The sequence below is a fragment of the Rhyacophila brunnea genome, unplaced genomic scaffold (assembly GCF_057557595.1).
Source record: "Rhyacophila brunnea isolate RB1 unplaced genomic scaffold, BYU_Rbru_1.0 scaffold_22, whole genome shotgun sequence".
NCBI lineage: Eukaryota > Metazoa > Arthropoda > Insecta > Trichoptera > Rhyacophilidae > Rhyacophila > Rhyacophila brunnea.
This window is the reverse complement of record NW_028232882.1, coordinates 15317398-15436029: the sequence shown is the minus strand read 5'-3', so window position 1 is coordinate 15436029 and position 118632 is coordinate 15317398. Positions and strand designations below refer to the sequence as shown.

Genomic DNA, 118632 nt, shown 5'->3' with positions numbered 1-118632 from the left:
CAATACAGTTAGTGTCAGTGGAGAACTCTACAAAAACATGATTACTGATTTTCTAGCATGATCTAACAAGATAGTGTATCATGCCATACAGCTCGTGACACAATTAACAGCTAAATTTTAAAAAATATATCTTATTTGATAACCCTTTACAAACAGATTGGGTTTATACCTACATCAAGTGGCAATTTTGGGATAATTTTGTAAGAAATTGTTTCAAAAGACTTCGGAATATAACTGGAGGGAATTTTATATACTCTTTGTGATTTTTGGGTATATAACTTTCCGTTCTATGATTTCTTCCTACTGATAATTAACCGTCGTTTCACATTTGTATAATTCTCTTCGTGTACAGTCGGACCCTTAGATCGAGTAGTCAGACCCAGGGAACTCAGAAATAATGGGAACTGAAATACTCAACGGGTAAGGCGATAGCAGGTAACCGACTCGAGTAAGGAAGAATCCGGGTTAAACTTTCACACGTGTTAAGAATACGTTTTACGTCGAATACTAAAAACTGCTCTCGGTTTATGCATTTACGCTCATTTAATGTTGGTGTATTACACACACTATTGCACGTGCACAATGCGTGCTTCATTTTCGTAGGACACTCACACATTCAAAAGCCTGCTTCACCATGCGGCGTATTGAATATTGCCTATCGGTATTCTATTTATTATCTGTTCTGTGGTCGGACCGCTTCATCATCACTCCAAGACACTAAGTATTTATTATTGAGAATATCCGATAAGCGTGGTCATAGTTTGCTTTATCAAAACAAGGAATTCGTGGATTTTATTTCTGAAGATATAGCATTATCACAGTAAGTAGTAATTGTACGACTATCAGAATGTATATATGTAGTTACTTTAAGAGCATACAAAGAAGTGAAACGTCAAATAATTTTCAACAGTAGGTGGGACGAAATTGTTCACTCATCGCCAATCGGAGACAGACAGTCGAGGTGTAAGCACGTCAATTTGTTTTATGATGGCGTCGGAAGAATATATTATTCTTAAATCGTGTAAAGATGACTAAAAAACGTTACACATGTACTTGAAAAAGAAAAAATTTCAATGAATATACTATTATTATTACTAATATAACATTCAATGAACGCATGTTGAATTTTTATGAAAATTATATTTTGTTCGGTTCGCGTCATTTGCACAATCCGTGCATCGCCTAGTCATGATCTTTTTAGACCATGCCTCAACTGAAGTATAGCCATAAATATTTCCGTTTTAAATGTTGGGTCTGTTCAATTTGTAGTGATTACAGAAAATAGTGGCTTTAAAAAATTGTAATTATTTATTAAAAAATATTGATTTTTGTACGTTGCTACCGCGGCTTGGAATTAAATCTATTTTTTTTTCAAACTTGCAGCGTTCCAAAGTATCAAGACTATTTCTAGAATTTTAAAAAAAACCGTGGAAGTTGACCTTTAAAAATTATTATTTCATTGCAAGGAGACAAGTGAAACTCATAAATAATATAATTATGCAAAAAATATATGACAAAAATGATTAATGAATAGAAGATAAGAATTGCATTCTACTTAAGCATGTGTCAGCATGATAGATAAAATCAAATCAAAATTTTAATTTACTATAATAATTGATGGATCACAACATTTTATCTTGATATTATTTTTATAAATACGCAATTTATTATAATTAGTGCCAGATTAATTATGTAAATAAACAAATTTGCTATCAATCTATAAAGAAATTACATCGGTGCGGGTCGATAACCACAAAACATTAAAAAATCTATTCCGCATTGATAACTGATATCACAGTTGCATAATTTTCAATAATTACTAAAAAAAATGCAGATACAATAAAACTACCTTTTCAATGTCAGCCTCTATGTTATCGTATCCAAGGAGAAATTCTTTAAATTCCTTCGCAATTTGTATGTGAATTATATGAATAACGTTTCCGAAGCATAATAATACCTATATAGGTGCGAAGGTGGTCAACGGCTGGTCGGCCCCAAGTGGACACATTGACGCCAGTAGATGCAAAAGTTGGGAAATGCCAAACTGCCAGCAAGTCCCATCTGCTAGCCTCCCCGTGGCGACCTCCGGGCAATGCAGCGTACGCTGTAGCTAACAGCAGGGGGCGAAGGGCGAGTGACCGGCGCCATAAAACTGGCCTTCTGGCTAAGGGAAGGAAATCCCCGACAGAAAAACCTGGTCGAGCCGACCTTCAGGGCCCTCGTGGCTCAGGCCTCGGGAGCGCTGGGCTAATCACCTTGCCTCCTTAAACGAAACAGATTAACAAAACACCTACACAGCAGCCTCGGACGACAACCGGCTCTGTAAAACGACGACCTTGCATGGAAATGGACAATGAAACAGGTAGAGTAATCCTCTCTAACAACTCGAGTATGCGCATTGGGACATATAATGTTCGCACCCTGCGTACCCCCGGAAAGGACCTGCACGCCACACGCATCATGCACACCTATGGTGTGGACATCCTAGGGCTGAGCGAAGTGCGCTGGAAAGGAGCCGGGAGAAAGTTGATTGAGGGTTACTCTATTGTCTACTCAGGTCAGGAGCAATACCATCGCCAGGGAGTGGCAGTGTTGATGTCAAAGAGAGCGGCCCGTTGCCTCGTGAAATGGGAACCAATCTCGGAGAGACTGATACGTGCCTCCTTCAAGACGCCTGGTAGCTCCTTGACCGTCTTTCAGTGCTACGCCCCCACTGAGGATGCCGACGCGCAGACAAAGGATGCTTTTTACGATTCTCTCCACGCGGCAGTCTCCGCCATCCCCCGAAGAGACCGCGTGATTGTAATGGGGGATTATAATGCGAGAGTAGGAGCAGACCCGGTGCTTGGCCCCACGGTGATGGGACGACACGGCCTCGGTGACACCAACGATAATGGTGAGCGGCTCGTAGAATTCGCCACTCTGAACGAGCTTGCAATCGGAGGCACTGTTTTTCCCCACAAAGACATTCACAAATATACGTGGACGTCTCCTGATGGACGCACAAGGACGCAGATTGACCACTTCTTATACAGCTTGAAGCACCGAAAGGAACTTCTCGACGTGCGTACTTACAGAGGCGCCGATATCCATAGCGATCATGAGTTACTTATTGGAAACATCCGAGTAAAACTCAGTCGCCAGGCGAGGCCTCCAAAGTGCGAACGAATTGACGTTGAGAAGCTCCGACGCCGAAGAATTCGGACCGACTTCGAAACTGCTGTACGAGATAGTGTAGATCGTATCTACGAGCGGCACAAATCTGAATCCGACCTCATTGAGGCGGACTGGAGCCTCATAAAGAGTGCGATTGTGTCGTCGGCTCGTACCGTCCTTGGTACCAGAAGGAGTGAGCAGCCAAAGTGGATGTCTGACGAAACGTGGGTTGAAATTGGTGAACGAGCCAGGCTGAAAGCCCTGAGAGACGAGGAGAGAGACCCCGACCGAACCGAGGACCGCCGGACTGACTACCAGACCCAAGACAGGGTAGTCAAACGATCCGTGCGGTTGGACAAGCGCAATTTTATGAACCGGCAAATTGAAGCGGCAGAGGAGGCAGCAAGCAGAAATGACACCAGGAAACTCTTCCGAATCACCCGTGAAGTCTGCGGCAGGCGACCACCGACTCCCGGAGCCATTCGTGGTCCCAGTGGAGCAATAGAGTCTGACGCAGAATGCGTCAAGAAGATTTGGAAGAATCATTTCTGCGGAGTGCTGAACCGCCCACCCCCCTTGGATCCCTTTGACATATCTGCGGAAGCTTTACTTTTGGACATTCCCCGAGCGACCGACATTTCCGATTGCCCGCCCACGCACACCGAGATAAAATCGGCTGTGAAAAGGCTCAAGAACGGAAAGGCACCGGGGGGAGACGGGATTCATCCTGAATTCCTCAAGTACAGCTTGAGCGCAATCCTGCACCCTATGTTTCATCTGATGACAAAGGTGTGGGAAGAAGAGCGCTGCCCAAGGGACTGGGTGAACGGTGAAATCATCACACTTCTTAAAAAAGGTGACCCTCTAAGCTGCGACAATTACCGAGGCATTACGCTACTCAGTGTTCCGGGAAAGATTTTGGCAAACATCATTTTGATGAGAATAAGGGACCCAATAATGCACGTCCTCAGGAAAAACCAAGCCGGGTTTCTACCTGGTCGAGCGTGTGCAGACCAAATCCACAACCTTCGATGTCTTCTCCAGCAGAGCCATGAGTTGAACAGTCCGATGGCCTGCTGTTTTGTGGATTATGAGAAGGCTTTCGACAGTCCGCACCGCCCCTCCCTCTGGATGATACTGGGAGCATACGGGATCCCTCCCAAGATCATTGCCATAATCAAAAGCCTGCACGAGAATAGCGAATGCTGTGTCAGAATTGGAGACACTGTCACGGAATGGTTCGGGGTCACGACCGGAGTCAGACAGGGTTGTGTCCTTGCACCGTTTCTCTTTATCATTCTCTTTGACTTCATACTACGGAAGTCAATACCACCCGACCGAGGCATACCTGTTACCCCCACGGTGAAGCTATGCGACCTGGAATACGCCGATGATGCTGTCCTATTCGACAACTCAATCGAGGGCATTCAAGAGACAATCAACAGGTTGCATAACAACTCCTCTCGCGTTGGTTTGAAAATCAACGCGAAGAAAACCAACGTCTTGTGCAATAGCACCTGTCCTGATCCAGATTTCCCTCTGATTAGCGATGGACAGAGCATCGAGAGCGTCGACAGCTTCAAGTACCTGGGGGTACACATCACGGGAGATGGCATTTTGCAGAAAGAGCTCGCTATCCGAATGGGAATGGCTGGAGCAACATTCAACTCGATGCGAAATGTCTGGGACTCACGATTGTACTCGGTCAAAACCAAATGCCGCCTATTCGACGCTTGCATTCTGACGGTGCTGCTTTACGGTAGCGAATCATGGCACCTTACGAAGGCTCAGAGCAATCGTATACTGAGCTTCGAAAACAGATGTTTGCGACGAATACTGGGTGTGCGGTGGTATGACTTTAGGAGCAACGAGGAGATAAGAGAACGTACCAAGCAGCCTCTCATCACGCTGAAAGTGAAGAGGCGACGTTGGACCTGGCTCGGCCACGTGCTGCGGATGCCAGAAGAGAACTTTAACCTGGCTTGCCTGTTCTTCAAGCCGACCGGATTCCGGCGTCCTGGAAGGCCGCTAAATACAATCTACAGAGTGTATACGGCGGAGCTACGGGATGCTGGTTTGACCTGGAACGAAGCAAGAAGACTGGCGAGCGACAGGGATTCTTGGAGGCGCCGCGTGGTGTCCATATGCTCCAGTTAAGGGGCGGATATGGGCAAAGAAGAAGAAGGTGCGAAGCGTATACATATTTCCAAAAGTCGATTAGGTAGTGGTTCAAATCTAACTAAAATAGTCTATTTTTAATTTCAAAACCCGACAAAAGGATACAAAAAAATAAGTATTTTGGTAACGACGCTCAAGACGTATTCAACATACTTAACACAACAAGCAGGTTGAAAAAATAATTACATTACAATAATATATTAAATTTGTCTTGAATTATCTGTCTGTCTGTTTGTAACGCATAAACTCTCTCTTTGACCCAAGTAAATTTTGATGCGAAAGCGTTTGCATCTTTGTTGCGCGATCGAATAAATAGAACACGCAAATTGCATTTGTTTCGTGCGCGCTTAACTTAAACGCTTATTATATGCGTTTCGCTCACAAGCTTATTTATGTAAAATAAACCGGCTTTATCGAAATAGATACGCACCAATCTACATTGGCATTCAAATCGACGCGTTCATTAGCTATGAATATTTCTACCTTATATTGTTTTGCTTATGATATAAAACTAGTATTATTGTAGGCTGTATTATAATGCTCACGATGCCCGAGTGGCTTACGCGCCGGCTTATAAAGTCGCAGGTTCGCATCCTGAGTCTGGCAAATACACGTATTGTTTTTTACCTCTAAACCTAAACAGTCTAAACCAGTAGTTCTTATGCGCGGCCCTGGTGGTCGCATGCGGCCACCAACATCATTTTCCGTAATTAATTTAATTAACAGAGCTAACTTAAAATTGAATATGCTAAATACTTAAAAACCATTTTAATAATACCACGATTGAAAAATTTTGGTCGAAATTATACGCTAACCAAGAATCAAGTCAATCCAAAGAATTGGCAACAATTGCTTTATTAATATTGTCATTTTTTCCTACTAATGTATACTGTGAAAGATCATTCAGTGTAATGCAGTTCATAAAAAACAAATATCTAAGCCGGTTGACAGATGTAAACTCAGAAGCCATGCGGCTCGCATTTGGAAAAAAGGAGTACCTATTGAGGAATTTCCTTTTGCATTATTTTTAAATAAATAGATATGCAGGTACTAAAATGTTCAAATGTCTTTTAATAAATGGATTTGTCTATAAATAAATTGATCCATTTTTTAGTAAATAAAATTTAGCTTTTATTTTTTCAATCACAACAAATGTGAAAATTGGTGCGGCCACCAGACGTTTCCATAGAACTGTCAATGTCAATTATTCGGCCACAGTTAAATTTCACGTGAAAACCACTGGTCTAAACAGATGTGTAAAAATATAAAAATATTCATTTCAAATGCCCCAATATAGAACAATATATTATTCAGATGACGTTTATAAATTTTCATGCAGGACACAAAACAAATGACAGAAGAACACAAAGCATGCAAATTATGTTCTTTTTAAATATTCATACGGTAAAATACAATATGAGTGTAATAAATTATTGTAATGAACCTTATGTGTTTCAAGGATAAATATTGTTTTTGTTTCATATTATGTTTATTTTTAATTTTATCTAACTAACATATTCATGATATACGAATATTCAAGAACATAATATCGACTAGATAATAATCAAAGGATAGATCTCTTATATTTTGTTTGTATATTATTTTTATCAGAGGCTACGTCCTCGTGTTAAAAGAGCGCTGTACACAACATCTCTCTTATGCATTTATCATTTTGATCTGTCAAGCGATATGCCGAAAAAGTGATCAATAGATTACAACTACTGTGCAACATTTAAATTTAATAATAAAAAAAATATAGACATGAAACTTGTACTGTTTTTAATTCTGCGAAATTTTGCTCATTGCACACGTATTCCAGGAAAAAAATCTAAAACGGATTACCACAGTTTCGCGGAAATATGGTTGATCGATAGATGCATTATTGTCCATTAGATAACAGCCTGTCTTGGCGTTTCGTTGTGAATAACATAGGTACCTACTGTTGTTTTCAATCTTACGTAATTTTTACGTTGTGCTTGGAGATAAAGCGAATAAAATAATCCTTTATTGTATCAAGTAGTTAAAAAATTCGTGGAAAACTGGACACCCAGAAAATATTTTGGAGGCGAATTCGATATTTAAAAATACTTGAAGGAAGATAAAATTCAAGGTGTAGACTATACAGCTGAGATACACGTTCCGTACTGTCACGCTGTCACGGTGACAATTTTAGTATATGGTTTCGTCATTTTGCAGAATATTTTGAACGACACGATCTCTGTATATTCAATAATGGAGTAACCTAGTAACAAGTCTCTGAAAATTCAATAATATTTTGAACACAACCCAACCTACAGACCATAGATAATAGACAACATTCTTGCAGAAAATACATCGTGCCAACCGCTAAAAACAAAAAACATGCGATTTTGACATGAGTCGAAAATGTGTAGGCATGTAGAAAATGATAAAAAAAAAGTTCATTGAGTCATGCAGGTGTTGATGCAGTGCAATACAACGTGGGGTGACTTCGTTGTTGTTCTGGTGATTTCGGCAGATTTTGCTAACTGACAATGTTCGTTGAAAGGTTCTAAATATGCTACGTGATAGAAGCATCAGTCTGATAACATTTTAAACACCAAGAAAAACGACATTACACACTTTTTCCCGTAGCTTACTGTGACGCCACGTAATAGTACGTGACATGCACCATAATATATTTCGCGCTTGACTGTCAAATCAATAGCACTTTATGGGTTCACACTAGAGTCCGGAGAAACAAGAGAAGTCCTTAGAGAGTTTTCGAAAATAAAATTCTTCGAACAATTTAAACTCGTAAAAGACGAAGGTGCAAATACTCACTTTTATATTGTTATAATATTATCAATATTGATTTTTTTACATATAACTATAAATTAAGAATTCTAAATTAATTGATCACTAGAAGGTGACAATACTCACAGATAATTAATGAAATGTTCTTAATAATTATTTTATGAACTTGATTTTAATCTTATCAGACAATTAGTAGTACAAGTTTTTTCAGTTAGTTCATTATCAATGAAATCAGATTCTAGATAATCTTATTTTATCAATATTAAGCATATATTACCTATAATTTATAGATAGGTATTAATATTTTTCATAGTAACATTTGTTTTCAATGCCTGCATTCGATTTTTTTATTGGCGTTTATCTAAAAATAATTACCTACTATAAAGTCCACAAAAGTCCTACGATATATCTATTATCTTTAGGTAGGTACATATAACTCTGTATACAATTTATACGATTAGCAATGAGGATAAACGATCTTTAATAAGAATAATAGCAAATATTGACACCGATGACAATAACACATTTTCACAATGAGATTTCCAAATATCATATTATATGACTATTACATTTTGAATATATATTCGAGAGAATTTTCTAGATGTTACTAAACTTTTACTTAACTTAGTATAAGAAAGGTAAGCTTACTCTCAGAATGTTCAGTTATTTTTTAAGTTATCATCCGACCATGTCCGATCCTAATAATATCATATTATGGGCCTCCACAGAGTGGAGGTTTGTATTAACAGATTTTTGTTTTTTTGGAGAAATGGATGTCAGCCATTTGCTCACCCTATTAGGTCCATACTCTAAATCATACACAAATTGAAAAAACAATATGTGTACTTGCCAGACGCAGGTTCGAACCTGGCACTCACGGCGTTATAGGCCGACGCTTAAGCCGCGCAGCCATCGTGGGTTTTCAGTTATGAATAGTAGAACCAACAAGATAATTCTAGTAATACATTTACAATAAATACGACTAACTGTAAAAAACAATCTTGTAAAAATATAATGTCATGGTAAGAATCATGGCCCCCACATCCTAAATCGGACCTCCCTACCTATCGCCAAGTTTAATGGCATGTGTGATGCTCAACAGAAACGTTTTCAAAATTATGTTAAGGGCCGTCAGTGTAGTTCAGTATTTTTTGTAGTTTTAATAGATATACTTTAATTATGGAAATGTCTAGTATCAATACAAAACAAAAAAAATGCATCGCACAACCTCATTTTTAAAATGATAATACCCCAGTCGTGAAATAGCGCTGCAAGCGACTTTTTTTTACTGTTAGAGCAAATTTGTGATGTGTATTTATCTCACATATCTGATTGATCCGCCACACCGGGTCCCTAGGCCCTGTCAGCCCCCCCTTGTGAGGGCCATGGTTAAAATATACCAGCGTATAATGTTTATTAAATTTTAGTGGGAAGTAAACTACCTCTCGCAGTAGGTACTATAAGTTATAAAATGATTTTTTTAATGTTCACACTTGAGAATATTTTCTACTAAATAATGCCCATAAACTAAGCACGCTCTGTACCGTGTATCCCGAGCTACAAAATATTATGTATACCAGAAAAATTTTTCATTGGTTCTACAGTCCGGTGTGCATCCTGCTTTACGTAGAGGTTTTGTAGCTACAAACTTTTTTACGTGAAATGGATATTAGCCACTTGCTTTAGCTTTTTTATGCTCTAGGTTTTAACATACTTACATAAAAAACAACACGTAAAATTTTCCAGACCCGAAAAACATGGGTTGCGTTACAAGCAAAAAATATTATTATTGTTATCATCACACCTTAAAGTAACACAGAGTTACAATATTTTTTACGATAAATGGATATTGGCCACTTGCTTAGTCTATTATAACTATGCTCTAGATTTTAACATACTACATTAAAAACCATATGTAATTTTTTCCAGACACGAAAAACATTTATGTTGCCTTAGAACCAAAAATATAATTGTTATCACCCAGAATCTTAACCAATTTCCGAGGGGGTTTTTAAGAGATATTATTTTGAAAAAAGACTTGAAAAGTGCCCTAAGAAGCTTTATACAATGTCTATTTTAATTTTTTTATTATCATATTGAGAAGTGAATGTTCTAAATATTACATTCATCTGGCATGAGATCACAGAACCATTCACTACTTGCTTACTAGATTTTTCATTAGTCTACTGAATAAAAAATAAAAAATCCCGTAACAAAAATACATAAACTTTTTAATTGTTCAAAATACATTAATATAGATTGGTACTCACTGTTAAATCCTCCATTGTTAAGTGGTAATATATTTTTGTGTATGTGTTTATATTATACAAATGTTCTACGTAGTAGATAAATACATTATATTTATGAAATATACTTTTTATGAGATTTCCACACTCCAAGATTTTAAAAGTAACAAGTTAATAAAATAGCATTTTTCTGTTTATAAAAACATCAAAAATGTGTCACTTTTTCACCCGCCGTAATTTCTTTGCTTTCGGCCACTATTTTTTGTGTAAACCATAGAGAAAATCCCAAAAAGGAGGCTTTGAGGATAATCATGGATAGAAAAACGTACATGAAAACCATTTTGACCCGTTATGTTTTCACTGTTAGAGAAACTTTTTGCGTATGAAGCCCACAATCATCGACTGAATGTAATATTCAACAGAATCAACCTCGCTCTATAAACGCTTTTTAAAATATAGATTAAAAAATAGCAGCACACTTATGTATCGATTGGTTTGAAGTGATATGGAAAATATCCGATAAGTAAATTTTATACTTGTTCATACAAACTGACACGGCGCGACATAGTGTATACATATTGTGGAAAATGATTATTTAGTATTGTTTACGCCTGTTTTATCAATCTACGGGCCGGGTTCTCCATAAAGACTGTAAGCCGGGTCGCGCATCTAAAGACTGCAACATTTCTATTCACATAAAACATTAATGTTCCACCGCACAAAGCTAGAATGCGACATTTTAGTTTGAAAAAAAACAGCTGGTGTCGCAAGCAACAAATTTCACTCGACATGGGGCAAAGTTATGAATCCAAAATGTCGCATCAGTAAATATGCAGGAGTTGTTTTTTCACTGTCACTGTAGCGACATGTCCTTAGCTTTGCCCACGGAAGAAAGTTGTAACATTGCACCCAGGTTTGTTTTACGACTTTTGCTCAGTTCAGACACGGAGGATTCCACACGGATCCAAGCCGAACAGCAATTAACCGTCAAAAAATGGATCCCGAAAAATTGGAATCTGCGTGAATCTGTTTTTATGGAATGCCTCCAGAACGAGCTGAGGCATGGACACCGCGCGATCCCTTTTAAGAGTAACAGAACTTGACATTTCTTCTCGAATTATCACAACTAATTCGTTGAATTATCTTATCGACATTCTGAAACATATAAAGATTTTTTTTAATTATTGTATTATACAAAAAATAATTAAAATGTCAATAATTCAACGCAAGATCAATGTTAATGTACAAGAATCCTGCGGAGACGCCTGAAATATATTGTAACATTCGATTGTTAAATTATCGCAAGTCTTAGTGAATTACACCATTAAAAAGATTATTTATTTCTGTTACGGATTTTTTAAATATAAATAACTGCCTCCATTATGCTTTTATGGCAATAGTGCCAACTATCACAAAATAAGGTACTCTCACAGAGAAGAGTCAGTTTCCTTTATTTAAGTAATATTTGTTTTACGTGAGACATGAAAATATCTCGCTCTACTACGAGTGAACGATTATTAACACAATTAAAACAAAAATCTTTTCACATTAAGATTGTTGTATACTTTAATAATTTATTGTATGTTAGAAGCCCCCTTTTGAATCTTGCGATGACTCAATTGAGTCCTGTTGCGTTACCGAAACGCACCACTGAATTGTTAGCTACTTGCTCAACCATAAATATGCATTAGCGTAAATTTTTGACAAAAATAAGTCATACTAAGTTAAAGCGTCACCGAACAAGAAACATCTTACCAACTAGACATGATAACTCTTGAACTGCTAAAACTCCCAAATTGTAAAAGGTTTGTCTCTGATCCTGGCAAGTCAAAAATTGAAACCAAATGCTCCAGAGTTTAGTTCCGTTTAATTAAAAATCACTTAATTTCGAACGTATACCTATATCTAATTACAGGTATTATTTTCTATTTTTTAAAGCTATGCTTACCTTTCTTCTTCGGCCATATCTGCCCCTTAATTGGAGCATATGGACACATGCGGCAGCTCCAAGAATCCCTGTCACTCGCCAGTCTTCTTGCTTCGTTCGAATTTTGTCATGCTTACCAGGTAGACCAAAAAGAATAATGTAAACCATTAATTCGGAATGTATAATAGCAAAATATTTTTTTATTCAAATGAATGAGTAATCAGATTGAAGAATGTGGCATTCGTTATTGAATACTTATACATAATTTGGAATACCTCAAAGCATCTATTCAATATACAAGACTGCTATAGGCCACTATCGGCGGCTATCGAGAGTAGTGTATAATATGTATGAATTGAGGTATTATCATGGCTCTCACACCCTGAAGCGATCCCCTGGGCTAGGATCTTAAGCGGGCTCCCTTATTTATCGCTATCCTACCTACATCTGCTTGAATTATGGAGTTGTTAATATCGACATATTCTAAAATTGCATCGCACTTCCACCTATTTTTAAATGTTATTACTCTCGAAGTAAAATGGCGACGCAGGCGACTTTTTTAACATTAGAGCATATTAGTGTGATGTGTGTATATATCACTAAGCTGGTCAAGCCGCCACACCGGGTCCCCTTGATCCCGGGCTTCCAAGCTAGAGTCCTGTCACCCCTCAATATAATTGTTACAATAAGTTAGTTGTAATTGTTACAATAATTGCTATGTTCTAACAGAAACTCTCTTGGCTGTGTTGACTTTTAGAGCGAGATTGTTTTGACAGCTTAGACGGCTCACTTACTGTAGCAATTATAATACCTCAATACATTAATATGATAAATAACCGTTGATAGCCATCGATAGCAGTCATGTGTATACAATAGATCAAATCAAATCAATCAAATCAAATCAAATTTATTTATTTTACATATAATGAAGATAACAAATTATATATTCAAAGTGTTCACGACATGACATAAAATAAGTGTTAATATTTTTTTTAAATAAAAATACAGAATAAGTAATAAAATAAGTAACAAAATAAAAGTAGATGGAAGCACACAGAGTGAACTTTGATAGACCCTATCTTAAAAACTTATAAAACAACGTCCACCTAATTTCACCCTCACGTAAGTGGAATATATCAATATCCGAAGCGATTTCATTAAACATGGTTACTGCCCTCCCAATTGGCATTACTAATGGCACGTTAGTTCTGCACCGTGGGAGAACAAACAACGGATGCCCTCGATTCCTAAGGTAATTATCAGAGACACACAAGCCAACACCATCAAGAATGGCAGAGTTCACATTTACGTCGCGTATAAGTCTGAAAAAATATGTAGCTAAATAAAGATCCCTTCTAAATTGTAAGCTATAGTATGTAAGCAACCCTAAGAGAAAATTAGTCGGATAGAGCCACGGATAATATCCATACAGCCGAAAGTAAAGGAGTCTTAAAAATTTCTTTTGCTTCTTTTGCAGATGCATAGAAGGACATTATAAGAAAATATATTTGAAAAATATTCTCTAATAAATATTATACAATATGTCTGTTGTCAAATAAATGTCAAAAAGAATAATAGTAATCTATATTTAGTTGCTATGCTTAATAAATTCCTGTAATTTAAATAGTTTTAAGGTAAATAAATGTTAAGTTTTATTGAAAATACCTGCATGAGTGACATTTCCTACCAACGTCACGGCTTAGTCTAATGACGGAAACGAATTATACAATTATTTCGACTCTACAATGTACCATCAATAATCCACTCACATTCGGTACGTACGTAATTCTTTTTTTTAACCTTAGTGTGTTCTTTTTTTAAATTTGCGACACATATTCTGAATTTGTCAGCTCACATTACGTGTTTACCACAATACCGGCACTTGACGAATTCAATTCAAATACTAAACTTGAATTCGGCTTTAAATTAGAGACGTTTTCAATATATTGTTTTTTAAGGATTTACCAGTCACATTACAATATTTACTAGTTGTAACTAAATCAATCGATGGCTCTCATTAGCAAAACTTCATATAAACGACAATCATTTTTGTACCGTATCCGTTTCCGGGCGTCAGCGGAAACTTGGACAATCCTTTTATTACCTCCAGGCTTATTGAGGCTAACTCTGCCCTAAACCTGGAGACATCGTTGAGGGTCCGGAGAAGTGTAGGTGGTTGGATGTGGTGGCACAATCACTAATTATTTATATTAAAAAAAACTCGTTTGGTGATTTAAACAGTACCTACGTATATTGTTCACATAAATACAAATTATTATTATCCAATTTGAAAGTTTACAAAAAATACGAACATGTTGCGTAAATCAAGAAAAAAGGTAAACGTTTGTATAAAAAAAAGTTGAGCATAAAAAAGATGAACTGTGTTACTTTCCTTGTCCGTCAATTCTCTGAACAGTGCTGGAGTAGATACTGAGCTCAAACCTCAAACCAGTACCTATCAGATAATAATTATTCAAATTCATTTATTAATCAAAATTATTTTGATTTAGTCGTTGTTCTACCAGGATCTTAAGCATCTACAATAAATAGTATTATGTTATTCTAGGTTCAGTTATCATATACACCAGTGTTTCCCAATATTTTTAGACCTGCGGATCGGTAAAAATAGGAAAAATATTTCGGGTACCGTTAACTAAACAATATAGTATTTTTTGTATTAGTTTTTAAAAATCTATATAATAAAATATACTTATAATTATAATAACTGTCAGTAATACATTGTTTTTATAATAAAAATATATTGTCAATTGAAACAATTTGAAATCGTTGAGTAAAGATCAGTACTTTTGAAAATTTGAAAAAGTTAAATATAAAATAATTACAAGATAAAAAGAACTTTTTTATATACCACGTTTTTAAATTTTCTGTTGAACCATATAAACTTGTCAATTTGTATTAATAAAAACTTTTTATTGTACTTGATAGAAATACTGAATAAATATTATAGAATACAGAAATGTCATTTTGCCATTTCATATTGATTTATATAGTAATGCACGTATATATTAATAATTTAATTGCTAGGACCCACTTAGCAACCAATAATAGTGAGTAGTAAATATTACTTTTAACGAATTTCGTCCAAAACATACAAAAAAGAATTAACTGAAAATGAATTCAATTCTGCTTAAAGATGGCCAAAAGTATTAAAAGAAAGCATTGTCGTCGTGTTCTGATATATTCCAAAAGTTTCAAACGTCTAGCTAGTCGGGAAGACAGTTAAAATCTTGGACAAACAAGAAAAAATTTGTACTGCACAAGAAAAAATCTGTAGGTACCGGACAAACAAGAATACGAGCTAATAAAAACGTGGTAAAATAGTGTTTATGAGGTTAGCTCTGCCCTAAACCCTGGATTAGGATACTTACCCTAGAACCTATATAGGATACTAACCTAAGGATACCCGAGGATCCGTAGTAGTGTAAGTGGTTGGATGTGGAGGCACAATCACTAATTATTAATAAAAAAAACTCGTTTGGTGATTTAAGCAGAATATAGTGTTCACATAAATACAAATTGCTATTAATTTAAAAAAAAAAATAGTGCGAAATCTGCTGCTGCATTTTTGCATAACCTTTACTTGAGTAGCTTCAGGATGTTTCGGAATGACAACGTACTGAATTGACATCCATTTGGTTTTTTACGTTCATAGACGGAAAAGATTTCTTACATGAATACCTAATCAGATACGTGGCGATAAATAAAATGGCATTGAAACTAAAAATGTTTTTATTTTTTGTCTGTATGCTAAAGAGACAACTCGATTAGTTTTCCTTTATCTCAACTGTTAATTATTATTGCGCTCGATTGACATTTTTCCCGAATGATTACTTTTTTTGAATGAGGAGTTTTTGGCAAATGTGTTTTGAAATGGGGGGCAAGTATTTTCGGACTGGCGGTTAGGAAACAATAATATACATGTGGACTGTGGAAAGGAAAAGGGGCGTAATCCACACAAATCAAATTTTGCATAAGGAAGAAAAACGTTTTTGTTATGGTTTTCGGTCAAAGCTGAAATACAAAATAGACATAACCTTTAAGTGCATGATAATTAATAATTTGGTTTTTATATTCCTAATCTGATATTAATTATTGAGGTAATTAAAAAAAACAACAAACTGATGGTTAAGTCGTTTTTCCCACTTCACTTGCTTCTTTTTTTTAATTTATAGCTAAATTTAGATATCAAATCGGCATTTGCAGCTTACTTACTTTAGACACAACGTTTATTTAGTCGTGTAAAACGTTAAAATGCAATAAAACCTATTATGAAAAAAATGAGGTTATGCCCTTTTTCCTTTCTATAGTCTAATTTGAATTTGTAATTCATCTAACATAATATTGCAAAGTTTTCGTTGTTGGAAGTTGGTTCAAAAGTTTCAATAAAAATCAAGAAGAATTTTATATTATTTTGTAGTACTTGAGAATATTTTATATGTAAAAAAAATCTAAAACCTCAATCTAAAATCGTTGAAAAATTCTGAAAATTGCAATTCATCTGAAACACCTTCCTAGTTTTAAGTTTCCATACAAAATAACGTATGTCTGAGCTGAATCTGGTAAGGTATTTCAAGTATGCTTATAAGATGTATCGGTATTCAGTAGTAGGTCCCCACTTTGCAATTAGTGTAATGAAATTCAGATCACGGACCATCTAGAAGTCCTACAACTTGTATGCTTTCATATACCACTCTGATCCGGACGTTATTCCGTGGTTCACTCCTTAGCCGATTTCGCTGTGACTGTACATGGATTAGGGCGTGCGAATTGGTAAGATAATGTCGACAACGCTGGAGGGATGATGGTGAGTTGGTATACCTCGTATTCAGTGGCTGAACGGAGTAGAAACGAGTAGAGACTCCAAAAACATATGACAGGGTAAAACTGGGTTTGATGCGGCCAGAGATCATCCCTAGCAGTAATGTCATTATTAATAGTAATTAGGTGTCGCGTGAGAGCAGCCGGAACATCCTCTGACCTCTTTGAAATCACGTCAGGAGTCAAGCAAGGATGTGTACTTGCGCCCTTTCTTTTTATCATCATGATGGATTTCATAATGCGTTAGACGGTTTGCCCCGACAGTGGGATACGCCTACATCATGATGACACAACCGATCTATGCGAAGAAAGACTGTGCGACTTGGAGTATGCAGACGACGCAGTCGTGTTTGACTCGACGATCGAAAGGTTGGAGGTAACCGTGAACAGGCTAGCCGCGAACTCGATGCGTGTGGGTCTTCATCTGAATGCCGCTAAGAACAAATCCATGTGCAGTGCTGCATGCATCGACGCCGAAACTCCTCTTCGGGTTTCTGGTCAGCCCGTCGAGCTGGTGTCCAGATTCAAAGGGTGCCACGGTTGCCGATGATGGTGGTATTTCTAGTGAGCTTGGAATCCGCATGGGTGTGGCGGGCTCTGCGTTCAACCAACTTGGAGTCGCATGGAGGTCAAGGCTGTATTCTGTGAGGACCAAATGTCGTTTGTTTAACGCGTGCGTGCTACCTGTGCTCCTGTATGGCTGTGAGACATGGCATCTTACTAAGCTTCAAGAGTCTCGGATTTTGAGCTATGAGAATCGATGTCTCCGCCGAATCTTAGGGGTACATTGGTACGACCGCGTTACAAACACCCGAGTTCGTGAGCAGACACAACAGACTTCGGTGATTGAAGTTATCACGAAGAGAAGATTTACGTGGCTGGGACATGCTGCTGGGACATGGGACATGCGATGCTACAAAAGCGACCTACGTGCTGCACGTCTGACATGGCGGGAGGCGCAGGAGTTGGCGATGGACCGAGGGAAGTGGCGCCAACTTGTGCTTGCCCTATGCCCCAACGTTGGGACGTGACAGGGTGAAAGAAGAAGAAAAGAAGGTACGAATATTGTGATTTCAGACTAATTTATTAACCCATCCGTTGCTGTGATGTTACGTTAGGTGACGTAGTCTCGTTGATTGCAAATATTTTAGTTAACATGCACTTTATCATCATCCTATTTTAACTATTCCTAGAATCATCAATATTACATCTAATTAAAATGTTATTGTCAGATTTCAGTTCGGCTTATGACCGACCTTCTTCTTACAAGTAGCCTGCAAGATTTATAGAAATACTCGTATGTTTATAATTAAGTTTTGATGCCTTTTTGATCGTTATATATTATACAAATAGCAAATAATGATGAAAAAACCATGTATGTATATGTTACTAAAATAAGCATTTCCCTCTTACCTACTGTAAATATTGTCGATCTCGTACAGTAACCGATGTCGACATCACTGGAACGGACGGAATTTTTAGGATCGTAAAGGAAGGGAAGGGATGAAGATGCATTTCGAATGTGAACTAAGTAACTTTATATTTTATTATATTTTCTCGGCACTGATGCAATGCCTAATAAAATACCCTTCGTTTATGAATGTGACATATTTACAACATGTATAGCCATTGCCTTATAATCAAATAAATCTAATTTTAAACCATATTTTAATTTTGGATTGTTTAAAAAATCATATTCATTCTCGTAGCATAACTAAGTTAATTGTTTTGTTTTTGGAATAACCTCTAATGTAAACATCTTGTTTGGAGCATAATATGACCATTGTGCAATAGCTTTTATATACCTAAAAAATCTAGTCTCCTCGTGTATAAAAATACTAGAACAAAATTGTTGGCAGTATGTTTTGCAACTGACTTAATTTTAACCTTTGTCTCCATCTTGTTATCTCCAATTTCATATATTATAAAGACTCTGATTATAAGAATGTTTTTCTCCGATATAATTCATTAGATATAAGGAATTAATCAAACTACATTTGAAACAATCAAACTTTTTTTATTAATAAAAAATCAATCTCTTTTTATACATCCGATATATTACGAGATAAGTGTTAGGTAAAAAATACACAAATCACGCAGTCACTCCATTGTGTAATACTTATATTAATTTCATGTAATATAATATTATCCATTATTAACAAATTCACGGGACGGGGACAAAATCAAATATGTAGTAAAGTAGACAGAAATCATAATTCCGAATAATCCAGAATAATGTTCTTATCTAATATTAAAATAAATTATCGGTACATAAATTAAAGTCGCCTGAATGGAATATTGAATAAATTTCCCGGTATGTCTTTATCATAAAGTGTTCAACCAGTGTATGCTATCAGTGCTCACGTGTATGTATGAAACATGGGCTCTTAATGTAATCTGATGAGATGATCTGGCAATGGACTGGACATGTCGCTTAGTGAGCGGACATCTGTTAAACAAATGCCATTATAAAGTGGTAACCAATGGGTACTACACGACTACAGAAACACCCTTAAACCCACTGGATAGATGAATTCATTATAGTCGGTGGATTTACTTGGCAGAGAAGAACTGGGGAATGAGAAGAGTGGACCGAGAGAGGATTTCATCCAACATGGGATAGACCTCGGCTAATGATGATAATGATGACATAATTACATACAATTTTCCTCTCGTAGACAGAGTATATTATTATGTACCCCCAAATATGAACCCGGTGTGTATATTCGCTGGCCAAAAACAGCACATGAAGTTGACCCAGCTACAGGATTTGAACCCATGACCCATTAAAAAAAATGGTAAGTGTTAGCGACTCCTCTATGTGTACGTTTAGTATTTGTCTGAGTTTTAAATTTTAAGGTATTTAATATATGTACTTTTTCATTTCTGTGTGTACTTTGATTTTATAGTAAAACATGATACCGGTAGATTTTATTTTATAATAATAGCAATTGAAGAGAGTGCACTAGGTATGCAACCTCTTGTAATATCTAAAGTGAGAATGCGTCATTGGATAATCTCAACCACGTGTAACGAAAGCCGGAAGATAATCTCAACTTGGCCTGACTTTGTAAGTCAACCGAGCATCGTAAAAAACCCGCTATATACGATCCTAAAGGTGTAAAGTAGTGAAACTACCGGTAGATGCATGACCTGAGAAGAAAACAGAAAGAATTTTTGGAGATGTGACGTACTATTTATTGAAAAAATTTAATATTTCCCTTCCAAAATACTATACTACTTACTCGTAACTGAGTTATTTTACCATTATCCCATCAATTTGTTCACATATATTTTATATAGTTCAGTGTCATGCCTTTGGCATGTTTGTCAACTTATTATGTAAGTTTATTGTTGTATTTCTCACAATATAATCCATAGATTATATTATTAAGGAACCTACTACAAAATAATATTATATAATATAGTCAACATTTTAAGAAGTAATTTTCTTTTTTTACATTCTTACGTATTTACTTATCAAAATGTTGTGGTCTGTCTTATTCTCAATTCAAAAATATACACATGATACAATAGCTCATAGTAATAGTGGATACAATCATTATTCTCTTTTTAAAAATGTAATTACTTTTCTTATATTCGCATAGAGACAAGAAAAATAGAAAGATAATGAATGAAACATTATATTGAGTAGGTAATCGTCATAATATGTAGGTGATTCCGACATGCCAATAGACTTTAAATTCTCATAGATAAAAATGAAATAATTTTATCAGAATCAGACACTTTCGTAAAATTAAGATAGAAAAATGTAAACATTAATATGACGTTATAATTTAATAGACAAGATTTCAATGAGATTCTATATTATGTTACAATCATGATGTCGGATCTTTATTATAGTATCTGTGATATATGTGTATCCTGGATATCGTGAAATTTATACAGATTCAAAGATTCCATTGGTGTAACAATAGTTAATTATTAAGAATAAACATGATGCATACATCGTTGTTGAGGTACTTAACCCTTTACTGCATGATTTTTTTTTTTTGAAAAATTTTATTTTTTCTTGGTGTCAAAATGCCTTGTAAATGATGGAAAAATAATGAAAAAATTATTTTTTGAAAATATCATTAAATTTTGTATGTTACTGCGTGGTGTCGCAGATTTACGACATTTGGAAATCATACATTTTAGTATGACAAAATACAAAACCAAATGAAAACAATTATAAAAAACTAATGTACACACCTTATTTGATGTGTAGATATTTTTATTCAACCAATTTCAATCTTCTGTATATTTTTTTTTATTTATTTACAAATGCGGATTTTCGCGTACATACGAATTCGTCAACTGTCAAAGCAGAAATTCAGAGACTATAATGCAGAAATGCTTTATTTCTTGAAATGTCCAAACAAAATCGGTAAAGTAGGATGTTTATGGTAAAACAGTTTTCTAGGCATCGAAAAAGGATATTATTTGATAATTTACACAGATGGGATTGGCTATATCGAAATAGTTTGAAATGTCGCAAATTTGCGACACTATGCAGTAAAGGGTTAAGTTGACAAAGCCGAAGAGACGAAGATATACCGGGAGACCACAACAACATCAGCTTGTGTGTCCAACTGACGTTCCAAGGAAAACGACAGGAGATTACCGTTAGAGCCTACATTAGAGTATAGCTCCATTAACAATAATAATATTCTACACAACACATTTTTAAACTTGTATATTATATTTTAAATGCTTTATTCATGTTATTTATTTAAACTTAGCATTATAAAGGTGTGCGTATTTTCTTTTGCATTCATTTAACACTCAGCCCATATTCGTATGTACGGTTTAAAGCTAGCGTTAATTTTAACACAGTAAAATTTCACTTCTTTGATAAAGTCGGTATGCACTATGCTTATCAGAATCGGGTGAGTTGGTATTTTTGGCCGTAATTGTGTATTTGGTTTTATTTTATTTTAAGATGCTTGCACTGGACAATATGGCTGCGGGATGTCTAGGGGTGGCAGTTTAGGGGGCGGGGGTCTAGCTGGCGTTTGATCAAAATGGCTATCTTCTAGAAATTAAAAATACAAATAAATCAATTTCAAGTAAATATAATATGTATTATTAGTTTTAATTCGACTTTATTTATTTATTTCAGTTGCCTCACTACTGTGGCCGACTTGTCATCGTGATAAACTGGGCAATAGATATCTGGGCGCCGCATAGATTAAAGTAGGTACACACACCTACGTCATAATTTGAACTATCAAGTACACAGATAAAACTAATGTAAATTTTTATACTGATAATAAAGAGAGATTTATGATTGTTGTGCAGATGCATCTCGAAATATACCGAAATACTCTAATATTACACTAAACCGCAAAGATATCTTAGTGTGTCTATATTATGCTGGTTCAATCATATATTATGTAGCGCCCAGTTTATCCATCGCCCAGATTTTCTGGCACCCAGTTTCCTGATCTCCAGTCGGTGCCGAATCGACCAATTACCTATAATCGGGATGCAAATGTAATAATATATTTGTATTTTACCTATATCGCTATAGTGTTGAATTGATACACCATCAGCAGCTCCTCTATCACTCCACAATCCCGGAGAACTAGGCGGAGAACCAGGGATCTCGTCATCACCACCAACTGATCTTCTGCTGGTTACTTTGTACTCTTGTTGAAGCCATAATGGAACCTGAATTAAATTAAGTAAGTATTTATTACGGGTAATGCTATTTTTAATTGCCTCTACAATCCGATGTGGGTTGCTTCGTGAAAATATTTTGACGGGAGAGATAAACAGTTTTGTTTAAACTTATTTAGTCCATGCTCTAGGTTTAAACACACATTTAATAACATGTGAATTTTCCAGACTCGAGATTCAAATTCGAGATGAGACGAGAAGAGACCTTTTTTCTCGTATGTACAATGTATGATACTACAATTTTAACATATGTTAAGTAAATTCGGGAAATCAGGTCACAATAACAGCATAACCCCAGGTAAAGGTCGTACAAAATAATATTGTTCTTCCCTTTCAACCAGCATATTATGAAAACCGATGACACTCTAAGAGGCTGTGATTGTCATTCTACGATATCCCACATGTATTAGACTCTATTAAATAAAATTGACAACAAACATGGGTATAATAAAAATAGATATCTATAAATAGGTCAGCGATGGCTAAACTTTTATGTTTACGTGCTGAAATATTTAAAATAATAACTGGCGTGCCAATAGCTAATATTGGGGGTAAATAATTAGAAATTAGGTACCGCATTATATGCCTGTTAGTAGTACTAATTGATTATTATAAATGTAAGTATATCTTTTTTTATTTCTGCCCTGCCGTCTCCATAAAGTGTAAAAATGAAAATAAGAAAACTTAAATGCGATATTTGTTATTATGCAAAAATATGACACATATTGGATAAGCCTCAATTAAATGCAATGTTTGCTCTTATACAAGCAGAAGATTTGACCAGTTAAACACATAATATATTCATTGATAAAATCGAGGAAAAACCGCAACAAAAACGATATTTCTGAATTTATAAGTGGAAGATATAACCACCCAAAAATACCATGCTAGTTGGAAAACTGATAACAAGTGATTTACATCAGATACTTGTTTTATTAGAAATTTAACAACATAACAACGCTAGTGAAAATCTATTTATATGTGACTGCTAGGTACGCATTTACAATTAGATCATAATATGACCACTCAAAATCATTTCGTCACCTCAATACTACAACTAGATAACTTGATTTTCATTGTTTTCGAGATAGCTATTGAATATGATTCTATATTTCCTTCTCTAAAAAAATATAAAACTAGATAAGTCAAAAGTACATGGGAACTGTATTAATTTTGTATTTGAAAATATTAGATAACTTTAAAACCGTAAATGCATTAAATAAATAAAATAATATATCTACAATAGTTTTTCATACAATTGAACATTATTTAATTGTTCCCAATTAGACAAGCACAATTTTCAGTTTTTATTTTAGATAATAATTATAGCCTAGATTTATGTTGATCAAGTAAAGTTTAAATTTCATTTTCCCAACAATGATCAAATCAGAGTTATCTAGAAGTGTTGTCGTAGGTATTAATTAAGGTGACGATTTACTGATGACAAACCATTTAAATCAAATTCTTTTTCATATTATTACAATGACGACTTAAGCGCAATGTTGCATATATGTTGAAGAATAGCCAATATTCTCTTGTAAAAAATGCAAAATTATTTTATAAAATTGATTTCATCTAAGATTCTTTCACGCGCCATCAAAATTACCGTAGATTTCCACGTGTGGCACGCATGCCATAGGGTCTCCACCGCTGCTATAGGTGTATTAATATAACTATTGCACAAATCATTAGTCTTTACCAAAAGGGTGGTTCTTTCAAGGCCTCTTCTGTCGCGACAAACTTTAACGTGTGGTGCAAGCGGGTGAGGAGGTCGTGGTTTTCCAGCTAGGACTGCTAAGGCTCCAGATGCCTGGACCCTCGCACCCTCCAAGTAAGTTAGCAGGGAGCGCATCTGAAATTTAAAAAAAAAAACTTAATAATACACGTGTCCAATTAAAATAAAATAAGTGTGTATATAGTAGTAATGCGCCTGCCTCGTGATAAAAAGTAGTCAATTACAACATATACAAATATATAGTTAGTAGTGTTTTCTAAGATAAATTGTTTAATCAATTCAGATTGCGAAATATTGTGAGTTTCTATTATAATAATCGTATATTCTTTCATTATCAAAAGATAAATAGCGATATTTGCTAGCGTTTAATATCGATAGAAATAATTGATGCTGATAACGTATTGGAAGAGAAAGTTTTGAAATGATTTATCCATTAGGCTTTATTAGATCTGTAAAAATATCATAGTATCATCATCACCCTAACCCCCAGATTTTTTTCCTGGGATTTCGCTAATTTTACTAGACTGTTGGCATGGTAACAAACAATCACGGTAGATAAATAAAATAATCACAATGAATCGCCAGTTAGTTATAATATGTGAACTGCGACAGTATTTGCTATTTCACTGTGTATAAAATATGTGCATTAGATCACGTACACAAAGACGCGGTGAACATCCCCTGACGTTTGCGTGGTTAAAAAGCATTTTCCTCATCGAGAAAAATATACTTCAGCGTAACGTGAAAGCTGCCACCTATTCAGTTCTACGCTCTACATCTCCTCAAAAAATAATCGCGCAGATTTGTATCGCGTAGTATATTTTGATGTGACTGTATAAAACTCGGCTAATACGACAACTAAAATATGAATAATTTAAAGTTAGTTCATATTATCGACTGTAGAAAAGAGAAAGGACGTAACCCTTAGTTTTTTCAAAATAGGTTTATTAGATAATAACATTGTATACGCATACGGTTAAATACATGTTGTGTCCAAAAAAAGTATGCTGCAAATGCCGATTTATTATCTAAATTTAGCTAGCAAATTAAAAAAAAAAAAAAAAAACAAGTAAGTGAAGTAGAAAAAACGACTTAACCATCATTTTTGGTGGTTTTTCTTTAATTAACTCAATATCAGATTAGGGATATAAAAACCAAATTATTAATTAACATACACTTCACGGTTACGTCTATTTTGTATTTTCAACTTTGACCGAAAACCATAAAAAAACGATTTTGTGCCTCCTATAAAATTTGATTTGTTTGGATTACGTCATTTTCCTTTCTACAGTCGATATGTGAGTATCCTGGAGAGAAAAATAATCACTAGTGGCGTCGAATAAAAATAAAGTCGCGAGAGTGTGCACTTTTCGATGGAGTATAATAATTACCAAGAAAACGACTGATCAAACACAACTGAAACGACCAGATCGACGCGTTTTCACACGGGACAGAATAATACGGTTGGAATTTGGAATATTCTATAATTTCAGCCATCATCATTCATCAATCAAAAGAAATAAGCAGACAGTGCACATTATGTGAGTGGCTTATTCAGTTATCCTTGTACTTTATCGCTTCAGTATTCCGTTATGTTGTAAAGAATATAAACAACAATTTATTTTAGATAACTTGAAATGTGAATGGCACTGCCAGTAGATGTTGGAGAAAGATTTTTGTCAATAGTTCGATTTCAAAGCATAATTCCTTTTATGGCGTCATCGGCGTATTTACATAGATTTTAATACTTTGGACGCGGGAGACGCACACGGCGCGTAATGACCAGGCGGCCGATCGATGTAATTAACGTGCATTTTAAAGGGGGCAATTAAAATCTCATCATCTCTTCAGCAGCGAAAGCGAAGCGTAGGGTAGGTTAAACAATCGTAAAGTTTCTATGCAGTCGGACAAATTAATATCTTTGCCTAATTGAAATGAACACACAAGTATATACAAATTATTTTCTAGCATAATTTATTATATTTTATAATTAATAAAATCTTGTAATTAAATAGTTTATTTACTAGTCAAGTATATTTAATGTTGAGTCTTTGATAATAGTATTTTAATAGAAGCGCTGAATAACCATTTAGGAAGAAGTCTTCTTCACTGATACGTAACTATAGAAGCTATTAACATTTTTTATAATAATAGTTATGTTATAATATGATATTGTTTTTTTTTCCTAAAATTTATTGTATGAATGGTAATTAATTAATTTGAGTTAATTTTTTTCGAAGCCTACAATATAAACGATTTTAAACTTATACAATAATAAATCAGGTTATCTGCTGCCCGCAATATGCCGAGTAAGAATATTCCCAAAAACAACAATTAAATCAGTTTACCTAAATTGAAGTGACGTTATTAGGACGTATTCAAGAAAAGTTTAAAATGTCTAAAACTAAAGTGACGTCTCATCAAATTATACCTACATACTCCATGATTCATGTGGTTATTTTCGAAGATTCATAATATTTATATTTATATGTAAAAACACAACTCAATTATAAATAAATAGTATTATGAAGATAAAATACATATTACATAAATACCAAATTCCTAAAATATAAATAAGTAAATCCAGTTTAATCCGATTTGATTCAGTTGCGACGATTTTTAATCCGATATAATAAATCACTATTATGTTCTAATGACTTACAACTTTTACTTGTAATAATAATTAAGATTATACATTTTTAGATACTAACAATATGAGGTATCTATTTTCAAATACAGTCAAAATCTATCGAAAAATGCGTACATATTAATTTGGGATTTAATATAATATTATGTAATGATCGATAACTGACAAAACCCGCCTAAAGCATACGAAAAAAAATATATTTGAAAATCCAATGATTATCAAAAATTCATCAATTTCTTCTTCTTGGTCATTCCCTGATAGTAGAGAATCGTGAATTTCTACCCCCTCAATCCTCTGCTTCTGTCAAGGTAGAGTGAATGCTGCCCTCAGTCAGCTCCATCACTTGGTCGCTCCAGCGTGCCGACGCTCTTCCTATGCCTTGCCTTCCATGGAGGTTACCCAAAACCACCAGTCTCTCCAGGTAATCCGATCCGCACCGAACAATAGATATATCCGAAAAACTGCAGAATGCGTCTCAGACATATTGTCGACAGTCTCTAAATGATACACTAGTTCGTCCTGTGCTCTATCCAAGAAATACGAAGCGTTTGGCGCCAATACCACATTTCGAAGGCGTCGATTGCCTTCCATTCCCTTGCCTTCAGTGTCCATGAATCGGCACCACACAAAAATATGAAGAACACTAACGTTTCCACAAGCAGCATATTCGTGGCAAATGAAATACCCTGATCGTTCCATATAGTGGTAAGACGTGTCATCGCATTTTTTTGCAATCTGTGTTTGCCCTCTTTATCCCTGCTTTACATCTGACTTTTCCACTAATGGTTGATCATACAAATTGTTTTTGGGTTTTGGAGTATACTTGCTGTTGGTAGAAGGTTAGACCGTTTGACAACCATTAACTCTAGTCTTATTCCTATTAATAAAGAGGCCGTAATTACAATTCTCGTCCTCTACCATGACATAAATAACTATCTATGGGTTGAATTTTATTTTACTAATATTTAGATTTTTCAGATAATAAAAATGGGTACTTATATTGTTATATTTTAAAAATAATATATCAATACAATAAGTAAAATAAACTACTTAAATCTAATCAATAATCAGTAAATCGGTGGTCTTCAGGTGAGACAGTCAAAGTTTTCAATTAAAATAAAACACTGCACATATATGCAACACTTATTTCACATAATTCAATTAGGTATTTGAATATGTCTCTATTGGAAGATGGCACACTTTCCTTTTTAAGCGTTATTCTTGATTGATGAAGATTACGTAAATTTATTTATTTAATGAAAACTCTAGAATTTTTTTTAAAAATTTATTTTCACAATTATTGGTTCAGAAAATGGAACGACAACATCTTGCACTACCACAATATAATGTTTAATGTCTTTCTACTGAATATTCCCATTTAGCACAATTATTAAACTGTAAAATAGTATAGCAAATTTTTTATGTAAACTACGAGTAGCATGACATAATTGTCATAGTCCACACAGTTCAATGGTTTTCATAACAAACGCATTTGGCCTTCAGATATAAAAAAAGAAAATTGATTAAATTTAACTTAGTCAGATGGTTCATTGATTTTCTTTTATCTTACATAATTTAACACTATTGTAAAAAAAAATACAAAATAGTAGTTAGTAATTATTACCGCTTATGTTAAAATCGTAATTCAATAATATTATACATATATTTGGTAGGTAAATTACAGCCCTACCGTTGAGATAACCCTACCCTGTCTATGAATATTATAATACAATATTAAGGAAATCTGATGTCGTTGATCATTTATATCTCATCCCAGTAAATCCCTTAAAATTCTAAAGGTACGCGATGTGGATTGATTGAATGACCAACCACCTAACCAATATCCAGTGTAAACGGGTAATTAATATTATTGCTGTACGAGCCGATCGTGAGCTAGAATATTCTATTGTTAATTTATATAGTTGACAAATAATATTATATAATAATGAACACTTACACATTCCACTAGTGTGAAAGTGAGTTTACCTCGGCGTTATTTCATTAATTCTTAAAAGAGTAACATTAAACTCATGCGGTATACGAATTATTTGATATCACACCATATAATATAAAAATGTAACCTAAAATCTGCAATGTTTTTCTCACACAACTCAAAAACCCTTTTCTCATATGTTTCGTAAACCCAGACACTTGAAATTCGGTACACAGGCGCTAATGCGGTGATAATACATTCTGTTTTGGAGGCGTCCCGATACTTCAACACGGATGTCATACGGTGTCCAGAAAAAAATGTAAGAAAAACATGGATATACTTTTCGAGATAATAAAACTTATCGTCGGTAATTTTGCACGTGTCGACAATGATGGTCAAGGATTTTGACCCACCAAATGCGTCCATGAGAACGAATCCTCACTAATTTATTAAATAAAATAATTATATCTCTAGGAAACTTACGTGATAAATTTTCTCCGATACATTTTGTTGCGAATCGTTTCCGCCAAAATTAGGCGTCGTGGTTATGGCGGCTGATAGTTTTTCCAATGCCTGTTTTGACTTCCTCTCCCTTTCCATGTCGTTCTTTATCAAATCCAATATTCTCACCAACGCCTGAAATCAATAAACAATTCCGTCTTAATTCCTGATAAATACGACCAGAGGTTTTTTTGTATAACAGTCTTACCAATATAATTCGGTACTGTTTGGGGATAACCTGATAACTGCTTTTTGGGAAAAAAAATCGTTAAGAGTAAAAATTGGGTCACTATAGTACTATCTTCCATTTGGTAATCACCTGATATTTGTATTTCATTTGAAAATACCAAAACCGTTATGGTAATATGATGATAATATGATATAAACAAACACAGCAGTTAGTTTGATTAAAACATGACCAACTTATCAAAATTTGGTCACTGATAAGTGACATTATTTTCCTAATTAGTGGAATAATTGAACATCTAATTATTGAATTATTGTCATATTCTTATTCATTGATTTATTTTTAAATGTATTTCTCAATGAGACAATAAAATTGAACCGAGATTTATTAAGCAATTTTATTCAAAGTTTAAAATTGATCTCCTATACATTCAACATTTTGTAGTTAACAGGTTATGCCCAAACATAACCGAATTTAGATATGATTAAATCCATGTTTTCATAATGCAATGACAATGAGAAAAAAAACATTTATTTTATCGTAAGTCCTAATGCCTCATTTTACAAATAAGATATACAGCAAGTTAGTTTTATTATATTTAATTAAATTGCGTCAACAAGTTTTCGTAAATTTCATGTATTATTTATAATAGTTTTAGATACGCTCTTGTGAAATTTTGACTCTATGATAAGCCGCTACCAACTTACAGTAGCATATAACTGTGCAGAAAATATTTACAAAATTAAAATCCTTAGATTGTTTAAGACTTTAAACCATTTTGACGAAACGAGGCTTTAAGGATAACTGTCACTGTCAATCAAGTATCATCAAGTTTATGTACAATGTGACACTGCCGTTATAACACTTCGAAGAAAACAATATATCTGTCACAATCTTAATATGAATTATAAGATTTTCTCAGCAATGCCAATTGAGATTTGAACTCTGATAATTATAATAGGTAATTGGGTCAGCGCAAAGTTACCAACATTGTGTCAGTTAATAATGACGGATACAGTAAGTGACAAAATGTGACCCGAGTAAAAAAGTGTCAAAAAGTCAAATCGACTACCGCCGAGTACCGTTATTGGAAATGCCGACATGCATTTACGAGACGTACATAATATTATGTTGTACTATTATTACTTACTACATTGTACCGTATATATATGTGATGGGAATAAAATTTATTAACATTGTAATGATTATTGTACTAGGTACGTGTCGTAGAATATTTTCTATTCTATGTCAGTCACAAAACACAAATATGTGCATTTCTCTTTAAAATAATATGCCAAGAATTAAAAAGCTTTTTCAAATGATTCCATATTGATAAGCTACATATTAGAAGTCCAAATGATTTAAGACTATTTTTTTTAAATAATTCTGAACTGGCTAGTAGTATATACTTATTATTGGTACTTTGATTCAAACCATAAAATCCAGTCGATAAATTTATCGAAATTCATAAAGCGCATCAGTTGCTTGACAACTAGCTAATTTCGTCGTAATTATTTAGGACACGGGTTATGTAGGACGCAGGTGGCTAAATTGGTAAATCACATCAGCCGGAATCCGATGGATACAGATTCGTATTTTTTCTAATTGGTATGTTTACATAATATGTAGATTCCATACAGCTTAAAAATTTGAAATGAAACTTCTTATTTTATACGACATACGTATACGATCTATATACAGAAAAAAATGTATTTGAATAATTACATCATATATTTTTTTGTCTGTCTGTAACGTAGCGCACGGCAGCACTCCACACACACATACCCTTTCTGCGTCTGCCAAATTTGCATACACAAGAGTTTGCATCTTTGTTGCACGATAGTAAAAATAGAACACCCACGTTACATCCCTCTCATTCACGCTGCACTTAATCGCTTAGTCACATAATTATGTATATACATTTCGCTCACACGAATTTACACCCATCACTATACCTATTGTATTAAAGTTTTTTTATTTTTATAATAATATAAAAAAATCATTCTTTTATAATAAAACGTACCTGTCTTCTTCGTTCTTTGTTCATAGCCAGGGTGGTGTGTTGGGAATAGAAGTCTGGTAATCTCATCGCAGCTGGTGGTGCTTTCAGTAGGCGCCTTGCAACTCTTCGCTCACCACTAAGAGCTGACTCCAATGAGGACTCCAGAACGAGGGATTCTTCGGATGATGCACCCTATATGAATCCAAAATACTGTGTTAATTTTCTATCACCATTCAAAATAAACTTTGTATTATGTAATTAGCGCATACATTAATGGCAATAATTGGTGGTATTTTTATTTTTCAATTTATTTATTTTTTAACATATTGTGTACATTACAAATTATAAGTTTAAGACGTTCCTAACATGACATGAAACATTATTATAAAGAAGAAAGAAAAAGAAAAGTAATAAAAGGGATAAGAATGAAAATATAAAAAGAGAACATGATATAAACATACAAACGCAGTGAAAATACAATTATACATCTATACTTTAAAGAAGTACACCGAGTTTGCTAAGGAAACCCTATTTTGATTATTTATAAAATAGCGCCCACCTAAACTCACTCTCACGCAAGTGGAATATATCAACACCCGAAGCAATTTGGTTGAACATAGTCATCGCCCTCCCAATTGGCATTACCAGTGGCAGGTTGGTTCTGCACCTTGTGAGAATAAACAACCGATGCTCCCTATTTCTAATATACTACATAGGAATATTTAACGAAATTTTTGAGAATTCAAAACTTCCGTAAGGATGCGCGTGCAATAGAAAGAGTCCAACGCGCGCGGTTTCCAATGGACTTTAGCCCTAGTACATTAAAAAAAACATCTCGCAAAATGTTAAGATATCAAAAATTAATTACATCGAATTTCTTCAAAGGGAAGGAAAGAAAGGCTTCTTTTTAAAAAATAATATATCTCGATCGATTATGATCGTAATTCTAAATATACCTAAGTGACTTGATAACATTACAGGTATGCGATAAGGTGGTGTTGTTTTAATAATATAGTAATAAACAAATGAACCCGATATATAATAGTAAAAGTCCTTACCGGTCCGAGGAGAGTTGTAAGGTTGACATACGATCTGAGAGACTTTCTCATGCTGGTTAGTCTTTCTTCTTCTAGTTCCACCAGTGCTTCCAGACCCTTTGCGACGGCAGTCTCCCATTCAACCCTGAAACAATAATTTATTCTATGTCAATATTACGATTCCAACGTTGTGACGAATTGCCAGACCTAATGATAAAAAGAGTTTCCACGGTACCTACATAATTATCCACATTTATAGCGTGGACATACGCGACGAACCTGCATAAGTGGGGATTAAGCCTGTCATCTTTGTAAGTGCTGAGGCATCCAAACTACTGAGAAAGTCTTTTTTTTTAAACGGTACATGTTCAAACACACACGTTAACATCATTTTACTCCCTACTTTAATTATAGTTTGTCAATTTATGGCTACGGCCGTATGTTGTAGCTTAACCACTGGGGAATGCCAAAAGAAATGGCGTATTTCAAAAAACCACTACCTTATTCTTAGGTCAATAATTATTATAAAGCAATCTTTATTCGTAGGATGTTTATCACACTTGAATGGTCAAAGACATAGCTTATAATAAGTATCTTTAGAATTATCTTCAAATGTGTTAATCTTGCCCATTTTTTGAATAGTAAAATGCCTAATTTTTGTCAAATTTGGGATCACAGAGATTATCAATATAATTTTTTATCGTACATATTTCACTATAATAATGTCGCTATAAATTATACTAATGGTTTTATAAATGCGTTTAAAAATTAATAAATGTAAAAAATCTTAACACCACTGCACATGTATGTGCTGAAATATAACTATATTCTAAAACATTAGAGCGAAAGGCTTAAAAGAATACTATTTTATGTAATAAAAATACTTTATGTAGTCATCAAATGTTTAAAATAAATGTAAAGAAAAATAAGGCTTCAAATTATATAAATAGATTATCTACAACGTTTAAGGTATGTCAAGGATCATGCTTTGAAAATAGAACAAAAGCTCCATTTTGACCTACGCTGAGCATGTCCCCCCTTAATTAAAACACGTTAACATGTATTACTGGTACCTATATATTTAGTGAACATATTATTATACTCAATAAGTCGAAATTAAAAAACAAACACTTTCTATTTCTTCATAATAAATATCAACGGGAATATTCATTAAACAGGGATTAAAGAAGAATAAAATCTAAAGAATGAGATTTCAAATTATTAGCATATTTTAAAATTACTTTCAGTGACTGTCAGATTCACAAGAATAAAAACTATATTAAAGCAACAATTAAAATTTTGACTTATGAAAAGTGTAGGTCAATCTTGTACTTACATAATAGGGTATATTAGGTACGCGAATTTGGTAAATTGTTCTCGACCATTTTTAGACAAATAATCTATCGCAACAATAAATAAGTTGGGAGCCACTGAAATATATTACAGAACATGTAAGATATTCAATTATTTATATATTATAAATTAATATAAGATAACTCTTTTCGATGCAATAATAATTAGTAGTAGGCACACTATTTCAAAACTAGGCACAACAAAAATCGACGCTAATAATCTTAATAATTACATTTTTCTTAATTTCTCAAATTGTAAGAGTTTTAGACGTGACGAAATTGTTAAAAATAAACGCATGTTTTAAGGCATTACTTGCCCAATGAGGTCGAGTTAAAATAATTAACAAAATAATAATATACCTCTACCCATCACCACGAGTATTTTTTTAATTGTTGAAGTTTGTTTCAATATCAATTATTATAGCTACCATAATCTTCTGACTTACGCAAGTATTTCATTTTTAATTATTATAAAGTAATAAAAACCTCAAGTAGGTTAGGAAGACACCTTGCGGAATTACTTCAGAATTATATTATTTTATTTTATTTTATAATATACAATTAGCGTAAACTTCAAGCACCTTACCCAATAATTATCTGGGAATATTGGTGTGACGTATCTTTCAATATACACACTCGTATATATTCGAATGAATAAAGGAAAAAGAAGTTACTCTCAGTTTTTTTATAGGATAACAACACTGAACACGACTAATTACACGCTATGCCCAAATGGTGTAAGCTGCAAATGCTGAATTCAGTGCTCGAAATGAACCGGAGCACACCGGAACATAGCTCGGTTTGTGAAATCTCCGAAATTATAGCTCCGCCTCGTAGACTTACATAAATTTAGATAAATGTGTGAATAATTTCTGAAAATTATTGAGCGTTCGGTTCGTAAGATTTTTCATTTCGAATGCTGGCCTAATAATTATTTAAATTAAGTTTTTTTTTTTTAAAGAAAGAAATGAACTTGGAATAAAGCCTTAACGTTTTAATGGTTTTTCTTTAATTACCTCAAAAAATAATAACAGATTGTCAGCATTAATTATCATCATGCACTTAATGTGTATGTCTATTGTATATATTTTTTTTAACTTTTATCGAAAATCGTAATAAAAACGTTTTCGTGCCTCGTGTACAATTGAATTTGTGCCAGTTAAATCCTTTTTCCTTTGAAAGGTCAATATATTAATAATATTATAATGAAACATAACAATCAATTCGAAATACTCGAAAAATAACTTTAATGAAAAAAATGTAGTTTATTTACATTTCAAATTTGTTTAACGGTGTTAACTTTACTGTCAATTCTTGGTGGAAAGACACACTGTATTATATTAAATAAAATACATTATGTAAGGTAGTAGGTACTTATTCTACATTGTTTAATATTAATCAGGACAGATTTTAACCACTTCAATCTTTACATCGTCAACACGATGATACAAAATAAAATATTATTCTATTATTATAATATACCTACTTATCTACAAGAAAAATCACTTTTGAAATAAATATAATATATATATATAAATATATATATGCCAATATCTTTAATTAAATTACGGATATCCTATCTAATTAAGACGAAATCAACTAGTAGTAGTTTTATAAAATGTTTATCAAACGCGCTAATTTTGAATATCGGTTTTTATGTTTTGAATGAAGTGATCAGTTAAGTGCCCTAATTACTACCCGACGCCTGGATCACTCCAAATTTTTAGTCATAACGTACTTGTACTTGTAAATAATTTCAGAAACTATTTCTTTTATGCAACGAATAATTCACAAAATTTAAGAATGTGACAATCTATAGATATATTGAACATACAAGTGGTTACAGGTTAGAGTTTTGCAATTTGTGTTTGAGTCAGAATACGGACCTAATAGGTTGAGCAAGTCATCGTAAAAACGAAAATCTGTTCATGCAAACCTTCACTCTGTCAAGGCCTATCTGAGGTTTTTATCAAATTATGTATGTTCAATATTATAGAATGGTACATTCTCAAATCTAGAAAGCTGAATAGCTTTATTTATATCGCATTTTCTGAGATTTAGTAGGTAATCTATTCGAACTATTCGTCGGTGTTGCCGATAAAGATGGTACTTCAGTGAAACGGCAAATAATTTTTAACTATAGGTGCGACGAAATTTTGGACTCGCTGGCAATCGCTGTGAACACGTCAATTTGTTTTGTGATGGCGACGGGGGTATTAATTCTTAAATCGTGTAAAAATGACTAAAAACGTTACCCATTTACTTGAAAAAGAAAACATGTCAATGAATATATTATTATTGTTACTATTAGAACAATAAACAGAACATTAAATGGACGCATGTTGGATTTATATGACAAATTATATTTCATTCGGCACGCGTCATTCGCACAATCCGCGCATCGCCTAGCCACGATATTTTTAGACCATGCCTCAACTGAGGCATAGCCTTAACTCTAATCCGACTACAACGAGTGAAAATTATTAAAATTAACAATTCGTTTGTAACAATTTAATGGATACATCATTGTGACCTTGGCCGTATATCAAACAATCGAATGTGTTTTTGCAATACTGGGTATTATAAAAACAAATAACATTGCCAATACAGACTTCTTCTCTATTCTGCATTGTCTATAAAAACAATCATAATAATCATCAGCTTTTTGTTTGTTTGATGAAATCATAATAATGAAGACATGAGTATTGTATCAACGTCTTTAAAATAACATCATACCTGTTTTCATCCGAATAATAGTAATATTATAACAATAAATTGTTTACTTTATAATTTAATATTTTCATTAAATTATTTTGTAATTGAGTGGACACTAATTTTCGACACGTAAAATCTCAATCTTCTCCAGAGCTGGATTTTATTTCGTGCAAGTTATTATAGGTACTGAGATTTAGGCTTAAGTGGAAACGTTAGTGAATCGCAAAAAATAACATGGCTTCAAGACACGTATTCCCATAGAAAATGTATAATGAATGAAACAAATTATGAATGCGTATGTATTATTCTTGAATAAGTAGGTTTCATTTTTTAATATTCCCAGAGTGAGGGGGAGAGATCATGCTGTCTCATTCTGTGAGTTTTATACTTAATTTTAAAGTCATTTATGTGTAGTCTAGATAATTTAGTATTACAACCGATATTATCATTTCGAAAATGAAATTCTTCCAATTATTAATAAAATGTAAATTGTTTGAAAAACACTTCGATCTTACATTGATGTAAATATATTATTATATATTTTTTTCGTTTTTAATTTAATTAGCTATCAAAATAATATCAAACAAAATAGTAAAAGTTTGCATCGAAATATTGAAAAAATCACGCCATTAATCATAATATGTTTTTAAAACTCGCTATATTATCATTAACTATTTATATAGCTCTTTTGTTTAATGATACAGGTAGAAATTTAATTGATGAGACAATTTATTTATATAATTTATTTTCTCACAAAGTGGTAATACTTATTTCCGTACCATTTTTTTTCATTCGTTTGACCGACATTTTTATAATAGGTAACTATTAGATGTCAAAAAATTCTATGTACTCTAAGAATAAAATCATTACAACCAAGATTCGATCCAGAACGAAATTGAAGTTAAAATGTACAAACATAATTATTTTAAACATCTAAATTAAACGGTCTTTAGATTCCAGGAATTTTTTTAAATAGTAGCAGACATTCTAAAATTTAATAAAATATAGTGCTTAACAAAATAGGTGTCTTAAATTTTTTACCCCACGACCATACGCAATATACAATATATTTGTTACCTTCCAAGGATCGACAGTTAGACACTGGTTAGATTTTTAAAACTTGCAAGTTTTCTTGCTAATTTCATTAATTAATATATTTCACTCGAAAAAACTTATACTTATAAAACTTATAAAATTAATACTATGTGTAGGTACCTACCTAATTGAAAAAAATGATACGTACGTAACTATAAAAAAACTAAGTAATAACAAACTAATGGCGGTCCAACGAACGCTTATTTTATAACGTTTTTTATATGAATTATTGTGAGATTACCATTCAATTTAAAAAATATATATCTCCTTTGTCGTATTGTTTTTAGATATTAATTAAATTGATTTATTAAAACAGGTATTTTTTTATATAAATTAAAGAACTTTGATGCTTTGTAACTCTGTTACAAGATATCTCCAGTAAGTGCGTATTACACCCCCCCTTAAGTCATTGAAAATAAAAATAAAAACGATTTAATTGTGCTTATTACAAGTTACAAGCAAATAGGCTGCTCTTTGATGACATTGAGTGAGAAGTAAGGAGTTTTTATGAGTTTTCGGGTAGTACAATAAGTATTAGATTTATCACGCTATAATACAGAAATATTTCAATCAATGTTTAATTTCAAAATAACAACGTTATTCAGTTGAACAATTTAAACTAGGTAAGTATATATTTAATAAAACTCACATAATATTATGTCACGTTTGCTTTTATTATGACAAGAAAAGTAGCTATATAGCGCCTGTATACGTGCATGGATTTACTTGCAGCAATAGTGTGTATTTTAAACTATCGCGATAATAACTGTTTACACGTAAAAGTGCTGACTGTCTCGCCAATCTCATTCATCAAGAGTAAGCGAGACGCGATGTTGTCATTTTGTGCTACTATTTGACAGTCGTAAAAATCGATTAACCTAAAAATGAGTCTCTGCGCGGTATAGTTCATTTTTTTCCGGCAGGTTTGCCACTATCGTTCTACTGCGCAGGCGCATATATCAAACAAATCCTAACTGTCGCGTAAAAATTCGGAAGCTACCGAACTTTTTTGATGACTTGCAATTTGCAGGATAATACATGTTTAGGGAATAGATTATGTAAATAAATGTAAATATTTTACATACCTTGCTCTTTCAGCTCGTACGCATGACATATAGTAATCAACATCAGCTTTGGAAGCAGCTTCTTCAGATTTCGCTTTTTTTCTTCTCAACTCTGCTTCTTGGGTGGGAGTATTACCTTTGGTGACACTTAAAATACAAACAAAATAAATAATAAATAAATTACTTCACTGCAATGGTGCTAAGGGTAAGCGTAATGCTACTAGAGGTATCAAGTGACAAAATACGAAGTATGCAATTTAATATTAATTTTTTAATTTTTTTAATCCAAGGTTTACTTTCCAATTAAAAAAACTTTACAAAATAATATGCCTTCTTTGAACACCCAGTATTTATTTATTTATAATAATTTATAATAATTTTTATCATTTCACTATAATGTAATTACTTTTTTCAAATTTTCTATATTTTTTTTTATTCGATATAAAAAACATAGATTTTTCAAAAACAAATATTTATAACTTTCAGTATGGTCACAATACCGAAGACCAATTCGATATATACAATAAAATAAGCTTTTTAATAATGGATTCAAATTCAAATTCAAAACGACCGCCGTGTTTAGAATAATAACCCCTCCTTTCACAGTTTATAATACATTAATTAAATGAAAATACCTTGTATCCTGTAATCGTTCATTGGACCTGGCAGTAGCGAATGACGCTTTCTTCGTCCTGGCCTCAAGTTCTCGGAGTTCCGACAGTCGTCTTGCAGTTCGACCAACGTCATGTTCAACCTGCAAAAGAATTAACAATCACACTAAGAATAAATAATATACTGAAGACAAGTCTTCTCGTATGCAGGTGTTGCGTCATATTATTATAATATACTAGCTGACCCGGCAAACGTTGTTCTGCCATATAAATTATTTCTAGTGAATATTTTGGTTGTTAAATAAAAAATAACGAATGTATCGTAAGTGAGTGGGGATGGAATCTATGACAGAAAGAGGAATAGAGCGCTGTAGACGATGACCGCCGATAAAAACAAAAAAACATCAACCATTCATTTTCTCAATTCAAAATGAGTAATGATGTTCAGAATGAATTACCTGTGACAGGATCTCGTTGTTTAATGTTTATGCAATATCCGTCTTGTCCCTTCCAGAAAATTAGCGGATATTAGAGAGCGTCCTATGAACGGTGTGTGTCAGCGATGAACTCCAGATTATTGTTTCTACTTCGAATCACGATTTCTCGCGTCGATGTGCGGTCGCCAACCATGATTCCAGCAATGTCGTCAACAACAGTCGTATTGAATCGATGTACGTGCTCTCCAGCTGGTGTTTTATCAGGATTGATGACAATAGCGTCATTGACACTTTGCAATTCGTGCATGTGTGCTTTGAAGAATTTCAATAATTCATTGTGCTCATTCAACAGGGCGTCCAGTTCGTTGACGATGCGCCTGGCATTAGGCGAATTGAGACTATTATAGCCGCAACGTGCATCCACATGATTGATGTCCTCACCGCCGCGCCCATGAAGTAGATTTGTAAAAATGTATGTGGTTCGTTTGGCATTGGCAGCAATGAGCCTACTTTGTGGTATACTTGGCCTTTGATTTTGAACGTAGAAAGGAATTGTTGACCATTTGCCGCAGTATTCTGAACTATTTCTGTTACTCCGGACGAAGTCATTTGAAAGCATGAATTGAATGTGCGAATGGACTTCAGGAACAGGTTTGAATCTGGAACCGTGCCGATGAGCAAGCCGTTCAATGTTTCTGGTGGTATCTCAATTTCTGGTAGTTGCACTTTTCCTGATGCGCAACACATCCCGGCTGACTCATGTTTGAATTTGAGCGCATGACAATGGGGACATTCTTTGTCCATAGCACCAATCAGCACTTTCAGATGAGCAGAATAATAAATATCTGGCTCGTACTCGAATGCGAGACGAAGGAACGAAGCGGATGTAAATGTTCGATGTACTTGTTGGCATTGTCGGTCATTTGCTCTGCGTGTGTTAACTACGAACCGGCGCGCTTGGCTTCGTTTCAATTGTCGTTGTTGATTTCGTTCAGCTCGTGCCTCTTGTGATTGAGATGCACGCAATTGCGACATGCTTACACGCACGTTTTTGTTATCTTGTAGGATTTGTTCGTCTGTTCTTTCTGCTCTACTTTGTTGCTTTATTCGTTCTACGGCCCAAATGACCCCCCTTGCGTCTTGCTGGCATTGTGCACTGTAATACACGCACATAAAAATAGATAAATAAAATAAATCGTACAAAATTTTGCACGCACTGCGTTGTGGTATGCCGAATGAAATGTCAAAATGACGCGACGCTTCTCTTGAATTCTTCTCGGACGTAGCGCCATCTGTCATTCAACAACATAAATAATTTCGTTCTGTTTGAAATACGAACGACGGTTAAATTTGTTCATACAAAAATAATAAAATCGCGATTAAAAAATGGGAAGGTAGGGGTAGGAGAGTGAAAATTTGGGGTTATAGGTATTTTTTATGCCAATTAATAATAAAAAAAATACAAAAAAAAAATTGTCAAAAAAATAAAAATAAAAATTTCTGGATAGAGATACCCTAATCACTTAGCAGTATGAAATATACTTGTTGACCTATTCTCATACCTAAGAAATATACATAAAAAAATTCATAAAAATCGGTCGAGCCATTTCGGAGGAGTTCGACCACAAACATCGTGACACGAGATTTTTATATATATAGAGATTATGCAAGTGAAGTAGAAAAAAATGTACAAAATTAACTGCAATTTATTTAACATTACAGATTCAATTATAGCATTGTGTAATCTGATAGTTATTTACTCGATCCACACTCATGGCCCTCACATCCTGAAACGGGCCCCCAAGCTAGAATCTTTGGTGGGCCCCCCTATCTATCGCTAAAGGTAAAGGCAGTATGACTATCTACAGTTGTGTATTCCAAATAGTGTTCGAGGTAAAAATTAGGGTATTTTTAGCGATTTTTTTAAAAGTATTTCTAATACACCCACTTGAATTATGGAGTTATCGAATATTGACAAACAATAATCAAAAATTTCATCGCACAACCATATGCTTTTAATTTTGCTTTAAGTGAAATAGCACCGCAGGTGACATTTTTTTACTATTAGTGCAATTTTCTGATGTGTGTTTATCTCACTTGGCTGGTCAATTTGCCAGGCTGGGACCCCTTAAGCCAGGGCCCCCAGGCTGGAGCCCTGTCACCCCCCCTTGTGGGAGCCATGTCCACACTTATATTAAACGCTTACTTTTGAGTACTGTTACAAGGGGTCTAGGATGATTCGGCGCCGACACAACTGGGCGCCACACGATCTAATGAAATTCGAAAATAAATAGACGTTCGTAAATTATAGGTAAATTATTATATTATTATTTAATACTTGGTGAGTATTTAAATATGCACACGTAAATAATGATTTAATTGTGCGTATTTTTAAAATAAAAAAATATGAAATAATATTAATATGAAAGGGATTAAATTCACAAAAGATTGTATTTTAGAAAGCTCCTATACAGATATTGAACGTCTAACAAGAAACTGAACCTACTTATAAAATATTTTTAAAAGTTGTGAATTTAATAATACTAAGCTAATATGCTAAAAAATTATATATTATATGTGCTTGTAGTGGTATAATATATTATAGTAAAGTGGTGCTATTGATATGAGTAATTAGTATGGCACGTTTTTCATTAAATTTTTGGCACACATGAATGTGCTATCATTTTATAATATCAAATGAGTCAAGTAACATTTACACTTACGTAAAGGTAAACTTGAATCTCATTAGACCAGGGGTTCACAAAGTGTGTCCCGCGGGCAAATTAGGTCCCGCGTGACTTTTTGGCGTATCCCGCTAGATTTATGTTAAATATGTATTATTTTTTATTCATCATATCCAATATTAAAAATTACTTTTAAAATTAAATATCCTCTGGCAAGAATGAGGACTTTCACTTGAGGTATATCCAAATATAGGTAGTTGAACATGCTCATCAAAGGGTTTCTTTATTTAGAAGTACCTATATTTGTGAAAAAAACATTTTCTACAATGAGCATTAATAAATCATACTTAAGATCAAAATTAATAGACAACTATATCATTTTGCGTAATCACACCACAAAATTTGAGCCTAGATTGCAGGTTTTAGTTTCAAACAAACAATTGCATAAATCACATGGTGTAAATATTATTTTTTAATCTATTAATAAGAGTAATAATATTATATATTTAGTTGAAAATATAAGTTAGCACAATGAAATATACTTTTTTGCCTTATGTTTTAAAAAAAAAAAAAAATATTTACAAAACAAAGGGCAGGGCAGCCCGCCAAATATTTTTGATTTCAAAATTGTTCCTTTGACGAAAAAGTTTGTGACCCCCTGCATTAGACGGTCTTAATAATACACTGAGAAATTCTTAGAGATAAATGATAAGTCAAATATTACCGTAGTAATGATTTTATTGCTATCAAGGTGAGATAACATCTATTTTGCGGAAGAGAATAATAATATTTTGTACGTAGACCCGAAATAAGATTATTAAAGTAAACAATGAATGCGCAATGCTTATTTTTGAATCTGAGTTCTTGAATGTGGACTTGTTTAAAATAGAAATATGTTTCAATCTTTAATGTAAACATAGAAAACTATATTCTTAAGTAACTATAATATTATTATTCTAATATCTAACATTTGTTGTTAGTCATTAGTGCAACTCAAGAATCGGTTAATTTTTAAGTCAGAAGAGTCAAATTATTAATATGAGTAACGATTCAGTTTTTTTTTGATGGGGTTACAATACCGATACCGTTTTAAGTTACAGTTTTTCTTTCGATATGACGACCGTAACCATAGATATATTGTTAAACTCAAATTACACCGGTAAACCCTAAAGACGATCGTCCGCCCCGACCGTCACCAATGATTTGAGTTTCCCCATCTCCACCTGCCATGTATATGCAGCCGCGGTTTGTGCACGGCAGCCTCCCATGACGCTATAAACGTGTCAGAATGAAAAGATTTTAGTGCCACACTTCCTTGTCCCGAAACGATGCTGCATGGGACTTACTTAGCAACCATGTACGTTAGTGCTTAAGACTCAGCTGAACAGGAACAAGGTCATTCATAGTTTAGTCAGAAATAAACCTCAGCGTTGAAAGGACGTCATTTTAATTCAGTCTAACCTCAAAAACCTCTAACCATCGGGGATTTATTTTAAGAAACGCAATAATTATTAATTACAATTCTCGGTCGAACGAATATCATTATTATTATTCCCTTCAAACATAACATTTATGCGACGTAACCTGAAACCGGCCGAACGAATACAGGGCTGTCAAAATAATATCAATCTAATTTTACGTTTTAAAGAGTTACAAATTTAAAGTTAAAAATAGCTTACTGTACCGATGGAATAATTACATACTTCCAAGCGTCAAACGGCATACAACATTCATCTAAAATAATTATTAAAAGACTAGCTGATTATGTTATGTTATTTTTGTATTGTTCTTATTTTTTTGCTTATCAAAATATTTCACATATTATCTGATGATGTGTATTTTGGATATATCGTCATATGTATCTGGTCTCATTAAAATTGCTATTAAGTTGATATAACATAGGAAAATCTGTAAATCATTAAAATGTTAATTTCGTTATAGTTTTTAATTAAACCGGTGCAATTACATATTAGATTTAAACACTGTTGTACTGTGTGACTTTTATAATATCAGATAAAACTGTAGGATGTCAGCAAAAGAGTAAACAAAACCCAGCTCATGGGATAACCGAATGGTAGGCAACTGTATATATTATATTTTCCCGCCAAATTGCACACAATTAAAAACAATTTATCATAAAAACAAGTAAGACATCTTCGACAGCCCTGGGTGATTGATTCGATAAAGTCGGCAGTTTTTTTTTGTCTTGTTCTCTGCGATCGCTAGCTTTGAATAAAAAAAAATCTATGGGTGACCATTTTTTATGAGTATAAATTATTTCTTGCATTGGCTTTTATTAATTAATAATTATTGTACCTACCAACTAAAAGTAAAGTTGCGTTACTTGTTTGTAAAAGTGTCAGACTAAATTAATTAAACTAATCGGGTAAGTAATAAAAAGTCATTAATTGAGTTAGCATTTACTTGGTAGAATTCCATTTTAAAAGAAATGAAAATATAATTAATTATGTTTTCATTTCTTTTAATAAAAAGTCACTTTCTTTTATAATAAACAGACATCACTATATTATTTTTTTTTTAAATATGCATTAGAATTAAACAATATGTACCCATTTTTTTTAAATAGTTATGTAATAGGTCTTACATATTCAAAATAAATACTATTCATTAATAATGTTTTTTGGATAGCACATGAAATAAAAATGTAGGTAGATATGTATTTCAACATCCTTCGTATGTTTAGCTCTCGGACAATTTCAGGTTAAAACGTTATTAATATATTATTATTAAGTTTATATCGTGGCTATCCATCATATTGGTTGCAATGTTTTCCACCAAACACCTGATTAACAAATTGAATTTAGTAACATTTACGTATATTAGAAGATATCATTTTTTGGTCACCCCATATTTTATACACTTTGACAGTGTTATGATTTAAATTAAATAAGAGATCATTATTATTACTTTAGACCAAAGCATTGTCGGCGACCTTTGCATATTACCAGTAGAGCAACAATTCCGGACCACATGTAAAAAAATCATATTTTCAATTCTCAAGGGCAATTCTGTAGAGCGTCCCCTTAAGGTGATTCATCAGTGAAACGCCAAATAATTTTCTACCATAGGCGCGACGAAATTTTGCACTCGCTCCCATTCTGAGAGAGCATGTAGAGCTGGAAGGACGTCATTTTGCTTCGTGATGGCGACGGCCGTAATAATTCCTAAATCGTGTAAAGATGACTTAAAACGTTACCCATTTACTTTAAAAAGAAAACATGTCAATGAATATATTATTATTGTCACTTATAAAACAATAAACAGAACATTAAATGGACACATGTTGGATTTATAAGACAAATAATATTTGGTTTGACATGCCTCATTTGCACCCGCGACCCGCAAACCGCGCATCGCCTAGCGACGATCTTTTTAGACCGTGTCTCAACTAATGCATGGCCTTAAAGAAAGAGTTTTAGAAAATAAAAAGAATCTTGACTTGCTCTGCCGTCATTTATCTTTAATGACATGAAGTGTCCTTACCTTTTAGAACTCACGTGTGTGTTATAGTGGAGTCCTTCATTCGGGCATTTTTGATGTTTGGGCAGTGAGAGATATTGTATAACGGGCACAAATAGTATAACACATATCTTTAATTTATAATTAAACCGTAAAATCATAAATATGTCGCTATATAATGTTAACATTAATTTTACTAATGGTTTTGTAAATGCGTTTAAAAATTAATAAAACTAAAACATCTTAACACCACTGCACATGAATGTACTGAAATATTACTAGGTATATTCTAAAACATTAGAGCGAGAGGTTTGAAAGAATACTATGTTATGTAATAAAAATACTTTATGCAGTCATCAAACGTTTAAAATAAATATAAAGGATAATAAGACTTCAAAATTATATAAATAGATTATCTACAACGTTTAAGGAATGTCCAGGGTTATGCTCTGAAAATACCATAAAAGCTCCATTTTGACCTACGCTGAGCATGTTGGCCCTTAATTTGATATTGATTAGTATCGACCGTATTATTATATCAGATATACTTTGTAAATCTTGATACTTATGAATACTTACTTGTTAACCAATTTTATATAAATATGCACGATATGATTGTATTTCTAATTTGCTTACCTACCTGTTGTTTTCTTCTGTCTTTTCCTTGTATTCCGGTAGTTTCTATTACGTAAAGTATTTTATTTATACACGAATTGTATCTCAATACTATACGGCCATTAGTTTCTGATACGATATCTAACAGTGAATTATATACGTACAATTTTTCGGACACGTCAAATTCCACATTAGTTTTAGAAGCAGGAAATCAATAATTAAAAGTATGGAAATATCACCAATATTTTAAGATATTTGAACCATTGCATTGTTGCATCATCGATCGGTTCTATCTTACATTCGTGATTGGGTTTATCTAGCAAGCTTTCATCCACTCATTATTTTTTCGTGTAATATTCGATAATGGCTTTGTTAATTACTGCCAACAACACTAGCTGCCAGAAACAACTACATACAAGAGCATATTATGTGGTGTTATGTGAGATTTACTATTTATTAATGAATAATAAAATTGTTATAATGGAAATTTCAAGTTTGTTTTTAATATTACATAAAAGTGAAACTATATAAAGACTGCAAAAAAATAATTTGTAAATACCTTAATAACATTTAGCTTGCCAATTGTACACGCATTTTGGTCAGATGGCAATTTTTAGATCAATACTGAACAATATAACTCATCACAAGTCGACAGAGAAAATACATTTTAAAAATTTATTCTTAGACACCCAAATTTTCTTCCAATAGGTACCCATACGGATCGATATGGGATCGATCCTTACTTTTCACTTCGTACTAAACAGGGGGGTGTATCAGGCATACACCTAAGAGGTATTAAATGATTTGCATGCAGTCCAGACTGTAGAGATCTGTTGGATCGACTGCTTAACAAAATGGCGGTATGTCATGTGACAGGATATTGTAGATATCTACTAGAACTACTGTTACAAAATGGCGATGAAAAATGTGACCAGCTATCATAGATGTTATCCAGCTATATTATACATTTATATTTGCCATGTGTAATAAATATTTTTTTTATTCAACGAATAATTACAAGATTTAGAAATGTCATACTTACATAATTTTAAAACACTTCTGAAAAATATATAACTACTAGAAAAAATCTTTTTGAAACAAATACGACACCCAGCAGGATCGTGAAGGATTAAATAATTATAATGTATGTTTATTATCTCTTCATTATTTATTAATGTTTCTTTGTAAAATAAATATATTCTTTGAACCTTGTGTTTATCAAGTGGAGAAATCTTATTTCAATTATTTCCAGTAATTTAATTATCCTCTAGATAATTTATTAATAATATTTCATATTACAGAGTTTTTATTGTGCAGCATGTTTATTAGGTATATTGTTATAATTTATAATAAATTGTGACATATTATTTAATTTGTGATATATGGATGTTAGTATTGTTGCAAAAAAATACCTACCTATACCATACCTACTATAAGTGATATTATATTTATATACATATTCATATCGTTATCATCATCAACTAGGATCAATCCACTGCTGGATGAAGGGTTCCGCAACCTGATTCTACTACTAGCGGTTAAACAAATTCGTGATAGTATACCTATTTCTATCATCCTTATCGACATCGACCTGAACCAATCCACTGCTGGATAAAGGCCTCCCTACCCTGATTCTACTCCTTTCTGTCATTTGAATTGCTGTATTTATCAAAATCGTTAATATTATATTTATCTACATATTCATATCGTTATTATCATCATCATCAACAACTACGGTCAATCCACTGTTGGATGAAGGATTCCTCAACTTGATTCTATTACTAGCGGTTAAACGAATTTGTGATATTATACCTATTTCTATCATCCTTATCAACATCGACCTGAACCAATCCACTGCTGGATAAAGACCTCCCTAGCCTAATTCTACTCTTTTCTGTCATTTGAATTGCTATATTCGGTTGTATAATTGGTATATCGGTTGAGTGGATTTTGCGTTAAAATCAGACAAACGGATAGACAGATAGAGATTACAAGTTTATATCATGGGCCAAACATAAATATACGTCAGTAAATTTGTACCTTAATCTCGATTCAATTTACTCTGTGACCATATCGTGCTTATTGATTTAATAAGTGTTTGTCGTACTGTATATTTTTATCTTTTAACATTTTTGATGCGCCATTTTTTTTGATCTAGCCTTTCTATTTTAAATAATAATGTGTAAATTATCATTTTCGTTGTGTCATCTTAACTGACTTACAAATAAATAATTATTTATCATTCGCTTAACTCCAGATCATATCCAAAATGAAAACACTCATGAATCCATGAGGTAGGTATTGCAAAAAAAAAAAAAACAATGTGACTTTCAACAGATGGCACACCGATCAGGAATCAAACGTACTAACCATAAGTACTCTGCTCTGAGACATTCGCAGCAGAGAGGTTAAAATGGAATATAATACATCATAATATTTATCCTATGAAAATAAGTTTATTAGGTCGAGAGTTCTTATTTTGAATATTTATATTTTGTTTACTGGATTTTTCAAATGTCAAATGAATATGAAACAAAACACAACCGGATTGGTGAAAAACACATTGAAATCTACTAAAACGTGTGTGAAATTAAATATTTTTCGTAATAATTGACTAGTGATAATTAATATTAGATAAAATTTATTAAATAATGTCAAAGGATAGGTGTGCAGTAAAAGGGTGTGATAATTTACCAACCACGAGTAAGAAGAGTTAATAAAACATGAAACGGTGGTGAAATTCTGTCGATCCCAAAGACTAAGGTGGGTTGGACACGTTGAGAGAATGCCTGAGCACAGGACGCTAAAAATCATGACCAAGTGGATCCCACAGCGGAAACGGTCTAGGGGCAGACCAAAGAAGAAGTGGGCTGACTGTATCGAAGAGGACTGGAGAAAGATGGGAAGGGCTGGAGACTGGAGAGGAGCAGCCAGGGAAAGGAGCGTGTGGAGGACAATTGTAGAGGAGGCCAAATCCCGCCCCGGGATGTAGTGCCGAGAAAGAAGAAGAAGGTACCTACCTATTTATACATAAGGATAAAAATTCTCATGATTTTTGATAAATTTGATATTTTAAGGGGTACTTTAAATAAACTAATGTGTTCCTCAAAAAATCGATTCTCTAGCGAGAATCATAATATAATACTCTTTAAGAGTAAATGACATTTTATCATTTTGAACCTTGAATATATAAAATAAAATTACATGAATTAATTTGTGTAAGTATTTAAATTAACATGGCGTTAATCGTCTATAATGAAAATGTACCTATTTATTTTTGCAATGTTTTCCGCTCATTTATCAGTGTACATAGTTTCAATATTGCATTACAAATGGAATTATTCCAATTAAATGCTATCTCATTTAATATAAATTATATAAGCCTTCAGTAAAATTTCTTGTGATTAATTGAAAAATGTTAAACCTTACTTTGATTTAAGATTTTATTGAATTTGTCATATTACATTCTGTTTTCGATAATCTGATGATATTTTGTTGTAATATTATGTATTTATATTTTTATTGTATATGCTGTTCTGTGTATTTCAAAAAATAAAATGTCAAACATATAATATGTTTTTGTTTTTAATTCCCGCCTAAGTCCCACTTTTTAAAACAAAGACCTCCAGTTCAAGATTCGAGCCATTTTTTAAAACGAAGACCTCCAGTCCAAATTAGAGAGAGATATATAGAGAATGATTTTGAACCACTTCTACACATTGATGTGGCTTATCTATAGTATATAGTATATTAGTCTATGGTACTAAAAAATAAACAAAAATTCGTTGATAGTGACCAGATAGTATGCAAGTGACAGTATTTACAACTTTCATTTGTCTTTTATAAAAATCTAGTATAAAATTGGTGGATGCGTTTTGAATTTGGAACGGTCGCATATAAACATGTTAAAACGGAAAAAAACTCAATTTTGACCTTCGACGAGCATGTCCCCCTAAGGGTATAACATCTCACTATTTTCTGTGTTCATTTTAACGTAGCAATATTATTAAAAACTTACTTGTTTTCTGACAGAATCCCTTGTTGTAACAAGCCTCTGCAATGGTCGTACTACTTCTTCGACGAGACGGTTTGAGAATTGCCTGTGGAATTAATAATATGTTGTGTTATTATAATATTCATAAGAAAAATTGTACATTACTCACTACCCTCTCACATAAAATTATGTAGGTACTTATATAATCATTGTACAAAAATAATATTGTATCGAGACCATGGCCCCCACATCCCGAAGTGGGCCCCCAGGCCACGATGTTTGGCGGCCCCCCAACCTATTGCTAAGGTTAAGGGTAGTGTAATATTATACAGTAGTGTTTCCCAAATGATATTCCGCGGAACTTTAGGGTTCAGTGTAGTTTTTTTTAGCGATTTTTGGTATTTTTAAATAAATCCCTTTGAATTGTCTGTACTCAGCATTGTATTATGAAGCACTGATCGCGACCCCCTTTTGTGATAGCCATGTAAGATGTAACCCTTCGTCATATTGGATAAATAGTCATTTTTATCAGGCAGGAAACACACTAATAGTAATTATAAAATATAACTGGTTGACCTGCCACGCCTGGCCCCTCCGAAGTCCGGGCTCCCAGTCTAAAGCCATGTCAGCCCCTCCTTGTGGGGGCCATGATTGAGACAATATCGTATCACATTTTGATTTTATACCGCAATAACTCAATTTTGCTAAAAACTGGACAATATCTGTCAATTTATCGGTATAGAAACACAATATTGAAAAAAAATTACGTGGATTTTATTCTACGTACGTAAGCGAATACTTATGACTAATTATTAACGCATTCTTTCTAAGAAAATCTATTACTATATAGGTTTATTTTATGAATAATTAACACATTGTATTTATAGCACTTCACATTTTCATAATGCTAAAATGTGTGACATTTTAGTAGATATGTTTTGACATAAGTCAGTATTACGTACAGGACGTTATCGTTATCATTATTTCAACCGCAATACTTGGAATAAAGTTAACGTAACATTATTTATAATAATATCAAGTAACATAAATATGTCATTAATTACAGTAACCTACATGATAGGCATCACATTACTTATGTAACATGTATCATTCAGAATATCTTTAAATATTGATATTTCACTAAACAGGTGAGAAATAAACATCAGTTATATGGATGTGTTTATAGACGGTTTAAAAATAAACAAAATTCTTTCGTATTATCAATATTTGCATACCTATTAATTATGCAGCAATAGTTATAATTACTGAGTCATCCAATAATAAATTACAATGAATCAGTACTTGGAAAATAATTAATGTGTATGCTTTGCTCATACTCTTCTATAAAATACTAAGGGCCATAGTAATACGTTCGTTGCAAATACGTGGGCATATGCGTTAGGTAGCCGATATTCGGACAAATAAGAAATAATAAATAACGCATAAAGATCTGACAAATTTTAAACAAAATTGACAGCTAACTTAACTATCCAATAAATGCATTTTGTAAACCAAAATCAACTAAACCTGGTTTCGGAAAAATCTAGATTGTGTTGAGTATCCAATGTCTATGCAACACCAAAAATTTGCATCCATTTGAGGGTAAAGCAAACAATTTAGTAGATTTCACGGATTAATCGATAGAGAGATTTATGAATAATATTAATGAACACGGAGAGAGTGTTGCCATTTTAATAATGAATAAACATTATGCTAAGTATATAAAACAACAAATAAATTTTCTGACTGCTATTTTTTAATTACCTATTAAATTTATATTTTGCAGTTTTTAATTTTTAAATATTTTAATAAATTCGTCATTTAAAAAATGGCAGCATTATAAATCCATCGAGTCTTAAATCTTATAAAATCATTAAGTATACCTACTGGTCTATAAATAAATAGAATAGTAGTTAATCTAAGTTATTAACAAATATATTTTATGCATACCTGTGAATTTGAGCTCTGCTTTCCAAATCCAAAGCAGTTCTTCTTGAAGCCAAAGCTACTCCACTCACTCCTTTAGCAGCTCTCCGCGCCCTGGCTCCAACTCTTAGAACTCCGCAGCAATATTGACGCTCGACTTCCGCCCTAGAAGAAAATATCGTATCATAATATTATTAGAATCAATTTAATTTGGCCCTGCGTTGGAGAAATGGCAGGGTACTCATCGCTGAAGCCGTGTGTGCTTGTTTCGGAACGGGGTGGTTGGATCTTAACTATTTAAATATTTGATTGAGTTTGTGGTATAAGTTTTTGTGTTAACTGTATTTTATATGCCTTCAAATACATTTTTTTATGAAGAATATTTCATGTAGTGCCATTAGAAAGTATTGTATCACGAACTGTATAGCATGTTGCACTATCTTGTGCAACCCACATATTGTCCTGATCAAAATCATATAATAAGTGGCAAGATTATATAGCGGTTCCATTGACACTAACTGCATTTCCATAGTCGTTTGCAAAAAAAATACGATCCAATTATACCTCCAGTCCATAAACTACAACAAACTGTAAATTTTTGTGGGTGTAAAGGTGTTTCAAGAATAGCATATGGGTTTTAATTACTCAAAATTTAATGTGATTGTGCTTATTTACGAATGCAATTAATCAAAAATCAGCTTAGTCGCTTAAGATGTTTTTTTTCCATAAAATAATGTGTCTGTTTCAAATTGATATATAGCCCAATTAGCAAAATTTCGATGCACCAAATGGTCATATGGCTTAAGTTCTTGTGTCAACTGTATTTTATACGCCTTTAAATGATAAGAAAGTCCAAGTTATTGACAACGACGTGTAATTGATTGTTTTGTATATCTACACTTTGATACATAACATCGATATTTTCAGCAGTACGTTTACGTTTTTGACGAGTTGGATTCTTAACATCACACACTTTACCATTTGACTTACATTTTCCAATTAAATTACGAATAGTATGCTCTGTATGTCGATTATTTTAAATTATATAAATTTATAAAAATTTATAAAATTATATAAATTATAAATTAAATAAATATATTATTTTAAAAAAATTGTATATTAAACTGTAAAACTGTGTATCTTTCCATGATGATTTGCTAAATAATACTGAATACAAATGTCAATTTTGGTGGGAATTAAGAAAAAAAATGGCTGCTATGACGTTTTAAAAATCTATAGTACCTACTAATTTGATAACTCTTGTGGTCAGTTTTATCATTATAAAAGTCATTATAGCGGCCAGGATATCTATGTAATATATGTAACAGTTTCTATATTTGCATACTAAGATCACGTATTCTAATTATACAATGCAGGTGCCTTACTGAATAAATGCATAATCTCATATATTATTGTGATTGCGTGAAATCGGTACCATTATGCGAAACCTCTCTTACCAAAATACGTATTACTCATGCGTTAGAGCTGTTGCAAAACTCAAAATAAGCGGACAGGCTAAATAGAGCGTAAAAACATAATAGCCCATAAGATTTTGTAACGATTTTTAAATTACATCGAGTTACCGAACGCGTATAGTCAATTTTATCTCACCGGTGAATAATGAATGATTATATTGGGATTTGATTAGATTGTTTTTAAAATATTAGTTAGATTAACGGTATTTGCGTATAGTTTCTGCGGTACCGTTTTATTTTACAACGTTTTTATTAGCTCGTATTCTTGTTTGTCCAGTACAAATCTTGCAATCGATTTTTAACTAACTTCCCGACTAGTTAGACATTTTAAACTTTTAGAATATATCAGAACACGATGCCAATGCATTCTTATTCACTTAGCCATCTTTAAGGAGAATTGAATTCATTTTCAGTTAATTCTGTTTCGTATGGAAAGTTATTTCAGAAAAATCCGTAAAAAGTAAAATACTATTATTGGTTGCTAAGGAGGTGGTCCTAGCAACTAAATTATTGATATATACGTGCGCTACTATGGAGATCAAAATGAAATGTCAAAATGGCATTTCGGTATTCTATATATTTGTTTTTTTTTTATTTACTTCATATCAAGTACAAGTTTGAGCATATTGAGCATAATAATTTAACAGAATTTTTAAAAATGTTGTATATAAAAAGTTCTTTTTATCTTGTAATTATTAGTACATCAAATTCCCATGTTATCGTTTTATTTCCCGTTTTTACTTCTGAAATATTTATTTAAAATACAATTTAAATTAAACATAAATACAATTTTAATATATTCAATTACGTATTTATGTACCACAAAACAGATTAATAAATATAATTCAAATATGCTATACCCCAATACACTACATTTTGAAGCAGGGTTTTGAATGTGTGAGTGTCATACAAAAATGAAATTGGTACTCATTATAGACGTGTAATAGTGTGTGTTTCAATCTTCAAATACACAAATATTGAATGAACGTCAATTCATAAACCGAGAACCATTGTCAAAGCGAAGGACAAGCTTAGAGTGATGTGTTTAAGTTTATTCTATATTCTTCCACACTCAAGATTGGTTGCCTGTTTCTCCATACGCATTGGGTTTCAACAGTGGCGCACCCAGGATTTAATATTGGGGGGGGGGGCAAGGAGGAGAATGTAAATTAGTCCCATAGGCTCTTTTTCTTCTTCACAGCCTAATTTATCGTTTACCGGTCTTTTGTCTATTGCACTCGTTGTACCTACACCATGGTCCCCACATCCTGAAACGGGCCCCCAGGCTTGGATATTTGGCGGGCCCCCTACCTACCGCTAAGATTAAAGGCAGTGTGAAACACTACATTAACGTTTTTCAAATTGTGTTTAGTTCAAATTAAGGGTACCTACTTATACAGTGAATTATTAGCGATTTTTAATACATCTACTTTAATAATGGAGCTGTCGAATCATAAAATATATTGCACAATTATATAATTTAAAATTTTCATGGGCATGAAATATAATAGCGCTGTAGGCGACTCTTTTTACTATTAAAGCTAATTTATGATGTGTTTTTATCTAAAAATCAACCCGACACGCCGGGCCCCCCACAGCCCGGGTCCCCAGGCTGGAGCCCTGTCAGCCCTCCCCAGCCATGACCTACACCACACTGGAATTCGGGTGGACACCGAGAATTTTTTGACAATTCCATTAGGGATTGGGTTTCTAAAAAACCCGACATAAGTGTTTCGAAATTTTTGTGTTAGAAATTAAAATCTAAGATTTTTTCTAAAAAGGGTGCTGGGAATTACAATCATTTTTTGCCGTGTTTTTATTTGTCTAAACTCAAGGTGTAAGTAGTTTATTGGCTTTCAATTTAAATGTTTAAAATCATTCTGATAATTTTTATGTTTGGGGGGTGCCCGGGCCCCTTGCCCCCCCCCCCCCCCCCCTGGATGCGCCACTGGGTTTCAGTTCCCATTAATTCTGTGTTCCCTGGTGATCATTGCAATTTTAAGTTACATGCACATAACAGCATTTCTTTTTATAAAATACGCATACCGTCTACCTAAGTGCTGATGACGAAGATTGACAAGATAAATTAAAATATTTTTTTTGAAATAAGATTTATTTTTTCATCATTTGTGCCACTTGGATCATTGCCGATAGATAGATGTATACTTATAGTTTCCTCTTTTTATAAAATATCTTTCTCACTTCCATCTATATTGATAAAATATACATTTCTTAAACCCTTTTCTTTAGATGATCGACAAATTTTCCAATAATATTTTTTCTGACCGAGGATAATATACACAGAAAAATATTAAGATAAAATAATCGCTTTATATTCGGGATAATACGATGTTTTTTTTAAATCGTTGATCTGTAAATTAATAAGTACGTTTTAGCTAAAATAAATTAGAAAATTAAAATGTTTATTCCGGGGGGTATAAAGCTTTTTTATTATATTAACAGTATTTTGTGAGGAATGGTTGTTGATTAAGGTTATAATTCCAGTAACATGTAGTGACAACTGACAATAAGTAATGTCAAACAGTTCCATATCACTAATTAAACATTTTATACCATGAAAATGTACGCTCGCGATGACCGAGCGGTAACACATCGGCATATAAAGTCGTGAGTCTCAGTTATGAATCCCGGGTCTGGTAAAATCGCATGTTGTTTATCAGTGTATGTTTACACTTAGAGCATAGTCATAATTGATTGGGTAAAACAAAAATCTATTACGAAACCTCTTCGTGAGGTAGACCTACATCGGTTTGTAAAGCCAATTAAAAAAAATGAAAACACAGCTTGGTTTTATTACATTAATTAATTAATGTATATACCCTATTACCATATTTTATCATTTTGTCTTTTCTATGTCATATCATACTCGACATTTACAATTATTTTGGCAACTTTTTTCTTATCACCTGCTGTTCTGTAGAGTATGCTGGGCCCAAACAAGATTCTAGTATTTGAGCCATCACGGGCAGGGCTTTTGTGATGGTGTAACATATTGCAAAATATATTATCTTTCTGGTTAACACATCAAATATTTCTTTAAATTTTTCGACATCACCTCGAGGTCCATTACCTCCAGTTGATACGGACCAAGCATCTTTACACCCACAGGTAACGTGATATCACGGAACAAAGAAGTCAAAAATTATTAAAATCTATTAATGTAGTAAAATTTAATGTCTTCAGATCATACACTTCCGGGCTTTCCTTTTAATATTCTTAATTCAAATAAAAGTCAACAGGATGTTATAATAAAATTCATTTAGTTTGAAGACGACGACACATTAAATGTGGATTTCCGTATGATCCAGAAGGAAACTGAATATTTTCTTGAAAATTAATAAAATTTAACACTCAAAAGTTTTAGTTTCTAACTTAATTATAGCGACGTGTTTCGAAACTTTTTTAAGACAAGAGTCAACGAACATAATTGACACACATTTTTTCGATTCTATTTTAAAATGTTTACATTGGAAACAAGATGTTGGTCTAATGAAAGCTAACAGTATGGAAAAAGTGTAAAGTGTCTGTCAATCAAGACTTCCATGCTAATTAAGCCCCTGATTTGAAGAAAATACTAACTAAAAATTGGCAGTACTCAAGAAAATCATAAAATTTGTTTTAATTTCAATATGTAGTATCAGTATCTATATGCTTCATAACTTTCACTCCGGCTCTAGGATGAAAATGATGTAAAATATTTTGAAAACATTTTTTTTTTAGATATATTATGATCTCTTTATTTTATTATTACTACATAATATTAATACAAGTGAATATAATTTGATCTAATGTTATGCGAGGTAATAAGGCAAAGAGTCATATCAGTATAGTAAAAAGTGCAAAGTTATAAAACGTAGACTCTCCTCACGTATATAAGTACGGGAACTGTAAATTAAATCCAAAAAATAACATGATGTAGGTATACACGATTATGCATTGCAATAGATGTCGCCAAGCTAAATAAATGAAAATCAGCCAGACGTCACTCATTAAGTGGACAACCACTGGACAAATGTAATTAGTAATCAAGTACAGCAGTGTAGTCCTAACCAAAAAAGCTCCGGAGCATTGATTAATTATTATAATATTTTAGGTACCAATTCTCCATCTAACATGTGGTGTTTTAAGAGTTTTAGAATGAAGTCAGCCAGAAGTTTTCCATATCTTTAATGTATCAACGTAAGATTGTGTGAATGACTAAATTGGGTAAAGCACTTAAATAAAAAGAGACTATGGTTTTCCCATAATCGCTTTGGAATTATACGGTTTAATCAAAAATTTACGCTCAGTTCTCGATTTGTTTCCTAATTTATGAATAACAACGACACAATTTACTTTATTCGCGTGATTTAACAATATTATGTATAACTAATGTGAGCAGACGTCCCGTTTTCAGGCGGCGTGTCCCGGTGTCCCCGAACACAGCTTCGGGACGCCAAAATGTCCCGTTTTCGAAACTTGTGACCAAGATACAGAAATATTTGATGAGTATTCACTTTTTTCTAATCACATTACACCGCAAAAAGTATCTGAATGGAACACTGGGAATGTTTCAACCGAAAGTCGTTGGGTGGAGTTGTTCAAACACTTTCGCGCCAATAATTTGGAGCACAAAAATTTTCGTATAATTATTGAATATATTTTATGTCTGCCCGGCACTAATGCATCAGTAGAAAGGGTCGCCTCTCTTATGAATAAGTTGTAGACGAGTGAAAAAACACAGTTGAAAGTAGATGTCCTTAAAGCAATGTTAATTATGAAAGTAGGTATATTCGAAAAAATCCTGCCTAGAATTTTATTCGTTTTTGAAAACAACACCAGATATACTAAATTTGTTCTTCGGAAAAATATAACATAGATAAATTTTCATGTATTCATACCTGTGTTTACTTTTCATTAATTAATAAAATAATAATATGTAGGTACTATTAAAAAATATGTAGGAACTCAAGCATTGTGTGCGCTTACTTAAACATAGATACCTACCGATAATCTTCATATAAATAAATAAAATAGGTAACCTAATATGACATGAAAAAACATTACTATCTTGTCAATTGTATTGGATGAAAGCGCCTAAAATGGATAAGTACCTAGCTTTTTTTAGGTGTCCCGGTTTGGGGAAAAAATAAATGGTCACGTTATGTATAGCATAATACTGTTTGAAGCCACACTACACCACTGGTCACGTAGTAGTAATTACCCAAGGTATATTCGCAATCACATCATATTACTGTATCAGCTGCTCGCCGTTGTTCAAAGAGGTACTTACAACCCCAAAGTAGATAATATTGTACAGTGTTATAAGACGGCTTAACCAGGCTGCTATAATTAGCCGAAAAATTATTAGTAATTAACGATTTTTTTATCTTATTAAAATACTTTATTGAAATCATTTCATTGACAAATTATTGTATAATTAGGTATTTAACATACATAACTCAGCAGTATGGCGTCTGAAACAAGAGTCATCTTTACATTCATAAGATGCTTAATATAATAATATAGATTGAATACTGAATAGAGATTCACTGCACTTGCAGTCTTCCCACGGACAAGGGTCAAGGGGAGAATATTAATTAGTTTCCCCAAACAGCTGATATTCCACAAAAAACATCATAAACTATCGACTTTATGATGTGAACAATTACATGGTATTACACTCTCTACAATATTGCGGGGAGACAGCTAGTTCTTAAATGTACACAATAAATCTAATTTAATCAGTACTAAATCTAAAAAGGTATGTATCCCTTATTTATTTATATTAAAACATCACTTACTATAATATTTAACAATATAACATAATACTGTGAGAATTTGATTAGTCATCAATTGACTTATTGATTCATGTCTTATATCTAATAATATATTATAACAATAGACAAATAATAATATGTACCTTTTCCAACAGCATCCCTACACGCAAATCACCACACATCGGGACTAATAGGATAATATTATATTTTCATTATTTTAGCTTCCCTCCGCGGAATTGCTATTATAGAATTATTATTGAGAAATATTATCAAATTTATGTCTCAATTAAATTTGTCCCAAATACCTAATAGAGAATTTAATTATATTAATCAAAGTAGTAAAAAATATTGGTTAATACTCAAGTCTTCACTTGAATATATCTTTATAAGGCTACAAAACTAATCCTAGCTGTTATTAAATTTACTTATTATTAACTAATTATTTATTTTATTATTTTATTTAATAGTATATAATACTTACTAGGTATGTAATAGTGTTTCACTTAAATATAGGTTATAATGATGCAATGTTAACTTCACTTAATTGATGTATTTAAATGTAATTATGCAACTTTACCTTGTTATTCTAATAAATTTAGTAATATAGATGTGCTGAGCATATACTTGTCTCAATGAACACGCAACATATTAAAAAAAATACTTATAGATAATATTTAATTTCTAATAAACCTCAGAAATATTCTTATTGGAAAAGTGGGACTCCATCTCACATCTTTCACTTTTCGGATGAGTGTCTAACCTTCAAGCTATCGATTCGTTTATGATTCATGCGAATTATTTATAATAACAACTTTATAACTGAAGTAGTTATGTACAAACGAAAGCGATCGGCTCTATTATCAATTAAGATAAATTACATTTTTTACTGATTTCACTGGGACCGAAGTTCAGCGCTAGCAAAGTTTATTATCGACGTTTTGTACCTGCGATTAATTAAACTATTTTTTTTAAATAAGTTTTTCAAAAATATGATGTATCTTCTTAAAATTGAAAGTATTCTGATAGGTATCTGAGATGCTACAGAATGTAGAATGTTATGGTGACATATCTAATCCAGTGCAAGTAACAAAACAGTATTAAGTGCACTGCATTTTCCCCAAGAAGAGATTGGATACGTCGCCAGTTATTGTGATGACCAGAAATAGATGAGGGTATTTGTGATGCGGAAGAAATTCGGACGATTTCGTCACGTTGAATAAATGCATAGCAGAGAGCCAAATCACAACAGTGGCTGACTTTTTTTTTAATTATGGGGGAGCGAAAAACATTATTACGAATTAAATATATTTTTATAAGATAAATAATACACCATTATTGGAACGAATTATTTTTTAAATCTGTAAAAAAAACTGCACCTACTTACGAAGTGGGATTACCGATGTATAATTGCTAATCACGCAAAAAATTCATAACAACTATAGCTACATTTAAGTTTTGAAATTTCGTTATTACATTCACAGTCCGCCAAGGCCCAGGAGAAATTAATTATTTCAGATAGTCAAAATAGATTACATGTAAGTTGTACGTATGCAGTTCATCGTGGGATACTTATTCGTGCGCCGCAGTACGTGAAACATGAGTTCGTATAACATTTTATCAAATGACGAGTTCTTCGTTGAACATTTCACCGTGGAATACATTTGTATCTATCTTACAAAATGCGGCGATAGTTTGCAAATAGTACTTTTCCAATTAGATTACCCCTAACCTAACCTAACCTAGTAAAGACATCTCATAAAATTCGTCACATGTTGTAGCATACGTACAAATATACTCCACGGTGAAATGTTCAACGAAAAACTCGTCATTTGATTAAATGTTACACGAACTCATGTTTCACGTATTGTGGCGCACGAATAAGTGTCCTGCGGTGAATTGTTGACGTACAAATTTCCGGATACTGGTAAAATTTGCAGTGAATAAACCCCAATGAAGTGGAATGATCAGATTATTAAATTCACTGAGAAACCTATAGCATTCACTACAAACCTGCGGAAGAATGAAACAAATAGAGAAAGCTAATCCTGAATTCCTCATAACCTTCCTTTTCCAGAGTGATCATGATATTCAGCGATAAGGGTGAGAAGTAGAAGAAGAAGTTGAGTTATGGTAGTCACCGTTTCTATTGCCAACTCCATTTATAGATACATTATAGAGCCAAACCTTGGTGTTGCTGATTTTAATATATTGTCAACTTGAGTCGAGCCACTACTTACAAATTTACTAATAAACCACCACTTAATCTAGACAAATACGGTATCGAATCGCGGGAGAAAAGGAGTATTTTTGAAAAAGGGTATGTTCAAGTCAGGATGAATACTATTTTGATAAAGCTGATTTATTAACTCAGTAGAATATATTACAAAGTAATGTATAATATATTGTTTTATTGCTTCGATATGGATGTCGGTAGTGATTTGAAACTATTTATTCCTACGGTGGAATGAAACGCAAATTGCGTGGCGAATCGGCTTTACCAGCTACATCGGGTTGAAAATGCGTCCATAGAGGTGCCGCCATAAATAGGCGATGTCACTACCTTGTTGAAGTTATACTTCTTTTGGAGCGTTTGGTAGAGAGTGAAATTGAGAGCTGCGCGCGCACACCGTTACGAAAGTGCGCGACAGTATGTAGTTAGATGCGAATCAGTTAGCTGTATACAAACACAAGTTTGATAGTAGAATTATTGTCGGCCATTTGCAATTCCTTATGTAAACAAACGATTAAACATCAGAGTGACAGTTGTTACTTTAAAAATAAAAACAATGAGAGATAATTATATCATTTAGTAATATAATGTTAAAGTGCATAGAAATAACCCAATGGCGCTCCAATAGACGGCTCTTTTTCTTGAGTGTGTAATTTAACAAGATAATTAAGAGGTAGTCGAAGAATCCAGGTTATCACAAGTTTTGTTTTTGTTTTGTTACACCAAAGAAGTATAACTTCTAACGCGAGTAGGTACATACGTACACACACCAATTTTTTTTAAATATATTTCACAACCCTAAGTAGATTTTGACACACTAATATTACTGACTGACTTAATAATACAATACGAGAAGATGCAACAATAATAATTAGCACCAGTTGAGATAGCACAAACACTTTAGTCCAAACACGTAATAATACAGTAGGTAAAGGTATGTACTCAATATTGAAAATGTATTCTACGCCTACTCGCGATTTAGTCCGATATTTATTTAATTAATTATTATTCCGTGTAACAACTAACAAGCCATGTCGTGTAGTACATACATTATCAATGAAGCGTGATACGATTAAAGAAAATGTCACTTTCTAACTCTAAGTGACAAGTGTTGTAACGATCCCAATGCGCACAAAGAATAGTGATAGAATTACACCGATAATTAATTACCAACAATGCCCATATAAACGACTTCTTTTCAATTGATTTTGATACAGTAGTGGGTAGGTTATCAGCATCGTATCCGGACAATTTTACGCCGCGCTGATTTATGCAAAAGCTTATTTATTTTATTAATTATATTTAGTGACATTTCGCGTTACTTTCCTAATTTTATTGACTTCCCAACACTTTCTCTAGTTCCTTTGTTTATGAGTAATGACATTTTTATGCGCTTACCGAATATATCAATCAGTGGCAAAGGGTGGAGTCAGGCTATTAAGATCCGCCATAAATAGTGCACATTAAACTTTAACAGTCATACGTATTTGTTTTCATTGAAATAAGACTACAATTATTTATAGACGGTGTCGGTTAGTTTTTAAAATTCAATTAAACCCTTTGAAAACAAAGCTATAATAGTCAAAAACTACTTGTCCATCTATAAAATATCTAAAATTATGCAATTGAAGCATAATATATAACTTTAGATATTTTATAGATAAAATAATATTTAATTATCTATTATAATTTGGTTAGGCAGGGTTTAATGATTGTTGTTTTAATTTAATAAAACGCATTTTTTTATAGTACTTATTCCATTTTTAATCAATAGATTAGAACCGGTTTTGTCCGCCTCAGAGGGACATTTTCAACGGTTGAAAATGTCCCTCTACAATACAATGCAGTTCCACCATTAATTGACAGTTAACAAAATAAAAGGGTTTATTGAATTATAAAATGAACCAACAATATTTATAATATTAAATGTGTATGAATGATAAAGTGTGAACACGCCGTCGTCGTGTGTCGTTCGCCCAAAATATACCAAAACCATGATGATTTGGTTTAAGCAGGGTTTAATTGGTTCTTAAAATAATAACTAATACCATCTGTAAATTGTAGTCTTGATTCAATAAAAACAGATACGTATGACTAACAACGTTTAATGTGCACTATTTATGGCGGATCTTAACAGCCTACCTCAACCCTTCGCTACTGGTATCAATAGTGGGTATCTAATGTCAGGGCTGTATCTAGGTGCTGGCGAATAGGGCGACCACCCTGGGCGCCGAGGCGCTTCAGGAGCATAGGGGACGCCAAAATGATGCCAGAAAATTTAGGAAAACTCGGTCACTAAGTTGTTGTAAATTATAAATTAAAAATAATAACGAAATTCAGTTAAATAGGTACTTAATTTATAAAAGCGAAACTGTTCTATACGAAATGATTCAAATGAATAAATAAATAATTATAATTCACTTTTTGTTAAAAAGTTTTTAATAAAATCCACTGCCAGACCAGTCATGGTGATCTTGACTTTGCTGTGTATGAGAGTACAGCAAAGTCTTTTGGTAAACTGTTATTTTCAGAAATTACGTTTTTAGTGTTTTTGTGGGGATGTGGGGGCGCAAAATCTACCCCTTGCCCTGAGTGCCAAAAGACCTTGCGACGGCCCTGTATAATTTATCGTCTCTACTACAGTATTTGTAACCACTTTATATTTCCAACACTATTTTTCATGCTTGCTTCTTTATTTAGTAATAAGGTTTATTATCTTCTTATTTGTAATAAACTATTCCTTTTATTCAACGAATAATTATTCATACAATTTGAGAATGTAACAATCTATATATTGAACATATATAATTTGAAAACATCTCATGCATATACCCAGTATCCACTATAAAAAATGAAAAAAAAATACGAACACCCGACGACACTTGAACCTGTAACTACTCATGAGTACTTATATATTTAAAGTCACTTATCCATCTATGTATCATAATATCTTTAAATATAAAAGGTTTCATTCGGCAGTGAATATTGAATATACATAGAACGACTTTTTTGCATATAATATAGTGATGTTAGATATGCTATGCAATAATAATTGATCCTTTGACCTAAAAGTCATGTAAGTATTTTTTACCATTATGTGACCTTCTCATAGCGGTACATTTTACTGTTGGTGCTAATCTAAGTCAAATATAAAAACGTATTAACCTTATTTATTCAGTAAGAAACAGCAATGTGTGCATACTGAATTGAACTGTATTTACCTTTGCTGTAGAATATTTAATAGCTCCTTGCACATCACGCTTCCCTCTTTGACGATAATCCGCAATACTGCGAATCTGTCTTCGTCCTGAAACAAAAGAAGACACAATCAATATGTTAGTACATATCATTACTTCATAAAAATGTATAAACAAAATAAATATAACCCTTCGGTTATGTTCGGAAATGATCGTATTTATGACCCCTTGTAATATTTTGACAAACTGTGTTACGAATACCACCGATCTTCCATGTGATGCGAATAACTGATGAACCAATTAAAAAAATGTCGGTATGTCATATTAGCACTTTTATTCTTATTTATATTCTATTAGAATCATGTCGTGTTATTTTATCCCCACAATTGGTTGCACTTCTTGCAGTAACCACAGTTTCTTACTTGTTCCTTCATAAATTCCCAGCTGATGTGACATGTACATTATATCCAGGAAGATCAAATTATAATTGATCCCGGTAAATAAACAATCCCCAGATCCTCAAACTATTTATCCCAATGACCTTATTGAATTCCCACATTGTTTTTCCATTGCACGATCCTAACTCTGCAAATGCTTACTATTATTATATTTTAAAACAAGATTGAAATAATTACAAGATAAAAAGAACTTTTATATACAACGTTTTTAAATTTTCCGTTGAATTAATGAATGAAATTAATTAATGAAGTAAATAAAAAACAAACAAATATAGGTAGAATGCTGAAATGTCATTTTGATTTCCATAGTAACGCAAGTATATATTAATAATTTAGTTGCTAGAACCACCCCCTTAGCAAATAAAATAATATTCTTTTACTTTTTAAGGATTTTTCTGAAATACCTTTCTATACAAAACAGAATTAGCTGAAAATGAATTCAATTCTGTTTAAAGATGGCTAAAAGTATTAAAAGAATGCATTGGCATCGTGTTCTGATATATTCTAAAAGTTTCAAATGTCTAGCTAGTCGGGAAGTTAGTTAAAAATCGATTGCAAGATTTTTACTGGACAAACAACCACCGGACAAACAAGAATACGAGATAATAAAAACTTTGTAAAATAAAATATACTTAATTGAAAATACGTGTCTTGGTAAGCCTCAGAAACATACATATTTTTTTAGAAAATCCTAGTACAAAATCTCAGACCTACTGAGGGGACATCTACAAGGGCGAATGCTTTAACCAATTAAATAACTGACTCCAATACGTAGCGTGTCTATTATATATAAATTTATATATTAAGGCGGTGAATCGTTACAATAAGTGAACTGTCTAAAGCTATACTGTCAAAAAGTGCTATGTTTTAACAGCCCCTCTCTTGGATATGTTTACAGTTTTAGCAGTTTAGACGACTACAGCGTTTTCCTGTTATCGCCGAGATCGTATTGTAACTAACAATTATTCATATTGAAAGTAACTTTGACGGTTTGCTACGTGTAATACGAGCTCCCATACTAGCCGAAAACAACCGAACATCAAAAAGTTATCGTTTATATTGTCGGACTATAGAGCGAGTTAGCGAATTTTGACAGTTTAGACGGTTAACTTATTGTAACGATTATAATACCTTAACACATAAATATGATAAATTACCGTCGATAACCGCCGATAGCCGCCTTGTGTATAAAATAGACCTACTGAGGCAAATCGCTATTTATAGCGTCCATGCTGTATAATTTAATATAAAAACCAATGAATGAAAAGACTGACAATAAAACGCAACATCGCGTTTAATCAAAACTATCGTTGGTGCTAGTACGTAAATGTAATACGTCATAAGGCATGTGATAAAGGTCAAACAAAATGTATAATGGGCAATAATTGATGACCGTGCTTTTTCAATTATTATTGCAGCCTCTTTACAAATCGTGGATATAGTGATGAGTCTTTAACAACCATCAACTGGTTCGCTAAAATATAATCGAAAACTTCACGATTGTATATTATGATTGGTGATGGTGATAGAGTTACGTTGTGGCGACTATCTTTTAAATAACAATATTGCATTTACAAATTATTTATTACTGTTATTCATTAAGATCACGCTAGTAAAACCTACCTCACACATACCGTATTTTGCGATGACCCCAATAAGTATTGTACATGCTGATACGGTTTACATGAACACCCCATTTTTGCGGTTCCACCACAACCTTATATGGCAACCTTCACATAAATTCGTATACTATGCATTTAAACTTTATCATGAAAATGTATCAATTAACATTGTATCTGGTAATCTACTGAAAACAATAGAAAAATATTATTAAGTATACTCATCGGAGTTTCTATCATCAATTTGTCATTTATAGCTTATACGATAATTGCATGTTGCTTGCGGTGGTACTGCCGAATATAATATATGATAATATTAGACAATGTATCCAGGTGGCTTGGACCATGCTTAGATGTCCAATCATGATTTTAAGGGTTCTACCTACTAACATACTTGAAATTGTACTGTTTTATAATTAATGATACGACTAATTATTGTTATAACATTTACATTAATCAGTGTAAAATACTGCTTGTTGAAAAATGATAAACAATGTGTTATCATAAAGAAGGGTAGGTACCACAGAAAAGATTAATATAAAATGTAAAAACCATCAACATGCAATAAGGTTTTGATGCAGGGTACTTTACAACGGTCAGGCTATAAACCCAGACAAAATAACATATTCTTTAAAATTCATTTAGTGCAACGCGACTGGCGCGTTTGCATTATTTGGCCATTAAATATAATTGACATGATATTTAAATGTGTAAGTAAATGTGTTACCACGTTATTAAGTTTCTTCCATATTTTTAAACACTCGAGATCCCTACCCTTATCCAGTTACCATTCATGTTGTGTTAGGTGCACTCTTGTATACTAAATTAATACGTACTTATGAAATTTAAGCACCTAACTGTTAAAAATACGGGATAGATACTCTCTTTTTCCTTCGTTTTGTGCTTTAAAATTGCTTAATGTGAATATGGTGAAGATGAAATTTAATGTTAGGCCCGGTTGGTCAACGTGCAACGAATGCATCAACCAATCACCATGTATCAATCACATGGTGTATAAAGCGGAGAGACCCAGAGGTGGATGCTGTAGCGAAGAAGCAGACATAAATAAAGAAGAACGTACTTAACAACCGGTTCGCACGAATCAGAACAATTCCGTAGTAAAGTAAAACCACTGGCCACTTAATGCGATCGTTTCTCCGAGGGTCATTAAACGCGGTAATTTATTGGTCTAACAATGGACCACATATTTCGGATTTGGTTACTAGTTTGCATTAGGTACCTACACAATTCTGCAAACAAAAATGTTATTCGCAGGTTGAAAAATATATGCGAGGCGAATCATAATGTGTCGACATGTCATGATATGTGTGAATAGATCATTATTTTCAAAATTCAAGGACCTTCAACAAATACCGAAACGAAAATTTTAGCTATGCAGCCGACCGATTGATAGTTGAATTCTTTCAAAGTTGTTCAAATGTTTATATCAGGCACACCTCTTAGTGATAACCATCACCTTTTTTTTTGGTTTTTTATTCGATACTGAATATATTATACACAAGACATTTGAGAATTATTTTCATACGTATATATTATCACGAAGAGACGATTTACGTGTCTGGGACACGTATTCCGGATGCCGCCAAAGAGTTCGACACGTCGTACCCTTGTGGCACAGCCTCAAGGGTTCCATTGCCGTGACCAGCCCTCCCTCACCCTGCAGCGGTGCTACAGGAGCGACCTACGGGCTGCAGATCTGACATGGCGGGAGGCGCAAGATTTGGCGATGGACCGAAGGAAGTGGCACGAACTAGTGCTTGCCCTAAGCCGCAATGTTGGAAGAAGAAGAAGATTATTATAAAACTGCACTTTATGACGACTTACGACGTTTCGCGCCTTTACTGCAGTCTTGAAAACGCGTACTTACAATCTATTACAGCCTGCCTCCACCCTTCGCTACTGCTGTTACGTTATAGTAGCTTAGAGCAAGACAATTTTAAATGCTAGATATTCGACTAATTATTGGCTATCTATTATAGTATTATACCAACCAACCAAATACTTCGTTTTATTTCTCTTCAGTAGGTAGTAGGTACTTATGTCTATGGTGTGACTCCTTTGGTCTTCGCTTACCTTCCGACTTCTCGAGTATCAGTTTCTTTACCATGCGTGATTCGTCCATCCGGTGTACTTCTAAGGCAGCCCAATTTGATGTGGTGTATAGAATATGGGGCACATGTACAAAACACACAGCTCCTTGTGTTTATAGCTGTCTTTACTCAGACTGTGGTTAATACTTTGGACGCTGAAGACGCACCTGGCGCGTAATGGCCAGGCGGCCGATCTATATAAACTTATAAATCATTTTATTTTTTAAATGCCTTATGATGTGGAACCCACGTATGATTTTTTAACTGACTAAGCGGCATATTTAACTCATGTTACTCTTAAAAATATTGACGTTTTTGCCTATTTTAGAATTTAATTCAACAAAAATAATTCACATATTGTTTTTCAATGTGTGTTTAGACCCAGAGTATAAACCTAATAGGTTGAGCAAGTGGCAACATCAATTTCTCGAAAAATCAAAAATCTGATCATACAATCGGATCTAACTTTATAAAAAGGGGTAGGTACTTAATAAAATAATTTTAAGCCAATTAAACTTTATATAAATATGTGGTTTCAGGGTAAAAGTGCTTTAATCAGAAACTGTGAACTTCGATAATAGTGATAATTATTGCTTACTCTTCGACAGCAAAATTGTGAATTATATGTAGAAAATGATGATTGTTTTATATTGAAAAAAATTACGTTAATTAATATAAACAAAAAATGCAATCGAAAATCTTCATTTACTGCAACAAAATTACCGCATTGCATTCGAACTTGTGCAATTGAATAACTGGAACTACTATAAGAACTTGCCATTTCCAATACGGTCACCCGTGGTTGCAAATATGTGACGTTCGTACATACGGTGTGCATTGCAGCGAACACTTTCCCATACAAGCGGTGAGTGACAACCACCGGTGGCTGTGGTTAATGGTTGAGTCTGCGCGTGACCTTAACGTGATGCGATTACATAGATTATATAACTATGATTGCCGCATGTCATACATCTTATCACACACATGTATTTCATAAAATTCTAATAATTGCAAAGAATTAAAAAAACATTAACTATGTAACTAAGTATCACAGTATGTATAATTGTATGCAAATTTCAATCATCTACACTCTACCCAGGGGTAGTCAAATTGGTCCCTACCACCCACTAGTGGGCGTTCCAGCTTTCATGGTGGGCAGTAGGAGTTTTAAATACATTTTCATTATGCATCAGCCCCAGGGATCTCACTAATAATTTAATTAATTAAATATAATTTTATCAGACTTCATACTTCTATGTATCTAAAGTATAAATAAAAAGATAGATTTAACTACAGTAAGTTGTCTTGTAAAGATTTATTCTGCCAAACAGGTGTTCAGCGAAAGTCTGACATAAAGTATTTGGTAAGTAATTATTATTATATGCTTTACTTGCTGTAACTCTGCTTTATTAATTTTATAAAGTAAAGTTACTTCCCTAGTTTTTAAATCACCATCACTGTGGAACCGGTGGACGGTTAGAAAATTTTACTACTAACAGAGATACAAAAGTGAGCGGTAGGTATAAAAATGTTGACCACCCCTGCTCTACACTGTAGAGTCTACACTCTACAGAAACCATTTAACTCAGTGACGTACCGTAGGGGTAAGCAGGTCATGCGTTGCCCGCATATTATAAAGGACTGCAAATGAAGACACGGATTCAAATATTACAACTTTTAAGAACAGCAGCAATTTTCCATGAAGTAGAGAATATTGTCACTTTATTACAAAGTTTCGACATCTTAGTTTAAAAATTAATCAAAGCATTAAAAATCACAAGGATGCCTCCAAACCTATCATCGCCATAGACCTCCGTATACCTAAAACCACAGCTGTTTGAGATTGGGTTTTATGTAAATGCTCTAATTGTGTGTAAGTCAATTTAAAGATTTTTTTATTGTATTTGTCTGCGTAAGATAACCGAAATTAAATAATAAATTAGGTTAGTGAGTACAAAATAAATCAGCAGCCAATTTTAAACTAAAATGAAAGGAGATGGCATTATACCTCAGCTTAAGGGCGGCACTTTGCCTAGGGACGTCACTGACTGTTCTCAAACGGGAACTCGTTTTATTCATGACGTATGTATAATTACTGCAATTAACATAGTTTGTACATAGTTGATGCAAATTAAATTAATAAATAAATACCTACGTAGGTATATAAAACATAATATTATTATGTATACATAATGCGTTGTACCTCTGATAGCCTTATGAAAAAATGTGTCCGGACACGTTTTTGTGGCAAATATAGATAAGGCTTCAAGATTAATAAAAATGACCTTGTGGCATGATAAATTTTAATACAGTCATTTTTATTCGGTGTAAAAAAGAACATTTGCATCTATACTGCAATGTTTTATTTGCAATCAAGTATGTACATCATACATACTTCCTCTAAAATAGAGGATAAATAAAAATTAAATAAAAACAAGTTTCCAAAACACTAATAATAATAATATATGCAAACTGAACAGCTATACACCTACATTGGCCGAGCTGTAACGTCTCGGGTTATTTAATCGTGGGTCCTGGGCTCGAATCCTGGATCTGACAATTCTCTTTTTTACAGTTTGTGTTTACACCCATAGACCTAATGGTTGAGAAAGTGGCTAACACACATTTTTCGTAAAAATAAAAATATGTCAATATTGATAAAGAATACAAATTGCATATGGTACCTATTGATTAGTTTATATTCAATTAAACCCTCCATAAAGTAAACCTTAATAGATATTAGATAAAAAATATTCTTGTATCTATAGCTATATCTCTATATTTTATATATATAGCCAATACATAACTGTAGATATTTATTATGGGTTGGTTTAGGCAGTGTTTAGTCGATTTTTAAAAACCATCTTCATTTTGTATGCTTAAGGGGGGACATGCTCGTCGAAGGTCAAAATTGAGTTTTTATTGTATTTTCAAACCATGATCTTGGACACTCCTTAAACGTTGTAGATAATCTATTTATATAATTTTGAAGCCTTATTATCCTTTATAGTTATTTTAAACATTTGATGACTGCATAAAGTATTTTTGTTACATAAAATAGAATTCTTTTAAACCTCCTTTTAAAACTACCTACTTCAAATATAGTTTGTACTCCCTACTTTAATTATAGTTTGTCAATTTATGGCTACGGCCGTATGTTGTAGCTTAACCACTGGGGAATGACAAAAGAAATGGCGTATTTCAAAAAAACACTACCTTATTCTTAGGTCAATAATTATTATAAAGCAATCATTATTCATAAGATGTTTATCACACTTGAATGGTCAAAGACATAGCTTATAATAAGTATATTTAGAATTATCTTCAAATGTGTTAATCTTGCTGATTTTTTAAATAATAAAATGCCTAATTCTTGTCAAATTTGGGATCACAGAGATTATCAATATAATTTTGTATCGTGAATATTTTACAAAAATTATCTCGTAATAAATTATACTAATGGTTTTATAAATGCGTTTAAAAATTAATAAATGTAAAAAATCTTAACACCACTGCACAGTTATGTACCGAAATATGACTTTATTCTAAAACATTAGAGCGAGAGGTTTAAAAGAATCCTATTTTATGTAACAAAAATACTGTATGCAGTCATCAAATGTTTAAAATAACTATAAAGGATAACAAGGCTTTAAAATCATATAAATAGATTATCTACAACGTTTAAGGAGTGTCCAGTATCATGGTTTGAAAATACAATAAAAACTCAATTTTGACCTACGACGAGCACGTGGGCCGTTAATTCAATAAAAACAAATAATTTATTATGACTGAAAAAAGTGAATAAATTAATTTTGTCAGATCTCCACAGCCTATCTCTGCTATTATGGTTCGGTCTAAGCAGGGTTTAATTTAATTTTAAAAACAAACCAATTCTATCTGCAATTTGTATTCTTAGTTCAATCAAAATACATAAGTATGACTGACTAATCGTAGTGTGCTCTATTTATGTTGAATTTCCACAGCTTACCTCCACCCATTCTCACTAGTATATACAGCGGAGCTACGGGTTGCTTGCGTGACTTTGGAAGATGCAAGAAGACTGGCGCACGACAGGGATTCTTAAAAGCGGAGTGTGGTGGCCATATGCTCCAACTAAGGAACGGACATGGTTGAACAAAACGAAGATACAACGTGTAAGTCAACATTGCGGCCGTATTAATATTTTACGTGCACATCGCATTTATTCGTATTTACACTAATGTTCGACAACAATATCTCGTTGATAACCGGAAGTCGCTATAGTCGCATATAGAAGACTTCTCAGTGACGTACCTGCCATGGCGGCAACGCGTGTTTAAATAATGTACCGGCTCTCTTTTTAGACGAAACTCCTTTTCTTCTTCGCAATATACCTAAATTTTACTTATAATAATTCTAATATCACTCCTGTGGGTCTATTCTATACTTATCGACCGCTAAAGTGATAAAGTGATAAATAGTATCAAACTTAGGGTAGGTTTGTATCAAAATATTAGCACTTTTTGTAACAATTACACGAAGTTGGTTTTTATTGTTGCAATAAGTGCTATATTTTAACAGCACCTATCTTGCTGCTGTTAAAATATCGCACTTATTGCAACAATAAAAACCAACTTCGTGTAATTGTTACAAAAAGTGCTAATATTTTGATACAAACCTACCCTAAGTTTGATACTATTTATGACTTTAGTGTTTGATATGTATATAATAGACCCACTGATCATTTTAGACATATTTTTATTATAAAAAATATTAAATTACGTAAATTGATAGATCCTTACACCACGGAAGCGTAAAATGAAATGACAAATTTGGGGGCGTTCCTCATTTGAAAACGGAAGTGCGATTGATTGCAAAGAAGGAACTTGTAGGTTCACAGTTTTAACACGTGGATAAGACGTTCTTGTTCGACAATAAATGCTTTCTAAATTAATAATGGAGTTTAGATAGGTTTTGATTCTCATTGACTCAAATATTATGTAAATACATATTTGCATTGCGACGCCCATATGCTTCGTCTGACAGCGGATATGGTAATAAAAAAACCATCGATGGTAATCAATGCCTTTAGAATGTATATACGTCGGCGGGCCATGTTTTATCTTTACTGATTCAATAACAGGTTGTATTATTGAGTAATACCAAAAAAAAATATTAAAAAATAATCATGACATTTCATGAACAAACTGGATCTACTGGTTCTCACTTTATTCACACACCAGCTTCCGGCATGTAGACTATATTGGTAATACAGGTACATTACGATAAAAAATTAAACAAATAAAAAACAGTAAAAACAACCTGTTCCGATTTGGGTTAAATTTGTCTCATGTCACAACTATTACATCAATCACGATTATAAAATAATAAAACGTTCACAACGCATCTAAAGTTCATCAGTTGTGATATTCTAAATTTGAAATTAATATATTTCCGATATTCTTTTTATTACCTACGTCGATTGGCTAAAGTTTTATATAAGATATTGTTAAGTATATTGAAATGTCAATGTTCTGCTTTCCCCTAATTTAGTATGCAAACTTCAGCGTTACTGTCCAGTGTTTAGATTTAGCACATCTAAATGAACGAGAAAACTTAAATTCACTATAGGTAAATAACACAAACATGGATCCTCCAAACCAATCACCCCGCACCACACGGTTTTAATAGAGCGTTTGATTGTAAAGCATCAACAGTGACGCCTGGGAAAGTCTCAAGAGCAGATACTCAATACTGAGGTCACCAGCATTCAAGTGTACTTTGATTGTATTTACAGAGACGTAACAAAACTAAAACGATAAAAAATTCTTAAACGCAACAATGTTGGCATTCGTGGCGACCGAGTCGGACAACCCGATGGCTCCAACAACTTATTCGACCAACTTAAGCATATTTTCCCTTTTAGTGCACATTCTCGCATATTCCCAGAGGATGTGATTTGGATCCTGTACTATTCCGTTACATGGACATGTTGGTCGGGTCTCAAAGATTCAAAGAGCTTAGCATCAAATCCACCATGGTCAGTCAAAAATTGACTGGTTAAGTGGTCAGGGGTCAATTTGGTAATCTCCAATAATTGCCATTTGACATTAGGGGAAAACAAATGAGTAGCTTGGTATCAAAGTGGGACAAACACCAACTCCGACTAAATTCGTGTTTTGATTGATTATGGTAGTGCAAGTGGTGTTCTTTTCAAAAAACCCATCAAAAGTATCAAAAACGGTAGTTGTCATATAGATTATTGCTTTTAAAGTTGATATTTTATATGAAAAACGGACACTTTACACCCATGTTTGTGAGTCTCCTGTAAATTTTTGTAAATGGCTTATGTCCCACTTTGAAACCAAACTTCTCAAATATGTGTAAGTACTAGCCCTTGGTGGAGGCATCGCACTTTTCATAATATGTAAACATATGAACATCTAAATAATAACATTATTTATGATTTTAAATTTAGCACCAGATAGAAACAAATTATATATCTACCCTTGCCTAAATCAAATAAACCTACAATTAAAATCAAATCACTGGACTACTCGTTTCCTAATCTATGGCCAAAAAATGGCGCTTATATTAACATACTCTTTACGATGAATAAATTGTTGTTAGCTATTCGCCCATCCCACTGGGCATTTACTCTGAGTTAACCGCACATTGAAATAAATAATATGCGATTTTCACGCGACGCGGGAATTAAACCCGCACCTGTTGGAACGAGTACCTACTCTGGAACTACTCCACCATTATGGACAAAAAGATACAATAATTGATTCAGGGTAATTATTAACTGTAAAAGAAGATGAACCATCCGCAATAGACAAGTGTCAGTAACAAATTCATATCGTTTCAATGTGTTTTTTGACCCAGGGCATGGATCTAATCGGTTGAGTGATTAAAAAATCTCGTAAAACTATATGAATTACAGTTTTGTTAAGAAACCTCCATAACTATTATGCGTCAAAACTGAGTATAACTAATCATTGGTACTCGCTACTCGTACTGTTACCGCATAACAGCATACGTAACAGGCATACGCATCACTGCATTTTAAGGCTTGTTTACACGGGTTTAGTACTAATCGTTAGTAATCAATATTCACACCATAGAGGTATTAAATAAAAAGAGGGGCAAGGAACCGGCTTTCTTATACAACTGAATGAAGCAGGCCTATAATAGCCGACACGAGAAATAGCGACGCGATAAAAAAAAATGCAAGGCATCACGGAGGATTTACTTTGGTCATTATAACGTACCCATATAATATAATGTTAACGTGAAAATTTTGCCGCAAATTGATTACCAGCCTGCCTCACCATACTTTCATATAACCTGCCGCCCCTAGACTCACACTAAAGATTAGTACTAAGCTCGTGTAAATAAGTCTTTAGTCACTTAGTTGTATGTTACTCGTACCTTATTGGTTAAATTAACAATATATTGCTATTTCTCAATATACTTTCTATATTCGGTTACTTTCATAAATATTATCGTACAATTATTGCATATTAATATTTGTTGTAATAAATAGTTTCATATCTCCATATGTCCATAATATCTAAGAGCAATATTTAAATTGATCAAAATATTATTTTTGAAAGTTGAAATTTATTATTTTAATAGAATTAATTTTTTTGCATTGTTTAGACGGTTAGAGCCTCCTGGTAATAATATTTTCGCATACGTACAGTATGGTTTTGGATGCTTAACACGTTACAAGAGGTAGAAATGTTTTTTAATTAATATACATACTCTAAGAAAGTTTTAGAAACCATGATTTATTGGATGTATATGTCACCGCTACATAACTAATTTACATAAGAATAAAAATGTGAATCAATGATGTGAAGCGGCTACGATAGCCGAACGGTAACGTATCCGGTTAGTAAGTAGTGGGTCTCGGGTTCAATTTCCGGATCTGACAAAAAATACATGTTGTGTTTCAATGTATGTTTGAACCAAGAGCACGGACATAATATGTTAATCAAGTTGTTAACATCCATTTCTCGTAGATAAAAATACTGTTACGGAACCCTTTTTGTGAGGCAGTCTAGATCCACATCGGTTGTAAAAGCAATAAATTTGTAAAAAAAAAAAAAAAGTAGAATAATAAGTAGATTTTTTTATAAATTGTGGAATTGTTAGAAGTTATTTTGTAATTTTTAATACCACCCCTCTATCCCCTTCATCACATTAAATCATACACTCATCTTAGGGCTTGACATCATATATGGATGACCCATTACTGTTTCTAATTTTGCAAATTGATAGTGATTAAGTAGATGAAGTGATAACTTGATTTATTATTTATTTATTTAGAAAAAGAATATTATGGCTTTAAAACTACCAGGCCAATGCACCATAATACATGATTAAATATTAGTAATACAAAAGGTCCTAATTATAAATAACAACCAGAAAGAAAAATATAAAGTATATTTTTATATAAATATTAAAATAAAATAATAAAAAAACAATTATGAATTTAACCTATTTAAGACGTCCACAAACATTATATATTTTTCAAAAGAATGAACCTGCATGATGATGTCGAATTGGTTAATCGCACGATACACAGCATCATGAAACATTTCAACTGTCCTGCGAAGAGGTATCATGAAGACCACAGAGTTACAAGTGAGTATAATAATATATAATGTTATACGTTTATCGCAATTTAAAAAATATCATCATATTTAAGTGCAATATTTTTCGGGCATCGTGTACTTTTAATAATATTACCGATATATTATTTATTTTAATAATATAAATCAAATGAACGAGGAATATAATCGCTCCTATTAAATATAGTTTCTCAAAATGCATTCATTTGATTAACGATCTTATTGTTTTTGCCCTGTCAAAGAACGAAGTGATATCAACTATAAATTGAAAAGTTTTATTCCCACGCGCCAGATAATGTTTTTGTGCATTGAAGACGCCATTGTTGGCTTTTTCATAAATAAAAAAATCAACCTGTACCAAGCAGCTGCCAAGAAATCGATTGTATACTTGTTTTGCCGATATTGAAGGCTGTCCGTTGATAATAACATGAATTGTTGTATTTATAACAAGAAAAATATCTTATTGGAGGTCCGTTACTATTATTGACATCGAATTTAAGCAACTGAAATAGCATAAAGTAGTGGTCTCACTAGAGTTGACTACATCATAAAATCAGCAACACGGCTCACTCTCGATCAGTAAATCTCGGAAAAGCATTGGGTATAATAATGTATTTATATAGCAGAAGCTTGTCAACATCCCCCATACTCCCCGGACTTTGCAGACAGGTCAAAACATCCATTGAAGAGTTTTTTGCCTTATAATCCAAAGATTTTTATAAGGATGGAATAAATTAAAATTCAATTTTTTTTAACATATCGTGAACATTGCAAATTACAAATTCGAGACGTTCACAACATGACATTTAAAAACAAATAAACAGCGTAAAGAAATAATAAATATATGCAGTATCACAAAAACAGTATGAAAAGTAAAGTAAAAGATACAATAGTATAAAAAATATATAAATTATAAAGCATGGAAGCACACCGAATGAGCTAAGTGGACCCTATTTTAAGAATTTATAAAACAACGTCCACCTCACGTAAGTGAAATATATCAACATCCGAAGGGATTTTGTTGAACAGAGTTATTGTCCTCCCAATTGGCATCTAAGCACTAAGATAGTTATCAGGGACACACAAGTCAACACTACCAAGAATGGCGGCGTAACAATACGCATTATAAATATTGGATTAAATAAACGATGTCCTTTAAAAAAAACTGTTATTGATAAAAACGGCAAGAACTTATTCATCGACTTAATAAAAATATATACTTATGCGAATGTCTATTTCGGTCTTAGGGTATTTTCGGTTTACACATGGCGATATAATTAGTGTGAGTAGTCGTTACCAATGATTAGCACTAAGCCCGTGTAAACAAGCCTTAATGCACATTATATATTTAGAAAAACACTAACTGAGAGAGTATATCATAACCAATAGAAAAAACTTTTTTGAAAAAAGTAAGCCAACCGGTCGGGAATCGAACCCGGCATCTCCAACGGGTAAACGCCCCAAACTCGTCGCATTCTGCCATTATGCTACGGAAGACATACTAATGACGACATATATTTAAGCTATTGGCTACTAAATACCTACCACTCAGTGCTCTTCAAAATCATGTTACTTCGGCAATCGATTTTTGTTTATTAAATCAAAGTAGGTAGTTATTTTACTATTACAACGATTACTAACCGACGTCTAGGAATTTCTCCAATATTTTTTAAGCAACTTCTTGTACTTGCTAATAATTTTTAATTAACTATTTCTTTATTCAAACGAATAATTCACAAGATTTAAGAATATATCATTCTGATTATAAGAAGTTGCTTAAAAAATATTGGAGAAATTCCTAGACGTCGGTTAGTAATCGTTGTAATAGTAAAATAACTACCTACTTTGATTTAATAAACAAAAATCGATTGCCGAAATAACATGATTTTGAAGAGCACTGAGTGGTAGGTATTTAGTAGCCAATAGCTTAATTATATGTCGTCATTAGTATGTCTTCCGTAGCATAATGGCAGAATGCGACGAGTTTGGGGCGTTTACCCGTTGGAGATGCCGGGTTCGATTCCCGACCGGTTGGCTTACTTTTTTCAAAAAAGTTTTTTCTATTGGTTATGATATACTCTCTCAGTTAGTGTTTTTCTAAATATATAATGTTCAATAATCAGAATGATATATTCTTAAATCTTGTGAATTATTCGTTTGAATAAAGAAATAGTTAATTAAGCCTTAATGCATTATAATGTCGGTACTTTGAAAATCTAACTAAAATAACCATAGATAGCTTCAAAGTCGGTAACTTTCTTTTTATATTTTTCTTGATTCTGATTTTTGTACTTTTCCATCGTATGTTTAATATTAATTTATAAACTAGGTATCTAATCTAGTTCCATTTGTTAGTTGAATAGAATTAAACTACATGTTAATTAATTATAAAGTCGTTTATATTCATCAGCCGCCATTTTTTTTATATTATACGACTAACTTTAAAAATGATCTTTATTAATTTTAATGACATTGAAGACATTTTATTTTGCTATTAACCTTTACTGATTGTTTACTAATATATACTCAATGTGTTTAAAGGATTTTGCGATTATCTCAAAATGGCGTAATATGTAGGTGACCGACTTTCAAATGAACAATCCCAGATGAAAGTGGTATAACAATATTATAATGGTTATTATAAACTTGAAATAATTGATCAGTGCTTTGTAAATGCACCCATCGCGGATACCGTATACCCAGCAAAGATAAGATAAAACGTCTCCAAAGTAAGGCAAAAATTATTCATTACGAGTCGGAAAAGTGGTCAGGTAGCAGCGGCAGATTGTTGAGATAAGGTGCGGGTAGAGTGACGCGCGCTTACATCCAACCGTTATCAATCGCGTGGGCTCACTCAAGTCTTTTCATCGTTTGATACTGACGTACTGTCTAACTTCACTGACTGGATATGCATATGAGTGGTTAGGTTAGGTTAGGTTAGGTTAAATAAAATCGTTGCATATCTCACTAATTTGAAAAAAAAACATTTCTTCGTGGATAACTCTCAACTTTTTACTTCCATAATATTTCACATGGTAGTCGCTAGTACTAGATATAAACATAGGTGATTTGACCTACCTACCGAAGTATCATTGAAATAATAATATTCATTCATCCGGACCGAACCAGCTTATGCGAACCAGTTGTTTATCTTCGAGATATCTCAAAATATAATAAATTAATAATGTGTCATCTTAATTGATGACCACATATTTGGCCGGCGTCCATATGCTCCGTCTGCTGCGAAAATGATAATTTAATATGGACACACACATTATTATAATTTAAGTGATTAATCGGTTAGCTCTGATAATTTCAACTATTTTCTAAAATGCTTTACACTCTACAGTCATCGCTTTAAGAACACCGACACTAAATTTTACATTTTTGTTTAAAAAGTGGTTACTTACAAAAACAATCAAATTAATTGTACTTAGCTATTTTAATTTATCCACAGAATCACTTATCGTGAGATAAACCGTTCAAAATTAAAATATTTATTTTATATAGAAGAGATTACAACTTTTAAATTATGTACTTATTATTATAATGATGATAAAATCTAGATAATAAACACAAATAATTTAATTTTAAAAACGTCTAACAAATGTTTGGTATTAAAGCCGAGATAAAAGAATAGAAATATCTAGTTACTTATTCTAAAGAAAATATACTTGTTAAAACATGTATCTATCGCTAAGGTTAAAATCCATTAAATCCCAGGAGGTTGCATGGCGGTACAGCGCTTTTGGAAATATATTAAAATTATAAGGACTAAACTTTTATTTCGGTTAAGTATTTATTTCTCCATGATTCCAAGAAATGGAAGTTTGTATACAATATATTAAATCGTTTAAAACAATCGACTACAGCTAGTATGAGTGTAAATTGTTAGTACAACGTGTATACACGCTCATTTTCTATTGCCGGCCTTGCACGCTTGGAATTTTATTGCATTGCATGTGTATTCGCCTGTGGCATATAAATGTCTGATTAATGAGCCAACGAAAAATAAAAACACACATTCTTAGAACTTAAAGTTTACAATTTATTGGATAAAACTAGTGACTTGTGTAATACGTGGAATAAAATAAAATAATAAATTAGACTTAATTAATTGTTGTTTCATAAGATTCCCTAATAAAAAAATAATAAATAATAAAATAGTTACAAAATTCCAATAATTGTTGATAGTTTAAAATTCAATCAAAAAAAGCAGCTTTCACAAACTATTGTTGTATTATGTTGTACGTAGGTAAACTATAAACATACCACCACGCAGAAAACAAGATAATATAGTCGGATGGGCGCGAGAACGCGAGAGAAAGCATTGCGGTGTTTTTTAGCAACTGTAACAGTAATCACATTATCCCTGCCTAATCGATGTGTACTAGAAGAAATCGCATCTGCGAATGAACAAGGATAACTTGTTCCATTATACCAGTTATTATGCCTAAAAACAAAATATTTTTTATGTATTTATGTTCATTCCAACTTAAATTTCTTGTTGTATTTTTTTATTTACAACAGGAAATACAATGGTATAATATTTTTCTTTGACAACGAAGTTTTTTAGATAGAATATTATATTTCAATACGAAATTATATTTCTTACCTGCCTTCAAAATGTTGACCTTTTCATTGTTAAACCTGTATAAATAATATTCTTTACTGTATCATTATTAATATTTTATAATGTTTCGTGTACAATAATCATGATTTTAATTATGTTTTACACAATAACGCCTATATTTTAAAATAATATACAATAGGATTCATTCCTTCAAATATAAAAAAAAATGCAATAACTATTATGACCTGTTTTAAAATTAGCTGACCTGTACTTAATTAAAATTCAAATACCACTTTGCCTCTCACTTTTAGATGCTTTTTAATAAACAAAACGCAATAACTCTCAATGACTTAGATTTTACATTTTATTAACACATTATGTAATTATTATTTTTATGTTGGTAGGTAATAACAATTAGTCATAAAATAACTATTTCTGTAAATTATTATAGGAAAGAATAATGATTTTATATTTTTAATATTTAAATAAGCTACAAAGATAACGTATTAATTCACTATAAATGCGTATTTCCTTAGCCAAGCCCATATTATATATTATGGATTATAATCGAAATTATATGTATGTACGTATACAAAAATAGATGCGCAATATTTTCATTCTCGAAATATCCACGTACTTGCCAGATTGTAAATATTATAATAACTATAAAATCGTCGATGCGCTCAATTATACTTTTTTTACCATGTCCGATCCTAATAAGATCATATTATGGGCCTCCACGTAGTGGAGGTTTGTATTAACAGATTTTTGTTTTTACGAGAAATCAACGCAAAGCCACCTGTTCAACCCATTAGGTCCATACCCAAACTGCAATCAAAAATTGAAAAACAATATGTGTATTTGTCATACCCAGGATTCGAACCTAGGACCCACGACACTATGAGCCGTTTCACATGGTATACCTGTGTCCAGCCACCGGTGTGCGAGTGGCTGCATTTACAGATAAATGAATGGGCGCATTCAGACGGAAACACACGTCGCATTCATGTATATGGAAATGCGTTAACTCGACACACTGGTGCCTGGACACAGGTGTCCCGTATGAAACGGGCCTATGAACCGATGCAGAAACCGCTCAGCCATCGTGGGTGTATTTATACTATTTAGTTAACAATAATAATATGTACCTACTATTTTTTAATATTACAAGCAGATCAATGTAGATGTAGGGTAACAATATGTATAGCTAAATAACGCGACGATTTGAATACCAATGCGTGTGAGTGAAATGTATGTACATGACTAAGCGATTAAGTGCAGAGTTTTGACAGTTTAGACGGTTGACTTATTGTAACAATTAACCGCCTCAATATATAAATAATTAATATGATAACTTATTATTGATGAATTCCATTCACTGCGTCCAACGCAACTGGTGCGTTGCCCATCAGATGGCCATTAGATATAATTAGGATGTTATCTAAATGTAGTAATTAAATATTATTTAACACATTGACTGCTGACTAGATAATTACTTTTTAATTACCACATTTAAATAGCATGCTAAATATTTCGAATGGCTACCTTAATCGTTACGTCCTTCTGGATCTTTAGCGTCCATTAAAAGAACCGCAGTGAATGGTCCATCGTTTACGACAATACTCTTTCATGTAAAATGTTAATTTCTAAGATCATAAAAGACAAGTTATCATATTATTATTAACATAATTATTATACGTTTTTCTTACAAACTCCTCTATTTTATTATCTAATTTAAGCTCCCAAAGATAACCACAAATTCTTCATCTTTGACCTTCATACAGCACTTCGGTCATAAATTTATTGAATTACATACTTACATTTATTCATAAAAACATTTAGTACCCTACATATTATAACCGGATCAAAATGCAACAAACTCCAGCTGTTTTCCTAGCATAAGCACACGACAGCAAAAAAACAAAAATAATGTTGTGTTGAGAGTTTTTTTTCCCCAAGATGCTATTTAAAAACACCATCTCATGACATCAAAGTGTAAAAAAAGATATGAGCGAGACAGTAAAGATCATCGCTGGAATAGAAACATTTTATTTACTTGTGTACTTTAAGATTTCCCACGTTGAAGAAGTATGGAAATTAATTTATTATTGGTCTGCGCATAGAGAATCATTGAAATGGTTTTTTGGTAACGTTTGTAATGGCTACGTAGTGGAGTGGTATTTCTTATTACGGTCTCATTAAAAATTGTGTATTTATATTATCTATACATATATACCAATGTTACCCACCATGGGCGATAATGTTCCTTACCTGCCACCGCCAGGGGCTGATGGTAGCAATTGAAGACATTGGAGAGCATTTATTATGAATAAAGAGGAAGTTGAAGCAACACAAAAGCAGAAGATGAGCTCCCCATACGAACAGCCATTGTTATAACACTGTTTAACCAGGCTGCTATAATTATCCAAAATTAGTAATTAACGATTGTATCTTATAAAAATACTTTATTGAATTCAATTAATAGACAATAATTGTAAAATCGGTTATTTAAGGTTTATACTTCAGCTGGGGAACGGTCTAAAACAATCGTGACTACGCGACGCGAAGATTGTCCAAATGACACGTGCAGAACAAAATATAATTTGTCATAAAAAGTCAACATGTGTCCATTTAATGATATGGTTATTGTTCTATTACTAACAATATTAATATATTCATTGACATGTTTTCTTTTTCAAGTAAATGGGTAACGTTTTTTAGTCATCTTTACACGATCTAAGAATTAATTACCCCGTCGCCATCACAAAACAAATCGACGTGTTCACAGCTCGACTTTCGCTCTCCGATTGCCAGCCAGTCCGAAATTTCGTCGCACCTGTAGTTGAAAATTATTTTCCGCGTCACTGAAGTACCGTCTTAACATAACTTATCGGTATGGAATCTGAATCTGAAAAGTTAAATTAACTATATACTTAATATTTATAGGTTGAATACTGCAAAGGGATCTATTGTACTTGTGATATCTTCCCACGGACTAGGGTCACCGTGAGAATATTTAGATCCCCTATACATCAGATGCTCCACAAAAACATCATAAACTATGGATTTTCTGTTGTGAACATTTCAATTCATGATATTACATACTCTACAACATTTTGGGAAAATAGCTAGTTCTTAAAATTATACAATAAATCTTAATCTAGTCTAATCAGTACTTAACCTAAAGGTGTCTATTATTTATTTATATAAAAACATTCATTGCTATAATATATAACAATATAACATAATACTGTGGGAATTTTTGGATGTCTTAAATCCAACAATATTTTAAACACCATAAAAACAGATGAATCTCTAAAATTACAAGGACTTATAAAAGAGACTACAAATAATGAATTTAAGTTTAAATTCAAAGACAGCTACCAAAAGTATAGGCTTTAAATGCAGGTCTCTATATTTTATTCTTGATTATGGGCTATATTACAATCTCATTTCATTCATCATATTTAGAGGAACGTGGGTTCATAATAGAAACCGGGTACAAATAACTAATCACGATGATTTAAAAATGCTACAGACTAAAATAGAGACAATAAATTGATAGCAACGCACCAGATTTTCCTATTTGTTTGGATTATTTCCTATTTTATCCGGATTTTTTATACCTAATGCAAATGTTACTAAGCATCGATCGAGCCATCTTATGTACTTATTAATAAAGCATCTAAGTACCCAGTTTATTCGTGCTTGACGTGAATGCAGGTGTTTCCATTATTTTTTGAGCTCCAGGATCCTGAACTATTTCCCTTTTACCCCTATGGTAAATCTGACCCAGACTATACAGACCAGACCTACATAATTTAATACACCAGTCTCATGTTCGTAACAAGAAAATATTTTGAAATACATACTTATATATTATTGTTTCTTACCCCTATTTACAATCTAAGCCACTTCAGTAACTGTATTCAAAACACTTAAAATAATTATTATTGAGAAAAGTGGTTAATTTATGCCTTGATTGCGAACAGTTATTGCATACTTTACTATTACTCTTAAAAATAAACAATATTGTGTTTAACACCCTTTCCTCGACTAAGTAATACCAACCTTTGGGTTTAAAAATATCTTAACACTTAAAATTACCTCCAGTGCATCTCTTGGAAATAAACTCAGCGGGTGATGGGTTAATTATAACCAAGTCACTATAATTTGTAAGAAATTGTTATTGTTCTGCAATCCACTGACTCTGTCTATTAAAAGGTTAATAATATTTGATCTTTCCTTGCAAATACTGGTAATTAGCCAGATGTATGCATTGTAATGCTAACGCAATAAAGATAATGATAGTATATCGATGGATTGATACAGTTTTTACAACGTTTTTCTTGGCTCGTATTCTTATTGTCCGGTACAAATCATGCAATCGATTTTTAACTAACTTCCCGACTAGCTAGACATTTTAAACTTTTGGAATATATCAGAACATGATGCCAATGCATTTTTTTAATACTTAAGACTCAGCTGAACAGGAACAAGGTCATTCATAGTTTAGTCAGAAATAAACCTCAGCGTTGAAAGGACGTCATTTTAATTCAGTCTAACCTCAAAAACCTCTAACCATCGGGGATTTATTTTAAGAAACGCAATAATTATTAATTACAATTCTCGGTCGAACGAATATCATTATTATTATTCCCTTCAAACATAACATTTATGCGACGTAACCTGAAACCGGCCGAACGAATACAGGGCTGTCAAAATAATATCAATCTAATTTTACGTTTTAAAGAGTTACAAATTTAAAGTTAAAAATAGCTTACTGTACCGATGGAATAATTACATACTTCCAAGCGTCAAACGGCATACAACATTCATCTAAAATAATTATTAAAAGACTAGCTGATTATGTTATGTTATTTTTGTATTGTTCTTATTTTTTTGCTTATCAAAATATTTCACATATTATCTGATGATGTGTATTTTGGATATATCGTCATATGTATCTGGTCTCATTAAAATTGCTATTAAGTTGATATAACATAGGAAAATCTGTAAATCATTAAAATGTTAATTTCGTTATAGTTTTTAATTAAACCGGTGCAATTACATATTAGATTTAAACACTGTTGTACTGTGTGACTTTTATAATATCAGATAAAACTGTAGGATGTCAGCAAAAGAGTAAACAAAACCCAGCTCATGGGATAACCGAATGGTAGGCAACTGTATATATTATATTTTCCCGCCAAATTGCACACAATTAAAAACAATTTATCATAAAAACAAGTAAGACATCTTCGACAGCCCTGGGTGATTGATTCGATAAAGTCGGCAGTTTTTTTTGTCTTGTTCTCTGCGATCGCTAGCTTTGAATAAAAAAAAATCTATGGGTGACCATTTTTTATGAGTATAAATTATTTCTTGCATTGGCTTTTATTAATTAATAATTATTGTACTTACCAACTAAAAGTAAAGTTGCGTTACTTGTTTGTAAAAGTGTCAGACTAAATTAATTAAACTAATCGGGTAAGTAATAAAAAGTCATTAATTGAGTTAGCATTTACTTGGTAGAATTCCATTTTAAAAGAAATGAAAATATAATTAATTATGTTTTCATTTCTTTTAATAAAAAGTCACTTTCTTTTATAATAAACAGACATCACTATATTATTTTTTTTTTAAATATGCATTAGAATTAAACAATATGTACCCATTTTTTTTAAATAGTTATGTAATAGGTCTTACATATTCAAAATAAATACTATTCATTAATAATGTTTTTTGGATAGCACATGAAATAAAAATGTAGGTAGATATGTATTTCAACATCCTTCGTATGTTTAGCTCTCGGACAATTTCAGGTTAAAACGTTATTAATATATTATTATTAAGTTTATATCGTGGCTATCCATCATATTGGTTGCAATGTTTTCCACCAAACACCTGATTAACAAATTGAATTTAGTAACATTTACGTATATTAGAAGATATCATTTTTTGGTCACCCCATATTTTATACACTTTGACAGTGTTATGATTTAAATTAAATAAGAGATCATTATTATTACTTTAGACCAAAGCATTGTCGGCGACCTTTGCATATTACCAGTAGAGCAACAATTCCGGACCACATGTAAAAAAATCATATTTTCAATTCTCAAGGGCAATTCTGTAGAGCGTCCCCTTAAGTAGAATTGAATTTATTTTCAGTTAATTATGTTTTGTATGAAAAGTTATTTCGACACCATTATTGGTTGCTAAGCGGATGGTCCTAGCAACTAAATTATTAATATATACGTGCGTTACTATGGAAATCAATATGGCATGTCAAAATGACATTTCAGTATTATTTTTATCAAGTACATTTTTTTTTGATCGTTTAAGCTAGTCAAGTCAAATTTATACGATTCAACAGAAAATTTAAAAACGTTGTATATAAAAAGTTCTTTTTTTCTTGTAATTATTACATTAATTGAGTTATTATAAACAAAACGCCCGCTTGCATCATACATAATATGAAGCAAACACTGGTTGAACATTTTGAATTTTAGTCACAATGGGGGTAAATTTAAAAAAAATATTATTCAGGTGGTAAAAGGCTTAGCACAATTTTGTGAAAAATTCATTGAATACAATATGTACCTACATCCACATAAATATGCACTTGTTATCCCAGATATGTGTAGTTATTTTTCTGTTCAATGAGAGAGTTATTAATGAAACTCTCTTTTTGGATATATAATGACCTTTTGGAATACTGTAACATTTGTAATTTAGGAGAGAATATATGTAAATATATTAAATTTTTAACGTTAATTTATCAGTCAGTAGTTATTTCTATTATCAAACCTATTTATCTTTGCTAAAAATACCTTACGTGCACCTTACGTACCTTACGGTTGCCATTCATTGTCACTTTATAAATTATCTAAAACAAAATAGAAACAAAATTCCGAAAACTGCATTAACATAATTAACTTTAAATATGCTAGCATATTGCTGTTTGCTAGAATCGGTAATATCACTAATATCCGTGCATATTTTCTGACAAGAAAAACCACATTGGGTAAAATAAAAATTAGCCAGCCGAATACAATAATTAATAATTAACAATATTGTAATAATTGACCCGCAATTTGGAGTTTGAAAAATACGTATTCAATTGTGCCCCTTGCGTGAAATCGAGGCATCGCTGTAATAAGTATAACATAATAATATATCAATGATTCCCAAACGGTATGCCGCTGGGAATTGAAAACTGTGTCTTAGGTTTTCATTTCATTTGCTTCATAAATATTGTAAAATTGTAAATTCTACAAAACAGGCAGTCATCAACCATATACTCCCATTGTCATTCGTCGTGAAAATTATAAGTTTTGATCTTCATCTAACCATTCATTCGCCAAACTATGCTCCTACTAACTGAATAACCTATTGTACTGCAGTAAGGGTAAACCATGCCTCGGTTTATCAGGGGATTTACATCTTCTCTTTCTCTCTCTTATGTCAGGCCGTAAGTGATGAGATACGACGAGGTCTCGTGAGATTTCTCGTGGTTAATTCAACGGCTTTAATGTAAGCTGATTATATATAAGAAATAAAAATAGGAATGGTGAATGCTTATTATAGTACATCTCTTAAATTCTAAAAAAATCTCAATGAAGGCATATTATATTACAAATGAATGTACACGCTTTTTTATATTTTAACGACTCAACTTCGATAATACTATAGGAATTATTCTTATAGCGTAATCGACCAAAATCGATCGCGATCAATGCGCTGGACATGATTCTTCAGTGTACCATGAAAATTATACAATTTATTTAAAAAGTGTGCCATGACATGAAGAAGATTGAAAAATACCGCCATAATAAATTGTTAATACCTATCTCTATTCAAATTAACTATGAAGCAGATCTTTGGTTTAAGCATAATATTATTATTAACTAACGCGTTTAAACTTCGTTTATTTTTAGTTTAGTATGCATTACAACTCATGCATGTTTGATGTTTCTTTTTAAAAGATGGATCTATATTAAATATACAGCGTATGTAACTTAGTGCACATTATTATATCTGCGTTTATTTTTCAACGACTCGTTTAACCATTGCAATATGGGATGCAGCATGTTTATAAACATCCGTTTTCAACTTGCTCTAACCCCAACATCATACGCAGTTGATACTAATCTTGTTTTTATATTGTTTGATATAATAAATGTAAATTGGAATAGTCAGGAGATTAGGTGTATTTACAACTTTACAACGGACATCTGGGCGTAGATACTAATGAATGAAATTTGGGTTAACTTAAAAAAAACTCATAACTACAGATCAATCCATTGGTTAAGCGGTGACTTTTTAAACTTAATTATAACAGTTTGTGGCCAATCGCGGTCATCAGGGATTATCACAATGTCATGATCTGCTGGCTTCAGATAAATATATTGTTCTGTTAGTATTATAATATATGTTATGTGAATGAGATATTCATCAGATATGTCATCAGTGGGTATACACTAGAATTATAGTGAATTATTTTGACTGTTCAATCACTAATTGACAATGTCCGTTTGGATGGAACGGGTATTTACACCGGTGTATTTCAATAATAATTATGAAATGAGTACTATAAATAAATAAATACCTAAAGTTGTTTGTTATTAATAATAAACAGTATTATTTTAATGAGACTGTTAGTTTCAAAATCGGTACATTCCATATTCAACCATTTTGAGATAATTGCAAAAAAAACCCGTCAAGATTAAGACTGCAATAGTAGAACATTTTCTTTTTGAAAACCAATTACTTAATTAACAATCAGAAACATTAATAAAAAGACATCTTTAAAAAATGGCAGATCATGAATATAATCAAGTTTGCAATCAACGTTCGGTTTAATTATATTTTACTAATAAAATGTAGTTGGATTTGATATTTTATGAATATACACGATGGTAGAGTATTTACAGAATCAAAATCAAGAGAAATATTATAAAAGTAAAAATGGGGGTTACTTACTTTAAAAGTAATGGCCTCAAATAGAATATACAAAATTCCATTTATAACAATTAAATAAAAAATAACCAACCTAGTACCGATGTGAAATAAGAAATTAATCAGAAAATAAAAAGTTTTTGGCAAAACATTTTTTTAGAAACGTTGCTGCTCAACTCCGAGGCTGACACAAACGCATAGTAACCTTTTTTATTTTTTGATCCATCGGAACTATTTACCAGATATCTATAACTTCGTATTACATGACCTATCATGCATTTGATTGTAAATTTCACAAGAAAATACAAAATACAAGACTTCATAACTCTATGCTTTCACTCGAAAAAATAATTAAAATACATAATATAAGAAACTGCGTTTAGTTTGGATTAATTCTGTATATTATTATTCTCACTTTTAGTTACTTTGCATTAGCTGAGGTTTACGGGTCATTTCACGACTAGTGTACATCCTTTAATAAATGACAATGTTGAAAGAAGAAATATTTTATCTTGGCATATTCTATCGCATTAGTTCAGGTTTATTTTGAACAAAAAATGTATTTCTGACTAAGCTAATGAACTTTGCTATAAATACAAATGCATACAGTTTATAATCATTTACTATAAATAAACCATTCCTTGCTGACCAAAATTGTAAATATTATGATCTTCAGTGGGTGGCCGATCACTGGCTAATTAAAATTACATTCCAAAATGAACACAATTCACGAATAATGTCTTCTCATTAGTTGTGTTTACTTTTGGAAATCTTCGTGGATTAAAAATAATATCTCACACTAAGTGTTTCTATTTTTATTTCAAAGTATTTTTAAAAAATGTGACTCGGTTTGGTTTTAGGGTAAAATGTGTGGGAAAAGAACAAATAAAACTATTATATATGTAATTAAATAAGGATTTTTGGAACGACGTAGACTGTGTGGAGATCAGAGAAAAATAGCACACTTGTTAGGTATATTACGGGAAATAAGAAGATAAAACGATATTGCTACTGATGAAACACGATGAAATTTCAATAGCTCACTAACGATATAAAATTGAGCGATGAGTTTAAATTATGTATTTCTTAAACATTTATACACATTAAAAATCATTAGATAAATATAATTATTTTTTAAAACAATATTATTATGATTGAATGCCGTAGAATTTTTTTTAAAATATCGTATTAGTTATTATTTTGGACAAAGCTGCAGTCATAGATAATAATATTATGTGCAAAGGTTTTAGGGTTTGCCTTTCGAACCTACCGTATTGCATACATTTCGGTAGACGGGGCTGAGGTCGCGTAACCTGACGGTTATTATGCTGAATATGGCAAATTGATATGTATACATGCCTTTAAAGAGAATTGGTCAAACAATCCCTTTAAGTGTTGGTAAGTTAACTTCAAAATTTTATAAAGTAATTTGGAAAACTATTTAAAAACAAATTTAATTAATTATTGGGTTTGCCACATTATTACACCATTCCCAAAATAGTTGTAGGGGTTTGTCTAGACTCTAGAGTCTAAATTCATTAAGATTGTCAGGTTTAATTTCTCATTAATTTTTGACAAGAAAGCATATTAGTTTTATTTAAATATTTTATTTTCATTGTAGCAGCCTCAGTGGTTTCATGGTATCCCAAAGTAGGTAGGTACAGGATGGATCTGATCTCAGAGAGGAGGGCGTTACTGACTCCAGTCCAGAGGTTGTAGGAGTATGTTCTGAAGGAAATGAGTTTTGCATTTGAGCAATTTTGTGTGTTTATGCGCGATTTTATCTTTGTTAATTGATTTTAATCTATGGTTTTGCAATTTCACTTTCAAGTTACTTTATTTCCAACCACGCTTTATGAAAATTTAAATCTACATATACCTACAGCTACATACGTATTGTGGTTAAATAGGGAAATAATTTTATTTTTCCGAATGCGCCAATACAAGATTTGAGACTATGAATATTGAATGCATGTAAATATATATTAAAATCTACTATACTAGGTAAGTGGGTATACTTATTTCAATTCAATAAACTCTCTCTGATTCCAACAGTTTTTTTTTAATTGTACGTCTCGCATGCTTTAATTGAGTCTTATCATTCTATTTAAACGCAATGTTAAAGAAAAAGTGACATTATCATAAAAACTGCTCCATGTTCTTTTGTTGGAATTCAAATAGCATATGGCAGGCGCGCGAAAGTAACATTTAAGTGGCGTGAATAAAATACCAATTATTGTTTATGGTTTGTCGTCATCTATAAAAATGCAACATGCATGTTAATGTAATAAGAAAAATCAATGATTACAGAATGCATATAGGTATGCATGTATTGTGCATTATGCTACAGTTAACCCAATTATTTGAAAAAAGAATCCTTTTACTCTTAATAGTTATGTCTCTAACACACGTGATTTTTACTAACTTTTCTTCAGTTAGAGCGAAAGCAATAATTAATTATTCATAATGCAATCTGAATTGAAAATCATGTAATTTCGTATTTAAGACATGAACAAACAACATCACGTGTATTGAGAAGTGTGTCAGAATAATATTATGTCTAAAATTATTACTTTTCAGGAGAACGAAAAAAAGATTGTCTATGTATTGGAAATTTTTGCATCTACGTGAATTTATAATATGTATCTGTGTGAAATTAACTGATTCAGTTGCCTTGATTTGAATCGTCTATTTTCTCCTTTACGGTATGTGGTAGGTATGCAATATATTGCCTAGATAGGTAGGTACCTATCTTTTTTTTAGATAATATTTATTTTTTTCTAACGCACAAAGAATTTTTCATGAGACGTAGATAATAATAATATATTCGTTATATTTAGCGGTTGAATAAAATCTTATATGAAACATGAACAATAGAGTTTATACTTTTAAGAATAGAATAGCATAAAAATAAAATACCTTATTACTACAAAATATTGCAATCTAATTAACTATGTAACATTGTTTTGATATGTGATATTTTGATATTATTCTGATAATAATTTTAGTTTTATGCCATTTTTAAGGTTCAATACTTTGAGCAATTAATAATTGTATACCTATATGAAATATCTACCTAATGCTTATAAACTTAAATATTATGTATGTTTGATTTATATAATGATAATATGAAATATATAACAGTCCACGAGGCAAAATGACAGTAATATTGTAGTAGTAGTCGTGAAACAATCATATAAACAGACAGGATATAATAAAATCACATAAATGCATTGTGACCGCACCTGAAGTCAAACACGAAGCCCCTAGATAAGAAACTAGTGCATTTCGTATTAGACTACGAGGCTAGGACGTACACAGGGTTTTAGATCCGGCGAAAGAAGACAAAGAATTTTATATTTGTATACATATTTTTTTTAATATGCGACAGAAAATTGTCAACGTAATAGTTATGGAAAACGTATGGATGTCGCACAAACGAATCCAAAGAGTATCAAATGAATATATTTTGTAAACACATAACTATGACCCGAAATGAAACATCTGCTAAATGCAATTTTTCTGTCCACAAAATATTCAAGCCAGTAGCGATTCGTGAAAACGCAGATTATGTTTATCATTTTGAATATTATAATAACGTCGGACGCATTTTCCACGACAAATAGTATGCACTTTAATTGCGCAAAATCATGACGTTTTCTTAAATATGCGTCCTCAGAATTTGGCTGAAATTTATAACAATCGATGCAACTAATATAATTATAGCATCACGAGAAGACGAAGCCAATACCCATGTAGGGTTATAACATCAGGAAGAATAAGTATTATTATATAACACACAATTACTTACCACAATATTTTGCCTTGTATGAATTCATTGCAATTTTATTTGTTAAAACGTTGTCTATTTAAATAAATGTATCGCAGTCAAAATCCATATCTATTCCGATGTTACTGCAATTTCCTTCCAGTCTGTGATAAAGAAAATTAATATGTCACGCTTCCGTGCGTTGCGATTATTTTACAGCTCAAAGCGGATAAAAAACCGCACTATTGTGAACGACAGTATTAATTTTGACAGATTTGTTCACATTAATGAACTGTTGATAGTTTTGTTTCAATTTTAGCGGTGCAAGGTGCAAAGTTTATACGGAAATTTACTGACACATTATTAATAAAATAGGTTTTTTTCGTTAAAAAAATATGATATGTAATTTAAATTTCATTACGTTTTCATTCAACTACGCATATAGGTATTCATATTGATTTAAATTATTTAAGAGACATAGTAGAAATGATTTACAATAAGTATTTTAGAAGAGATTGATTTAGAACTTTTGCTTTTTGATTTGAGTGTGAGTTAAATCCTGCAACAGGGTCTAATTCGTATTTTATACTAATATTTGTCATAATCAAGTAAATACAGAAGACGTCAAAATATAAAATCTGTACATTGTGTAATATAGAACTTTTCCAATCACAACTAAGGTCATGGAAAATTGTATCTAGGATACTCCCAGCTTAATTTCGTAGGACGCTTTTCATTCATTACGACATGACATTCTCCTGGATTATGGAGATGTGAGTGGTATTTGAAGGACTACATGACGTATTATTTATTTATAAATCAATAGATTTGCCTGGATGTAGATTATATAACTTAATTTGTGTAGCAAATGGCTAATAAAAGATCATATTAATAATGTATATTTAACGTGAAACTTCTTTAGGCATGAAATTGAGTAAATTCGGTTTAGCTGCATCACAAAAAGTGTCACATTTTCCGTTTCCGTTTATTCGATTATAAATGAAAAATACTGGACCAAAGTTGCACTGCTTATAGACTGCATTGCTCGAAACAATCAAGTAGAGTCTATCTCGATAGCTCAATATAAAACATCTAGAAAATAAGACACTAGGTGAAGTTATAATATAAATAACTGCGGTGGAGTGGTGAGGTGAGATGCGAGTAGAGGGAAGCTGAATATATCTTTTAAATATAATAAAAAATGTCACTTCTGTCTCGTGTACTCTTCTCTTTTTTCTCTAAATCATAGAAAATTCTTAAATGTCTCATATAATGTTATTTTTATTCGAGATTATTTTCCTCTTATAACACTTCTCAGACATTACATCAACGAAGACTTTGTTTTTCTCTGTGAAAATAGTTTCATAATTAGGTAGGTATTTTTTTTCTCTCGTTTATCAACAATTTCTTCTCGTAATAGCTACTCGTTATGTGTATAGAAATGAAAGCTGCACACTCCATAAAAGTTGCGGAATACGGACTTTGTGAACTTGATTTTTAAAACAAGTTAATAACGTAAAAATCAATCGCACAAGTAATGTCGATAATGAACCAATAACAGATTATCTTTTCTTGTAATGCTCTACCGTATGAGAAACTCTAGAGTTCTAATAGAAATTGAATGAAAGAGGAACTTATCATTACGATCAAGTACAGAAATCTAGATTGAAGACAATAAAAGACTGGAGACTTCTAATATGAGATGTGGCTGTGTCGGAGGTACCATGAAGATATTGAAGATAAACTGGGAGTAAAACGAGCCAATAAGGCCAAATAACTATAGCTAATATAAACCGATAATTTCATTTTGTAATTGTTAGTAAATGGATGATTCCAAACAGAATGACTAATAATACATTTATCACCATATGATTGTTACACTCATTCATTAATACAATTATTCTTTCTATACCATCGATAAGTCGTGGTAATTCGTGGTCGCAGGACTGCAGAGTTATGTTATAACTGGGGAATCCAATCCCGAGCCAAAATTCTGATCCCGGGATTTCGGGATTACAATTTGGCAATCCCGGGATCCCGGGACTGGTCCCGGGATTGGGATTTTTTTCCATTGTTAATATAAAATTTTTATATTTACAAATAACATTGATAAAATCGGTCAAAAATAAATCTAGTATAATTTATACTATTTAGGACATTTATTGTTAATATTGTATACGTTAAATCTTGGAAATACACAAGTTTAATGGAGTAAATAATATTGTAATATAAATAGTAATGTGAATTTAATATGAGATTGCTTTTTCTGATACTCGTAGTAAAGACATAATGAATAGATCAGCGAGATTTAAAATAGTAAAGCAAATAATCATGGCGTACTTATGGCCTTTCCGCTTCATAAATCTAATTAGTAAGCCAAATATGAAACTGCCGTAAAACGTATGATATCATGGTGGAATAACTTTGTTAAAAGTGCGAAGCATTGTTTTTTTACCAATCTTTCTCATTTTTAATACTCTATGTGAAAAAATAAAATGAATCGGCAACCTACACATCAAACTTCATTCAAACTCAGTTTATTTCTAATGTAGTTATTTTGTATTAAAAGTATTTTTTCTGTTATATTTTCTATAAAAATTGATAAAAAAATCAATCCCGAAATCCCGGGATTATGTTTATCAATCCCGGGATTCATAGGTATCGAAAATCGCTCGGGATCCCGGGATCCCGGGATTCGGGATCCCGGGATTGGATTCCCTAGTTATAACTGGTGATATGAAGTCACCCGACGACATGACGTAATTGTGACGTAAGCCAATACACGCTTGAGCCAAGCCGCCTAACGCACACTGCTCACCATAGATATTATTATGCTGAAACACCTATTTGTGTATGGGGACAATGGATAACGCCAGTATGTTAGTAGCGTTAATTTCTTGAATGCTATTATCACTCCGGTAGTACGTCACAATGATGTCATGTCGACCGGGCGACTTCAACTCGCAAGTTCTAACATAAGGCCCCTGGTGGCTTGGTGGTATCCAGAAAGACATCGATAATTGGATATAAATAATGGAAATTAACGAAAATGGATGAATTCGTTATATAGCTACTTAGTGATTGCAATACTGAATGAAAATATTAATACTGGTTTTTGGTATTTCTTATTGAATACCGGTATTCGTTAAAACACAAAAACAAAATAAAGTAGGTACTTACCAATTACCATTGAATATTACTATTAAAATCTCTTTAAAACATTATTTTATAGCAAAAACCTACCTACCTACATTATGTCGACATTTTAAAATACGTATTAGGTAATATTGTAGAAATGTAGAACTAGTGATTTTTACAAATCAATAGTTTAACTGAAGACCCAATAATTTTGTTATAGATTAATTGAACGTTTCTATATCGAAATAATATTAGGTACCTACTTATGTTAATTTACAGCGACAATTTTATAAATACTTTTTTTTATTAATATTTCAATTGTTGGATTCGGTCAATATACATATTTGCATTTTAGCACGATATAACTAATACCTACACTCAATTTAATAGGCAATACAGTACATAGTAATGAATAAATAACATAAAATTAATCTTCAAAAACGTAAACGAGTGTCGTTTCTTAATACCGAATATTCCGGTATTTTGGATTTTGGAAACCGGTATTTCGGTATTGATAAATACTATAATACTGGTTTTGAAATACCGGTATTGCAATCCCTACATATAGCCATGGTTCACCCGGGAATATAGCGACAAAAAAGTATAGAGAAGGCATGTTGTACACGAAATGGAGTTTCACCATAATCTCATATGAATTGAGTCGTGAATATGTAAACGGCTGGACATTCAATTGCAATAGAATTGGTTTTCAACGGGTAGCCGGTTAACCATTCCTATTTGTATTTCATTAACCAGATTACGTGGATGTCGTTTTATAATAACGACAATAATTGAGCTCGCGTCACCTCGTCGTATCACTTAGTTTGTATTGCATCACTCAGCGCATACAGCAGGAGCGAGATAAAGAGACGATGTGAATCCCCACGCTAATGATGCGTAGGTACAGGCTACCAGAGCATTGGAGCGGAGCTCGGAGCAGGATCACGGAGCAGGAGCGGAGCCGGAGCACCGAAAATTTGTAGTGCTCCACTGCTCCGGATGTTTTTTTATTATAAAATTTTCGTCCTAAAATACAATGAAAATAGTATATTTTGACACTTTGCAAAACTGGAATTATTTGAAATATGGCAACACTGCCGAGTGATAAATAACTTCACTTTTTTGACAGAAGAGGCAAATAATGAGAGACGATTTGCTGTCGGTTTTGTTTAATAGAATTAAAAATGAAAATGACTCTTTTTTTGTACACCTGTATACCTATTTATTTGTATATCTTCTTCTTGGTCGTGCACTCGTGGCTGAGGATCGTGACCACATTTGAATTTCGCCACCCTTGTATACCTTGTATACATACTTACATATTATAATACTTATTAAAACTTTTTACCCGGAGCGGAGCCGGAGGAAGTATTAGGTCCCGGAGCGGAACAACTAAAAAAAGGGTCTGCTTCAACGCTCTGCAGGCTACAGTAGGCTCTTTGCACAGTAAAATAATAGTGTGGCGATGAGCGTAATGAGTGTCAAAAATAAGATCAAAGCTTATCATTTTCACGACGAATGTGAAATTGAGTATTTTCTTTTTGATGGTTAAAGACAATTGGTGTTATTATTTAATTTGTAACATCTCAGTGTCCTTGATCAAAAATATACTTATACGTTTGTTTAAGTTGACGAATACCAATCGAAGACTGGCAGAGAATGTGGTAGAAACTGCCAGTTTTTATACTAGATAGTAGATAGATCACATCATACTTAAAGTTGGGCATGCTCAGTATATAGGTATAGTTAGTACATATTAATATAACACGTTGGTTGAAGAAAATTTAAGCGTAATGGCAATTAACTTTTGACAATACTGTTTTCAAGCGAAGGTGAAGCTAGAGATATACCTACAGTGTATTTTTTATATTATACGCATCGTCAATCAATAAATGAAATATACACAGCTTAGCGATAGTGCCCATAGAACGCGTCGAGCGGGCGAAGTCGGCGTATGAAGCGTTTATTGATAACCATAATCACACGTCTCTTGCCGCGCATTACCCTTCACCTATGTAATAAGCGGCCCAAGCACCACAAAATAATTATTATTACAGCGTCTCTCATAACAAAGCAATAAAAATAATATATTATTTCGGGGCTTGTAATTAATATTTACGACGACATTATTCAACCAGCGAAATATAGGACACGGAATAAAATTAAACAATGACTTCTCTGTTATTAAATAATGACTTCTCGCCCGTCGAACGACGACGCTTCGAGCAGCGTGATTTTGGTAGCCGTGTTCAATGAATGGACTTTTTTGTATTTTCATTAAATCGTATCGCCGAGAAGCGAAAAACGGTGACTCATGCGGCAGGCGGGGCACAAGGCATCGTCAAGTCCAGTTTGCGCTGGCGTATTTGATTACGTTGTATTTTCGATGATTTACGCGCCACTTGTAGAAATTTTGCGCGAGCGCCGCACTCGCTGCGTCAATGGGCTTTATGCCTTAGGCATATAGTGTAGATAATAATTCATAACATACTAAATTGAAAACAATTAATTACAACAGTAATGTGTTATCTAGCATAGTATCTCGTATACCTGACATGTGAGCGATTTCAGGGTTAATATGGACCGGATGCTGTTAATTCCAATAATGATTTCTTTTTCCCTGATAGATAATAATTTAATAACAACATATGCAATAGCATAATTTATATTAATTAATATGTTTCATTGCGTAATAAGAATAATGTTATTTGTATATTTTTGTTTGTAAGTAGTACAGTTAATAATAAGGTTGCACGTAAAGTCGGCGGCAAAAAATAAAGCGGTTTACGTCGACATAATATCAACACAAAAAATATGATATAGCTATGAAAGTACTTATTACAAATTAAAGTGTTGAGCACTCCATCTGAGATGACGAAATACCCAATCAAAATATACATACATAGATAGACAGAGAGGAATATTACTTCAAAATATATTAAAATCTCTAATATGACAATTTTTATTCGCTAAGCATTTACTTAATATTACTTAGTTTACGAGTATCATAATAATATTTACCGGTGGCTCTATTAATTCTATACACGAGTCGGCTATCGGCGGCTGATTTTAATATCAATATAATGTACGTTTTCTGCTATATTATTATGTGAAAATCTGACCAGGTTGTTGAGTATGAGTCGGTTTTTAGTAGTAAGCAACTCAGTTCTTTTGGTCATAATAACTACTCGTTCAAGGCCGCGGCGCTAGTGATACACATACCTATGCTTAGTTTACACGCCAATTATCAAAAAATGTAAACAAATCATTATTCAGAGAAGTCAATATTACCCTGTAATATTTAAACTAAATCCTGTCTAGGAAGATTGATCTAATCTGATTTTATCTAATCTAAATATTATATTTATTGCAATTTCTTTCATAACATTGAATCTACGCGCCCATTAGACGGTCGTCCGGTGCAACTCAATGCAATGGCTCATCAACGGTGGGTTAACTACCAGACTTTGACGACGCACAATGATCCTCTCATAGCCCTGCGCGGACTTTACCTTGCCTTATTACTCTCACAGCATCCAATCTACATGGACTACGTGTGGTTGTGCTCAGCCACCGCTCGTCGCCTCGATTTGCATCGACCGGCCGGCTAATGGGCGCACAGGCGTACTTACATAAAATTAACAAGTAGTTATGAAAAGAAGTGTCATCAATGCTTATAGAATCCGATATGGATCTTGGTATCTCCCGAAGCAGTTTGTTAATTACATAGAAGACGCATATAGTTAAATAGATATCCGCAAATGAATCATTATTCATTTATTCACCTATTGCATGTACCTATGTATGTACATAGTACGTCTTATCAGTGTTTGTATACGGTGCAGTTGAGCAATTTCATAGCACCAGTGCAGTATCACTTAGCTTCATTCAATATAAATAAAAACGATTTCGCGTTATCCACAATGCGTATCATTTTCTAAGAAGATCGATTATATTTTAATTACAAAGAAAATATACTTACTAAAACTATGAATTATTAAAAAATCTCTTCAATACATTTGAGACAATTTATTAGACTACATTTAAATGATAAAAACAACCATACAATAACATTTTTTTTATTTTACGTCAATGGAAAGAAAATAGTTTTCATTTTAATCTGGTAGTATATACCTGCTCATTATAAAATTACAACACTTTAAATTAATTATCAGTGGATTGTATTAAATAATTACATGCTTCATATACTATTACTAGATGTATCTAGTAGTAACACGCCCCACACACATGTACCTAATGCAAGCTGCCGAGTTTATGCTTCAATTAATGTGTGTAGTAATTTTATAACTTTATAGCGCCTGTAGGTACGTGCATGGATTTATTTTCACCAATAGTGTGTATTTTAAACTATCGCGATAATAAATTTTTTACACCTAAAGGTGCTGACTTTCTCGCCAACCTTATTCTTCAAGAGTATGCGAGATCCGATGTTATCATTTTATGTTAATGGTACTATTTGACAGATCATTAAAATCGATTAACCTCAAAATGAATCTCTGCGCGGTGTAGTTCGTTTTTTACCGGCAAGCTCGCTACTATCGTTCTACTGCGCAAGCGCAGATAATCCACGGTCCAATTGTCACGTGAAAATTCAGAAGCTTCTAATTTTTTTTTTGAATCATGCATGCAATCTTGCAATTTACTTACACGTGCATTTTTTTGTTATGGCTGCGATAATACGTACTGTCAGCAGTAAATCCATGCACGTGTAAACGGGGTATAACAACATATTTTTGAGGATTTTAATAGTTTATTTTTATAGTTTTATTATTACAATTTGATTTTATATTATAATAGGTACCATATTCGTGTTTCGTGTTTTACTATTAGGTAGATACTAACATATTTTTTTTATATTTATAATAATTACCATTTTTTCTTATAGTGTATTGATGTCGTTAGGGCCGTTATATCCAGAGAAAAAGTATCGGTTGTACCTGAATAATTTTTCTGAATTACCTCTATATATAAATATAATATTATCTCACCATTTTTACAACGTTTTTATTAGCTCGTATTCTTATTTATTTTGTCAGGTGGTTGTTTGTCCGGTACAAATCTTGGAATCGATTTTTAACTAACTTCCCGACCAACTTGACATTTGAAATTTTTAGAATATATCAGAACACGATGCCAATGCATTCTTTTAATACTTTTAGCCATCTTTAAGTGGAATTGAATTCATTTTCAGTTAATTCTGTGTTGTATGAAAAGTTATTTCGGAAGTGGTCCTAGCAACTAAATTATTACTATATCCGTGCGTTACTATGGAAATCAAAATGACATTTCAATCCATATTCAATATTTGTTTGTTTGTTTTTTATTTACTTCATATCAAGTACAAGTTTGAGCATATTGAGCATAATAATTCAACAGAAAATTTAAAAACATTGTATATAAAAAGTTCTTTTTATCTTGTAATTATTATTCTGTAAGACCTAAATTCTAACCTAGCATTTTTTCCACACTGCCATTCCTTGTCTAGTCAAGCATACTGTAGCATTCGTAGTTTCAGCTGACTGTTCTCGTTATTTGCAGGTATTATAGACAATGATTTTAATTACAACATAGATACCAAAACAATGGAGAAATTGGAGGATACTTGGTTCAATTGTATTATAATGTCTTTATCAACAATATGTCAGTACTTACTCTTTCACAATAGTATTGAAAAGAATTGCCTACCTACTTAGTTTATTAATTTATCGTGAACATATTTTTATTTTGCAATATGAATTAATTAACATATTAATTACGTAATCGCAGTTATTTTAGAGGTTTGACAGTAAGCCCTGGGAGAGTGTTGTCATAATGATAATAAATAATCATGTTAACCTACATACTAATTACAGTCATATTAAAAATAAACTTAGGCATTTATTTTGGAAAACAGTACTATCGAGTGAGCGTAGCTACTTGAAGGAAACTGATTTTATACCTATTGAAATCGATGGGAGTTTTGTATAAACAGCACACTTTAATAATATTTGTCAATTGTATATACATCGCAGGGTTACTGCCAAAAGTTGGCAAGTCTCAAAATCATGTTATGGAATAATTGCAATTTGAAGTTCGACATGCCCTCTAAAATCGGGTATAATGCTAATTTATTTGTGTTTTATGTGCATGTTCTATGAATGACCTTGATTTTTTTTTCTAGCATACTTACATATTTATGTAATAATATAGACACATAATCCGTTGTTAACTGTAAATATCTAAATAATTATCGACTTACAAACTTTTGGCAGCAACCCCAAGATATAGAATGCTGTACTGTACAATAAGGTATTATTATATAATACGCATCTCACGGGGAGAAAAAACTTAGACCTGAGATGTCTGGACTGCACCACGCTGGATTGCAGGATGCTTGACATAGGCAATTGGAAAACAGCAGTACTAGATTATCCGAGATGGAGGAAGTTTTTAAAGGGAGCCAAGATTTGTCAATGGTTGCAGGGCCAAAAATTAATTAATCTCTCTCTCTAACCAATTACGATTATCAATAAAATCAACTGCTATATTTATTATTTTCATCAATTTTGAATTATTTATCTAAAGCTACTCGTATACAAAATATTATGTACATATTTATTTTATAAATACATAATATAATATTAATTCATTAACTCTTATAGTGTTCATGTAAATCCGTAAAAAACAAGTGGGCTGTTCGATCCGGTTCAATTATTTTTCAAAAATATACGGTATTATAATAATATTATACTAATCGATATACAAAGAATTGACTCACTGAAATGTGAAATACTTATATGAATGATTTAAAAATCAATTTTAAATGCACATCATTACCTTGACATTAGGTAAATGAAAGCGACATTAGCTTTTTTATTCAAATGAATTGTAAGTGAGACATAATTATCACCTCAACCGGGTTCCATAAAACATGAGATATTTACATTAACTCCGTTTTGCAATCTCAATCTTTTATATAATTGTGTTTAATAAATTAATTGTTGAGTGCCTACCAGTGGCGACCGGTGAGTTATTTTACTGGGAGTTCACTTTTTTCACCTTTTGACTGCCGTAAAAAGGCATTTGCCTTCATCAAAACTTCACCAAAAAATCAAAAAAAAAAAACTATTGGTTTTTTTAATTTAGTACATTTAAAAGAAATAATAAATAACTCATTATTTATTATTTGTTGTACCTCTAAAAACAGTTTTTCTTGAAAAAAAATGGATTTTAAACTTTAACACAAACTATTTTGTTTTGACCGAATTATTAGTAGTACCGAAATATCTCGTATCTGGCAGTGACCGGGATTTATTGTTCATTTGTATGAGAAATCCATTCTTCTGTTTTTCATCGACACAAATTTTTCAATTACGCGTTTGTTGAAGTCAGGAATCTCTTGTATCATTCTTTTTTCGATACTGAGCATACATAATGCGTTCAATCTTGATTGCGCGATGGTGTTTCTACTAAAACACTTGATCCGTTTGAGTGTGAAAAAACATCTTTCGCTTTCCACTGATGTCATCGGAATAGTAAAAATTAAATTTAATAGTAAAACCGTTTCCGTAAATGTGTCAATGAGATTTTTTTCGATTAAAATGTTTTATAATGCTGAGGCGCCATCAGCATTATAAAAATTATCCAAGCTGTAAATAACAGACAATTCATTTTTGAGTTTATTTTTATCTCAAAAGTCAGACGTATTACAGAGCTAGTTTGAAGAGATATCATAATTGATAAACATTGTGAATTTAGTTATCAAACTGAAAAAAAACTTGAAGTTTATTTTTAAATTGTACTTCGCCTAAATTTGAGAAATGTTGTCAACATGTGCAGAAATTTAAATGCGTACTGTGAAAAGAATTTATTTTTATAATAATATTGAATAAAAATTGTCATACAATAATTGTAAGTGTGATACGGGCTGTATTGTTTTAAAACCGATGAATCTGCGTTCGGGCCGAGAGCGACTTGAACTGTCGCTCCCGAGCACGTAGAAAAAATATTTACGTATTGCTGTTCCACGCGCCAGACGACGCTCTTTCTCATTGCAAAGAAATCGAAATTAGATTACTGGGCGCTTTGGTCGAGCGATGGCGAATATCGCTCACATCAACATATAATATTATTATTTAAAATAGCCGGTTAAAAACACATATTAGAATTTGTTTTTGTATATGAATTAATGACTACGGTAATAGATCAGAACACTTTTAATTAATCAAATATAAATTAAATACTCATTTAAAAAAAGTCTTTTCGCATAAATTGAGTGGGTGGGTGTGCACCGCTCCAACGCTCTCAAGGGAGAATCGCCACTGGTGCCTACTGCTACTTTACGCCATTATTATTTAAATAAAACTGTTAGTTCAACAAGTAATTAAGACGTTAATCACAATGTTAATCTTAACCATTTTAATTACTAAAGGTAATAAAAATTATTTTTAACTATCTACCTGTGTGTCGTGTATATTAGGGATTGCAATACCGAATGAAAATATTATCAATGCCGTTATTTCAGTATTTCCTAGTGAATATGTACCGGTATTCGAGAAATATATGGAAAAAAATTCTTAACAATAAATATACTTAGATATAAAAATCCTTTTGAAAGATTTATATTTTATAACGAAAATATCTAAATACGTACCTACATAAATTTAAACCTTTAAATTATTACAAGTTAAATAGAACTACTGTTTATATACCACGTTTTTAATTTTTTTGATGAATCATATACACTTGACAATTCTACGTATTAATAAATACTTTTTTTGTACTTGAGAGTAATACTGAATAAATATAGAATACTAAAATGTCATTTTGACATTTCATATTGATTTCCATAATAACGCACGTATATATTAATAATTTAGTTGCTATGACCCCCTTAGCAACCTATAATAGTGTTTTACTTTTTACGATTTTTTTCCGAAATAACTTTTCATACAAAACAGAATTAACTGAAAATGAATTCAATTCTGCTGAAAGATGACTAAATGTATTAAAAGAATGCATTATCATCGTGTTCTGATATATCCTAAAAGTTTCAAATATCTAGCTAGTCGGGAAGTTAGTTAAATTGGAAGATTTGTAATGGACAAAAAAGAAAACGAGCTAATAAAAACGTGGTAAAATAGATGAAGAGATAGATGCTGATGTCTACAAATACCTAGTAGTTGAACTATTGGCACTTTCTTCTTGGAATAGTCTTATAATAAATCTATATTATGAAGTTTTCTTAGATCTATATGTGGCCCACTGGTAATTCCACCAAATGTTTTACTAGTTTATTGCACTTTTGACATTACTTTTATCCTGTAAGAAGTAAAACCGAACACAATATTGTTCATTTCTTTGTTCAAAAAAATATATTCCTCCTTTGTTGTATAAGCTACTCTTCGGTAGAAAAAACCAAAAAATTAGGTAGGTACATTATAGTGTATAATTATTATTTCATCGTGAAATCTTTTCACTTTCAATGCCGAATATATCGGAATTGTCTAATTTTTAAAACCGGTATTTCGGTATCGAAAAATACTAGAATACCGGTTTTGAAATACCGGTATTGCAATCCCTAGTGTATATATATAATGAAGAGGCCATCCATGGACTGAAACCGTATATGGTTTAGATCCGTGTGCCATACTAAACATATGATTTTTGATCATGAAAATATATTTTCACTAAATTTGTAAGTGTAAGTGTATGGTATGAACGGATACCATCAGATGGTTATAATATACTTTGTGGAAATATATTTCCATGACCAGAAAATATAACCTGAGTATAAGCATACGGTTTCAGTCCATGGATGGCCTATAAATTATTGTACATAACTGTTTTCAACATTCAGTAAATGATGTCGTGTTACGATGATGCATTATTTCCATTCACATTATGTGTCGTTGCTATGAAAATAATAACAATATTATCTGCACAGGTGTCCATAGATTGTAATCTAATGTAAGGACTAACGTTTATATCTTTTATACAATACAGTTACATGTAAATATAGACACTAGGTGTTGTTAAAACTTCTCCTAATTATGTTTTGAATTAGGATGTCATTTATACTCGTTTAATCCTCGGCTCCGCCATTATCTATCATATTATGTAAATATGTACATATTATATCTAATTTAAATGGAATATAATATTAAATATTTAGTACTTAATATTTTAGATATTTTAATAATGTTATTAGGACCGGTTTAGTCCGTTCAAATAGGACATTCTTAGCTGATACAAATTACACAAACCTACAAATTTTTATACTAATAAATTTAAATAAATGAGGGAAACCAATTCTGATTATTATTAAATTATTTAGAATAATTACCAACATATTGTGTTTTTTATTTTAATAGTTAGTAATGTCTTCTTTGATAATATTTATAATAAATTTATTCTTACATTTGAGATGGTGGCATCCAATTGACTATCAGCATTAGCCTCTCCACACTCGCTCTTTGTCGATTCGCAGTCTGGTGAAATGGAAGCCACCGTCAAGAAGTCACTATCCTCAGGACTGTATCCGAAAGAGTTATCCGCACACTGGTCTACGTCCTCGCAGTTTATTTTGACTAGAACTGGTCCACTTATGTCTCTCACAGAAGGCTGCGAGCGACTGTGCCTGAGGCTTACTCCAATCACCATACCATTCTCATAAATGGCTTCACCATCATCATTCAACTTTCCTTCACTATTGCAACCACTTAAGGATTTTACACCTTTACGTTTCAGTTTAGTTTCGTCACTTAAATTAAACTTTTTTGATTTACTCGTCGCATCGCTATTTACACTAAAAACTTCGTCTTTTCCGAAGGAATCTACTGAACCATCTGCGACGTCTTCGTAATCACTGAATTCTGAATCAGGATAATCGTCTCCAGAAGACTTGGTAAACTTTCTTGGAGAGTGTTTGTGAATTACTTTATCCATTTTAGTTCGTTCCATTTCGAACCATTCTTTAATCCCAAACCACGCTTTAGAAAGCCGTTTTTTACCTTTGAACCCTTTGTGAGCGGAGTACAAAGCTGATATACGGTTTTTTAAACGTGTTGCTCGCTGGTTGTTGTCGAAGTAACTGGAATACTCGCTTCGCACGGAGGACTTTGGCGTTATGGAGAGCTTTGGAAACATGAACGGATTGTGCAAGAAGTCCCTGGCCTTCTTATTGAACGTATCCAATTCCGGCAGCGAAGCGATCGACCGTTTAGAGTCGCTGTTTTTTAGAGAAATATTACACACCTGACTGAGATTATCGAGACTGGCTGAATTTTGATATTTAGGTGCTTCGTTAACCGTTTCCGTGACTGTCAAGTCATTAAGACTCTTATTGTGGGTGGTATAAATAGACTTGTTCACGTCGCGATGTCCATGTATTGCAGGAAGATCGTAATTATTCTCCACATCTTTACCAGATTCGTCACTATCCTTCAGAGACGTAGCACTTACGTAAAACGTTAACTCTGATTTGTGTAATTTGGATGACTTCATATTATTGTTATTATGTTTTCCGTTTTCTGCCGTATTTAATTCCGATGCGTTTGTGTAGCTCAACAATTTAGGAGTAGCGTTCATTATCTCGTATTCATTTCCGGAATCCATTCCGGACTTCCGTCGTTCATGCGACGTTTGATCTATGTCTGAATATTCACTTTCAGGTCTATGAACGACATATCGTTGGTCGGTGCTCGAGAAAAAAGAAAATACAATATCGGAAAAGTGCTCTGTTTGGCCGTTGCTTTGAAGAGTATTATCGTCAGCTGACGTTTCTTTTGCACTATTATCGCGTTTGGTGCTAATTTCCGCGGCCGGTGTGCGCTGATTAATATCCAATTGGTCACTGCCCACGTCGCTTTGGTCAGGCTCACTGATCGTTGGTCGGTTGTGAATCACCTTCGGTTTTACCGAATCGTCCTTATCAGGCACACTTCTCCTGGACTTGTCCCGTCTATTGATGTGCGGGACGTTGCCGTTTTGTAATTTTGGTATTGTCAATCCCCACAGTTTGTAGTCACTATCAGTCTCTTCGATTTTTGGTATTTTGAATCGCTTCATTTTGGTTTCGTTTATCTTTCCATCATTGTATTATTTTCGTAACAACTCAACTATCACTTTGGAAAGGTTAATTATTACGGAGCAAGTATGGTAATATCTTTCGCAATATAATTATCATTATTAAGCAACAAATTAATCTGTTCTGTATTCATCAATATTAAAATAAAATCAACCAAATTTGTATTTCAAATAAATAACTATCCCACTTTCTACCCAATAAAAATATATTGTCAATAAATTATGAAATGACTACTTACTTAAAGTTTAGTAGGTATAATAAAAGTTATAATAATTATTTAAAATTGTTAAAGATAAAAACAATTTTAATAAAACAGTTACCTCAAAACTGCAACTAGATAACTATGATTTTTATGTTGTTGGAAAAATATTTTTTTGAATTAATACAGATAATAAATTGACTACCTAGTTGTCCAATACCATTATAGGTACTAATTACTACCATAAAATAACGTCACAAAAATATAGTTACGTTTGATACCTTTCCGCCATTTACACATTTTGTAATTGCAACCTTCAAATACACTAATATTGAATTAGAGTCATTGCATAAACTAAGAGCAATTGCCAACCATATTCTTCCACGCTCGAGATCGGTTGCCTGTTACTCCACACCCGTAAGATATTTCAGTTCCCGTTAATTCTGTTTTCCCTGGGTGTGATATTCTGTTATATAATTTAGATAGTAATATTATCTACTATTTCAAAGCCTCAAATAAACGATTCCCATTGAATTGTGACCGCATTACGTATGTATGAAGAGAAAAAAAAATATTTATTTTATTAATTAATATTTCTAAAACCGAAACAAATCAAGTTACCTAGTTGTAGTATTCAGATGACGATAAATACCTACACTATTTACTGTGAAGCGTACCGATAATTGCACGCCTTGAACTAAGCTGTATTGCGTTTTAGTTTCAAATACTTGATTTTATTTACAAGACTGTATCATTAAATGTAGCCATGTTAATTGTTGACATTTAAAATTTAAATTACTATCAAAAGAAGTTACTTAACGTTTTTTTTTCGTTATACAGCCAAAAGTCTTATTCATTAATTATTATTAAATCCATAATGATAAGAGTATTTTCAGCATACAAATGAATGTATCATTTTCTGCCATTACTTTGCACGTGGAGTGGGTAAGCTAAATATTATAAACTTTTTTACTATGTCCGATGGAGGTTTGTATTACCAGATTTTCATTTTACGAGAAATGGATGTTAGCCACTTGTCCAACGTATTAGGTCCGTACAAACACAAATTGAAAAACAATATGTCTATTCCAGGCCCAGGACTTAAACCTGGGATTAACGACATTATACGACATTATAACCCGACGCATTTATAAACTAATTATTAACAATGACATGTGATAATAATATTCCACTTTTATAATATTATAATATTAAATTCACTGGGTATACAATAGTAAGTCCGACACCACATTTTGCTCTCATATAAAGCAGTTTATATACTAATTAATAATAATTTTAATCTATATTTAAGATAACTATGCTTAAAAATGTGTATTTTACAACATATTTTCGAAACTAAAGTGTTATTATTAGGTAGGTGTTTTGAGACATATTATTAAGATATTATTTTTAACTGAAATTTCTGTCACATTTTTGATACAACAGATTCACGTGTGTAGAACTTTTTAGATAATATATTTGTTTCTAAATATTTATTTAAAAAAAAAAACGGAAACGGTTGTATAAACACTGCGAAATATTAAGTCACGTTTACCGCGCTACGTCCGTTAGAATAAATTGATGAAAATGAACTCGTTTGGTGCGAAAATCGACGGGAAATTGTATTATTTACTCGGAAAATTATCTCTACGTTAGCGGCCGGTTGACTGTAAACGAGAATGGAAACTGTCATTCTATAATAATACGGCGAGACAAAATCACACTAAAGTACTATACATCTGTAAAAATAGACAGTCCGAGAATAATGTCCCCCGCACAGCGCGAATGAATATTGAGAAAATTCTTCGGTTATTTATGACGAAAATCTACACAACTTCATTACACTATAACCCGTTAAAAAATGTCCCCCACACGTTTCGAAAATCTACAGGAAATCTCCGAGATAAAGAATTCATTATTCACGTTATTTTTACTTTTTAAAAATATCTTGCTCAAAAATGTCCTCCCGCACAGAGCGAATTTATTAGATACGTGAAAATACCTTCACTGTTTACATCGCATTCAGAATGCTATTTTTTTTTAAATAGGCGGGAAATTTTGAAACTTTGTACGTAAATATTATTTTCATAGAAGGTTGGTACTATTGTTATTATAGAACGTTAGTTTTTTTTTTAAATAGCGCGTCCGGTTCAAAAATCGACGATGAAATTTGTAACTAAATTTGCGAATAAATCTGGCACTATTATCCCATACTGAATTGTTACGCCACGCGAAAATTGACGGGAAAATTTGTAACTAGATTTTCGAGGGAATTTACCCAGTGGAACGCGGCGCTGTTCGCAGGTTAACTTCGACCGGGCATACTTATGCGATGCTTGGCGCAAACTGACGTATGGCGGCGCCTGATTTTCGTAAATGCCGCGAATTCTGCGGCCGAATTATAAATTATTGTTGTTGTTACGTTGCCGCGCCGTAAAACGTATCGCAAGACCATCTCGTAACCGCGCTCCGGGCGTCATTAGCACACCGCGATATATTACTTTTTCTAACACTGTCTGAAGACGAGGCAACGCAGAGTAGGTGCATATCAATACTCAGTGGCGTCCAACAATAAACATTTCAATAGCCTTGACTTGACGATACAACTTCAAGGTAAAATAAACCCATTAGTAGACAACACATGATTAGGCCCAGCCGGTCTTCCATTAGCAAACCCAGAGGTGGCCATTCAATTTGAAAATAATCTAATTCATAAAAAACATAAAATTTACATAAAACGATGATGTTAAACTATAGGTACGATATAAAGCTATTATAAGTGATATCTTACAAAATCCCGTATGTGGTCAACTCAATTCAAACGCCCAAAAATAAACAAATAAGTAATGTTTGTATAATATACGTATTGGATACCATGTAATATTGAACATACATAATTTGAAAACATCTCATGCACATGCACACTAGAAAAAATCTTACAGTACCTGGTTTGTTCCATGAAATGCTTTCAAATTGCGTTGTAACGTTGGCTATCAGGTTTGGTATATTAAATTATGGTAGGTATCAATAAATTAATTCCTTAATTACTAACCGAGGTCGCGGATCACTCCATTATTTAGTTTTTATAACGTAGGTACTTAGACTAGCTAATAATTGGATGTTTTCAAATTGTGTATGTTCAATATAATAGATATTGATTATAGAATATTAAATTCTCAAATCATGTGTCATATTCGTTGAATAAAAGAAATAGTTTATTGTACTATGTATATGTTAATCGAGGTATAAAAAAATACCCCACAGGTGAAATTTGAGGTGAAAATCACCAGACTGAATATTCGACTATACCTACATATTCTTACTGCGACCATGTTATCAGTATGCTTTACAATTAATTCGTTAAAAGATTCGCCTACACGAGGCCCTCTCGTGTCAAGAATATTTTGCGATCGGATTTGACGATTTTCGTATGGTTTATTTTTTTGGGGATCCACAGAATGGTAAACCATATGAACAAAAAAATCTCACACAAATTATTCTTTAGAGTTTGTTTTCGACTTCAGCACTAATTTATTTGTTCCCAGTAGTGTTTTAGATCAAGTTAATGAAGGTCTTCACAGTATCCAATTGATTCATTGAATTGAATTGGCATCAGTCGGATGTGGGAAATCCGATTGACCCAATCATGTCTGGCGTTGACAACAAGACCTTATTTACAGAATGTTGAAAAAAGTTAAGTCAATTTACACAACTTGGTTACTGGAGCACATCCATAATTTTATTATTGATGTATTGTCAACTAGCCTTGTCTCTAGAATGAAAGTTTAAGTATAGAAACTCTTCCTTCTACCAAATGTATAGTTAATATCGTAAAATGTCAGATATTCTGCTTTTGGCAGCGCGATGTATACGTAATATATGTACTTACTGATGACGTAAGTACTGTTGCTTACAATTTTTGGCGATTGTTCATCTCAATATTTATTATTCTCACAGCAAATGTATTTAATTAACATTGTATGGTGTTGGCTATAATGCCGAAGCGACAGCTGTGTGATGCCTGCTAAAAATGAATCCGCTATAAAGTATCACTTCCAACTGATTTAATTATTAACTTTACCATACTAATTAACAGTGGTGGTTTTCTTTGACGCAGATGACGCAATCGATTCGTCAGAAGATTTAAAAAAGGACATCTAAACAATTCAAACTAGTCATAGAGCTATTAAATTATACCAGAATCTTGAAAAAATGCCCATTTCACACAAATAGACTAGATAGGGCAAATGCACGACAATACCCTTGCAACTAATATCATAGGGGCCTATAAATTGTATAACCGCTCAAACAGATACGTACTTATATAGGTACAAAAACAAATTACCATGTAATATTATTATTATGTCGTTATTATCATCTACAATAATAATCGTTTTAGTTACCACCGGATGTAATTCTAGGAAAGAGAGACCTACATTTATATTTTTACTAGGTATATTGTTAGTTCGCCTATGTTATTTTTTTTATCGTGGGGGCCTCAAAATCAGTCAGCGCCTTGGGCTTCTGCGTACATAAACCCGCTACTTCTAATTAGTGACCCCCTTTCTTCTAGTGTTATTTAGAGTCCTTCGATAATCTAACCAAATGGAGAAAGAAAATGTCGTTGATTGCCCCCATTTCAGAGTTGACTCGTTAGCTGATACGTCACTGTTTATACCCCACCTAAAGAAATGCTATTTTTAAACAAGTCGACTAGTGCTATTCTGTATACTGGGTGTAAGACGTTATGTGCACTTATTAATGTTTGATGCGCGTGTGACGAGAATAACGAGATATCCCCTACTTCAATGATTTTTGCAGTAGCGACCGCATCGCCGTAATTCAATCTAGAAATGGATATCCACGGGCAAACAGTAGGTAACTTAATCAAAACGATAAAATAAAATGTCGTCAGGATGGGAAAAAGCATGGGAACATGTGCGACAGCTGATGCAGACGAACAAAAAACACGTGTTGAGCTGGGATCACATAGCAAAATGATGATGGGAAAATCGTAATATACAGTGCGCTCACAAAATTACGACACTCTTTAAATTTTACCGTGTTATGCATTAACAATTAGCCCTAGGCTTTTAATAACTGTAACACGCGAACGATTTGAAGTGGTTGGCATCTACGCGGTTGAACTTTTCCTTGTGGTATATTATTATCACAAAAAAATCCATCTCAGTCATCAATCAAACAATATTATGTTTGTGTTTATATTTGTATCTACAATAATTTGTTTCTGTATTTTTTTAAAAGCGATATTTCGCGCTGTTAGTATCTTATGACAGGAGGCGTGAAACGTGTATATAGGCCGAGGGAAATAGAGGATCGTGGGAGGTGGAAAGTTTTAATCACACATAAGGTGACTGCATTTCAGGGTGCTTACGATCCTCAGAACAACTGAAAACATGGAAAGAAAACTAGTTTTAACATGCTAATAAATATAATATATGTAAAATCGTTTGTCAGTTGTGTGCCAAAAACACATTTTTCAATTATCCGGACACACCTCGGCGTGGACCAAAGAAACTGAAGAAGATGGTGGGTTTGGATAACGATCAGGAAATGTGACACAAGAAGAAAATATTAGAAGAACAAAATATTACATTGGTAGATTCTCATGCCAAACGTCTGGTCTGACCGCCTGCCACGATCGCCATCGATTGTGAAAAGTCACTTTTGAGTTGTTTGCTTCCTGAAGTCGTGACCGAATTGGAATAATTCCTATTTTGCGAGCTTCCAAGAGTGTACATAATGTAGCCTACCTGACTTTATTTATTATTTTAACAGACAGAAATAAATACCTTAGTAAATTCAATCAGCAACTCATTGCCTGTCTAATTTTCATTTGTTGCTTTACTTATTTCACACTAGCAACTTGGCGTATATTGTGAACCAATCAAATCGCCAACACAATTGAGTTGGAAGCTGGATCGTTCCGTGCAATTGCTATTTAAAACCGACGATTGCTCACGACCATCATTGAATCTGGTTGGGTCTGACTGCTAGTGTAATTAGGGGTATTGGAGCGGTTAAGTGAAGAACCAAACTCGTGTTAGCTTTTACTCTAGCCCGAGGAAGAAAAAAGTATCTTAAAGGTGAGAAAATTTCTGGCAAACAGAAGAAAATAAAAACTTGTCATAGTGATGCCTGACTTCATTGTACTGAATTGTAGTGACGAAGAAAGAAATAAATATAAATTTAATCTAAAAATATCTAGTGAAGAAACGAACTGTTATTGTACAAAGATAATCAGGCTATAAACTTTCATTATTATTAGTACCTATAGGTACTTAACAATATTATCAGATTCGACAAGCTTAGTGTTATTAATTTTTAAAAATGAGATAGTTAGACCTCAACATTTTTTGTACGCCATGTTCGAAAAATATAATGAATAATAAATTGATCGCCCAGCATCCCACTGTCTTCGCGGTGGAATAAATTTATTACTTTAATGTGCGAATTATTTTTTGAATGCATAATTTTATTCTCACGAATCTTATATAATTTAGCATTTTCTTAATAATTAATTATAGCTTATTCTGTTGTATAACTCCCTACCTACCTATTCGTACCTATCTAATTTTCAACTGTTTATTGCTATTATTAAATGTATTTAACGATATTATTGTCTTTTATTTTGGGAAAAGCATCGTTGCACAATACATATTGTATATTAATTGACATTAATCAGCGTGGTTTTGTAGAAAATAATGCTTTCTTGACAGTGGTGTCTAGTGACGTCCCTAGACAAAATTACGCCCCTAGGCAGGGCCAAAATGCCGCCCCATTTTTAACAGTATTTTTTATTATTCTTTTATGACTCCAATATTTAAGAAATGTGTAACAAAACATAGGTAATTACTAAATCTAATTTCATTTAAATGTTTTTAAATCTGTTTCTCTACTTCAATGAATAAACAATATTATGAGTCCACGGTTTCAGATACATTTTACACCTGACAACTTCTAAAACTTGTAACAAAACAACTTCCAAAAAAAAAAAAAGCAAGTGACTGGCAAATATATTTTTGGATAAATTTTAAATTAGGTAAGTACCTATGTAGGTTCCTACTTATACTTATTTCTAATATAATTCGCAAATCTGCACGTGTCACTGCTGGTCATCAAGGACGTGATGTCTAAGGACAATGGAAGTAAACTAGACGTCGCGAACCCGACAAAAAAATACAGTCCTGTTATACCTTTTATCTTAATTAATACATTTTGTTTTCACAGTGATCTGAATTTTTTAATAAAAAGATATTTCCGTTATTACTAAGTTTAGATAGCTATTTCTACATAATAGGTACCTAATGATTCTCCTCGATTTTCCGCCCTTTGAATAACTGCCGCCCCCAAGCGACGCTCAATCTGCCTACCCCCACGGGACGTCACTGGTGGTGTCCGTAAGCGAAATGCCGCTCAAGTGGACTTAAAATGCCACCCCATTTATTTTTAGATTCAAATTGTCTGAGAATCGTTAGGTAAGTAAGTAACAATTATTATAATATTTATTTTCGGTTGTTAGACGACTACGCCAATCTTTTAATTTATATACACACCATCTACTGATA

At 32.7% G+C, this 118632-nt stretch overlaps 1 protein-coding gene across 7 annotated transcripts; it reads right to left on the bottom strand.

Moving 5' to 3' along the window:
- Positions 1-21156: 21156 nt before the first annotated feature.
- Nost (Nostrin) lies at positions 21157-113564 on the bottom strand. Of its 7 annotated transcripts, none has more exons than XM_085949445.1 (13): positions 113322-113564; positions 109176-110881; positions 65528-65613; positions 52846-52986; positions 50920-51001; positions 39710-39828; positions 39096-39221; positions 32870-32993; positions 31833-32003; positions 29605-29757; positions 24506-24658; positions 22644-22797; positions 21157-22159 (listed from the first exon to the last, which is right to left on the bottom strand). In XM_085949445.1, the coding sequence occupies exons 2-13, from the start codon at positions 110823-110825 to the stop codon at positions 22062-22064; spliced, it is 3057 nt and encodes a 1018-aa protein (XP_085805571.1). In that variant the 5' UTR covers positions 110826-110881; positions 113322-113564; the 3' UTR covers positions 21157-22061. The 7 variants fall into 7 exon arrangements, with proteins under 7 accessions (XP_085805571.1, XP_085805574.1, XP_085805577.1 ...); XM_085949448.1 differs by having other exon boundaries at positions 109176-110875; XM_085949451.1 differs by having other exon boundaries at positions 113369-113564.
- Positions 113565-118632: the final 5068 nt, after the last annotated feature.

Bases quoted from the DNA above. Each gene is read 5' to 3' on its own strand.
- Nost (XM_085949445.1), bottom strand. From the start codon at position 110,825: ATGAAGCGATTCAAAATACCAAAAATCGAAGAGACTGATAGTGACTAC. The intron at 39,829-50,919 runs GTAAGTTTTTAA...ATTCTTTTGCAG, and splicing joins GGGATTCTGTCAGAAAACAA to GTTGAACATGACGTTGGTCG. The intron at 29,758-31,832 runs GTACGTTTTATT...TATTGATTTCAG, and splicing joins ACAAAGAACGAAGAAGACAG to GCGTTGGTGAGAATATTGGA.